General features: G+C 42.2%; 1 long non-coding RNA gene across 1 annotated transcript; it reads right to left on the minus strand.

Annotated features, from left to right (window-relative positions):
* Window positions 1-11,640: 11,640 nt before the first annotated feature.
* Window positions 11,641-107,627, minus strand: LOC122913951. The gene is made up of 3 exons (XR_006385755.1): window positions 107,602-107,627; window positions 68,782-69,037; window positions 11,641-11,704 (listed from the first exon to the last, which is right to left on the minus strand). It is a non-coding gene; the product is annotated as an uncharacterized LOC122913951 (long non-coding RNA).
* Window positions 107,628-144,179: the final 36,552 nt, after the last annotated feature.

A 144,179-nucleotide genomic window follows, 5' to 3' on the forward strand; every position in this document is an offset into this window, starting at 1 on the left:
TTTTTTTTCTCACCTCTGTTCAATAGGAGAATTTTCCAAGTCTTCCCTGTCTCCCTAATAATTACAAGCACTGTTCCCGTCCTCCTTCTCCACAATCTTGGAGTCTTTCCCTATGCTGATCTTCCCATCTGAACTGTCCTTGCTCTTCTTTATTTATCCAAAATCCTCAGCCTCCAATGCTTCTCATAAGATCTGCCCCCTCTGTGAAACCTCCCTCAGTCATTCCAGTTCACAGTGGCATCCCTGTTCTCTCATGTCAATGGATTTGTGGCACCCACACTAAACTGTCTTGTTCGTTGGCTTGGTTGTTCTTAAACTGACCGACTGGTTCTCCTTCAGAAAAGAAGCTATGTCCTAAGACACAGTCTCATGTCTTAATAGCGTAAATTCCTAAGTGGACAGTGTGTATATAGTCCTGTCTCCCTTACTCTGAGCATTTTCCCCCCTCTGCCTTTCTAGAGACTTCTGGGCTGGCCCGAAAATAGAGTTCAGGCTTTGGCATGGCTGGTCTGGCATCAGCTGGATGAACAGGACAGCTACTGAACGGTAAAAGCTCTCCTATAGCCTCATAGAGTTAAAACACCTCCTACATGGTTCAATCTCCAGAGAGGTAGCTCTTTCAAAGTCAAAGTTAGCAGAGAAAATTCATTCCTAAGTCAGAAAATTCAGTTAAGATCAGTCAAGTATAGGGCAAAGAAGGGATGCTGGCAAACAATGTTTTCTCTTTTAAATGGGTTAAGCTGGTGACTTAGGGACCCAAACAGTACTCCTGATAACTTTGGAATCTGACAGAGTCTGGCTATTGGGGACAAACGTGCCTGTGGGCTGGGGAATAGCAGGCTGGGCAAGCTCCAGGTAAGGCTGCTCCATCTGGTCATGGAGGAGATGGGTGGGTGGTACATGTGGCCTCTTGGCTGTAGCTCTCTCTTGGGCCATGTACACACACTCACACTGTATGCTAAACCGACAACAGGCAAGTCCCTGACACCAAGACCTAGGCACAAGCCTCACAGTTGACTTAAACTCTAATAAGTTCGTAGAATTCTGGGTGTTCCCAGAATTAGATAGAAGCCCCATGTTTTCGTTTCTTATGAAAATCCCTCTTGGAATGACCTATTTAAGGCTGACCCAGTCAGGGCCAGTCTTGCTTTGCCTCGAGTCTGCATTGCCAAGTAGAGCACGCGTCCAAGGAAGGGGGACAATCACATTGGCCACCAATGGAGGATGATGTCAAAATGCCAGGCAAGGCATGAGGGCATTTGTGAACACTATCAGTGCCAGGAAAACTGGGTGTCATTACCTCCATTTTGCAGAGAAGCAAAAAGGTTCAGGCAACCCAGACTTGTTTTCAAATATCAATTCTGCCATTTTCATTTAAATCTGTCCTGAGGGCCTACTGTGAGCAGAGCATTGCTTTAGGGACACCACACCAGTGAATACAACAGAGCAGATCCTGCCATCACTAAGTATATGTTTTGTAGGGGAGTGGGAAGGGAAAGGAGGGAGGGACCGATCAAGAAAATGACCAGGTAGGGGCGCCTGGGTGGCTCAGAAGGTTAGGCCGCTGCCTTCGGCTCAGGTCATGATCTCAGGGTCCTGGGATCGAGTCCCACATCGGGCTCTCTGCTCGGCGGGGAGCCTGCTTCCTCTTCTCTCTCTTTCTGCCTGCCTCTCTGCCTGCTTGTGATCTCTGTCGTTAAATAAATAGATAATATCTTAAAAACAAAAAAAGAAAATGACCAGGTAGTTCTAAGTAGAGCAATTATAAATAATAACAGAGGGTTGTGAGTAGAAGATGGACCAGTAGCCTCATACATTAGATACTAATGTGTCTTGGGTCACAGACCATTCATTTGCTGGAAAAAGTTATTTGACGTCTCTGGACCTCAGTGTTCCTATCTGAGCAGTGGGTAAACTAATTGCGCCTGCTTCGTGGTCACTGAAGGATTAGGTGAGCTGTGAGATGCCAAGCACACTGTCGGTACTTGGCAAGAGCCAGTTCATTGTTACCATTAGAGTGAAAGACTCACCCCAGATCACTCCCATTTATGCGTCACCTCCTGCCTTCAAGGACAGGGGCTGGCAGCCAGAGCTGCCCTCTTTTTCTTTAGACTTGGAGGAAGCACACAGGCTTAGAACCAGAAAGATCTGAGTTCAAATCCAGCTCCATCCCTTACTACCTTTTCCTGTGGGTGTCTGTCATCTGTAAAATGGTATTATTACCACCTATCTCTCCAAACTGGTGTCTAGATAATTCGCTCATTAGACGAACATTTACTGAGTTCTCACCAGGAATTGTGCACAGCTGGTGCACTCAGTAGGTAAGTTTCCTCCTTCCTGTTGATAATGAAGGCCATAATACTAGCACAGCCTAGGTTTTTATGATCTGGTCTCCTGTGAATTCCAAATATAGTTACAGCACCTTTTGCCTATGAGGCATTGAAGGAGAATGATGGTAAGTCTGGAAAATGCCACCATATCTGGTGGGCACAATATTCATTCATTAGACACACACTTCTCAAGTGCCTTTTGTCTGCTAAGTCTCAGGGTGTCAAAATGACCAGAGCTCAGTCCCTGTCCTCCAAGTCCATGGTCCAGTGGATAAAGCACACTTACAAACAAAGGATGGCAACAACTTAGGGCTGTGTTAGAGGTGTCAGCAAGATACTCTGGATGCACAGAGAGGAAACACACTTAGTTCTGCCTAAAGAGGGCAGGGAAGGTTTGTAGAGGAAGTGACCTTCGAGCTAAAGGATGAATCATTTTCCAGACTCAGTGAAACACTGTAGAAAGGAGATGATGCCAGCAGAAGTAACAGCCTACACCAAGGCCAGGGAGGGAGACAGCACAAGACTTCAGTGCGGCCAGAGCCCTGAGCAAGCTACAGAAGTGAACGTGAAGGGAAACAGGGCTGAAAATGGGAGTGTCCTCCAAGAAGTTGGGGCCTCAGGCAAGTCATGGGGAAGCTGATTGTGACCTGCAGGGCTCCCGACCAGGAGAACCATGAGTTGTGAGGGACAAATGAATGAATGATGGGTGAATGAATGATCCGCCTGACACTTGACATTTCATGAAGTGCCCTTGTCTATAGATTGTCTCACTTAAAAGGTGGGAAATTATTGTGCTTCACCAAGGAGTTTAAAACAAACAAACAAACCCCTTATCCACGGCATCATCCATGAAACCTGACATCATTTACCCAGAATCACTTTATAACTAGTGGTAGGGCAGGCAGAAGGCTGAGGAGCTGCTCCCATGTTGGCAGCCTCCCACACCAGCTAACAATCCCAGGTACAAGGTGGGGTTGGTGCCAGCATACTTCATGGATGTTTCACGCAACCGAGTTCCTGTGCAATCCTGCTTCTCCCGCGATGGCCAGGAGCTCACAGGTTGGAGGTCTCCAAACCCACAGTGCAAGAGAGAGGCCATTAGGCCCAGCAGGGCAGCTTAGGGCCCTGGGATCTGTCTGAGCCTAAATCCACACGCCACCACTTAGCCGTCATGTGATGGGATGAGTTCCTTACACTCTGGATTTCAATTTTCCCATGTGCAGAGTGTTCAAGTGTCCCAGCTCGCCCAGGGACAGCCCAGAATTATGCCTGCTGCCTTGGTGTAATCAGGGACAGGGCCTCCTGTTCCTCTCAGAAGTGTCCTGCTCTTGATGATAAATTATATGACCGTTCACTCCTCTGCCCCACCTCTCTTCCAAGATTGCTTAGTAGGTGAGATGCACTGACACTGTCTTAGGACAGTCTGTAGGGCACGTGTTATAAAACAGAAACAACTAGTGTAAACAGCAGAGGATGTTTTGCCTTAGATTAACTAAAAATAACTATTTTCAAATTCAGTGCTATGGAAGGTATAACTTTGTAGGTGGGCATGGCTTTCTCAATACTGTTACTCCTCCTTATCCTCTTTAAAGCCACCTGCAAACTGGGCTGCCATGAGCAGAGTGGGGTTGGAGCCAGACACCTTCCTCACTGACACCAGACTTCCTCGGATAGGAGTCCCCTCGTCACGCCTACATCTCTGGGCTTTTTTAAGGAGCTGATGGGTCTGCTGGTGAAAGTGCTCTGTAAACACACAGAGGGCGAGCAAGTGTGAAGGACCGCACCGCAGCTCCTTACAAAGGCCACCTTGCTTCCAAACTTGCTCAAGACTGACCTCTGGTCGTAATCTTCTATGGGGACCAAAAGAATAAGTAAGTACAGCTGGGTTCAGAAATGCTAGCAGTTGTCTCGAATGATAGGATGTGCCCAGAAGGTGAACGTGAAAGGGGAAGAGAGATCAACGCGGGCTTTAGGATTATGAAAGCGATATACTCGATAATTGTGATGATGAAGAATTCCCAGTCACAGAGTGACTGAAGTGACAGTGGGGGAGAGGGTTGGGGACCACAGACCTAAGATGGAGACCGCCTGGATTTGAGGAGTCAATGGGACAGTGAAATGAGATGCATAGTACAATACCCAACACACAGATTGTGCTCGATTACCAGAAGCTATTACGGTGATCACTGTGTGCCAGGCACCAGGCTGGGGGATGCGGCCTCCCACGTGCTCAGTGCCCTGGAGACTGATTCCTCCTGGCCAGTGTCCTTCAGTTGTTGGTCTGAACAAGCGAGGAGGGCAACTACCTGAGCAACACTTGTGGCCAAGTTTGATTCAGTAGGACTCAGGGTGGATTATTTCCTGTACGTGGTGGATCTCCGTGCAGACTGCTCATAGAGAAAAGCTTTTACCAACATGGGATGTTGTTCTTTGTGGTCCCAGGGTGTAAGGGGACAGGAGGGTCCCTAGGAGAAAGGGTCAGAGGGCAGAAGCCTGGCTACTTCCTGAATTGATGGAAGTGCCCCCCTGGGCTTTTGACATGTGTTGCTTTTACTCACACTGTCGTGTCAGGGAACCTCTGCAGATGCTCGGTAGAGACACTTGGGGAGGTTGTGCTAACTCTCGGTGCTATGTCCTAAACCCTGGGGACAGTCACACAGCACCACAGGCCAGGTACAGGCGATGTGATGGCCATCAGTGGTTAACCTAAGGATTTGCTGCAGCTGCCAACTGCCCTTCCGAAAATGGGCCAGTCTCATAAAGGTGCAGCATGAGGGAGTACCTCCGTGGTGACGAATAGTTCCGAGCATGCGCAGGACTAGATCCGCTGATCTCTACACATGGAGAAATTATATGGAGCTAGTGCACACACACACACACAGACGTAGACGTAAAAACTGGGAGAAATCTGAATGAGGTCTGTAGATGTACCAATGTCAGCTTCCCGGCTTCGATATTGTACCAAAGTTACATAAAATGCTATCTTTGGGGGAAATCAGGTGAAGGGTACATTGGACCTCTCTGTACTGTTCTTGCAATTTTCTCTGAGTCTATAATTATTTCAAAATTAAAACTTATTTTTAAAAAATAGGTTAGGCCAAAAACGGGGTGGCAACCCTGTGTATTTCACTCTTTATATTTGGGGAGATAATAGGAAAACTAAATTAGTTAAAACATACAAGAGCACCCAGAACAATGACTCTTTATATTTACTACCTTCAAATTCACTTAACCTACTTTCTTAGATGTTTATTTACTTATTTATCTTAAAACCTCCAGGGTCCTTCCGTTCAAGTCGTTGGAGATGGGCCCTAACTGGCAATGACTTACGCAGTCCTGTGGTGCCTGAGAGCAATATTTCTCCATCTTTAATTGCAGGCAAATCGCTAAGGATCTTATTTAAAAATACTGGTTCTGATGTGGTCAGTTTGTCAGTAGATCAAGTTTCTGGGAGTTTTTGTTGACAAGAGATGACAAGGAGCCTTCTTATGTAAGCTTCTGCCATAAACGTTTCTACAGCCCAGAGACAGAGGACATCCTGGGGGAGCCCTGTGGAAAGAGGGTGAATCCCCGGGTGACTGAGGTAATCCCTTCCTGCCCAAGGCAGAAAAGGCACTGGAAAGGTGGACTCCCTTGCTTCACACACATGATCTCATTAATTCTCATTCATGCATTCCATTACCGTGACCTTCACCCCAATGCTATGCTGGATTCTGAGAAAAGAAAGAGAAGCTGTGCCCCTTGCCCTTGAGAAGGCCTCGTGGAAGGCATCCTCAGAGCAGTGTCCTGGGTGCTAGCAGAGGGACGCGTGTGCTCGGAGAGCCCAGAGAAGAGGGCTGCGGTCAGATCAGGGATCAGGGAGGACTTCCTAGAAAGGGTGACCCTCACACTGAATCTGAGAGAAGTTGTAAAAATCAGCAAGGCAGGTGACAGGAAAGGGAAGGGAGGGAAGCATCTTCCAGGCAGAGGAGACAGCACGAGCAATGGCTCAGGTCTGAGAGATAGGAATTTCTGCTTGGAAGTAACCAGAGGTTGGTGTGCCTGGGACAGGCCTGCTTGCGACACAGTGGCAGGAGACTTGTCGAGAAGCATGACCAAATTGCTTTCAGAAGTTCTGGGTGAAATAAAACCAGACCAACGTTTCCGTGCAGGACGTCTCAGAGCCACTGGTGTGTTCTTCGTATGACAAGTGACCCAGAGGGATTATCAGATACAGCATGTCCCACCCCTGTGGTACAGAAACCCTTTGCTTCAGGACATCATGTGGGGCACGGATTCTCTCCAACGCACTTGAGAAACACTGCTCCACGTAGACAGGCTCTGACTGCGACAACATAAAGGTATTTTTCAGGGGCTCTGGAGTGCTAGGAAACCCTTACTTTTTCTAGGGTTTCAGGACCAGCTACTGAGTCATGCTGCATTAGACGAAAGCAGGCTCCCCTGTCAGTGTCTGCAGCAGGATGTCGAGGGCTTAGCAGCCTCTCCTCTCAGCACAGGGGCATCTGCCTGAGCCCCGGGGCTGGCTAAGCGGCCACCGCCTCCTGCACCACCAGCTCACCTTCCCAGCTTTCTGCCGAAACTAGAGACAGACAGGGCATCTTGCCCTGGGAAATGTTTTGAGTAATGCGGTGATTACTCAAAAGGAGAACAATGAAAAATCAAAAATTAATCAAATCTTGAAATACAACCAGGGCTGGGGAATTGGTGAAATGGTATTTTGTTTTCATATTAAGAGCAGGACTGATGGTTTTATTATATATATATTACATATTTTAGAATGCTGGAGTGGGCAGAAAACGGTCTGGAGTCAATTTGAGCCCTGAAAAGAAGATCATAACAACTCACAAGCTCAATCCCCCTAACGTCCTGCATGCCCTACACCCACATCCTCATAAATTCTCCCAACCAGGAAGATTTCTCATATGCCTTAGAGTAGAATTTACTGCCTTGGTTTGACACCAGTTCTTCCTCGATTATTGACTCACTAGATACTTATGAGGGCTTTTCCAAGGTATAAGTGTTCTGAATTCAGTCCCCACGGCCATTGCACCAGTGAGATGTGTGACGGACGGGCTCACTCTTTCCTCATTAGCCCTGTCTAACCATCTTTTCCTACATGGTCATTGGGTTTCATAGTTTAGGGTTTTTATTCTTTCAAACAAATGATAAATACCGGTGGATCCCAGCTGAAGAGAAGACAGTGTCCACCTGCAATACAGAAAAAGACCAGAGATTCATCAAAGAATATGGCACCTCGCACATGTTGAGGTATAATCTTAAGTGGCAGATTCAGAGGATTGTTAGGTTAGCAATACGAAAGCATGGCGGACCATGAGAAGAGTAAAGGAAGAACGGCTCCATAACTGGCCTGGCTGCAGGGGATTGTACCTCACATTTACTTAACTTGACAATCAAAATAACTTTTGCCTTCTGCTCTCTCATAAATTCAGCACTCTGCTGAAAAGCTGTGACCCCAACAACCATCTTTGAGGAACTTGGGTTATGGGAAGTAATGGGACACCAGAATGTGATCCTAAAGTTCAGGTCTGAAAACCTTTTCCAAGATGGGGGCAGAAGAAGGACCCAGAGCCCTAATACCAAGCATCTTCTCCTTGCCTCTGCCTTCCAGAGGCGTTTCCATCACTAATCCCACAGACTTTATCCTCTTCACTCGGTACCACTAAATACACACGATCTGAATTATCTTCAGGGTCACTAGACAGAACCAGGCAAGGTCGTCTTTCTGTACTTTGAAAGCCGAGCCCTTCCTTTCATAATTCCAGGAAGTTTTATGGCTGTGACAAGAGAACGAGGACACACACACATATATACACATACATGGTCTCTACGCTTGTCCTTTTTATAGGCTGTAGCACATCTGTTTGTTGTAAGGCTGCAGAAACCTAAAACCTGAAATGTTGATCAAGACAGATATGTTTTATTTCATGTGCTAAAAGAAAAATTAATGAGGCAAATACTGTTTCTATGGCCAATGTGGGATGGAGAAAGTGACAACCTCCATCTATATCTTTGCATACTTAAGGCAAGAAATGAGACTAGAGCACAAAGTCGTCTAATTTAGGAAGTTCTATTTAGGAAGCAGCTCTTCTGAGGGCTGTGGAAAAGCATTCCAGAAATAAATAAGATTGCTTCGCGAATGAATGAGTGTAGGCGCTGCCTTCCCAGGGCCTGTCCCTAAGTCCTGGACGAGTCAGAGGTGGCACAAGGCACCAGGGAGAGGGTTGGGCCAGGAGCCCTGTGGCAGAGTTCTCAGGTTGGCTGGGTTTGAGCCAGGATGGAAAGAAGTTGGGCGGATGTCCAGGAGAAGCTTTGTAGTATTAAAGCTCCTCTCCTTGCCTGGAATGGCCGTGAACTCCAGCCTGGGAGTCTGAAAGCTACCCAACAGCCTGAGGGTTTGGAGTCTCCTCACACCACAGACCTTTAGCCTTTGACTTCCAACAAATGGACTGAGCCGCAGATTTGTGGAAGGAGAAAGGAACAAACTGAGTAGCTTGAAAACCATGAGGCACAGGCAGAAAAGGGTCAGCCCAGGTCTTGACAGATGAAGCACTGAGGGACCTGACTCCAGGTCACCGGAGAAGACTGTCATGCAACTGAGCTCCAGGGACGGGGCTTCTGGTCCTGCCTTTCCAAGTCCACTGCGGTGCCTGCATGACGTTAGGAAGAAGGACTGGAACTGGAAGGGAGTGGATGGGTGGGGGCAACGGGGACATGGGATGTGAGTAAGTTACAGCAGGCAGGGGCGGGGGGCTGGGCTTGGGTCATCCTGTGATTGGAGTGGGCCACTGAGGGGAGACGGAAGGGGGGTGATGGGTGCCAGAGACAAACTGAACGGGCGTCAACATTTGGCATTCGATTGCCATGGGCTAGGAAGCGGCATCAACCGAGTGGAGCTGTCCATTCACTGATCACGCCTGTGCTGGGTCAGAAACACTGCACACACAGACCCCAGACCACAATGAGTGGGCCTGCCTCCCCCAGCAAGGACTGGCCCCTGGGAGCCCCTCCCCCGACTCTTTCAGACAACAGAGGAGGCTGTGGGTCTTTGTCTGAGCGCTGGAATCCTCCCCTTCCTGAATCCCTCCCACCCACCAAGCCAGAGGCTCTTCCCCTGCAGAGAGGGAACATCTGTGCCCCGAGATGAAGGCCAGAACTGAACTGATTAATTTACTAATCCTTTCAAATCAGCTCCAGCTCCCAGGGTGAGAAACCAAAAAACAACAAATTGCCTCCTTTTTTTTTTTTTTTAAGTGGAAACCTGAAGAAGAAAAACAAATTCCCCGAGAACCACTAAATTTGTCCTCATCTTACCCTCTTGAGCCAATCTTCCCTAAAAGCCCATGTAACCTTTCTAATTCTACCTGCTGTGTACCTAGAATGGTCTAACAGCTCCGCCTTCCTCTGAATATCCACTGGGAGACAATGCAGGGACTTTAAAAATTCTCCTGGGAAACAATCTGAGGGGTTTGAAGTGGCGGGGCAGGTGGGAAGTTGGGGTACCAGGTGGTGGGTATTATAGAGGGCACGGCTTGCATGGAGCACTGGCTGTGGTGAAAAAATAATGAATACTGTTTTTCTGAAAATAAATAAATTGCAAAAAAAAAAAAAAACTTTAAAAAGGAAAAAAAAAATTCTCCTGGGGCCCGGGGCAAAGCATGCCTTTGCTTAGAGTCTAGATGATGACAGTGTGAGCCCCCGGGACATTTAGGACATCCGTCGTGCTAATGGCCACCATGCCAGGCTCTACTCGGGCTTTCTCTCCAAGAAATAGCTCAATTAAATAAGAAAAAACCAAACTCATAAAATACAAAAATAGTTCAATGCAAAACTGCTCCTGCCACTGGGAACCGGAGAGAGCTGCAGCTCCAGAGACAATTTTATAGGGTCTCTTGGCATTGTGGAGCTTATTAAATTCATACATCACTTTGCCAAGGGCTGGAGGGAACTTTGGCCCTACTTCCATTATTCTCCCTACTCCCCTATGTAAGAGAGTCACTTTAATCTCTCAGTAAAAGACAAGATGGTAGAAGAAACAGCACCACCGTTGCCATGACCCTGAACTGACCCCCATCGTGTCCGCACACTTCCCCACTATTCCGATCCCTTGGTCCCCAGGTCTCCATGGGAGTCCGTTATTTGTTGTCTCTGTCCTCAGTGAGAGTTCCTGTGCTTTATCAAAACCTGCCCTGTGTCAGAAAACTGCCTATCCTCATGTCTCCTCTTTCCCTTTTCTACCAGCTCTCACTTCTTGGAGAGGAGAAACCATCCATTCTCTCTGTGATCTCCCACTCCTCCCATTCTGCAAGCCTTCTGCTACTTCCATACCCAGCTCTGAGTCAGACCGCTGAGACTGACACCTGGCCCAGCTTTCATACTAGTTATTTCACCTCGCGCAAATTCTCCTTGACCCACCATCAACGCATCTCCAGGTCTGGGGAAATGTCCCACAGTCATTACGGAGGGAGAGCTGTCCCGGCAATCCAGGAATCGTGAAGTCTGTGTTTCAGTCTCAGTTCTAGAATAACAGGATGTATATAGGCTTGGGATGATCTCAAAGCTCCTCTGATTCTCACCATATTTCCTTTAAAGTGGAAATAAATCATACTCATTTCATGAGGTGGTTGGAAGGATTAACTAACGATGATGATGAAAAGGCTTTGCTTCTGTAAAGCATGGAAGCCATGCAAGGTATTAGCTTCATTATCATTCTACCGTGTTGCTGAGGTCGCTAATATAGAACCGGGGTAAGTTGTCCCTGTGTTAGGCAGCGCCCAGCATATGACCCCCTTCCCTAAGGATTGATCTCCTTTAGAGATGGGCCTGGGGAATGACATTGCTCTTCCACAATCATTCCCTCCGAGTCAAAAGTCAGTGACCGCAGGTGTGGTCACCTGACCTAAAGAGGTGAATCACATTCTCTCACCAGGGGGTTTCAGAGTAAGGGTTCGGAGCAGCTAGTCAATATCAGATGCTCACTTCAACTAAGGACACACAGATGTGGGAGATGAGGAATGGTGTTATTTGGCCCATACACAAAGAAGCAGAAAAAGAGAGAAGTATGAAGCAACCACCTGCATTCAACTACTTTTGCATCTGAGGTCCGGGCTCTAGAACTATGAACACTGTGGCAGAAGATGAACCTATGCGTCCTGTGTGGACCATGAGGAGTCCAGGGTGAGCTGGCGCTCGGGCAAGAGACAGCATGCGACCTGAGCTGTCCAGACTCACCTGACACAGCGAGGCCTTGGTGTTCTCCTGTTGAACATGAATCATTTCACAAGTGTCAGCATCAGAAGAAGCCACTGTGGGACCAGGCAGGACCAAGACAAGAACAGGCCGCTTCATAACTATGTCTGAACACAAACAAAACATGAACATCTATGAAATGATCAAACATCGCCCCCTTCCTGGCTAACCGGAGTGATTGTTGACTCTTTCCTGATCACAGTCTTAGCCTGGATCTAGATTTCTCTCTTTCTAATTAAGCCCATGTATTTCAAGCCACCTTTAAAATAGTGACCAGCTCTCCCCATAGATGACTCTGGGCATTTTTTAGAACATCACTGCAAAGGATTTCGATGGTGCAAAGGAAACCCTTTCTATACTGTTGGTACTCCTTGCCTTTTTCTTTCTCCATTACAGCCTCACAGCTTAATTCTTGCTAATAAAAAGTCCATTCATATGTCTTAATGCTTCTAAGTAAAGCAATAATGGGAGTCCTGGTGCCCTGCTTCTCATCACAAGAGAACAGGGTATAATTTCTTATATTTAAGGAGACCTAATTATCAGGAAAAGAATAACATCCTTCTCACTGTTACAATATATTCTCTTTTGTATCCTGATGAAAAAAATAATTCATGCATAATAATCAATATGGAGCTCTTTTTCTGCATACAAACACCAATACCTCCCTTAACCAAGGAAAGAAAAAAAAAAACAATATTAAAACAAAGGAAAAATTGGATGGTTGATGTCTATGACTTTTTCAAATTCAGAAGAATTTTCCACATACAGAAACCTCTTAATTGAAATCTCTCTACTGTTCAAGTTGGCATTCATCAATTTTGATGACAATAAATGCTTTCTATTCTGGATGAAAGCAAAAGTTCTCTGATCCCTGGAGCGCAATAATGGATCATTCATTTTTAAGCTGTGGGACACTGATCTCTCCTGAAGAAAAGTTTATGGTTTAAGAAGCAGAAATTGTTCCTTTCTGGTTATGCCTTCTCTGCTGGACTTCCAGGGTTAGACCTCCTGATTCCAAATCAAAGTCTCACTTCTTTCTGTCTTACTTTTTGGGTTTTTGGAAAAGATTTCAGTTTCTAAAAGGTGCTTTCTTATCAGTAGCAATGGGCATGGCCAGTCCTTGAGTCCTGGGTTCTAAATATCATTTCCCACTAAAAAGATCAGACCTCACTTAAAAAAGCAAACAATCACCACAACAAAACACAATACAAAAACAAAAATACCAATTCCAGGACTAGGGAAGTAAAAGCACAGGGGGACTTACAAGACTATGAAACCTCGTCGTGGTACCACAGATCCAGGAAGTGCTCGGAGACTGAGGTGCTCATGCCAAAAATATTCAAAAACCAGCTCACGGGGCCCACACTGGCCAAATCAATTAAAAAAAAAATCCATGTCTATAGTATTAGTCAACACAAAGAAAGAAAGAAGGAGCATCATGGGACAGGAAGGAAAGCCCTCCTTTATAAGAGAATACCAGATAAATAAATGTGGGATGAATCCCAGAAATGGAAAATTGCTGTTTTACATCCTTAATAGGATAACAGTTTCAGGTAAAGACCATGGACCCCAAGGGGTCAAAGATGTAGGGGAACAGACTGTTAGGCTAGTGCCAAGTATCAGTCTACATTTTAATTACTAATTCCGAGAAGGACAGTAGATCTTTAGGATGGAACGACCAGGTAGCTGCTACCTTACCCATGGATCCCGGGTGGGCATCATTTATGGTAGGTGAGCCTGCAGACATGCAACACGAAACACAAAACAGCACCTGGGAAGGTGCTTCAATGATAGGAAACATGGAGGATATAAGAAGAGATGAAATGACACATAGGACACAATCAGGAAAATCCAGAGTGTGGGACATTTTATAGAAAACTGACTCCAGAAATTCAACATCATGTCAAAAAGAAGAAAATTCTAGATTAAAAGAGAATAAAACCTCGTAACAACCAACATAGCTTATGAGCCTTGATTGAATCTTGGTTGCAAATAAATAGTTGGTTGGAAAATGAATAGCTCTCATACACATTCTTGGACTGCTGGGAAAATATGAACATGACTGGATATCAGAGCATTACTGGGAATTTCCTTAGGGATGATAATGGCCCGTGATTTTGAGGAAAATGTCCTTATTCTTTGGAAATACATACCCAAATATTTAGGAGTTAAGTGTCATGTTCTTTGCAACTTAACTTTGAAAATGGTTCAAGGGAAAAGGAGGTTCCCCAAGGAAAGGGATGGGGAGAGAGGAAGCAACAACTCTGGCAAAATGTTAAGAATTCGTGATTAAATCTAAGGGAAGGTCCTATGAGGTTTTATTGTTCTTTCAACTTTACTACTACTACCAGTTGAGTTCTCCAGGAGGCCAACTCTGAGATGGAGGTTAGTGTGGGGGGTTTATTAGGGAAAGCTCTTGGGATCATCACTGTTGGAGGAAGGAAGGAAGCAGGTTTGGGCAGAGGAAGGAATTGAACTGGGTTGCAAACACAAGGACTCAGCTGAGCTGATCCTTCTGGGAGTTTGGAGCTGGGATGGCCCCTCCTGGTTGGTCCCTGTAAGGGTGAGGGGGCAGGGCTGTTCCTCCCTCTGGCCCCAACCCAGGATTTCAAATGACTGACTGACTGACTTCAGTTCTGAATGGGGGATCTGGGTGACAAAACACAACACTCATAAATTTGAAATATTTTGTATCAGCTTGGGGATGGGATATAAAAAGAAATTGCATTCCCCTGGAAACATCTGATAACCATGTGCCAACAATCATTTCATCCTTATAAAACACTTCAGGTACAACAATTGGCATCCCCATTTTAGAGATGAGGGAACTGAGGCAGTGCTAAGTGAAGTCATCAACCCAAAGTAAGTGTCAGGGCTGGAATTCAGGTCCAGGTGGTCTGACATCAGAAGTGTGGGGTTAACCCACTGCACTATGACTCTCTGTTACCTCATTTAGTCCCCTGGAAAACATCCCTTCCTCAGCGTTCCCACATTCCTGCCTGTCTTACTGTTCCAGTTGCATGAGGGAGAGAGGCTCCTACCCGGCAGCCCTGTCCATTTACAACGATTCCAGATCTTCCTCCACAGAAATCATTTCTTCCCCATTCCCAGCCTGTTCCCATCTCATTGAATGAGGAAGGACTCCACCTGTGCTATTTTAGCCTCTGTGTGTCCTTCATTTCAGAAGGGCCCTTTGCTTCCACCGAAGAAAGTGGCTAACAGATGTTTTCAAACACTGAGTGTCACTGGCATGTCACTTATCAGAGGCTGAATGAAGGGAGCTTTCCTGGGTGCAGAAGGGAATCTTGCATTTTAAAGGAGCCATTCAGGGAAACTTTTTGCTGATCTTCCATGAACATCAATGTTCCTATTTCATGGTTCCATGACAGCCTGTGTGTGTGTGTGTGTGTGTGTGTGTGTGTGTGTAGTGTGAAGTAAGAAGTGGAAAGCTCTACCCCTCTGTCACATAGACTTAAGTGGTTCCCAAAGCATGGTCACTTGAGTTTCAATGTGTTAAGAATTCAGTAAGGCAGCTTGTTCTGTCCACACACATCTTTCTTCTCCCCAGTGTGCCCCCATGTCTCCAGAATACCCAGACTAGGACACATTTCCAAGAAGCCTCCGGGAACCATGGCTTGCTCCCCTCCAACCCTCAGGGTTGTCATGGAGCCTGGCTGCTCATGTCTTGCTCTTTTCCTTCTGGTGACTCCTCTTCTCCAGAATCCTATCATTGCTCTTAGATTTAACCTCTAGGAGAATCCACCCACACATGTATGTGGTCTCCCAAAAATCTGTGTCTGAACCTCCATTATAGATGTATTTTTATTTCTACCTCTTCCCCTCAAAGGACTCCATTTTTCACTCTATTGGTATATGCACTAAGGGGCTGGAAAGCAGCCATCATCATGTGTATTGTGTGTGCATAGGGGTACATGCACATGTATACATAACCATTTGCACATACACACTTGTCTATGCAATTCCAGACATGTAAAATGATACTGTTAGCTCTCAAGTCTTCCAATCCCCCCACACAGATGGAACAGCTTTGCCTTAGAGGTTCACTCTGAGCACAGTTACATTTCTATAATAACTCAAAATTTTAGCATAATTTATCTGTCCATATGTTTGTCTTCCCCATAAGTCTGAGAGCTCCTATGGGTAAGAAAACTTATAATTTCCTATTCTTTGTATTCCCAGTGCCTGGTAAATAGGTACAATGCTGTTGCTGCATGAAAAAAAGGCAGCAATATCAGTCGGTCAACCATATTATTGAGGGTGACTCTGTCCAGCAGGACACGTAAGTGTGGCAAAGGGTTCTTTTTTTTTTTTTTAAGATTTTATTTATTTATTTGACAGAAAGAGAGGCAGAGGTGACAAGTAGGCAGAGAGGCAGGCAGAGAGAGAGGAGGGGAAGCAGGCTCCCCGCTGAGCAGAGAGCCCAGTTTGGGGCTCAATCCCAGGAACCTGAGATCATGACCTGAGCTGAAGGCAGAGGCTTAACCCACTGAGCCACCCAGACACCCCTAGCAAAGGGTTCTTATGTCTTTCTACTTCCTACCTACACAAACCCAGACAGTATTAGTCCTTCTAGAAAGATTTTTGTTCTTTTTAGAATGGAAATTCTTGAAATAAAAAAAAAATGTCCTTCATTTGTTCTACACAGAGACCAGTGATGCTAAGCACCTCATAACGATTTGCTCTGAATCAGAAATTTTATTCATGGCCTAATTTTCAAAAATGTCTTTCCTTTACTATTCCCCAAGTATATGTGTAAATGTATTTATACATACATTCTAGTTTGTGAGCTCTTCAAAGAGAGGACTGGTCAATCTTTATAATATATTCACATGATTCCAGCACATGGCCATATTAATTAACATTAAATTAGAAGTAACAAATGCTGTCACTTTAGAACAGTTTGGGAACAGCCATTAGCTAATGAACAAACTGCTCAGATATCAGCTATATGACGTTATCTATTGCTGTCTCCAAACACCTGGCACTGTGATTATTTGCTGGAGCAGGTCTTTGTGGCAGTAAAAAAGTATGCAATGGTTGGTTCTAATTTGTTTTGTTTGATAGCTTCTAATTCAGCCATATGTACACGGATTTCTGGTACACATGCTGCTCTTCCCTTCTCCCCACACTCCTCCAGGACCCTGTCGTTTCCCACTAGTATCTTTCAATCTGGCTAGAGCTCCATACCTCTCATGCGCTTCTCTCCATACCTCACTCTGTGGCACCAGGAGGAGGACAGAGCAGCTTCAACCTTAGAGAAGATAGGGATCAAAGGAACTTGGACTCCTAAACAGTGGCGAGAGGAAGAGCCAGGGGTAAGAGGGGAAAGAGAGATGGATGGAACTAAGGCTGTTGAGAGCCTATCATGTGCCAGGTATGATGTCAGGCATTACATCCATGATTTTATTCCATCCCCTGAAAAATATTACATATTGTCTTCAGTTTACAGAAGAGAAAATGAGGTTCCAGTTTCCAGTGTCATACAACACAGATGTGGTGGAACCCAAGCCAGCCATTCCCAATCCTCTTCAGGATATCTGGGTGAATGCCCTCAGTCTTATGACTCACTTCCCACTGGAGGTACAACCTTGAGTAACTTCACTGAATGAAGCATTTTGAGTGTTTTTCCCCTAAGTATTTTATCTATTGTCACATAAAATCCTGTATTAATAAATCACACAATCTATATCTCTTTCTACACTGGTAGAGAGTAGGCTCTCATACCTCCCAGGGAGATCATTATGCTCTCTCTCTCTCTCTCTCTAGCTTCAAATTGGTGGAAAAGAATATCTTCCTCTTAACCCCACTATTGGTCAAAGTCTTAGTTCAAAATCACTTCATTACAAATTAAAAATCATCCTCTCTCCGTCTTGTCCAGACAAAAGGAATTTAGAAGGAGACACAGGTATCTAATGGAACCTAAGGTCAGAAAGTACAATCAGTCCTCAAAAGGGGCTAGAACCAGAAACTAGTCAGTAGCAAGTCAATCAGGTTCTCATTCTCTCTCTCTCCCTTCCCCATACTCACTCTACACATCTGTTTCATCCTTTGCCCTTTTCATGCACTTGACCTTCTCCATTTGAGCAAGTACTTGACTCAGGTACAATCTCCCACCTCTGTTGCCCATCACTTAGTTCAAGCATCTCACCCAGCCCTTACCATGTCTCTAAGCCCCACCTGTAAATTCTCAGAAGACAGAATCTGATAAGCCCAGTGTGAATCAGATGGTCACCACAATTCCATCAGTGGTGACCACAGAGGCAGGTGACTTGCCTCACGGATCTCTGCTCTCTGAGAAGGAGGTGTGGATAGGTTCTGAACAGAGTGTGGGAACATGGAAGCCATGATTAGAGGAAGAAATGACTGAAAGTCCAGCAAAACATGAACTCTAGTAAGGTGTGAGTATTGTCAGTGATAACTGAAGAGCTCAGAGCCAGAGGCGACTAAGCAGAGGTCCCTACTGGCCCAGCTGCTAACAATGCAATTAACCGTGGTGAGAAATTATTGGGCTACGAATGCTTTAACCCAAAGTTATATTTCTGGCCTTTTTGATTCTTTGATTCCATTTCTTCCTGTCAATATTTGATTCACTGTGAAATAACAAAATCCTGGAAACCACCTGATGGTCTATCACTATGGAAACAGTGAATCAAATTCTGGAACAGTCATTGTATAGAACACTGTGCATCTATTAAAAGGAATGAGTTGGACTGGAATGCATTAAACTGAGAAAATATTCAGGATTTTATTAAATTAAAAAGCATTGCAGAATAATGTATATAATATCCTAATTTGCAAAACAACAACAACAACTACAAAGCTAAGTTTTAGCCAGCTATATTTATGTAGCAAGGTGTAGGTGAGTAAGGATATACCAAAGTGTGAACACTGGTTACTTTGGGGCTGGGGAAGGGGGGCCCTACGTAGTGAAAATGGTAGACAATGGTTTCTTTATATACCTCTAAATGACTTATTAGAAAACCCCCATGCCATCCTTGTAAATTTTTAAGTTTATAAATGAAGAAGAAAGGTTTTTTGAATTCTATATTCAAGAGTCCATCTCAAATACTACCATTTCTGGCCTTTTTGGGTCCCCTACCTACACATGGGTGCTCTGTGAAAACTCCCACAGAACATGGACTTCTCTTATGATTCTGATATTTTGGGGCGATAAATGGTGCCTATTTCTCTTCACCTTACTTACATTGTAACTCTATCAAGGAGCCATTTTTGGACACCCTCCACCCACCCCCCCACACCCCTCCATCAACAAAAACCCAACATCTAAAATGGTATATTATACAGAAGAAATACCTGGCAAATCTTTACTGACTAGGATTAACTCCATACTTAGCAATTCTTCAAGCATGTCCTGTGTGTTGTCTTCAAAAACGTAGATTCTTTCTAAGAATTTGCTTTGAACTGTAAATGCAGCAATCTCTAATTCTATAGGACAATGCCACATTATTTTCTAGCCATTTCAAGGTAATTTATATTTTGGTTCATAATTTGAGGGGAAATCAAATGAGTCTTTTTTTTTTTTTTAAATACTGTGAGCTGATAACTCGTGAGCTCCAAGCCACCATACGTCCTTAAAATTAATTTGGGGCACCTCAGCTGACCCTGGCAGGCCCAGTCCAGCAGGCCCCGGGCTTGAGAAGCCAAAGCGGTGATTCACACTGACAGAGATGAAATGGCTCATGTCAAACTCTTCCAAATTACACTCATGCTTGACCTGCTCTTCTCCTCCTGAACACACCTCATTACTGAGAAACTACCATTCAAGGGACATAGAGTTAAACATTTAATAAATCCGTGATCAGAATCCAGGAGCATAATTAAATCTTTGATGAAAGTGAGAGAGGGTGGGAGCAGAACCCAGGTAGAACACAGAGAACAAAGGTAAGGGTAGGAAAGATGTTTGTGTCGAGACAGTGATCAGAAATTCCTAGACTTTCAGTTGTCCTTTGGACCATGCTTTCACTTGGCTTGGTGGCAGCAAGTTTATAGGGAACTGGGGACTAATCTCAGTGGATATTATGAAGCCTCTGAGGAGTTAGACCAAAACACTGTCAATAATGCAGGCACTTGAAGCTGACCTTGAACTCACCCACTGCCATACAGCAAGAATAACATGTCTGAGTGCAATATATATCTAATAATAAAACACCATACCTATAAAGGTTACTAGAATAAGAAAAGACCTGGGGAGGAGTGATTGGATAATGTATACCAAATAGGATGCACTGAGGAAGAACACAGTGAGGGCAGCAAATATGATGAGGAAACAATGGAACAGGGGTCCAGAGACCTGCCTCTGCCACAAAAATCCCCATTTGTGACCTTGAATCTATCATTCTACCTCTTAAAAGTCTCATGGAGATGCCGTTTGTTCCTCACACTACAATGTGCAAAAGAATCCCCTGGGAATCTTGTTAAAATGCAGAACCTGATTTAGCAGATCTGAGGAAGTTATGCATCCCACAAGTTCTGGAGAGATCCGTAGACCACATGGAGAAACAAGGAATTCGACAATCGCCAGATTCCCTTCCGGCTCAAAAATTTTAATTCCTAAAACAGCATCTCCACTTTTTCATGTAGACCCCTCTGAGTCCCAGCAGAGGGAGGTCTCTGGTCTTCAGAGAATTAGTCTGCTTTCTTTCCCAATTTAACACTGCCACAATTCTCACAATCACTTGGGATTCTCCTCTTCTACTAAATAAACGAAAATGACATTGAACAACCCATCCTTTCTCATCTACCAAGCTTAGAGGCAAACACACAGCCCCTTTTTATGTTAGGAGATTTTTCTGCTTGTTATTTGGAAAACTGACCAGAGCAAGTGACAAACACTTTGACCAACTTGTTAATATTCTAGACATTTCCTTCTAGTGATTTTTCATATATAAATATATATATGTGTGTGTATATAAATATACATATTTATATATGTGTATGTGTATATATATGCATACACATGTATACATATGTGTATACATGTATATATATAAATACATACATATATATATACACACACATACAGATACATGTTTTTTCAAAATGGGAATTATAGTGAATATATAGGTTCATGCTCACCACCAAATTATATTTTCTCACTTCATGAAACATTTTCAAAATTGTGATTTTAATGACTTCACAATATTCCATCATAAGAATGTCCATTACTCATATGGCAATTGTTGGACAGTTAAGTTTTTTGTTGCAATTTTAAATAATATGAAGGTAAAAATCCTTACTGTTTTCCTAGCTACCACTTTTTAAATATCTACTATGTGCCAAACACTGTGTTAAATGCTTGACATACATCATTTAATCCTTGTAATGATCTTTCAAGATGAATATTATTGTAATATCCATTCTGTTGAGAAAGACACTGAGACACAGACAAGTCACATAACTTACTCAGGATCACAGCATTGGTCAGTGGCAGAGGTGGAAATACCCACAGGTCTGTCTGACTCCAAAACCAAGCTCATAACCACTGTGTGGTACCTCCTTGTACATAAACCCACAGGTGTCTTTCTGATTATTTCACTAAGATAATTTGTTTTTTTGTTTTTGTGTGCATAAATTCTTTTAGTTTAATTGCAAAGGTGATACAGGCTCAAAAAATAACTGAGACAATGCATGGATGTAAATAAAAAATCTACATCCTCCTTTCTCTCCCTTCACTGATTTCTTGAGGTTCGTTTCCTTTCCATGTGTTTTCTATGCTAAAATAGCACACGGAAAGGCAGAAATCATGTGATTTTCACCATTTCGTCCCTGGCACAGAGCTAGCTAAACATTTGTTAAAAGAATAAATGAATCATTGAATACTTTTTAAAAATGAAAATGAGAGGCGCCTGGGTGGCTCAGTGGGTTAAAGCCTCTGCCTTTGGCTCCAGTCATGATCCCAGCATCCTGGAATCGAGCCCTGAGTTGGGCTCTCTGCTCAGCAGAGAGCTTGCTTCCTCTTCTCTCTCTGCCTGCCTCTCTGCCTACTTCTGATTTCCGTCTGTCAAATAAATAAATAAAATCTTAAAAAAAAATGAAAATGAAGCCTTACCATACATTGTTTCACTTAAATTATTATTTTCACTTTTCATCTCAAGAAACTTACAACATACAGATGTAATTATTTAAAAAATAACTGTATAAATAATCCATGATATGGATACACTGTAATTTATTAAGCCATTTCCCATAAATCGACATGTATGTTTACTGATTTAGGGAGTTACTATTGATGTTGCATTAAATATCCACACATATTTTTTCTTTTTTTTTTTTAAAGACTTACTTATTTTAAGAGGGGGGGATGGGAAGGGAGGCAGAGGGAGAGGAAGAGACACTGTCAAGCAGACTCCGTGCTGAGTGCAGAGTCCAATGTGGCGCTCGATCCCAGGACCCTGAGATCATGACCTGAGATGAAATCAAGAGTCTGATGCCCAACCGACTGAGCCAGCAAGGTGCCCCTCCCCATGTGCTTTCATATACTGATGCTTTTATCTCTTTAGAATAGTTTCTATAATTAGGATTACTGGTTCATAAGGGATGTATATAAAGCTATCCATTTTGGTGTTTCGATTTGCATTTTCTTTATTACTGGTGAGGCTGAATGCCTTTTTAAATTTCTTGCTTGCTTGCTTTTTTTCTGTGAATTGCAAGAAACTTGCTCTAAGTAAAATTGCTGGATTAAAAGATGTGAACATTTTAAATGTGCTTGACATCTAGCCAAATTGTCTTCCAGAAGTGATGGAATAACTTACCCTCCTACAAGCAGAGCATGTAACGTCCAAACTAGGTATTTTAATTAAAAAAGTAAAAGCATTTGCCAATTTGAGAGTCTCTGATGATTTCCTTGGGCATTTCTCACCTTTCCTTCAGAAAGTGAGGCTTGCTTTCCCCCGCCCCCTTCAGAAAGCTCCTGGAGAGAAATTTCATCCTTAAAGGGAAAAAGCTGGGTGGAGGGAAGAACCTTCAGCACAGGGACTTGGAAGGGCAGCCAGGAGCTATACTGGGAGGTTAAAGGCATTTCCAAGAGGATAATGGAACAGGAGAATGAGGGCTAGTCTTGTGTCCAGAAGAAGTGAGACAGCCCATCCAGAATTTGAGGGCAAGTTTATACTGGCACTTGCTGTGGGGCATGGCCAAGGTGCTGTGGGGGAAGCTTAATTTTTCCTGTCACATTCTAGGAAGCATTGGCCATCAATGGGCCTAATCTAATTAAGCAAAATTTAATTCAAACAAGCAAATACTGTTCAACATTTGCCAGAAGCAAAGCCCTGACAAGGGGAACAGATTCCCACTGTATAAACTACATTATTAAAAAAAGACTATAAAAACCCTAAACCAGAGTGAGGTGTGAACTATTTGGAAGGTTCATCGAACTATGGTGAGTTGAAACTGAGAGGTTATGTTCACTTAGTAGGATCAGGAAAGGCTTTCTAGAGAGAGGTCAGGAGGTTCAAATGGTGCCTCGGTTCTGAAAAATGTTATGTTACATTACATTCCCTCACCCAGCCACTGTCAGAACTCTGGGCAGCCACCAACCAATGTGCTACCCTCGCACATCCATCCAAGAGTTGCCCTTCCATCAGTCCTAGACCTGCAGGCTGATTAGCATCAAGTAGGGAATTTACCCGGCTTCTACTAAAGACTGGAGTTCAGAGGCTCAGTTTAAATTAAGAGCATCTGGTGTGTCCCCAGCAAGGTCAAGCTAAGACTCAATGTGGCTGTTTAAGAAAACAGTTGTTGGTGACCTCTCTGGCTATAGATTCTGCTGGGGGCTTGTATTTCGCTGAAGAAAAGGGGAGGGAGATTTTATGCAGGAGAGGGTGAATGAAAGAGCAAAAGAGTAAGGAGTGGGTTGTTTAGTTTGACATGGTTTCTGTTCCCTTTGGATCCCCCAGGGTCCTGAGGGACTGGCCATGAGCCCCATAAGCAAGAAGCATTCCAGAATATGAGTTCTCAGAGGCTGTGGGTCTCAGCACCCAGGCAGGATTTTTCAGGAAAAGTCAGGGCTTCAAGGCAGAGAAGTCCAGCTCTCCTCCTGGCCCCCATGCTGAGTCTTTAACCTGAGGGCAGCTTTGCCCAAAACAGCGAGCACCAGAGGAGGCTATCTGCGGGAGAGCAAGTCCTTGCGAAGGGCATCAGCTACAGGGCTGGACAACTCCCTGGAAAGCTCAAGAGTAACAACAGGAAGACTGGGGAAGGGAGGGTGCGGCAGTCCTGGGTGCTGCCACCAGGGCTGAAAGCCATCAGCATCTGGGCATTAGTGTCAGCAAAAACTCATGTGTGCCTACACTTTCCTGAGACCTGGACACAATTAGTGACACAGGGAATGGTATAAGATATCCTATCTAGAGTGGAGAAAGTGGGCCTAAAACTTCCTCAGTTAAGACAGTCTTCATTAGATGGAACCTTCCAGCTCTAGCTCAGAGAACATCCCTTATCCTATCCCAATGTGCTGCCACTAGGATTTGTTCAAATCCTAAAATTAGACTCTGGATTCTTCGGTAAGAACTCAAGGGAGGCCAGAGTCACTTTAACTCAATTAAATTCCCATCAAACAGTGCTTATTAGCAGTTATATATTGAACCCTGAACATGGAAGATGTTTAACACCTATTAATTCGCTTTGATTTAATGTGTAAATCTAGTGCACATAATTTTGTAATTATATTAAGCCCTATACCCATGAGGACAAGTGACATCCTTTCTTCCTAATCACTTTCCTTTCTACCTCTCTAGTTATTGAGTCATTAAGGGGACCCCTTGCCTGTTAACCCATAGGGAGGCCCCATGCCTCTCCTACGAAGGCCCATACCAGTGTCACAGGAAGGAGATGTGAAAGGCATGAAGCTTTCCTTGGGGTACACCAAGCCTCATTGTTACAAGTGCCCTTACCCTTTCTTCCTATCCCTTTTCCCCTAAGTGCCTTCTTACCAGAGAACAACAAACCATAGAAACTCTTTACCTCCCTAGGGTCTCTATTCCAAATTTTCTTGTTTGGTAAATGCCATATTTCTTTGGTATGACTTTCCATCTGCAAAGACAGGCAAAATCCAAGATGAAATTGACATAGGCTCTTTATTCACCAACCTGCATCAAGGGAACCCCATGTGTCATCATGTTCACTCCAGCAGGGCCTCCAAGGTGTTAGAAAAGATAGCAGGTTGTACAGAGTAAAACGAAATACTGAGATTAGATTCTGAGTGCCAGGCTTTCTACTAAGGTGGGGTGTGGAAGCCGGGGACATTTTCTAAGTGGTATTCCATACATTTGGCAGTCCATGGTCAGCTGCAAAGGGACAAGTGAGCAGCTGGGGGACATATCAAGAGATGAAGGTTTTCTGTGGCCGGCCATTTCCCAGAACACCTGGGGGGCTGGAAAAAGCTGACCACCGTGGCACTAAGTTTCTCACATCAGAATCCAGTCATGTGGAATATATAGATCTTTTAATCTTTTGCTGGAAGATAACTAAGATCTTAATTCTAAACTGGAGCTAGCAGTAATTCAGAAATGTATTCATTAGAAAGAATTATACTTCCTTTTGAATGCCCCACCTCACTCGGCTGTGTAAAGTCCTGCCATTCTCAGAGCGTCCTCCCCACGCGCTGGGGTGTTCCAAGAGCAGGCAAGCATGTCTTCTACAGGCCCCTCTTCCTGTCATTTGCAGCTCAGTCTCTGGGATACGGCACCTCCCCTCCTGTGAGCGTCTATCTGTTCTTCACTTGCATCTGGAGATGGGCAGCTCTGAGGCCTTAGTCACTCTCACCAGTACCCCTTCATCCTCCACTTAAGCCCATTTCTCGACGGGCTGGCAGAAGGAAATGATAAAACAGACAGTTGTGTCGAAGTTTGGGGCTGCTAGGCATACGGAGACTCTGAGGCAGTTCTTGATGTGTTCCCAAGGACCACAGTCTTGAAGGGATCATCTTTCTTCTCTCCAGGGAGAATACTAGAGTGGGTCTCCTGAAGAAAAGCCCAGGGCCAACCACCTCCAGAGAGGAAAAATTGCCCCTTTGCATCCCTACCCACCTCCACTGTCTGATTTGCTCTTCCAGGATTGACCCTGACTTCATCTAAGAAAAGATGTCAGTGGTGATGTTCATTCTCCTCAGGGAAAGCTCCACCCCCACTCCAAGGGGTGTGGTATTATCCACGTGCTTTCATCAAGATAATTAAATTACATAAGAACACAGCAGCTCAGCCTCAGAACATTCCAGGCTAATCCGTGTGAAGAAAGACCAAGCATTTGTTTTCGACCAGGATACCATAGTACACGAGCTATAGTGTGCAAGAATCTTTATACACATTACTTTGAATCCCTCTGACAGCATTATAAGTAGGTGGGGTTAATCTCATTTTACAGAATAGGAAACGGAGTTCCACAGAGGTTAAGTAACAAACCCGGCACACTCAGCTAGGAGGCAGTCCTGTCAGAATTTGCACTGAAGTGTTTCTGCTTCTAAAGACTTTGTTGCATTCACAAGGCTGAGGCCAGTGTCAGACATGCTTTGAAAAAGCAGTGGTCTCTCCTTTCTGGTTATCTGCCTGATGCTCCACTCTTTGAGCCCCTCGGCTGTGGATTCTGCATGAACATTCCTCTCCTTTCAGCAATATTTATCTTTCTCCCTCAGTGAATTTTCAGTCAGAAAACCTCCTTCTATCCCTCCTCTCCCTCCCCTCATTACTCCCCTTTTCCTCCCCTCCCTCCTGTCCTCCTTCATCTCCTAAATGTGTTTTCCTACTCATTTGCAAATCTTACTTAGGAGGAGAGACTGGTGGCTATGATTAAGGGGTGAATCCCTTGTATTTTCCTGAGAGCACTTTTGCTTTCCAAGGAGACCAACGTGGCTGTCACGGATCCCAGATTTCTGATGCAGATTAATTTCTTTTAAAAATGTCAGAGTTCAGGGGCTGTGTCCGTATAAATACTGAAACTGTGAGCACAAGTTATAGGTCCTTGGAGAAGAAAAGTTGCCTAATTGGGTGGCCAGCTTCCAAAAGTTCTCTTGGTAATCCTTCCTCGAGACTGTTTCTCTTTTACAAAATTATTTCCAGAAGAGTTTGGAATTTGCCTTCTGGGGTGTCAGAGCACCTATCTCAAAACACGCCCCACTGGCAAAATTATCTGAAACAAATTATTACTGGAAGCACTGAGTGCAGGGCTGGTATCCAGACGCTGGAAGTGTGCTTACCAGTGGTGGCCACTGAAGGCACTGTAGGAGAAAAGCGGCTTCATAGAGCTATTGGACCTTTTGTTTTCATTTTTACATCACCTTGAAGACTACTTGTACAAACAAAATACAGCAAAGACCTGAAAAAAAAATTGTCTGGATGACTCAGGTTAAAAAAATCTACTATGGAAATAGAGAAGGAGTACCACAGCCTTGCTGGACTCTCTTCACATGGGTCAGATTCCAAGGTGAGAGCTCAGATGTCCCCCATCCTGTGAGTCTGGGCAAATCATTTAACTCTCCTGTGTCCTCCATAACTCTCCCCTTCATTCTGCCCTTATAGACACCATTCATAACTCAGTGGTACAAAGAAAGCTTGGTGATTTTCCCAAAGGAAAACCCCCTCCTGCTGCCAGTTTCACAGCCCCTGCACTAGTGCTTGTTTCTTTGACATCCTGGGAAGAGACAGAAGATAGAGTGTTCCCAGCCTGATTTCTAGAGTATTTGCCGCTGATCTGGACTCGTGGCTGACTTGGCTCTTTTCACTTCAGATTGTGGCCCCAACTCTTTTAGAAATGAGGAAGTGAGGAAGTGCACACTTGAAGAAACTTAAGGAATTAGGTGATTTGTAGGAATGATTGTCATTCACTCTCTGAGTATTAGCTCTGGACCAGTGGGTGACTTTTGGTTTGTTGAAATACGAAAATAAACTGAGTAAGTTTGAAGATCTAATTGGCATTATCATGCAATTCAATAATTGATCAGCATCTCATCTAGCAAACAGAAAGGAACCCCAAAGAGCTATACAAAATGGAAGGGTTTTATAGGCCGAAATGGGGCAGGACTTTTAGCAAAAGAAAAGAAAGGATTGTTTCAGGCAAGGTCACCTTCCCTCAGGGAAAAGGACAGAGGTTCTTATTAGGAAGATTACCTCATCTTCCTTTGAGGGAATAGGGAGGGCTTTTGTGACAGATTACCTCATTGGTGCTGACCAGAATACGTCTGACCTACCAGTTAGGACTACATTGCAGGTTGAAATTGCAATTAGTTAAGTTTATTACACCCTTGTTTGGTGACTTGAACTAAGCGACTCCATTTTGGGTCCATGGTTTTCTTTTTAATAGTTTTTATGCTCGAGTATTTGCATATTCCTTGGCCATAAAGAAATTGTTACCCATCTGCCCAGCTACCCTTCAGTCTTCCTTCTGGATTTTTACATTTGCATAGAGAAGGCCTAATTGCAACAATATATACTTTAGGAAAAAATAACGCCTGGACTATAAGACATTCCCACCACAAAGACAAGTAGAACCAAACCTAGCTAGAGCAGGCAGAAATGAAATTCTACCACTAATACGTGATACTTAACTAATTAGAGATCAATAGGGTTGCCAAATACAAGATCAACTCACAAAAACCAATAGGATATCTCAATAGCAGCAATATACAACTACAAAATATAATGAAATCAGCACTTATCATACTAGCAAAAGTTATAAAGTACACAGTAATTAATGAAGAATGTAGAAAATCTCCATACTATGTTAAGGAATAGAAGAGAATCCTGATTAAATAAAGAGATAGTTCATTCTCTTGGATGGGATAATTTAGTTCAGTAAAAATGGTCCATCCTTGCTGAAATTAATCTATAAATTTATATGTATTTAATACAATACCAATCAAAATTCCAGCTAGATTATTTTGAGGAATGTGATCAAGTTATTTTAAAATGTATGTGAAGTGACCTCAGAAGATGACAGATTAGGGGGTCTCAGCCTTTGTCCCCCCCTTACAAAAACATAATTTAACAACCAGACACCAACGAAAATCTCTGTAAGAGAAGTCCAGAGTATGATCAAGAAGCTTCAGCGATCCAAAGGAGTACAGACACTGAAGACAGATACCTAGAAAAGCACACAAATCATTTTACCTATTTAATTCACCTCTCAACTTGCTTGGCTTGGTGTCTAGAGAAATACCTTTGGCCATGACCTACCACCACCAGGGACAAGGATAACAGAAGACCTCAGCAGCCCTTGCTGCCACCAGGGACAACTAGAGTTTTGACAGTAAGGACCTCTGTTGTCTTTGCTGATGCTGACTCCAGCTGATGGAGCTGCTCAGAACACCTGCTGCAGCACTCCCTACAGCAAGAGCATGTCCTTCCCCAACCCTCCATACACACACACACACACACACACACACACATTCTCTCTCTCTCTCTCTCTCTCAACAAGGATGCCTGCTCTCATCACTTCAATCCAATATAGTACTGCAAATCCTAGCCAGTGAAATTAGATAAGAAAAATAAATTAGGAAAAATTGGAAGGAAGAGGCAGAATTATCTCTATTTGCACCAAAAACCAAAAAAATGGTTAAAACTAATAAACAAATTCAGTAAAGTTGTCGGATACAAAATCAACATACAAATAATAGTAGCATTTCTGCGTACAAACTGTGAGCTAACCAAGAAGGAAATTAAGAAAAACAATTCACAATAGCAACAAAAAGAATAAAATATCGAGTAATAAATTTATCCAAGAGGTTAAAGACTTGTAAAACTGATAGTGACATGCAGAAAAGTGGATGTCTACATGCAGGAGAGGAAATTAGACCCTTATCTCACACTATAAGCAAAAGTCAACTCAAATGGATCAAAGATGTGAATGTAAAACATGAAACCATAAAACTCCTAGAAGAAGTACACTGGAAATTGTAAAACATTAATGAAGGAAGTTAAAGAAGACACATAACTGGAAAAACATTTTGTGTCCATGGACTACAAGAATTAATATTATAAAAATTTCCATACTACCCAAAGTGATCTACAGATACAACACAAGCCCTATCCACATTCCAATGTCATTTTTCTTAATTAAAGTCTATCCTAAAATTCATATGAAACCACAAAAGACCCCCAAATAACCAAAGCAATCTTGATTAAGAAGAACAAAGCTGGAGGCATCACCCTTTAGATATATACAGTTTTTATTTATCAATTATACCTCAATAAAGATGGGGAAAATATGTGAGGAAGACTATATTCTTCCGTAAATAGCTAAGTCAACTTGGATAAAAAGAGGATCAGAGAGAAGAAAGAAAACTTGCATCTTCTATGATCATGCTACAAGCTGTAATAATAAAACCAGGATGGCACAATTGCAAACACAAACAAGGAAACTCTAAAATAAATTAATGTGCTCACTCAGAGAGGACTCATACTTTTATGGGAACCTAATAAAATGATAAAGGTGGCAACCCCAGAACAACAGAACTAACAAAAAGGCAGCAGTAGGTGGTGTAGTGAGAGAAGTGCTGGGGGAAGGGAAGAGAGGGGAGGTGAGGGGAGATGGTCAGCTGCTAAAGACCAAGCGACAAAGGATATCCTACGAATATCACCACCACATTAGTGGATTTTACCTCGTCTGTGTCAAATGAGACAATTTTATTATTTTTTATGTATGTGCCAATTCTTTGAGGAGGAAAAGATGTTGAACTGTCCTCGTTATGTCTATAACATAAAGGAACCACAGTAGTGGTACCGGCACTCGGGTTGGGAGCATGGCCAGGGAAGAAAAGCACACATATGAACCTCACGCACAGCGGTCCTGGGCATCTGGCTGGGATACAAGTTAATGGAGTCTGTGTGGTTTCCCCTCTCAGAACTGGGCACTGCCCAGAACAGAAAGAGTGAATTCAAAGGTGGGGGTGAAGGCCGAAAGTGGGGAGAAAGCAGGACCTCAAGTTTATTGGCATGTGCTTGCTGAGTGGATGCAGCTGGCCTGAAGGCACTGGGTCTTAGGGATCCCCAGGCTCCAGTGCTATGTTCCTCATTGTTTTTATTTTATTTATTTTTTTAGTCATTGTTTTTAAACAGGACTTCCTGGATCTGCCATTTTAGTAGAACTGAGTGGTCAGTGTGTTCTAATACACAAGTGTGGGTGATCTTTGTCCTCAAAGTCACTAAAGCCCTAGATGTTTTGGCCTGGTCTCTGATGCCTTGAATCACATTGCACAGGCTCAGTTCATTCTGCCAGAAAGGAAGGGGCGCTGGGCCCGTGTGCCAAAAAACGCCCTTCTTCCTAGCCCCTGGAGCCCTGCCATGCAGTCCAGGAGTGGAGCTCAGACTCGGCACTGTGGCTTCAGACTCTGGGGGTGTCACCTTCCACAGCACTGACATGTGCTCAGAGTAACGATTCTTTGAAATCAGTGGCAACTATTTCCAGGAGGAGATGCCTGTTACTCATTTATTTTTTAAAGGTATGTTTTAGAACCAGATTTTCCCTCCTTAAGAGGCAAGGGGAAGTTTTTTTTTGTTTGTTTGTTTTTCCCCCTCTTAAACTTAAATTGTCTAATTTCCTCTATTTTCTTTATCAGTTTGCCAACAGAAGCCAAGGTTAAGTCTTCCCAAAGCGACTGCTCCTGAAGTATGGTGGGCCTCCCTCCTGGAGGCAATGTGACATTGTGAAAACCAGAGAGGGTTTTGCAAGCAGATGGGCTCTGTGTCCAGCCTGCCTCTGACTCCCTCCAGCTGTGATGGAGGGTAAATCATTTGACCTCTCTGTTCCTCAGCTTCCTCTTCTGTAGAAGGGGGAAAGAATATCTACCCCATGGTGTTACTCTGGAGATTAAATGACAGTGAAGATAAAAGGGCTTAGTGCCTGGCGTATATTAAGTGCTCAAAAATAGTTCTTCGGTTTTGTTTGTTCATTTTATTCTGTGTCATAGAGCACTGAGCAAGATATCAATTTGAAATCGAGTTCCCTAAGAGTCAATGAGGGGAAATGGGGCCAACTGGCCAATCAGGAAAATTTCCCCTTATGTAAAAGAGCAGATATTTGCAATACAAGCATGTTTGGATTTGTGCTGTGGGTTTGTTTGGTTTGGTTCATGTTTGTAAGTAAAAGATGCAATGTGAGTGTGACCATCAAGAGGCCAGTCTGCTCCTTGTACGTGCTGGCAGGACCTGATTCTGTAAGACAGTCCATCAGACGGTGCCAGGAGAATGCATGCGCTTCCCCTGTTAGCAGTTCCTGCAAAGCTGCCATTAGAAGGACTCAACACTTTATTCCAGAGCCCTCATTCCAGAAAAAGTGATCTCATGCCCAGAATAAAAGTCTGAAAACTATTTTTCCTCCCTGGAATCCCAAATATATTACTTCCAGATAATCAAGAGAGCTAAGTGTTTCTTGACTATTTCTTCAGATATGAAAGGTTCAGACTACTTCTGCTGGGTCAATGGAAAAGCACTTTTAAGTGCCCCTCTCTGCTGTGGTCTACTAAAATGGTTCTCAGGCAATTAGCAAGCCTGAGAAGACTCTAATTAGTTGTAGACTAATTAGACTGGTCAGGATGGCCCGGGTTTCACTGCACTGTAGGGATCGACACAGGCAAAGAGAGCCTTTGGGCCTCAGCACCAGACTTGTGGCTGATTCTGCCAGGCTCCTGAAGTGGGTTTTGGCCAGCCAGACCCAGCTCACAAAAGGATTTTTTTTTTAAATATTTTTATTTACTTGACAGAGAGACACACAGTGAGACAGGGAACACAAGCAGGGGGAATAGGGGAGGGAGAAGCAGACTTCCCGATGAGCAGGGAGCCTGATGCGGGCTTGATCCCTGGACCCCAAGATCATTACCTGAGCTGAAGGCAGACGCCTAATGACTGAACCACCCAGGCGACCATCTGTGGACATTTTTAATGCTGTGTTCTTGGTTCTGTGGCCTAGAGAGTCATTCAGAGAGGACTCATACTTTTATGGGAACCTAATAAAATGATACGTTATTTTGCCCTCTACGTTAAACATCCTTGCTTTGTTTCCACAACTCTCTTTGCTTTCTCTCATCTCTGGGTCTTACACATGTTCTATCCTCTTCCTAAAATAACTTTTCCCCAAAATCTCTCCTTCACAAAATTCTCTTCTTCACTGAACAGAATGCATTTATTCTTTAAGTCTAAGACGGATACCGCTAAGATATGGATTACGTGTCACATGCTCTGTCTTCCCCCAAAGAAGATCAGGGATACAGGATCTTCCTCTGGGGCCTGGATCACCCTGAACTTCCTGTATCAGGGTGCCCGGTGTGGGGCAGTAACTGCATGTGCCTGCACCCCCTTAGCCCATGGGCCCTGCGTCTGTGCAGTCGGCACCGGTCGGCCTCATTCCCATGAGATTCCCAACACTCTCTCCGGGCCCAGCTTACCCAAGTGCTCACTGACACGGGCCAGCTTTTATGCAGTCCAAAAACAGGTGTTCCCAGCTTATTTTTAGTCTCCTCCAACTCAAAAGCTAGGCCCTTGAAAAGGGACTGACAACATATGGAAATGACCAAAGACAAAGATTTTACATGAAGAGTTCAGTCTACTCCACCACTTGTTGGCTTTATGCATATCATCCCCAGGCTCAAGGGACCGTTTGGTCAAAGAGGAATAATAATGCCTTTTAACATGTGAAGATATGAAGCTCTTTTCAGTTCCTTTCAAGATAAAGGATTTTATTCCACCAACATACATTATCATCAGTAGGAAGGAGGAGGCATAGCAGGGAAGAAGCATAACAACCCCTAACTGGTTCTTTTGTGTCCTAGCGTTTCTGATCTGTGCAAGCATGTAAAGATTATAAGTGACATACAAACTGTACAATCTGGTTTTCTCTAAGCGGGTCACAAACTGAAATAAAGTTCACATCTTTTAGATTCGGACATCACTCTTTATTGGCAAGTGGTTTGGGACTAGGGGAAAACTTTGGGGTGGAATTAGAAAGGCAAAAGCCAAAAACAAACAAACAAACAAACTAAAAAAGCCAGAAAGAAAGAAAGAGGGAGTGAGCAAAAGCCATCTCAGACCCCAAGCATCTTCTGGCATGTGAGGTTTTGGTGAGCAATCTGTGTATTGTATTCCTTATGAGTTATGTAGATGTTGAAATAAAAACTTTGAGAAATATGAAAATAAAATTTCTCTTGGCAAATTGTTTTCTATATGGTTGGACCACAACTGTAAAGAGACCTAGAACATGATTACTCCTAAGTAGCTGCCTTTTCTTTCTGTCTGTACTTAAACTTGTTTTTTTTTTTTAATTTTGTGAAAAGAGGATGGAATTTTAAATGACAAAATCCTAGTTTCAAATTACCTGTGAAAAATAAGCTATTGATCAAGTTACTTAATGACTGTAAACCTGGGTGTGTTCATTTTCAAAAGACAAGGATGGGCCAAAGACCTGAACAGATAACTCACCAAAAAGATATGCAGAAGGAAGATAAGCACATGAAAAGATGCTCAATATGACTTGTCATCAGGGAAATGCAAATTAAAACAACAATGAGATACAACATTACACCTATAATAATGGCCAAATCCATTATTGCCAGAACTTGGAAGCAATGAAAAGTCTCTCAGTAAGGGGACCCATAAATGAACTGTGGTACCTCCAGACAATGCAATATTATTTAGCACTAAAAAGAAGTGAGGTATCAAGCCATAGAAAGACATGAAGGAACCTTAAGCGCATATTATTAAGTGAAAGAAGCCAGTCTGAAAAGAAGACATACAGTATGATTCTAACTATGTAACATTTTTGGGACAAACTATGGACACAACAAAGTGAGCACTGCTTTCCAGGGGTCTGGAGGAACGAGGGATGGGATGAATAGGTGGAGCCCAGAGGAATTTTAGGACAAGGAAAATACTCTGTATGATGCCATAATGATGGATACATGTAATTCTGCTTTTGAACAAACCCACAAAATAAATAAATAACACTGAAGAGTGAGCCGTAATGTAAATTATGGACTTTGGGGGATTACAATGTGTCCTAGGTTCGTCAGTTATAACAAATGTACCAGTCTAGTGGAAGGCTTTGGATAATGGGAGAGGCTGTGTATGGGGAGTGTACGTGAAACCCCTGTTTCTTCCCCTCAATATTGCTATAATATTGCTATATTGCTATAAACTTTAAATTGCTCTAAAAAAAAAACCTGAAGTCTTAAAAATGAACCCTGCTTTACTTGGCAGGGTTACTATAAAATTAAATTAGCTAATATTTAGCCAAACCCTTGGAGTAAAGAGTAGCTGCTTGGTATTATAGCACTTTAGCTAAGAAGCATTTCTTCAGCAGCGCAACAAACCAAAAACGTGTACTAGATTTCAAATCAGACAATGTTCTCAGAGCACAGGTGGCTTCTCAGTAAGCTTCTTACCACTTACCTCAGTATTTTTTTTTCCAATTTATTTATTTTCAGAAAAACAGTATTCATTATTTTTTCACCACACCCAGTGCTCCATGCAAGTTGTGCCCTCTATAATACCCACCACCTGGTACCCCAACCTCCCACCCCCCCCCCGCCACTTCAAACCCCTCAGACTGTTTTTCAGAGTCCATAGTCTCTCATGGTTCATCTCCACTTCCAATTTACCCAAAAGCACATACCCTCCCCAATGTCCATAACCCTACCCCCCTTCTCCCAACCCCCCTCCCCCCAGCAACCCACAGTTTGTTTCGTGAGATTAAGAGTCACTTATGGTTTGTCTCCCTCCCTATCCCATCTTGTTTCATGGATGCTTCTCCTACCCACTGAAGCCCCCATGTTGCATCACCACTCCCTCATATCAGGGAGATCATATGATAGTTGTCTTTCTCCGCTTGACTTATTTCGCTAAGCATGATACGCTCTAGTTCCATCCATGTTGTCGCAAATGGCAAGATTTCGTTTCTTTTGATGGCTGCATAGTATTCCATTGTGTATATATACCACATCTTCTGGATCCATTCATCTGTTGATGGACATCTAGGTTCTTTCCATAGTTTGGCTATTGTGGACATTGCTGCTATAAACATTCGGGTGCACGTGCCCCTTTGGATCACTATGTTTGTATCTTTAGGGTAAATTCCCAGTAGTGCAATTGCTGGGTCATAGGGCAGTTCTATTCTCAACATTTTGAGGAACCTCCATGCTGTTTTCCAGAGGGGTTGCACCAGCTTGCATTCCCACCAACAGTGTAGGAGGGTTCCCCTTTCTCCGCATCCTCGCCAGCATCTGTCATTTCCTGACTTGTTGATTTTAGCCATTCTGACTGGTGTGAGGTGATATCTCATTGTGGTTTTGATTTGTATTTCCCTGATGCCGAGTGATATGGAGCACTTTTTCATGTGTCTGTTGGCCATCTGGATGTCTTCTTGGCAGAAACGTCTGTTCATGTCCTCTGCCCATTTCTTGATTGGATTATTTGTTCTTTGGGTGTTGAGTTTGTTAAGTTCTTTATAGATTTTGGACACTAGTCCTTTATCTGATATGTCGTTTGCAAATATCTTCTCCCATTCTGTCAGTTGTCTTTTGGTTTTGTTAACTGTTTCCTTTGCTGTGCAAAAGCTTTTGATTTTGATGAAATCCCAAAAGTTCATTTTTGCCCTTGCTTCCCTTGCCTTTGGCGATGTTCCTAGGAAGATGTTGCTGCGGCTGAGGTTGAAGAGGTTGCTGCCTGTGTTCTCCTCAAGGATTTTGATGGATTCCTTTCTCACATTGAGGTCCTTAATCCATTTTGAGTCTATTTTTGTGTGTGGTGTAAGGAAATGGTCCAATTTCATTTTTCTGCACGTGGCTGTCCAATTTTCCCAACACCATTTATTGAAGAGGCTGTCTTTTTTCCATTGGACATTCTTTCCTGCTTTGTCGAAGATTAGTTGACCATAGAGTTGAGGGTCTATTTCTGGGCTCTCTATTCTGTTCCATTGGTCTATGTGTCAGTTTTTGTGCCAGTACCATGCTGTCTTGATGATGACAGCTTTGTAATAAAGCTTGAAGTCCGGAATTGTGATGCCACCAACTTTGGCTTTGTTTTTCAATATCCCTTTGGCTATTCGAGGTCTTTTCTGGTTCCATATAAATTTTAAAATTATTTGTTCCATTTCTTTGAAAAAGATGGATGGTACTTTGATAGGAATTGCATTAAATGTGTAGATTGCTTTAGGTAGCATAGACATTTTCACAATATTTATTCTTCCAATCCAGGAGCATGGAACATTTTTCCATTTCTTTGTGTCTTCCTCAATTTCTTTCATGAGTACTTTATAGTTTTCTGAGTATAGATTCTTAGCCTCTTTGGTTAGGTTTATTCCTAGGTATCTTATGGTTTGGGGTGCAATTGTAAATGGGATGGACTCCTTAATTTCTCTTTCTTCTGTCTTGTTGTTGGTGTAGAGAAATGCAACTGATTTCTGTGCATTGATCTTATATCCTGACACTTTACTGAATTCCTGTATAAGTTCTAGCAGTTTTGGAGTGGAGTCTTTTGGGTTTTCCACATAGAGTATCATATCATCTGCGAAGAGTGATAATTTGACTTCTTCTTGGCCGATTTGGATGCCTTTAATTTCCTTTTGTTGTCTGATTGCTGAGGCTAGGACTTCTAGTACTATGTTGAATAGCAGTGGTGATAATAAACATCCCTGCCGTGTTCCTGACCTTAGCGGAAAAGCTTTCAGTTTTTCTCCATTGAGAATGATATTTGCAGTGGGTTTTTCATAGATGGCTTTGATGATATTGAGGTATGTGCCCTCTATCCCTACACTTTGAAGGGTTTTGATCAGGAAGGGATGCTGTACTTTGTCAAATGCTTTTTCAGCATCTATGGAGAGTATCATATGGTTCTTGTTCTTTCTTTTATTGATGTGTTGTATCACATTGACTGATTTGCGGATGTTGAACCAACCTTGCAGCCCTGGGATAAATCCCACTTGGTCGTGGTGAATAATCCTTTTAATGTACTGTTGAATCCTATTGGCTAGTACTTTGGTGAGAATTTTTGCATCTGTGTTCATCAAGGATATTGGTCTATAGCTCTCTTTTTTGATGGGATCCTTGTCTGGTTTTGGGATCAAGGTGATGCTGGCCTCATAAAATGAGTTTGGGAGTTTTCCTTCCATTTCTATTTTTTGGAACAGTTTCAGGAGAATAGGAATTAGTTCTTCTTTAAATGTTTGGTAGAATTCCCCCGCGAAGCCATCTGGCCCTGGGCTTTTGTTTGTTTGGAGATTTTTAATGACTGTTTCAATCTCCTTACTGGTTATGGGTCTGTTCAGGCTTTCTATTTCTTCCTGGTTCAATTTTGGTAGTTTATATGTTTCTAGGAATGCATCCATTTCTTCCAGATTGTCAAATTTGTTGGCGTAGAGTTGCTCATAGTATGTTCTTATAATAGTTTGTATTTCTTTGGTGTTAGTTGTGATCTCTCCTCTTTCATTCATGATTTTATTTATTTGGGTCCTTTCTCTTTTCTTTTGGATAAGTCTGGCCAAGGGTTTATCAATTTTATTAATTCTTTCAAAGAACCAGCTCCTAGTTTGGTTGATTTGTTCTATTGTTTTTTTGGTTTCTATTTCATTGATTTCTGCTCTGATCTTTATGATTTCTCTTCTCCTGCTGGGCTTAGGGTTTCTTTCTTGTTCTTTCTCCAGCTCCTTTAGGTGTAGGGTTAGGTTGTGTACCTGAGACCTTTCTTGTTTCTTGAGAAAAGCTTGTACCGCTATATATTTTCCTCTCAGGACTGCCTTTGTTGTGTCCCACAGATTTTGAACCGTTGTATTTTCATTATCATTTGTTTCCATGCTTTTTACAATTCTTCTTTAATTTCCCGGTTGACCCATTCATTCTTTAGAAGGATGCTGTTTAGTCTCCATGTATTTGTGTTCTTTCCAAACTTCCTCTTGTGGTTGAGTTCTAGCTTCAGAGCATTGTGGTCTGAAAATATGCAGGGAATGATCCTAATCTTTTGATACCGGTTGAGTCCTGATTTAGGACCGAGGATGTGATCTATTCTGGAGAATGTTCCATGTGCACTAGAGAAGAATGTGTATTCTGTTGCTTTGGGATGAAATGTTCTGAATATATCTGTGATGTCCATCTCATCCAGTGTATCATTTAAGGCCTTTATTTCCCTGTTGATCTTTTGCTTGGATGATCTGTCCATTTCAGTGAGGGGAGTGTTAAAGTCCCCTACTATTATTGTATTATTGTTGATGTGTTTCTTTGATTTTGTTATTAATTGGTTTATATAGTTGGCTGCTCCCACGTTGGGGGCATAGATATTTAAAATTGTTAGATCTTCTTGTTGGACAGACCCTTTGAGTATGATATAGTGTCCTTCCTCATCTCTTATTATAGTCTTTGGCTTAAAATCTAATTGATCTGATATAAGGATTGCCACTCCTGCTTTTTTCTGATGTCCATTAGCATGGTAAATTCTTTTCCACCCCCTCACTTTAAGTCTGGAGGTGTCTTCGGGTTTAAAATGAGTTTCTTGGAGGCAACATATAGATGGGTTTTGTTTTTTTATCCATTCTGATACCCTGTGTCTTTTGATTGGGGCATTTAGCCCATTAACATTCAGGGTAACTATTGAGAGATATGATTTTAGTGCCATTGTATTGCCTGTAAGGTGACTGTTACTGTATATTGTCTCTGTTCCTTTCTGATCTACCACTTGTAGGCTCTCTCTTTGCTTAGAGGACCCCTTTCAGTATTTCCTGTAGAGCTGGTTTGGTGTTTGCAAATTCTTTCAGTTTTTGTTTGTCCTGGAAGCTTTTAATCTCTCCTTCTATTTTCAATGATAGCCCAGCTGGATATAGTATTCTTGGCTGCATGTTTTTCTCGTTTAGTGCTCTGAAAATGTCATGCCAGCTCTTTCTGGCCTGCCAGGTCTCTGTGGATAAGTCAGCTGCCAATCTAATACTTTTACCATTGTATGTTACAGACTTCTTTTCCCGGGCTGCTTTCAGGATTTTCTCTTTGTCACTAAGGCTTGTAAATTTTACTATTAGGTGACGGGGTGTGGGCCTATTCTTATTGATTTTGAGGGGCGTTCTCTGAACCTCCTGAATTTTGATGCTCGTTCCCTGTGCCATATTGGGGAAATTCTCCCCAATAATTCTCTCCAGTATACCTTCTGCTCCCCTCTCTCTTTCTTCTTCTTCTGGAATCCCAATTATTCTAATGTTGTTTCGTCTTATGGTGTCACTTATCTCTCGAATTCTCCCCTCATGGTCCAGTAGCTGTTTGTCCCTCTTTTGCTCAGCTTCTTTATTCTCTGTCACTTGGTCTTCTATATCGCTAATTCTTTCTTCTGCCTCATTTATCCTAGCAGTGAGAGCCTCCATTTTTGATTGAACTTCATTAATAGCTTTTTTGATTTCAACTTGGTTAGATTTTAGTTCTTTTATTTCTCCAGAAAGGGCTTTCATATCTCTGGAGAGGGTTTCTCTAATATCTTCCATGCCTTTTTCAAGCCCGGCTATAACCTTGAGAATTGTCATTTTGAACTCTAGATCTGACATATTACCAATGTCTGTATTGATTAGGTCCCTAGCCTTCGGTACTGCCTCTTGTTCTTTTTTTTGTTGTGAATTTTTCCGCCTTGTCATTTTGTCCAGCTAAGAGTATATGAAGGAGCAAGTAAAATACTAAAAGGGTGGCAACAATCCCAGGAAAATATGCTTTAACCAAATCAGAAGAGATCCCAAATCATGAGGGGGATTTCTCCTCCCTCACGTTTGGATGAGGGATCTCCTCTGATTGGGATCTCCTTTGATTGGGATCTCCCAATCTCTTCTGATTGGGATCTCTTCTGATTTGGGGATAAAAAGAGGTTCAAAAAGAAAGAAAGAATAAAAAGAAAAAAGGAATTAAAAAAAGAGATTGAATTAAAAATTCAATCAAGAATTTAAAAAAGAATTAAGAAAAAAAGATTGAAGAGATTAGGATCTCTTCTGATTTGGGGATAAAAAGAGGTTCAAAAAGAAAGCAAGGAAAAAAAAGAATTAAAAAAAAAAGAAAATGAATAAACAAAAGTATAAAAAAGAAATATATATATATATTAGATAATCTAGTTAAAAAACGTTAAAAAAGAAAAGGGTAAAAGTTATAAAAAATTTTAGCAGAAGAAGAGAAAAAAAATGAAAAAGAAAAAAATTAACTGCAAGACTAAAAAATCATAGGCAGAAAGCCATGAGTTCCGTGGTTTGTTTTCTCCTCCTCTGGAATTCTGCTGCTCTCTCCTTGGTATTGAAACTGCAGTCCTTGGTAGGTGAACTTGGTCTTGCCTGGATTTCTTGTTGATCTTCTGGGGGAGGGGCCTGTTGTAGTGATTCTCAAGTGTCTTTGCCCCAGGCGGAATTACACCGCCCTTACCAGGGGCCGGGCTGAGTGATCTGCTTGGCTTTGCTTTCAGGAGCTTTTGTTCCCTGAGCGCTTTCCGTAGAGTTCCGGAGGACGGGAATACAAATGGCGGCCTCCTGGTCTCCGGCCCGGAGGAGCCGAGAGCCCGGGGCCCCGCTCCCCTGTGTGCTCTCAGCGAACAGCTCCTAATAACTCGCGTCTGCCTAACCTCCGGCCGCGCTCCGAGCTCACCGAGCCTGCGACGGGTTCAAGGCAACTCCGAGCTGCGAGCTTACTGTCGCCTCTGTCTCTGCAGCCGGCTTCCCCGTTCCAATATCCGCAAGCTCTGCGACACTCAGACACCCCCGATCCTTCTGTGACATCGCGGGACCTGAGGTCACGCCGACCCCGTGTGGGCTTCGCCCCGGTTTAGCCTCCGGAGCGATGTCCCTCAGCGGAACAGACTTTTAAAAGTCCTGATTTTGTGCTCCGTTGCTCCCCCGCTTGCCGGGAGCTGGCCCCTCCCCCCGGGGTCTATCTTCCCATCGCTTTGGATTCACTTCTCCGCCAGTCCTACCTTTCAGAAAGTGGTTGTTTTTCTGTTTCTAGAATTGCTGTTCTTCTCGTCGATCTGCGGATGGATTTGCAGGTGTTTGCAATCTTTAGATAAGCTCTCTAGCTGATCTCCTGCTAGCTGAGTTAGTCTCAGCCTGCTACTTCTCCGCCATCTTGACTCCTCCCCCCCCATTTACCTCAGTATTGTACTGGAGTTTGCTTTGGGAAATATCGGTGACCAGTAAACATGGACTTGCTTGTTTAAAAAGGAGCAAACAATAGAAACCAAATGGCTCAAATAAAATGTCCGGGAGAACACAGTGGTGGTTGTAAGGACAACTCACAACATCAAAGGTAAAGCTGGAGAACCAGATCTCCACAAGGACTGAAAACATTTCAGCTCTGACGTCATAGGAGCAGAAACTGCCTGCCATGGACAGATGCGTGTGGATCAAAGTCTGAAAAACTTTAAACAACATTGTTGTCGATCAGTGTTTTCACCATTTAGTATCACCTATTAGTATTCTGACTGAGTTATTTTAAGGAAGTGACTATCCTTCCACTGGCTGGTACGGCTTTGAGTAATGGTCCTCACTTTTTGGTTCCAAGTATGATTATCCTAAAATCTGGGAAGGGAAACAGAGCAAAGTCCTGTGCATACAATTTTTAATATTCTGCACCTGGGACTCACTTGACTACTATTGAGTGGTTAAGAATAATGAAGTCTAGATGTTAGTTGACAATGGTCATTTTTCCTAGTTACTGGCCTGGAAGGTGGATTTGTTTTACTTTAAGTAGTATTGATTAAAATATAAATTTGTCATGAGGTTGCCTGTTATCAAAAGACTAGACAGGTTTCTTAAAATTAATTTTGAGTGGATGGACATAATTGAGTTGGCAATTGATAAATTATGGGGAAAAATCAATAAATACTAAAACTTTTAGTGGGCCGAGTATTGAAGTACCACTTGAAGGAGAGCCTCTGATTTCCGTCCTACCTTATCCTTAACACCTGTCTTTGAGATACGTGGGCTGCCTGGGTGTTCTGATGCTCACACACTGGGATGGTTTCCAAGGAGATGTGATAACAAATTCTGTCAAAGTCACATGGGAGTCAGGCTGCTTAGTAAGCAATGCTGCATCACTCCTTTGTAAGCTGGGGTGTTGCCTTAGTTGGGGGGGGGGCTTGTTTTAGCAAACTGAATGCATGTAAAATTGAACAGGCTCCGTGTCTGGACCATATCTGGTTGAAGCCTTGCACAGCACAGGACAGTCAGCATGACAGAGGTCAGGCCCCTCTGGACCATCAGGGTCCTTCCTACACACTGGAGGTGTTAGTGCCAAAGAGAACATTCCTGTGTAGAGCTGTCTTTGTGCATGGCTCCAGATTTTCTTAGCCCTCTTCTTCCGCTAGCCCTTATATGGGAACCCCTTCCAACGAGGCTTCAACCAACTTCATGCAGGCTTCACCTGCCAGCACCCACCCAACCTTGCTGCCTACAGCATCTCTGGAAATGTGGAGACACAGAGGACAGGAACTAATGAACAACTGCCGCCCCATTCCTGGGTGATTAAAATTTCCTCAGAATGTCCCATAGGGTTAAGGTTCACAGTGGCCAATTCAATATCCATTCTTTTGATTTTCCTCCTTCTCTGTTTTGCTCCCTTGTCCCTCCTTTCTGTTCCCTGGGATCACTTTCTAAGTCAACTACCTGCACACAAGCCTCTCTCAGGTTCTGCTTTGGGGGAGAACCCAGGCTAAGACAAATCTCCCAAACTGTCATCTAAAATAAGACTGCTCATCTTCATCAGGTCCCCTAAGATCAGGTCCATAAGATTTTCTCCTGTAAGATTTACATTTAAAGGAAAGATTAGAATAATTCTGTTTCATCACAGATATTCAAACTTTTACATCCACACACAAAAAAATAACTTTCCTATAAATGGTACTTCATGTGTTCAGAACTTGACTATAAAGCACTTAAAGCTGAGTTCTCGTTGTTTTATAACTTCAGTGCAAACTTCCACTGGAATCTGGAGCCCCCCAGGGAGTCATACTGGACAGAAGAATTGGCTCACAACCCTGTGAACAAGGTTATAGAGCCCAGGATCGACAAAACCACGTTCTCATTACTAAAACATCAGGGCCTACTGATTTAAAAGATTAAGCAAAAAGCGAGTAGTGATTTGTTGGCTAGGATGAGGGAGAGAATCTAGTTAAAGGGATTATGGACCCATTTATTACCAAATTCACCAGATTTGTCAGAAGAGTTATTGTCATTAACATTCCAAGTTATTCATTGTTTATGATATCCCTATATCATGTTAGGCCCTATAAGGGTAGAAAAATAATAAATATCTTCGGTCTTCAGAGAATTTGCAGTTGAGTTGGGAGAAAGCAATTGGAAGACAATGTTTGACAGTGAAGAGAATCAAGGCCTAAAGTGCTTCACAAGACTGAGTTTTCCATGAAGTAATAATGAGGATACAATAAGGGGGAACAGAATTTTACCTAGAAAGAATCTGCAGAAGAATCTGCATTAAATTAGGAAATGACTGAATTTGGTTGGTAGAAAGGTCAAGGGGGTTATATGAACAAGCATGAAAAATCATTCATTCAGCCACAGCACCCACTTTGGGCTAAGCACTCAACTTGGTGCTGGGGATCTAACGATGAATAGGACACATTCAGTCCCCAGCCCCGGGAACTGGGAGCCTTGGGGGAACTCATGAAAGAGCTAGGTCTGCATTAAACCAATGGCCATAGGATGAGTCTTGCTCTGAGGAGTCCCTTGAGAGTGAAAATAAAAGAGATGTTGATAATCTGATGATAATTTTTTTATTTTTGAGGGATAAAATGTGTCAGTTGAGGATAGAAGTCACCTTTTGTCATTATCTTACATTTCAATTCCATGACATACATTTCTTTCTCTGGAGAACTAAGAAGTTCAACCAGCAGACAGCTATTTCATTGATCAATAAGTCCTTACATAATTTTTTTCTTTCCAGAAAAAATAAATGAGGACAACATTCTATATTGATATTCAGGACTTCTCACTTATTGCTCTTCTGATCAGAGTCTCAACAGATGCATAATTCTATCTGCTAACTAAAACCCTTTTCAATAATAGCCTGGTTTTAGGCTTTAGGTAAATAGCAGTTTCAGAGATTCCCAAGCAAGATTTATGCCCAAATTCTCTCGAATTACTGCAATTTTTCAACCTGCCCTTTCAAATCAGAGATAAAATGAATCGGAAATAAAATGACGAAGACTACTTAGAGTTATAATAGAGCATAAGCATTTTTCTTATCATATATTGAATCAGAGTCTTAATGAGTACTTGAGACCTAATAGGGTGTCACTGGCAATAGGATCTAAATGCTCTCTTATCTCCTCCAGAGCTGCACTGCTAGTGCTCTATTGTATATATTCCAAAGATCAGGGGAAAGCACAGAACTGAGCTGGTAGTCATCGTTTTATTGCGATGAATGTTGTTTCTTTTTGAAGAGCAGAGAGAAGTAATTTGTGTGGATGATGGTTTCCTGACTTCTGATTATATAACACAGAGTTTGTCTGAGTGAAAATGGAAATTGATTTAAAAGCAGTTGGTGGCTCTGTCTGACATAAATTTGATGAGTGAAGGGAAAAGAGACTCTGACGATGTCAAAGTAGATTTTTAAGAATTGACAGTGCGAAAGCTTGGAGAAATTTCATTTTGATCGGCTCAGTCCAGTGACTGGCACCCCAGCCCTTGTCCTTTTCCTAATTAGCCTTATTCTCTGGTTCACAAACTGGAGACAGGTAATGCAAAGGAGTGAGAAATGTCTACGGTTCAGTTTAACCTTTACCAAGAGTCTACTGAATATCGGGCACTGTGCCAGAAGACAGAAATCATCAGTTTGTTCATTTAAAAAAAGGAATCCTGACGATAGCTCTGTGCCTGGCTCTGGGGATGCAGTCATGACTAACACAAGGCCCCTTTGGAGAGGAGATTCTAGTGAGAGGCTCAACTTCAAAAGTTGATGGATATGGTCATCATATACTTTCAGGGATAGCCCTTATCCTTGAGAATCTGATGGCCAAATGCAAGAAGTCAATGCATATGGGAAGACAGAGACCAGCTGGAAAAAGAAGGAGCCAGAAGGCCAAGAGTATGTAGTCAGGTGCTATTTCAAATTCACCTTGGCTTACAATTCTTGCTCCTTTGGTTTCTGGACTATCAACTTTGCCATCTGGTGATCGTCTACAGATCCTTTCATCACAGAGGTGCTTACAGTCTCCTTTCTTGATTTGCGCATAACTGTATAGTCCAGGTCAAGAATCTTACAACTTGAGGTGCCTGGGTGGCTCAGTGGGTTAAAGCCTCTGCTTTTGGCTCAGATCATGGTCTCAGGGTCCTGGGATTGAGCCCCGCATCGGACTCTCTGCTCAGCAGGGAAGCCTGCTTCCTCCTCTCTCTCTCTCTCTCTCTCTCTCTCTCTCTGCCTGCCTCTCTGCCTACTTGTGATCTGTCTGTCAAATAAATAAATAAAATCTTTAAAAAAATTTTTTTTAAAAAGCACTGGGTGTGGTGAAAAAATAATGAATAATGTTTTTCTGAAAATAAATTGGAAAAAAAAAGAATCTTACAACTTTTATCCTTTGCTGTTGAACATGGAGTAAATATAGGGAACCAAGCAAAGTCTTGGTATGAGGATGTGCAGAGAGCTCAAATCCCTCTAGAGACTTTTCCAGGGCTAACAGGTTGATGCTACTTATTCCGAGATGCTTAGAAACCCACAAGCAAATGTAGGTTCACCTGTTCAGATCTTTGAGTCTTAATAGGGCCACGCTTGCAGATTTGTTCTTTTTATCTCCCCAGTTAAAGCTACTGTTACCCACAGCTAACCTACTCATACCCCCTCCCCTTCTGTTCTGAGAGGGACTGGGGACAGATGTGCTGTGAAACAGATAAGAGAGGTCACTTTCTGAGCTTTTGTCAGAGCTGAGCCCTTTGAGCTAAGCCAGAGAGCTCCAGCTGCCTCCTCCCATGAGTCCATGTGCAGCATACACTCAGTAAGGCTTCCTCACGGTCTGCAGGTCAGCCTAGTCTCCAGCCTCTGACTTTCCCTGGAGGACCAGTGGGGCAGGGGATCCCAGCAACCCAGTTCCCAAATTTGCCCCTTTACTAAACAAAAAAAAAAAAAAAAGTTGGGGAGAGAGACAAAGCTAAGTTTAAGACAAAGTCTACAACAACAACAACAACAACAAAACCCCCTACTGAACGCACAATCCTAAAAGCATGTTTTCTCCACTAAGTCCATAAAAGAGATAGCTTGGTTTCTCTGTCTGTTGTTCTTTCTCTTGTAGTCTCTCCCCATGATTTTCTGAGTAAATGCTCAAATTATTAATTGTGGCACCAGCCATGTTTTTATTATTTTTAAGCCAAATCTCATGAAAGAACTGCACACTCAGATTTCACTTCATGTCACTGAGTAAAGGGAGGAGTGGAAGTGCACGAAGGAGCCTAAGCTCGGGGAGCAGACGGCGAGCCCAGGCCGGAGGCTCGGCGTGAACACACCTCGCCTCCTACCACTGGACCGAGAGCTGGTCCGCTGGAATGTGGCAGTGCGGATCCAAAGAGAGATTTGGTTTCTCTTTTGTTATTGCGAAAATAGTGAAAATCAATATTTCACAAGGTGCTATTCTGAAAAAGAAAGCAGGTATTTTGAAGTGAGCAATTATGGCCTGGTAACAAAATTAAACATAGGGTTTTTAACTCTAGAGTGTAAGGACCTATGACAGAGCTGTACCTGGGGTAGGTCTTAGCTCCTCTAAGGGTTGAAGGAAAAAGCCCAAGTGTGTGTTGAGGATATTGACGATGTATATGCAAGAAGAAAGAAGCAGCCTATTTAAGGAAAGAAGCATGAAGCTGGTCTGTTGTAGTGATTAATGGCAATTTGATATGCTGTAAAGAAGCTTTTGACCTTCTTTTTTTTATTCATTAGGCAGGTATGTTTTTGACACCTCTTCTGTGCTAGGGACGGCGATGCTGCCAAATAGAGTGATGGCCAAAATGCATTCTGTCCCTCTTAACTTTCAATATACAAACTAATTTTGCTTAGGCCTAGTTACAGAATGAGAAAACACATCAAACGGCCCTTTGCAAAGAGTAGTACTGAGGACGGCAGGCAGCACAGAGCCACAGAGACTTTCTCCCCCCAAAACTACAACTACTTGCATCTTGTGCATTCTGGGTCCCCCTCTGTACTCCTCTTAAGGCATGTAGGTCCAGACAGGTGCAGCTGGGCTGATCCCTGCGATAAGTAATCATGACTGAGCTGTAGGGTGGAAAAGTCTCTGGAATAGATGGGTTCACCAGGAAATTCACTATAGATCCTAACTAGCAACAGTGTTGAAGCATCATGCACTATTAATGACTATCACTATGGCCCATACAATAAAAATTAACAGAGCTTTACAATCTGTAACTTCCTTTCTTAGATACTAAAAAGTATCACATAACTATGACACAAATACCTGTGGAGTTGATAGTACAATCTGTTTTATGAATGACAAGAAGGGAGCTTGTTTCCCATTGCCACATGTTAATGGACGAGCCAAGCCAAGATGTTTATTACACCCTTGGGTTCTGTCCACCATAACATGACACCCTCCGCTGAGTAGTAGTAAATTACTTAGAAATCCAACTGTTTAACTTCCTTAGGTATTTCTTCTGTGCCTGAACATTGAGGTATTTTTACTGGTAGCCTGAGTAACTCTTGAGAAATTTTTTGAATGAAGGTGTAAGAACAATTCTGCCAAGGTGAAAATTAGACTTCAGTGGTGGTGTAGGAGATTATCATCTCATTCACTCCTGTGAAGTGATAAAGCATGAAATGAAGTGACAGGGAAAATATTTCCAAACCTTGCCATTTGAAAGGCTACAGTAATACTTGCTGATTATAAATTTAGCGTAGTGAGATTCATTTCTCTTTTGAAATGAAACCTTTTGGAGGACTGAACGTTGAGACTTTTGAATGGGAGAAATTGATTTCTCCACAGTTTCACTATTTGGTTGTATCAGTTACGAGCTAGTCAGCTCCCAAGGTGAAAAAAAGACAATTTTTGGAAGCACCAACCATGGAATTTCCCATCATTCCCAACGTGGTTCTGCCATCCCCTTGCTTAGGTAGCACTCCTGTATGTAGAGCCTCCTGCTGGTGCTTTAAATACATTCCTTCTCTCATGGAAGCCACATAATCATCCTGCCAGAGAGCTTAGGGGACATGTCCTTGGCCACAGGGCTAGTAAGTAGGAGAGCTAAGACTGACACCAGGGGCCCCAGGGCTACACACCCTAATACTAATGGTTTCACACTTTGTCCTTCAGAGGTACCTTGGGACACTGGAGGGTCTGAGAGAAACAGGGCTCAGGCTAGCCATCACTCTGTCCCCATTCAAAGCCTCATCTGATGGTGAACAGAGAAGAGAAAATTAGATAAGTGTCCAGAGGGGTTTAATCTTAATTTAATCTAAACATTTACAAGGGTTTTTGTTTTTGTTTTTTAAGGTCCACTGTTTCAGAGAACTACCTTACCCCCCTTTCCATCTTTGGAAGCCTTCTGGGTGTGCTGGGGGAGGGGTGGGTGCCTTTCCTGTCCACAGCCGGGGCCATGCTCTTTGATGGCCTGGGTACCAAGCACCCAGATACTCCCCAGTGCTGAAACAACTGGGCTTTATCCTTTCAGCTCCAGCAGCTCCTGGCAAAGATCCCTGGCGGAAATGGCCTCCTTCTCACGTAACTCTTCGGAGGTCTGGCTATGATTCTCCTTTGTGACTGGTCCAAGCAGCCAGCTCTGCAGTCTTTATTAATGGAGAGACACCTCAGCCCCAGGAAGAGGACCCCCTCCGGCTAAACTGGCTGCTTAAACCAAGTTAGACAATAAGAATTTCCTTGCTGGTCTTCATAAATCTGTTCTCAGAAAAGCTGTGAGCAGAATATCCAGTTACACATAAACTAAGAATGATTGTTTTTCCTCACTTGGTGAACCAGCAATTTGACTATGTTTGTAATTGAGGTGAACCAAAATATGCAGAGTGCTAGTACCAGAAAGTGCCTTGAAGGCCCGTCCATGTTCTTCCTCCCCACCACGCAGGATGAAGGACGTGAGGCCTGGAGATGAAGCCGTTGGCCATGTCACATCCCATTACAGGAAAGGTAGAGCCTGACTGAGGTCTCCAGAAATCAGGTCCAGTCCTGCACAGCCCTGCCCCCCATCAGTGATAAACCTGCCTCAGTGAGAATGGTTAAGTCCCATCCCTAGCACCGGGGCATGAAAGTTAGACACGCATACACTTTTATGAAGTTAACCCATCTGAGGAAATGCCTGTGATCTTTTTGACACATCCCATTTCTCTAAGAAATCTCTTGATATGAAAGGGATTATGTACATTTCTCTTTGGCTGATCTGTCCCTAAGTCTCTGACATTTCTGGAAGGCATCTAAGTGACCAAGGTTGAGAGGAAAACGGCGGTGTGCAAACCTGCTCATAAATATTTTTTTTTCAGTTCTTTATCTCTATTCACTGCAGCTTTAAGATAATGCCACCTTTGGGGAGCATGACAAAAGATTTTCAGCAGAAAACATATCCAGTAATGAGAAACATAAAAAAGCACTTCCATGAATACAAACTTGTTGCCTAAATATTATATCTTCAATTTCCTCCCAGTGAATTATCCAAAATAAAATGTAAAAGTGATTATTTTGGGAATGAGAGATCATGCTTTGGGGGTGGAAAGGTGGGGGTGGGCTTTCACAAAGATATTAAATGGCTATTAGAAAACAGGAGAATGTTCTAGATTAGAAGTGCCTCTTCTCCTACAGTGCAGACTACTGACCCTGGGTTCCTATAGGAAACAGAGCCTGAGGGAAATTTTATGAGCTGTGGCCTCATACAGGAAGGTAACCCTGGGGGAGCAAAGCAGGGAGAGAAAGAGACTGAGGTGGAGCTCAGTGGGGTAGGATGGGAGGACTCTGTGGAAGCTTGTTGTGCGCATTTGTTTTCTTCTCCAGATGCACACACTTGCCTGACTTTCAGGATCACGGGATTCTTTGATGACTTGTTCTGCTCCCAAGACCATGGAGTCAGAGGCCTCCAATTCTACACCTCCTCCTGGTCAGAATCCACCTCACCAGGCACCAGCAACCCCTCATTTCTCCTGAGTTGGTTACCTGCCTTCCCAGGAAGCCTGTGGGGAAGCCCTAGCAGCAGTGACCTATTCCAGTAATAAAAAGGTATGAGGGTCTCTCACTGGGGATTGTTCTGAGTTGAACTGCTCTCCCTTCAGATGTTGACTTCCTAACAACCTCCCCTCCCTCCCACCTCAGAACCTGACCTTATTTAGAAATGCAGTTGTGGATGTGATTAGTTCAGTAAGATCATACTAGAGTAGTCTGGGTCCCTAATCCAATATGACTGGAGTTGTAATAAAATGGGAAAATCTGGACACATTTACACATATCAAGGGAAGACAGTATGAAGAGACACAGAGAGAACACCATCTATGAGCCAAAGAATGACTGCCTGAGGCTACCAGGAGTTAGGGACAAGGCATGGGACAGATTCCTTGTCACAGCCTACAGAAGGAACCAATCCTATAGACATCTTGACCTTGGACTTCTGGTCAACAGAACTGTAAAACAAAAAACATCTATTGTTTAAGCCCCCCAGTTTGTAGTACTTTGTTCTCTGTTAGGAAATTAATACAGGGGACTTCCCATTTCCTACCCCCATTCCATGGCATGCCTCCTCTAGCCTTCCTCTAATTTTGTTTAAATCTTCCCCTTTTAAAACCGGATTATCCTCAAAGGAGCTTCACTTGTACTATATCAAGGCATCGTCCCCCTCCCAGAGGTATCTGCATTGAAATTTTATGTCATTGTGGCACAAAAAGTATTATCCTCTGTCAGGGAAGCAATGAAGCAAGGTCAAAAGCACAGATTTGGCAATCAGAAAGAACATTGTTTACCATTCACTCACGGCACAACTCGGGGAAAGTTCAAGGGCCATGAATTCCTTGTCTGTTAAGTGGGACATTGATGTTCCTCACTTTGTAGGATTAAGTGAGATTGTAAAAGTAAAACACTTAGCACAATTCCTGACACATAAGCACCTCAGTTAATGAGAGCTATTAATAGTAGGAGCTATTAGGGGAGTTTCCGGCATTGAGGAGCAGGGGTTGGCGAGTATTTCTAGAGTCTTTTCAGCTCTCTGAAATTAGACCAGACGGCTGTCTACTCAGTTACATAACTCTGGAGCCACTGGTCTCGTCACCATGAAGCCAGATAACTGCATGACCTTTATGTGACATGAAGTTTAAGATTTTAACATTGAAATGATAGGGTTTGAAAAACCACAAGATGTAAGTGATACTCAAGAAGTCAGTAATGTCTCCTGTATCTTCTAGAAGGCAGGGGTCAAGTACTGCAAAGACAGGTCAAGTACTAAGGGCCAGTGATACCCAACACGGAACTCAGAAGACATGTCTCTCCTTCTCATCACCCAGGTGACCCAGTGCCAGGGTCCTAGTCTCTCTGAGCTTTAGGTTTCTTGCCTGTAAGGTCTCACGGAGGATGGTGTGGTTGTTGACAAATATTTTGTGAAGTATTTATAATTCCCCACCTTAATCATATCAGATTTGTCCCTATGACTCGCTTTGACCAATTGAAGGTGAGCGGACACCATGGCCCTGCCCTCAGGTCTTTCCCTGCCTCTGCTGTCATGAAAGTACATGATAAGCTGGAGTTTCTGTCGGCCTGCCCTGGGTATCTATGATAAGAAGTTCACCTTACTAGTCTAAGGTGGGTATGGACCATAAGCAATAATCCGTGCTATTTTAAGATAGTGAGAATCGGGGTTATTAATTTCCAGAGCACGACCCAGCTCTTCAGGGCTGATGCAGGTGGAAATCATTCATCCGCATCTCAGGGCTCTGATGAACAGCTTTGCAAATACAAAGTGTGCTGCAATCCCAAGACAATAGATGAGGCAAGAAAGGAACTTTAATTTCCATGACATATTCCCTATTCCCATCAAAGAAATTATGTGACAAAAAACTGAGTGTTAGTAGAAGGGAAAAAAAAAAACCCACAGATTGGCCAACCTTCTTTCTCTCAAGGCAGACAGAAGAAAGAAGGAAATACGAGCAGAATTTCTCACAAGTGATAGAAAACAGAGCACTTCGGGAGCTTGCTTAAATCAGGCTGTCCTCCCACCTGCTAACTCAAGTCTCCACATTTGATTTTTGCCTTTTCTTCATGTCTCAAATGCCTGCAAAGTCTACCTGAAAATCAGACTTCTCTCTCTCTTTTCTTTCACTAAGCTGCCTTTATCTTTATTTATTTTTTTTTTATTATTTTTTTCCCAATTTATTTATTTTCAGAAAAACAGTATTCATTATTTTTTCACCACACCCAGTGCTCCATGCAAGCTGTGCCCTCTATAATACCCACCACCTGGTACCCCAACCTCCCACCCCCCCGCCACTTCAAACCCCTCAGACTGTTTTTCAGAGTCCATAGTCTCTCATGGTTCACCTCCCCTTCCAATTTACCCAAATTCCCTACTACTCTCTAACGCCCCTTGTCCTCCATGCTATTGGTTATGCTCCACAAATGAGTGAAACCATATGATAATTGACTCTCTCTGCTTGACTGATTTCACTCAGCATAATCTTTTCCAGTCCCGTCCATGTTGCTACAAAAGTTGGATATTCATCCTTTCTGATGGAGGCATAATACTCCATAGTGTATATGGACCACATCTTCCTTATCCATTCATCCGTTGAAGGGCATCTTGGTTCTTTCCATAGTTTGGCGACTGTGGCCATTGCTGCTATAAACATTGGGGTACAGATGGCCCTTCTTTTCACGACATCTGTATCATTGGGGTAAATACCCAGGAGTGCAATTGCAGGGTCATAGGGAAATTCTATTTTTAATTTCTTGAGGAATCTCCACACTGTTCTCCAAAGAGGCTGCACCAACTTGCATTCCCACCAACAGTGTAAGAGGGTTCCCCTGTCTCCACATCCTCTCCAACACATGTTGTTTCCTGTTTTGTTAATTTTGGCCATTCTAACTGGTGTAAGGTGATATCTCAATGTGGTTTTAATTTGAATCTCCCTGAGGGCTAATGATGATGAGCATTTTTTCATGTGTCTGATAGCCATTTGTATTTCTTGATTGGAGAAGTGTCTGTTCATATCTTCTGCCCATTTTTTGATGTGTTTGTCTGTTTCATGTGGGTTGAGTTTGAGGAGTTCATTATAGATCCTGGATATCAACCTTTTGTCTGTACTGTCATTTGCAAATATCTTCTCCCATTCCGTGGGTTGCCTCTTTGTTTTTTTGACTGTTTCCTTTGCTGTGCAGAAGCTTTTGATTTTGATGAAGTCCCAGAAGTCTATTTTCGCTTTTGTTTCCTTTGCCTTTGGAGACGTATCTTGAAAGAAGTTGCTGTGGCTGATATCGAAGAGATTACTGCCTATGTTCTCCTCTAAGATTCTGATAGATTCCTGTCTCACGTTGAGGTCTTTTATCCATTTTGAGTTGATCTTTGTGTACGGTGTAAGAGAATGGTCGAGTTTCATTCTTCTACATATAGCTGTCCAGTTTTCCCAGCACCATTTATTGAAGAGACTGTCTTTTTTCCACTGTATATTTTTTCCTGTTTTGTCGAAGATTAATTGACCATAGAGTTGAGGGTCCATATCAGGGCTCTCTACTCTGTTCCACTGGTCTATGTGTCTGTTTTTATGCCAGTACCATGCTGTCTTGGTGATCACAGCTTTGTAATAAAGCTTGAAATCAGGTAAGGTGATGCCGCCAGCTTTATTTTTGTTTTTCAACGTTTCCTTAGCGATTCGGGGTCTCTTCTGATTCCATACAAATTTTTGGATTATTTGCTCCAGCTCTTTGAAGAATGCCGGTGGAATTTTGATCGGAATGGCATTAAAAGTATAGATTGCTCTAGGCAGTATAGACATTTTAACGATGTTTATTCTTCCGATCCAAGAGCATGGAATGGTCTTCCATCTTTTTGTGTCTTCTTCAATTTCTTTCATGAGTGTTCTATAGTTCCTCAAGTATAGATCCTTTACCTCTTTAGTTAGGTTTATTCCCAGGTATCTTATGGTTCTTGGTGCTATAGTAAATGGAATTGATTCTCTAATTTCCCTTTCTGTATTTTCCTTGTTAGTGTATAAGAAAGCCACTGATTTCTGCACATTGACTTTGTATCCTGCCACGCTGCTGAATTGCTGTATGAGTTCTAGTAGTTTGGGGGTGGAGTCTTTTGGGTTTTCCATATAAAGAATCATGTCATCTGCGAAGAGAGAGAGTTTGACTTCTTCATTACCAATTTGGATACCTTTTATTTCTCTCTGTTGTCTGATTGCTGTTGCTAGGACTTCTAATACTATGTTGAACAAGAGTGGTGAAAGTGGGCATCCTTGTCTTGTTCCTGATCTCAACGGGAAGGCTGCAAGCTTTTTCCCATTGAGGATGATATTTGCTGTGGGTCTTTCATAGATAGATTTGATGAGGTTCAGGAATGTTCCCTCTATCCCTATACTTTGAAGCGTTTTAATCAGGAACGGATGTTGGATTTTGTCAAATGCTTTTTCTGCATCAACTGAGAGGACCATGTGGTTCTTCTCTCTTCTCCTATTAATTTGTTGTATCACATTGATTGATTTACGAATGTTGAACCATCCTTGTAGCCCAGGGATGAATCCCACCTGATCATGGTGGATAATCTTTTTAATGTGTTGTTGGATCCTGTTGGCTAGGATCTTGTTGAGAATCTTAGCATCCATATTCATCAGTGATATTGGTCTGAAATTCTCCTTTTTGGTATGGTCCTTGCCTGGTTTGGGGATCAGGGTAATGCTGGCTTCATAGAAAGAGTCTGGAAGTTTTCCTTCTGCTTCAATTTTTTGAAACAGCTTCAGGAGAATAGGTGTTATTTCTTCTTGGAAGGTTTGGTAGAATTCCCCAGGGAATCCGTCAGGTCCTGGGCTCTTGTTTTTTGGGAGATTTTTGATCACTGCTTCAATCTCGTTATTAGATATCGGTCTATTCAGGTTGTCGTTTTCTTCCTGGTTCAATTTTGGTAGTTTATATTTTTCCAGGAATGCATCCATTTCATCAAGGTTGCTAAGCTTATTGGCATATAACTGTTCGTAGTAACTTCTGATGATTGTTTCTACTTCCTTGGTGTTAGTTGTGATCTCTCCCCTTTCATTCATAATTTTATGAATTTGGGATTTCTCTCTTTTCTTTTGGATTAGTGTAGCCAGCGGCTTATCGATCTTATTGATTCTTTCAAAAAACCAGCTTCTAGTTTCATTGATACGTTCTACTGTATCTCTGGTTTCTCCCTCATTGATCTCAGCTCTAATCTTGATGATTTCCCTTCTTATGTGTGGAGTTGGTTTGATTTGTTGTTGATCCTCCAGTTCTTTAAGGTGTAGAGACAGCTGGTGTGTTCTGGATTTTTCAATTTTTTTGAGCAAGGCTTGGATGGCTATATATTTTCCCCTTAGGACCGCCTTTGCTGTATCCCATAGGTTTTGGACCGAAGTGTCTTCATTCTCATTGGTTTCCATGAATTGTTTCAGTTCTTCTTTGATCTCCTGGTTGATCCAAGCATTCTTAAGCAAGGTGGTCTTTAGCTTCCAGGTGTTTGAGTTCCTTCGGAACTTTTCCTTGTGATTGAGCTCCAGTTTCAAAGCATTGTGATCTGAGAATATGCAGGGAATAATCTCAGTCTTTTGGTATCGGCTGAGTCCTGATTTGTGACCCAGTATGTGGTCTATTCTGGAGAAGGTTCCGTGTGCACTTGAGAAGAATGAGTATTCTGCTGTTTTAGGGTGGAATGTTCTGTATATATCTATGAGGTCCATCTGGTCCAATGTGTCGTTCAATGCTCTTGTTTCTTTATTGATTTTCTGCTTCGATGATCTGTCTAATTCTGAAAGAGGCGTGTTAAGATCACCTACGATTAGTGTATTCATATCAATATGACTCTTTATCTTGATTAACAGTTTTCTTAAGTAATTGGCTGCTCCCATATTGGGAGCATAGATATTTACAATTGTTAGATCATCTTGGTGGATAGTCCCTTTAAGGATTATGTAGTGTCCTTCTGTATCTCTGACTACAGTCTTTAGTTTGAAGTCTAATTTATCTGATATGAGAATCGCTACCCCAGCCTTCTTTTGAGTCCCATTGGCATGAAAGATGCTTCTCCACCCCTTCACTTTCAGTCTGCTTGTATCTTTAGGTTCAAAATGGGTCTCTTGTAGACAGCATATGGATGGGTCCTGTCGTTTTATCCAATCTGCAACCCTGTGCCGTTTTATGGGTGCACTGAGGCCATTCACATTGAGAGTGATTATTGATAGATACGTTTTTATTGACATCGAGTTACCTTTGAAGTCTTTCTTTCTGTAGACTGTCTCTATATTTCTGTTCAATGCTATTCTTGGGATTTTTCCTCTTTTATAGAACCCCCCTTAATATTTCCTGCAGTATCGGCTTGGTGGTTGCATAGTCTTTTAAGTCTTGCCGGTCTTGGAAACTCTTTATCTCTCCATCCATTTTGAATGTCAGTCTTGCTGGATAAAGTATTCTTGGCTGCATGTTCTTCTCATTTAGTGCCCTGAATATATCTTGCCAGCCTCTTCTGGCTTGCCAGGTCTCTGTGGACAGGTCTGACGTTATTCTGATGGGCTTCCCTCTGTAAGTAAGGAGCCTCTTTGCCCTGGCAGCTTTCAAGAGATTATACCTACAATTATAATTTCTCAACTTGACTATCAGGTGTCGTGATGTTTTTTTGGAGTGTATAATCTTGGGTGGAGACCGTTCAGCCTCTAGTACATGAACGCTGGTTTCATTCGCGAGATTCGGAAAGTTTTCATGAAGGACTTGTTCCACGACATCTTCTAGACTTCTTTCTTTCTCCTCCCCTTCAGGAATTCCAATAATTCTGACGTTGGAACGCTTCATGGCATCACTTATTTCCCTAATTCTGCTTTCGTGGGATCTAAGCTGTTTGTTCCAGGCTTCCTCCTGATCCTTTCTCTCTATCTGTTTGTCTTCCAGATCACTAATTCTATCTTCTGTCTCAGTTACCCTAGCTTTGAGAGAGTTTAGATTGGATTGGAACTCATTGAGAGCATTGTGGACCTCCTCCCTGGTAGCTTTAAGCTCCGCCCTAACATTGTGAACATCCTGTCTGGTCGCTTTCAGTTCGGCTCTAATCAATTCTGTTTGGTCATCCATGGCTTTCTCCAACCCAGCCATTGCCTGGATAATTGTTAGCCTGAATTCTCTTTCCGACATATTGTCTATGTTGATAGCCGTTAGCTCTGTTGCGGAAGGTCCATCCTCTGTATTTTTCTTCTGTTGGGCATTCCTCCTCCTAGTCATTTTGGTGGGAGAAGACTGAACAGATGTAGCTGGATGTATCAACTCTGGTGCAGTCAAGGTGCACCCTGGAACACTTCCTGATCTCCGTCTCAGCAGCCTCAGTCTGGGTGCAGAAGCTGAATAAATTCCCCCTTGGATGCTGGCAGTGCAGGTTCCAAGTTAAAGACCCTGGGGGCGCAGGATCTCCTGCTCGTCCCCAAAGCCAAGGCAGTGGCGGCTGTCCGGGAGCTCCCGACCGCCAGAGAGGTTCCAAGCAGCGATCGCACACCGAGATTTTGCCGCTGGCGGGGGCTGGGAGTGCCCGGCCCGCGCGCACCCCCTTTCAGAGGCGGCTGTGGGTCGGGCGCGCATCTGGGGCACCGAGAACGGGGCGCTGGTCCGCAAGCCGCAGGCTGGGCCCCTGCGCGCCTCCGTCCGGGGAAGAGTCTCTCGGGCGCGAGGCTTAGACTTTGAAACAATGGCCCGGGTCAAGAAGCGCCCCAGGGCCTTAGAAACCCAGGAGAGCTGGAGCGACGTGCACGCGCATCTCAAGCTTTGTGGCAGGGCTAGCGCGCGTTCTGCAGACCGGCTCCCATCCCCTCACAGGAGCCGGAACCCGGCGCTCTGGGGCACGCTGGCGGCTTAGGGACCAGGAGCCGGTTTCTCCGCCGCACTCTCTCTGCCTCCGCGCTGGGGAGGCCGTCTGGGACCGGGGACTCAAGCCCCTGTCCCTAGCCGCCCCGATTCCCACAGTTTGCCCCTGCGATCCTTTGCTCTTTTGGAGTGCTTTCAACCAGTCTCCGAGTTAATGCTGGTCCCCAGACGCAGGGCACTCTCGCTCGTATCGGGGTATTACTTTTGCACCGGTCGCCTCTGGTGGCTCCCTCCCCCTTTTGTTTATCTTCCGATATCAGTCCGCTGTTCCCATTCCGCTTTACCTGCTCACTGGCGTCTTCTGCCCCTGTAGAGATCCAGACGTGTATAATTCTGATCTCAGGCTGATTTCATGGGTGATCAGAGTTCTTTGGTAGGTAATCAGCTCACTTTGGGGTACCAGCTGAAAAGACGCCTCTTCCTAGTACCCCGCCATCTTGTCCCCCCTGCCTTTATCTTTAAATCTTTCTTTTTTAAAAATTATGTTCAGTTATCATATTCATGTTTCTCTTATATTTGAAAGGAAACCCATCAAATATGCACAGGAAGTCCTAATTTTCTAGAGAAAAAAAGAAAAAGAAGGAAATAAAGTGAGAAGGGAGAGAGGGAGGAGGGGAAGGGGGAAAGAAGGAAGGAGAGATAGACCAAAGAAATCAATTATTTAGAAGGCATTCATTCATTCCCTTGTAAAGTACATAATGTGCATTATTTATTGTATAAAGAGGTAACATGGGCCTTTTTATCCATGTGATTCATTCACCAAGTGGTCCACTTACCAGCACTCCTAGAAGAAACTCCCATTTGTTATCCTCAGTGAAGAAGGTGTTAGCAAGGGACATTAAAGGACAAATTAAAAAAAAAAAAAGATAAACCCAAAACACAATTTACCTAGTATTTTGCTTTCATATTTATATTTGAATAGGTGGATGCCCCAAATCCTGGTAATTCATTTCAACATGACTAATGAAATCACACAGAAGACTTCACCCAGAAGTACCTAATTTCCTCATTGTCTATCCTGTTTCATTCACTCCAGAGGAAAGATATTAACTCACAGATCTTTTTTCCCTGAAGGTCCCCGAGGGGATGGAATTGCTTTTTTTTCTTTTGAAAAATGTCTCCCATTTGACTTGCACCTTGCTGGGAACAAGGTATCATTTGTTTTGAAAGAGAGGGAGGCTCAAGTCTCCTCTCTTTCCAATTTTTGCTGAGTTATAGGTTGAAATTAAAAGAAAATAAATGATAATCATGTTAACCAAGAAGGCTGCTATTACAGAGAAACTGAGCAGGGGAACCCCGGAGGAATCGTAGCTCAGTGATGGGCTGTTTTAGGACATCAATCAGTCCTGGCCTGTGCACTTGGAAATGTGCAGCTTCTAGAATGAATAGGCAAGGCCTTTCAGGAAGGTGTGGGACTCAACTGAGTTCCTGGGCCACTCTCATTTGTATTAAATTACTTCTTTTGAGGGGTTGCCCTTCTTGACCCAGACATAAAAGATGTCTCCTTCTTATTTAAATCAGAATACAAAATTGACAGTTGACCTGCATCTTGCAAGTGGAAAAAGAACACGTGGACACAAGTAGACATCTCACAGGGGCGCTCCTTCTTTTGGAGATACTGAACAAAAAGCAAGGTTGATGCTTCTCTCATTTGGCCTCCAGAAATTGCCTCTGAGGAACTTGCACAAGGAGGCCAAAAGTGTGGAGAAGACAAGCCATAGACTAGGAAAAAATATTCACAAAATTCATACCTGATAAAGAAGTGTTATCCAAAATATACAAAGAACTCAAGCAAAAACCAAAACCAAAAACATGAACAACCCAGTTAAAAACTGAGCAAAAGATCTGAACAAACACCTCACCAAAGAAGATATACAAATGACAAATAAGCATATTTGCATGAAAAGATATTCCTCATCATACGTTCTTACTGAACTGCAAATTAAAACAACAGGAGCCACCACTATATACCTATTAGAATGGCCAAATCCAAAACACGAACACCACAAAATTCTGCTGAAGATGTGAAGCAAGAGGACCTCTCATTCTTTGCTAGTAGGAATGGTGCTGCCGCTTTGAAAGACAGTCTGACAGTTTCTTACAAAACTAAACATACTCTTACTATGTGATCCTGCAACCATGCTGCTTGGTATTTTTTTAACCCAAAGGAGTTGTGCAAAAGCCTGCGTGCAAATGTTAATAGTAGCTTCTTCATAATTGCCAAACCAATATATCCTTCAGGAGGTGAAAGGGTTAACTATAGTACTATAGTTAGACTTTCAATATAGGTGAAAGGATTAACTATGTTAATCCTCCACAAGATGGAACAGAACTGAGAGCTAAAAAAAAGGGGGGGGGGGAAGCTATCAGGCCATGAAAATACATGAAAGAATCTTAAATGCCTATGACTAAGTGAAAGAGGCTAATGTGACAAGGCTAATATGGTATGGTTCCAACTATATAACATTCTGGAAAAGGCAAAATCATGGAGACAGTAATTAGGCCAATGGTTTTCAGGGATTCAGGAGGAAGAAGAAATAAAACACAGAGAAATTTTGAGGCAGTGAAACTATTCTGCATGATACTATAATGGTAGACACGTATCATTGTACATTTGACAAAACCTAAAAATACCTAACATCAGGAGTGAACCAGAGTGTAAACTGTGGACCATGGGTGATGATGCTGGGTTGGTGTGGGCTCACAGGTTGTAACAAATGTTCCACTCCAGTGGAGGATGCTGGTAATGGGGAGGTTATGCATGTGGTGGGGGGGGGGCAGAGGGACATGGGAACTTTTTTCACTTTCTGCTCAATTTTGTAATGAATATAGAACTGCTCTCCAAAATAAAGTCCGTTAAACAAGTGCCATCTTAGATTATGAGCTATCTTTACCTTTGAGTCTTCTTTGCTTCCAAAAACCAGGTTTCCCAACTTTGAAGTATTTTTTCCCCTAATTCCATAAAACTTTCAAACATACTAGAAGCTCCACCCCCACAAGTTCTCCATTTAATTTTTAAAGAAATATTGTAAGAACCTATTAGGACTAATCATTGTGTGATGCTCCAGTAATATGGTATTTCACTGATAACATTTCTTTTTTATTTTGTAAAATCTAAAATCTGTATTTCTCTTAAAATAGATGGCTATCTTACACTTGTCAGTGCTTTTTCGTTATTATACAAAATATTAAGTATAACATATAACATATTATTTAAAGATATTATATAAAATATACTTATATAAAATAATAATGCATCTTATAGTTAGCATTTTAGATTTCACAAAACATGGTAAAATGGTAAACAAAAAATGTGCATCTTTAGCCCAGTAATGGAGACAGACTGAATAAAGAGTCATGCAAACAAAGTGACAATAATAGCTGTGATTGGTGCTTTGAAAGGATGGTACATGGTGCTGTGAGAGATCGCTGGGGAACTAGGAAAAGTTTCTCGGAGGAAGTGGCAATGGTCTGAGGACTAAGAACTGCAGAAACAGTGAGAGTGAGCTAGATGAAGAAGAGGATGAGGAGGCAGCGCAGAGAATCTGGGGCATGGAAAGGTCAGGGCATGGAAGGAGGGCAAGTGACAAGGGACAGTGTGATGTGCAGTGAACCTGGGGAGGTGGAAAGGCTCCTTTGAAGCACCAAAGTGAAAATGTCAAATAAACAGTGGATTGTACAGTTCAGGAACTCAAGAGGATTTCTGGGATAGTAATAAAAATTGTTGAGTCATCTGAATCAAGGTTGTCATAAAAGCCCTGGGTAGGGATGACATAACCAAGACGTGGGATTCTTGGGCTGCACTTTAGAATCTTCTGGGAGGCTTTTAAAAATCTCAATGGCCAGGCTGTCCACAAAACTAATGAAATAATGATCTCTGGTAGATTCCAGAATCACTTATTTTTTTTAAGGCTACCCATGCGATTCCCTGGGTGCGGCCACGTTTGAGCACCACCAGCCTAGAGAGAAAACAGAGCCAGCAAATGAGAAGTCACTAGAAAGAAGAGTTGAGAATTCTGATATTTAATAGCCTGGTGGAGGAGAAAGAAGCTGAGAAGGAAACAAAGAAGGAATGGCCAGGAGATCCATGGGAAAATTAGGAGACTGTTGAGTCACAAAAGTTAAGAGGAAAAGGAAGCAGTTGTCAGTCAGCAGTGCTGAATGAATCTGAGTGAAATGGGTAAGGATTGAAAGCATCCTTTGGGACCAGTCACAGGGAGGTCAATGTCAACCTTTGCAGGAGCTGTCTGTTGGTATGATAAGAGTCAGAAGCCAGATGATGCTGAGGACAGAGGTAGAGGTGAGAATACCAAGGGACAGCTTTTAGAAATCTGGCAGCAAAGTGGAAGGAGGTTGAGGAGATCATGGGGTAGAGAAAGCTTTGTCTTGTTTTTGCAAGTGAGAACTGAACATGTTTGAAAAATAAAAGAACAGCTCCAATACACAAAAGACAATAGCATGCATTTCCTGAGAAGCTGGGGAAATGAAAACCCAGACATGGATGAAGGGGCCAGATTTGGACAAGGAGAAGGGACGGCTCCTCTGCGGTAATGGGAGGGAATGGAAGTCAGGTGGGAGACACAGAAGCCAATCTTCATGTGTAGGAGTAGGAAGAGAAAGGGGTTCTTGTGCAAATTTCATCTTGCCTATGAAAGCAGCTCAAAAATTCCTTATTAACCCACATCCTTAGTTTGGCTTCAGAAGTTAACATTTCTCATCAGGCCAGTCTTCTGCTTGGGCTGCTTTCCATGTGTGCTAATTATATTATTGACTGGCATTTCCTACAACAATCCCTGCTCATATAACCACCACTGATTCATTAAGTCATGTGAACAGGAGCTAGTCCTTAGCTGACTAATTAGGGGTCATATCCCTAAAGTTAAAACACATACACTTAGCCAACAAAGAGCTGTGTGATGCCCACCCAGCACCAAATATTGCACTGACTGCTGAGGAGAGAAAACAGAAAAAAACAAGATGGAGAATTTGAAATTCCCACTCACTGTGCCCTTATCCCAAGAGACTCTTCATCTAGATGGAAAGCTAATGGCTAGAAAGTAACTCACAGTGATTAAAGAGTCAAATCACTGTACAGGTATTCTAGACCTTTTAGCACAGTTGTTTCAAAGGCACTATCCCAAGAGGAGCTTGCCTTCATGTGTGGCTGCTCTTTGGGGCATAAGAGCTTTTGAGAACGAGACACTTTTCTTTCTTTTTTAAGATGGGGGGGGCGCCCGGGTGGCTCAGTGGGTTAAGTCTCTGCCTTCAGCTCGGCTCATGATCTCAGGGTCCTGGGATCGAGCCCCGCATCGGACTATTTGCTCAGTGGGGAGTCTGCTTTCCCCTTTCTCTCTGCCTACTTGGGATCTCTCTGTGTCAAATAAATAAATAAAATCTTAAAAAAAGAAAAAAGATAGCAGTGGGGAAGCGACAGAAGGAGAGGAAGAGAGAGAATCTCAAGCAAGGCTCCAGGCCCAGTGCAGTGTCTGATATGGGCCTGGATCTCACAACCCTGAAATCGTGACCAGAGCTGAAATCAAAGAGTTGGATACTTAACTATCTGAGCTACCTAGGCACCCTGATAACACAGTACCTCTAAGGGAATTGTTACCCAAGCACTGAAAGCCTTTATTACCAATGTCTGTTGGAAAGGAGGGCAGTAGTTTTAGGCTGCTCTAGAAAATCCGACAAAAATTACTTCCTCACAGAATTAGAAAATCTCCTGGTTGGGGGAATCCTTAAAGGTGATCTTCTCTAGTCTACCATCTAAAAGTTGAGAGTCTCCTCTGGCTTGAGGAAAAGATGGCTGGAGGCTGATGGTAGAAGACTAGGGGTTGGGGGACTAGGGACAGGAGCTGGAGGAGGGGAGGGACCTCAAGGAGGAATGCTAGACAGGGAGAGCACACTCCTAGCCACAGGCCACCCTTCCTCCTACACACACATATACTGGACTTTCTTTCATTCTTTTTTCTTCTTTGGCCCGGTTGGGATTACAGTCAATAGAAAATGATTATTTATTTTTATGAAACAAAAAGAAAGTATTTTCCTGTATTATACTTACTGCTTTGCACATAATAAGCACATAATATTAATAGCTGAATGAAATAACAACCCAAATGACCTTCTCTGCCAACTGATAAGTGAACTAAATATAATATATAATTATATATATACTTACATATATAAGTATAAATAATACAAATATAAGTAATATAAATAATAATATAAATATTATATTTATATTTTACCAAAGTGGCCAGGACTGTTCACAAAATTAACTTTGTCCTCTGTGCCATGAATTGTGGTAGAAGAATCAGAGATAAATATAATAATGCCTGCCCTTGGAAGCTCATGGTCTATTAAAGCTACAACGCAATGTAAATATTAAAACACAGTGATAAATGCTATTGTAGACGTATGGTTCATTGGTCACTCTCCCCCAATGGGTGGGAGAGCATGGACTGGCTGATGTGGGTGGGCCCAGATCGGCTACAGAAGCATAGAGCAAGGGTCAAGACCAGGAAAAAGTGCAAAGATTCGCTGAATGGCAGGCCATGGGTTGGTAAGCCAGGGAAGTGAGTCTAGACCAGAAATGTTAAGAAGGGGGGCATTAGATAGATGCCAGGAACTAGAGCAAAGCCCCAAAACTCAAACCCTCAGGGAAATGGGGCCTGGGACTACAGTTGAGTAGGGATGCAGGGAAATATGTGGGTGAATATGGAAGCAGGGGGTTTTTCCCAGTCTTGCCTTCCTGACCTTCCCAACCAACGTTTGGAACAGGCAGAATCGGCTCCATTTGAAACAGTGGAGTAGACAGATGAGAAAAGAGCATTCAGAAGTAGAAAAACTGAAGATTCAGAGAAAAGTTCCTGGTGGTTTTAGGTGAAGCACATGTTTTAGAACTGCAGAATGCCTGGGGCCATGCTCTTTGGGGAGATGACTTCACATAGGGCCATCACTGCCAAAGCCTGAGATACCATGCTGTGAGTGCTCCGTATGGAGAGATGCTCCAATAGCCTTCGACTCTGTAGGGAAGACTCAGTTATGGACTAAGCGGCATGTACTCGTCACATGCTACTGGCTGTTAATACTCCCAGTTATGGATATGCATAATAAAGTTACACCAGTCTACAACTTTGAGACTTACAGATGGAAGTGGAATTGATTTGATTGATCAGATAATTCTTATTGATATAAAAAAAAGATAAGCTCTGGTTCCCCCTTCTTTTTAATGTGCCCATTAAGAACTTGATCTTTTTTGGAATGAGCTAGATGCACATATATCTTCACCAAGAAACAGAAAGTTAGGAGTTCTCTTAGATGCCACAGACAGGACTTTATCATTATGAACTATTATGAACAGTGGTTTTAATAGACACCTGACCCCAAATTTTAATTATCATCATTAAGAGAGGCTTTGAATCCACTGTCCTAAAACTAAAGTTATTTTAGGAAGATGCCTAACAGAGCCAGTAACCCCAGAGCAATTAGCTGCATTGCTGTATCTCAAAGGACATTTCATACCTATTTTGTCTTGAAAAGTATCCCAAGAAGCTAAATTTATCAAATCTGGGCCTTGTTTGGGTGCTTGTGTAGACTCAAATAATCACAGCCATGCTTTATGGCAAAGAACTGGAGTCTCAACTTTTCATTTTTCTATAAATTGAAGCAGACTCAAAATTACTTTCCAGATGAAATCCTGGGCCTGGTGGCAGGGACTTTCTAGCTCTCTTAAATCAAAACCGGAAACAGCCTTCCATTCAGGCAGATTTTTTTTTTTTAAATGATGTTTCAATTCTCAGAAGAGGGGGCTGATTCTCTCTCATGCTTAGCATTGAGAGCAGGCCCATCCCAGCGACCTGTCAGGAGAGCCCATCTTGAAAACACGGTCAGAAAACCTTTGAAAGGCTCAGGTTATTCCTAAAGAGAATTATTCTGGCAATCGCTTCCTCTAGGTTCTGTGGAATTTAATCTTAGTTTAAACCAGACAAGCCACCAGAGTATGCTTTGGTGTGATTCCTGCAGAACCAGTGTAAAAAGTAGTCCTGAAAAAAAAAAAAAAACATGCTATGTTGAATATGAAGGTGATATTGATGAGTATTTGATATTCATCACAGTGCACAGTGTCTTTTGTAGGGAAACCCACCAAAGATTTCTCTCCTTAAGAATATGTGTATGTCTGTGTGCAAGTGTGTGTATGAGGTTCAAAAACTTTTAATTGAAGAGCATAATTTCTGAAAAATGCATAAAATAGCAGAGTTTGGCAGATGAACAATCTTGTGAAGCCCCATCCAGGTCAAGCACCCCTCTCTTCCTTCCTCCCTTCTTAATACTCTCCCTGCCCCTGGAAGGCAACTATCATCTTAACTCTTACTATAATCACTTTCTTGCTTTCCTTTATAATCTTAAACCTGTGTGTATTTCCTCAGAAATACAGCTTCTAAACACACATACTCTCTAATATAGTGTATATATATCAATATCATGTAAGATTCATTCATGTTCCTGTAGTTTCTTCACTTTCAGAGTTCTGTATTATTCCCATGTCTCAAAGTACCGCAGTGTACTTATCCATTCTACATTTGCTAGTTATGTACGTAATCTTCTTTTAGGAGTTATGGAGAACGATGCTCTTGACAGTCTTATAATGTATATGGAATAGTTTCTTTGGGATATGTACTTTAGACTATAGTTTCTGGGCTAAAAACAAATAAATATTCTATACATACATTATATACATGTATTTACTTATTTATTCAAAGTTTTCAGGATATATATATGTGTATATATATGTATATGTATGTGTGTGTGTGTGTATATATATATATATATTTATTTATTTATTTATTTCTGAAGGACTATAATCAGAATATTTGGAATAATCTTCTATTGTGTTTCTCTTAATCAATGGATTGGTTTTACCATGTCAGTTCTGCTACTCTTGTAAATAGTCATGCTTCCTCTTCACACTGGTCACTAGAGAACTCATTTTAGTATATGTGCTGCCGAAGTGAGCACTCACTAGAGAACTCAAAGCTATACTCACTGTCAACTGTGCTCTGCTGAGAGAGGTTTTGAAGCAGGGAGGTGTCTCTAGGGCTAGTGTAGGAAGAGGGTAAATAGAGTGGGACATCCTGCCTACCCTTGTTCATCCAAGCAGAGCAGTTTTTCTATTAGGAAATACTACTGGCATGCAAACAAGTATAGAGGATAATACATAATTGTTTCTATCCATTGTATATGCTGGTTTTCCAAACATTTTTATTTTAAGAAAAAGCCTTCGTAATAGCTTTAAAAAAATGTTATCCTCTGATCTAACTCCCATATATAGAAAGTACAGGGCTGGGATCAGAAGGCCTGACTAGGTCAACCTAGGCTTGGTATAAGTCACGTAATCTCTCTGACCCTGTAGAGGCTCAGAGGACGAGATGATGTGGTCATCCAAAGAAATTCAATGAAGAGTCTTTAGTAAAGTACCAAAAAGACTTGATAATAGCATAAAGGCAACTCTCAGAGAGTACTATGGCTCTGGGGGTCTAAGCTATGTACCTTGTTTAGGAATCTTGACATTAATATTTGAGATTTTTGCTCTAAAATTTTGAAATCCTTTGGTCTATGACATTGAAGGATTTTTTTTCTGTTTAAATCCATATTGTTCAGGGAATCTTTAATATAGTACTTAAGTATGCAGATTTGAAGACTGAATTCCAGTTCAATCCCTCTAAGGCTTAGGTGCCCTGTTTATGAAAGAGGCTAATGGTAATGCCTACCACATCTGGTGGTTGTAAGGATTAAAGGCAAAATGTGCAGCACCCAATCAGTACTACTGATATCAGATTATTCTAATTCATAGTCTACTCTTCTCCATTGATCCCATCATCCTCTTGGACAACATTTATATCTAAGCTGACATCCAATACTCTAATTTTCTACACTTGTAACTTCTTCCTTCCATTGGCATCCACCTGCTCTCCACATCAGACACACCACTACTCCTCAGCTGGTTATCAACAGGAACTGTATCATTTCTAAAATATCCTAATGGAGAATCAAAATTTCCCTCCTGTTTTTTTTTTTTAAACAGCTGTATTAGTTAGAGAACACTGGCTGCTGCAGTAGATTATACATACAATCTCGGCCTCTTACCACAATATAAATTTATTTCTTACCCAATTAAAGTCCCAGGCTGATGTCCCTGATTTGTAGGCAGTTCTCATCCAAGCAGCAACTCAAGGACGCAGGCTCCTTCCAGCTGGTGCCTCCAACATCTCCAGCTCATGGCTTTCGAGGCTGATGAAGAAAGGGGAGTGCAGGGTGGGTCGCACATGGAAGGTTCTGTGGACCAGACCTAGAACAGGTGCAGGAGAGTCCACCGGCCAGAACTCAGACATGTGTTCACAAGAAAGACAGGGAGAAATAATCTATCTGTGGGAAGGAAGCAAAAACAAACAGGTTCGATAAATGGCTAGTCAATCTCTGCCATCCTCTTATCACACCTAATCTTTCATTTTCAGCCTCATGGAGATCTATAATCCTTGAATCCTTCTTCCTCCTGACAGCTCTCTCCCCCATCCTTCTTTCCTAGAGCCTAGTCCCCAAGGCCTAATGCTTGACCCTTTCTATGCCATTAACTCCTTCACCCTCTTGTCATTTTCTGGTACATATCTGTAAAAGTACCAGTAACAGACAAATCTAAGCACTCTCATTCTCTGCTCCTATAACTGGCTTGCTGGCTGCTCCTAGGAGTGCATTACCTGCAGGCATGCACACAAGACCAAGTGGACTAAGGCCACAAACATTCATATTTTCCAACACCAACCAGGCCCCTGGTATTGCTACATTATTTCATATAATTCTAATAATCTACGTACCTCTTTTCCCCCAGTGACTATATTCATCTGTAAGTTCTCTAAACTGATTGCTATATATTCCAAGTTAAGTTTCAGTATATGATTTCACAACCAACATCATGGGGAAAATAGAAGGTAGCATCCTGGCCCCACAGAGGTCACATAGCTTTTAAAAGATGCAAGTATTCCCCTAACCAAAGTATTCCCAAAGCTTTGGTGAAGAGAGTGTCTTTTGGGCCTTATCAGGGGACGTGCAGTTAAGGTGTGGTTTTGTGAAACTTACTGGACAAATCCATCCTAACACTATCATCTCCCTAGAACTCTGAATTTCTTCCTCTTCATTATAACAAGAAAGTTCTGGCAACTTATTTTCATTTAGCAATACCCACTATTATTTCTAGGTCTTAGGCAACTAAGCAAATTGGTAAAATATACTGAACTGACACACTTTATTCAGAATCTCTGGTTGGTTCTCACATATTAACAAATTCAGTTGCATTTAGAATTATGTTCCTCTTTCCTTGGCCTTGTATGTTCAGAATTCTTTCCTGTTAACCTTTACTAGAATTTTGCTGAGATAATTAGAAAATTCTTATAATACTATTTGGTGTGAAAATAATCTTCTCTTGGGTTTAATTGTATAATTGGCTCCCTGATACACTCTGGGATATGGCTCTAGATAAAGATGCTGGCAGGGGTTGGGGACACAGATGCAGTTGAGAAAAAGGAGAGCTGTCTCCTTAGTCAGTTATTGCAAAGCTTTTGGTAAGGAAAACAGCTTCATCAGGTGGGGGAAAGAGCTGCTTTGCATACCAAGTAAGGTTCAGGAAAGGGAGAGCTTAGAGGACCCTAAGCCATCTATGATGGCTAACGTTGTAGGTCACCTTGACTGCGCCATAGGATACCCAGGTATCTAGCCAGATGTGAGTCCACAGTGTGTCTGTGAGAGTGTTTCTGGACAGCATTAGCATTTGAGTCAGTACACTGAGTCAAGCAGATTGCTCTCCCTAATGTGGGTGAGCCTCTTCAGACCCACTGAAGTTCCCATTAGAACAAAAAGCCTTTTTTTGTAAGAAAGTAAGAGAGAGTTCACTCTCTCAACCTGTCTTTGAAGTAGGAAATTGATCTTCTCCTTTCTCAGCCAGACTAGAGCATAAACCATTGGCTCTCCTGGGCCTCCAACTTGCTGACTACAGAGCTTAGGACTTCTTAGCCTCCAAATCACGTGAGCCAGTTCCTGACAATAGATCAATCTCTTTCTTTCTCTGCCTCTGTCTCTCTCTCTTTACTGAGAGAGAGAGAGAGAGACTACCCAGACTAATACATCATCCAGCTCTTCCCACTGGTATCTGTTTCTCCTGGGGGCTCACCTCTTTTCCGAGGCATATCCTCACTTTCACATAGGACACTTAGTAAAGTAGCAATATTAACAACTTTGTAATTCAGCAGTTTGCAGGAGCAAACTGTGGTGCTTTGTTTTTAGTCTTTCAAACTTACATAATTAGACTTCATATTTTTATTTAATTTATTTAATTTATTTTAATTCCTGATTTTCAGCTTATATCTGAATTAGAAATTTGAACTTGACATTCTCCCTGTTAAGTTGTCCAGCTCAAATAAAAGAATCATCCTGTTACAGAATATGATTTTTTCAAGCTTTATATAAAACTATATGGAAGCTGCCACTTTGTCCCCACCCCCCCCAAACCTTATCTTCACAGGGCACTCCATTTCAGGTGACCGCAGCTAATAACTAACTCATAATTAACTCCAGGCCATGATTTACTCAAGTCCTACCATCTCATATACCTGGTACAGTGCCTTTGGCCAGATAACTAACTAATCCCATAGTCCCCCACTTTCTTGTTGTGTGCAACCTCTCTTGGGGCCAATTACCCTATAAGTCCAATTCTTTGGGCTACAAATAAGAGTACCCTCACGTGCCTAACTTTAGAAATCAGATATTCCAAGGTAGTGTGGCTTCATGGTTGGATATTTCAGGGGCTTGAATACAACCCTAATTCCCAAGTTCTCTCTAGCCTTCCACTCTGTCATCCTTAACACATCAGCTTTGCCCTTGGGGCAGTTCTCTTGCTCGTCACAAGATGGCTGCTGCAGTGCCAGAGAGCACGTGCAGATGTGGCAAAGTCTGACAGAAGAACACAGAAAATCTTTCCCAGGAGTATTGCTGGGAAAGTACCTCATATTTATTGGCCAGGATTGGGTCACAACTTGTGAATAAACCAATCACTGACAAGAAGAATGGAATTCCGTAACTACTCAGGAATCATCTTTGAGAGGGAGATAGGACCACCTGCTCCGGGTGTGTGGCTATACAGAGGAGAGACAGCAGAACAAAATCCAGGCTCTGCCATCCCAGAAGAGTAGGGAGTTCAGGCTGAGCAGGTAACCAACAGTGTCTGTGTCAATGATGATGATTATGGACAAAGGAAAGAAAATGGTCAACACCTGACTTTTTATTCTTGCCACCCGGTGTCCTCCTGGATGACAGATGAGACCTTGACTCAGGGAAGTGTCATTAGTGGGGTAGAAAGACGGATCAAAAAGATTCACTCCCACAACAAATATCTCTATATCCAGAGGGAGCAGAGAAAGGTAATTCCCCTGTGAGGAAGGACAGTTGGTCTTAGCACTGCCCTGTGTGAAGCTCTCAAACTACTCTAGAATCCCAGTGACCTGGACCCAAGAAAATAAGGCTGAGCACCCCCACGTCAGAGCCTCCTACTCCTGCTTACAGGAATATGTCTAGTCTTATAGTTCATCCAAAGGAAACACAGCATCCCCACATTACAACACGAAAAATCAATATACAGAGCAGAGAGCTCTCAGGCCTTGGGACAGGGTCCAGTTGTAGGCCCACTGGGTCCTGTGACTTCTCTCATACCCTCAGCTGATTCCCAGAAGGCAGCAGTCACCATCCAGAAATGGACAATCATCATATTTGAAAGCAAATGAAAAGAAAAGGTGAGGAATGATTGAAAAAGTGAGATCCTTTCCTCTTTAAACACCCTTTACATTCTTCTTTGATCTATTGAGAAGTCTCCCCCCAGGATGCCTTCCATTGTCATTAAACTCCTCTCACCTATATACACCCGGGGGCAGAGGGGAAGGTTATGGAGTGGAGGGAGAAGTCTAACAAAGTCTGACTGGCCCTTGAGGACAGACTGCAGGTGTCGACCACATGCACAACTTCCATCTCCATGTGGAAGCTCCTCGGAATCTTCTGTTCTATAAGGCTGTCAGGGAAGCTAGGACAATTTGTCCACGCTGCCTCCCCTAGGCCCACACATGCGCCACCTTCCTGTGTGCAGAGATGTGAGGCTGAGTCTGCTCTGCTCTGGGCTCACACTAGACAACACGGGGAACAACAGTCTGTCTCTGAAGGCTGGCTCCCCCCTGAGCCCTTGCCACCTGCAGGGGAGGGAGGGCAGCATTTTCCAGTCTGTCTCACATCCTCACCAACTTACCAGTTACCCTCACCACCTTCACTCCTAGCCTTAACTTCACACTCCTATCCAGACATCTCACCATCCCAAACTCTTTGGAGCACTTCCAGCTTAGCTGTTTTTGCATTCATCAGCTGACTGTGATTTTCGGGCCTTATAACAGTTCTGAGAGGCGTACAGAGGTGGGGTTAGGGGTGTACAATGATTCCTGCCATTCAGGGAGGAGGTGCCCTCTGTTATCATGGTCAGTAAGTGGTGAACACACCAAGGCAACTGCTCCTTCTGGCACTCCAGAGCTCTGCAGGATTTATGGTCCTGGGCAAGAGCAACAATCTCCATATTATCACTGCCACAGTGGTAGAACATATCCTTTCAGGCCTGGAGAAGGATTTAGAGACTGTTGGCCCTGTTTTTGGTAATGATGACTTGGAAGCACCCAGGAGAAGCCGAGCGGGCTGGGAGAACCTGGGACTCCCGAGGCCCTTTGCTCTCTCTCTGTCCTCACACAGCCACCACATTGGGGCCCTTTAATTTCCAAGCTCTTTCTCTTTTACCAGGGGAAAGTCATTAACTTTATGAGCAGTAACTCCTGACTTTGAAGCCCTTCAATTTTAAAGCCATGGGGAGGAAATAATTAAACTGAATCCAAGTCGCAGTGTTTAAAATGCTAATAGACACCAGGGCCTTTTTCTTCTTCTTCTTCTTCTTTCCAGTGTGTTTATGAACAGAATTAATCACAAACGCTTTCACCTTAGCAACCCACTGAGCTGGAGTTGGAACCAAACATTTTGTGCAGCAAGAATCCACTCAAATATTCAAATAGAGACTACCAAACTACAAAATATTCCATCTAAATGCATAGACCATTTTCCTGCATGGAGATCACAGGTCCGACCCGTTCATAAGCTCTTGGGGGCACGAGGCCTAGCTACTCAGGCAGGGAAACAAACCAGATCTGTAGACTCTGAAACAGGGTTGATGGAAATGAGCCAGCACTATACTTGGGGTTCTAAAAATGTTTGCAAGAGGTCAGTATTTACCAGCCAAATGGAGCTTTTTGACCTTGCTTTCTATTTTAAAATGCCTGACCCTCTCCCTTCTGTTGCTAGAAGCATCTGCTGTTGTCTTGGAGAACAAGCACGTTGCTTTTGGATATCTGACCTGGCAGGAAGGAAACTGGGCTGAGGGCTTATTGGGCTGGCCAGGTTTAACCCAGAGGAAGCCTGCTCTTCAGATACCTTCTCTGGCATTGCTTCTCTGAGTGACAAGCACAGGATATCCAAGAAGCTTCAGAATCTACTTGCAGAGGGTTGTTGGCCACAGGGGGCTGGAGGCAGAGCGAGTGGAAATACGGCTTCTTATACATCATGTCACTGAATGCTTCCAGCCGTACTGGGGAGGAAGCAATGCCTCCATTTTACAAATGAGGCAACTGTGACTTAGAGAAATTAAGTGGTTTGCGAAAGGTGAAAAAAATAAATAAAGGGGCAGAACTAGTTTCATATTCCAGAGCCCTTTCCACCATCTGACCCTAGTTAATATCCTCATTTGCCTTGAAAGTATGATGATTTGTCCTTTTCTGGATGGTGACTGGTGCCTGGGAATCAGCTGAGGGTGTGAGAGAAGTCACAAGGCCCGGTGGGCACGTAAACAGGCTCTGTCCCATAGTCTAATATCTCGGTCGAACCTGTGGGTCACTGGTGCGATGGAAGACAGGGCAAGGGTGTGGCTCTCACACTCAGCCCCTCAAACATGCCCTGTGGATCTGAGAACCAAATCCAAGCACTTGCCCTCAGTGCTGAAATAATCAGCCCAGATTATTTCTCTTCCTGTCCTGCAAAAGCTTTCTGTGCATTCCCCTCTGTGTGTCCAAGTGCTCCCCACCCCTGGCTAAGAACTTCCTGCCTCCAGCTTTCTGTGTTGGTCATCTTCCCTGGTTCAAGGCAAGGCTTCAGTGCCCCCTTCTCGGGAAGCAGTTCCCCTATTGTTTCAGCCCTCCAGGTGGTTCTCTTAGAGCAATGCTCCATGTCTTCTCTGAGCCACCTTAAGCCTCACACCTACCTTGACAGTTCTAAGTAAGATGAAGAAACAGATTCGGATCACGACATGACTTTACTTTGCAGCTTGCAGCTGCAACTCCTGCCCACCTCTCCAGCCTCATCCCGCAGTGCACTCTGGCCTTCTTCCTACACCCTTGAACACACCAAGCTTTCTCCTGTGTTAGGGACTTTGTACTTCCGTTTCCTCAGCCTAGATCCTTCTACCACCTGATCCCACAATCTTCCCATGCCAGAATTTTCTATTCATTCACAGCTCTGTCAATTTCCCCCTACAGGCAGACCTTCCTGACCACACTAAGTAGGCCCCGTACCCAAAGGCCCACTCTTACTCCCTAACCTAGTTGCCTGCTCTGCTTTCTTGAAGGCCCTTGACCCCACCTAACATTGCCTTGCTTACTGATTTCGTTCTTCACTTATCACCCACATGCCCCCTTGGATGTGTGTTTGGGGATTGCAAGGACCTTACTGACTTGTTCCCCACTGGCTCCTCAGTGCCCAGGACAGTGTCTGGCTTCATAATCATTTGCTCAATGGATAGGAAAAAAAGAAGGCAGGAGAGAGGATAGGAAAAGTGGAGGACTTTGGCCTTGGTGTTGTTATATGATGTATACCTTGGAGATCTTTCAGTCACATCATCTTGTTTAAGTCTCCCAACAGCGCTAAGAAATAGGTAAGATAGTTCCCATCTGCAGACAGAAACTACTAACACTGAGTACTTTTCAAGCACTTTGTTCTTAAATGGAATTGAATGACACATGAAGAAAAAGAGAGAGAGAGAGAGAGAATTACAGGATAAGTTGCAGAGGTAAGATCTGCTCTCAGATAGCCCACCCTCTTAACCAGCCCACAAAGGACACAGATTCAGAGAAGTTCGGTATCTTATATATCATAAGGGGCTCAGAGATTTTGAATCCTTGAATACTGGGCTCCAGACCTCTGCTGCCCTTGCTTTTCCTTTTATAATATACCAAGTACCTAGATTAGGAATTGGGGGGCAGGGAAAAAAGAGGAGTTTGTGTAGGGAGAGGCCCCACTTCCCCAATGCACTGCATGTCTTCCCTTTGTCCCCCTCTAAATCCACTTTCCACCCTCTCCACCCTGCTCTGTATTCTGGAAAACTGACCTGCAAGGATCACCCCAAAGAGCACCCTTGCTTTCCTGCTTCCAGCTGAGTTCAGTCAACAGAGAACAGTGGGAAGGGCAAGGAAGCTATCTAATGCCTTCCTCCTGGGGAGAGCAAAGGGCACATCTCCTGTAAGGGTCCCCTACCCTCAAGGCTATTTTTCATCCTGGGAGTAATAATGGCACCCATCTGTAACTAGCCCCAGGTCCCTTCACTATCTGCTATCTCTGGTGGTTTCCCCTCCCTGCCTTAAAAAACACTGGGTCAAGAGTCCTCAAATGACCCATGCGTATGTCATCTGTTTGTGTCCCGTTAGAACTTGACTTACACACTGCACTCAGAGTTCTCCCAGAGCAGGGAGAGACTATAGCTGGCAAGTGACAGAATAGCCCATACGTGTTCCCCAGTAGATAGCTGTATACAGTGCACAGACAGCTTCTGCACTTGCATTTCTTTGCCTGCAAGAGGGACTAGAGCCCTTGAGAGCCGTCTTCTTGACCTAGGAGATTTCTCCATTAGGAGGCCAGTCTTTCATATTTCTATTTTTGAGTATCAAGCAATTGGCCCTTTGCCTCCTACAAACTTCCTTTTCAACAGATGTTTTTGTCACTCCTGTAACTGTTATGGTGACTATATATATTCTTATCTCTATCCAAAATTGTGTAGATTGAATCAATGTTTCCCAAGTCTCCTCCAACAACAGCTATCTGATTCACCCCTGAATCTCTAGAGCCCTGAATGTCCAGAATGTGGTACATGGTAGCTTCAAGGAATATTTTTTAATGAATTGAGAGACTTCAGTGTGTTTTGATGAATAAGCAAAGGGGGAAGGTCCCTGTGGTTCTAAGAGTCCATTTCTTTAGGCTATTGAAATAGGTAATTTCTAAACCCTGGGAAAATACAGTGAATAAACATTTAGTGGACCCATGAAAAGGCACACAAGCATTTCCCAAAGTTTTCCTCCATACTACGCAAACCAATGCTGTTCTAAGAACCAGCTAAACTTCTGAACAAGGAAACACAATCCAGGAAAGGGGATAACAATTGAAAAAGGGTCTGACTTCTTGATCTTAGTCTGTCACCCCAACATGAACAGATGCTTGGCTGAGTTCTCACTCGAGTCCACTTAAGAACAAGGGTTGAAATGTTCTAAACTCAGACTGGGATGATGTACAATTCTGTAAATAAGCCAAGAACAATAGGATGGTACCCTTTCCGTGGATGAATTTTATGGTATATAAATTATATTTCAATAAAGATATTTTTTTAAAAAAAGAAAAAAAAGGAACCAAATAAACCTGAATATTGAACTCTTCTTCAGTGTGGCACAGCCATTATTAACAAGGGGAGACAAATCACTCTAAGACTATATACTGAAATCAGAAGAATATAGGTAATTTCTTATCAAAAGGGTAAATATGGGAGTGCTCGGGTGGCTCAGTCATTTAAGCATCTACCTTTGGCTCAGGTCATGATCCCACAGTCCTGGGATTAAGCCCCGCATCAGGCTCCCTGCTTGCCAGGGAGTCTGCTTCTCCCTCTGCCCCTCGCTACCCCTATCGTGCTCTCTTTCTCTCTCAAATAAATAAATAAAATCTTTTTTAAAAAGAGGTAAATATGTTAAAGACACCAAGCAAGAGGCAGGGTGAGTGGCTACAGTCCACACCTTTAATTTTCAGAAGTGAGTCGAGCAATATGCTCAAGGTCACACAGCTAGCTAGGAGCAGAGCTGGTCTAAACCCAGAGCCCCTTGGCTGCCATGACACGGCCCTTCCTTCTGCACCCGCCATCATACTGCACTCGTGAAACTTGGAAAAAATTTATTTTTGAACTCAAAAAGGGAGGATAAATAAATTCCAGAAAATATAGATCATTAAATATGACATCAATCTGAATCTAATTGTAGAATGGATTTTAAAATATGTGGTATGTGAGCCTTTAGAAAAGTAAGGATTGTTATATGAAGTCAGCATAGATTATTAAGAGTGAGACACCCAAAACTGTTCTATCTGCTTTATGAAAATGATTCCAGTAGATTGGGGGAACGACGTAAATGTACTGTTTCTTGACTTAAGTGAAACATTTGATAAATTCTTTCATACTTTTGGCAAACGAGATGCAAATGTGACCTGGATAATAGTGAACTTTGGAATATGCACTCAGGCATTGTAGCTGTCCATGTGAAAACTGCACACTGGTGTTAATCGAAATATTAATATAGCCTTGGGCTGCATTGATAGCAATAGGATCATGATATTTTGTGCTGTCTGATCACATCTGGGATTTTTTTAAAGACTTTATTTATTTATGAATTTCATTTATTCATTTGACAGAGAGCACATTGTGGGACTCGATCCCAGGACCCCAGGATCATGACCTGAGCCAAAGGCAGACGCTTAACCAGCTGAGCCACCCAGGTGCCCCACACATCTGGGATTTAAAACAGACCATGACACACAAAATATCTTTGCAAGAAGGTAGCACGGGGGTGATTTGGTTGTCTCTGAAAAACACGCCATGGCTCATAATGAAGATTAGTTCGAACTAATTCCTTTTACGCACAGGAGAAGAGACTTGGGAAATTATGGTAACTGTCTTCAGATACTTAAAAGTTGCTGTATGAAGATGGATCATACTTAGCCCATGAGACTTCTGAGAGAGACATAGGTAGGGAGTAGAGTGACGGAGGAGGACTGGGTGGAATGGGGGAAATTAAAGCCACATTAACTGGCATAACTGAACTCAGTTTATGATCCTGGCCTCAAGCCTAAGTACTCAAAAACATAACCCTAGATCAAGAGAGGTAGCTGAAAGCTAATTATTTGCATGACGTGGTCTTGGATCCATACAGAATTACTTTCACAGATATTAGTTTCTATTATGTTCTCAAGTTACACAAGGGATAATCCATAAAAATAAACCATATGCATGGATTGGAAAAATATGATTGAAAATGCCCCATATATAGCTTCTTGTTCCCTATGTTAAGAACACCAAGAATAATTTCCTTTTGACCTAAGTTCCAGGAGAAACTCTGTTTCCTCTAGACAAGCAAAGACCTCATTATCTTTCCTCTAGAACGTGTCTTCCCCCATCGCCTGTCTCACTGTAATGTAGCAACACACACTGCTCACCAGCCATGCCCTCCAGACTGTCCCTGTGCCTCTGTCACTGGGTCCTGCTGGTATGCTGCTCTAACACACTCTCACAGCTTCCCCCAGGGCTACCGCCTTGGCTTCAGTAGAGCAAATTATTCTAAGATAGGCAGGAGTCATCTCTCCACCAAAATCTTCTCACAATTACCCCAAATTTCCTCCTCAGTGAACACTACACTGGCCACCCTAGTCCAGAAGCTCAGCCTCTTCCCCACCAGCAGCCCTCCTGGTACCCCTCACCTCCTCTACTTGTCCTCTTCTTTTTCCATATAAATTACCATCTTCCCACTATTTATTTATTTATTTACTTATTTATTTATAATTTTGATTATCAACTTTTTAGGTCTCATTTTAAAAGTCACTTAGTATTCTCATTTTATTTATTTTTCTTTCAAGATTTTATTTAAATTCCAGTTAGTTAAATAAGTAACTAATGAATTGTCAAACACTACATCAAAAACTAATGATGTACTATATGCTGACTAACTGAACATAATAGTAAAAAACAAAAACAAAAAAATACAGTGTATTATTAGTTTCAGGAATAGAATTTAGTGATTCATCACTTACATATAACACCCAGTGCTCAGCACATCGTGTCGGAAGTGCCCTCTTTCATTCCTATCACCCATTTAACCCATTCCCCATCTTCCCTCCAGCAACCCTCAATTTGTTCTCTGCAGTTAAGAGTATCTTGACTGGTTTGCCTCCCTCTCTGTTTTTATCTTATTTTATTTTTCCTTCCTTTCCCCTATGTTCATCTGTTTTGTTTCTTAAATGCCACATATGAGTGAAATCATATGGTATTTGTCTTTCTCTGACTGACTTATTTCACTTAGCATAATACCCTCTAGTTCTATCCATGTCAATGTAAATAGTAAATTTCATTCTATTTGGTGGCTGAGTAATATTCCATAGTATATATGAACCACATCTTTATCCATTCATCTGTCAATGGTCATCTTGGCTCCTTCCACAGTTTGGCTATTGTGGACACTGCTGCTATAAACATTGGGGTGCAAGTGTTCCTTCTTTTCACTACATACCCAGTAGTGTGATTGCTGGGTCATAGGGTAGCTCTATTTTTAACTTTTCAAGGAACCTCCATGCTATTTTCCAGAGTGGCTACACCAGCTTGCATTCCCACCAGCAGTGTAGGAGGGCTCTCCTTTCTTCCCATGCTCACCAACATTTGTCATTTCCTGACTTGTTAATTTTAGCCATTCTGACTGGTGTGAGGTGGTATCTCACTATGGTTTTGATTTGGATTTCCCTGATGATGAGTGATGCTGAGCATTTTTCCATGTGTCTGTTGGCCATTTTTATGTTTTCTTTGGAGAAATGTCTGTTCATGCCTTCTACCCATTTCTTAACTGGATTATTTATTTTGGGGGGTGTTGAGTTTGATAAGTTCTTTATAGATTTTGAATAGGAACCCTTTATCTGCTATGTCAATTATAAATGTCTTCTCCCACCAAGAATAATTTCTTTTATTTATTTAGTTTTGTTGATCTGGAGAATTAAAGAGCTCCAATGTTGCTATAGTCCTCAAGGTATCAGACAGGTATAGTGGCTCTAGTCCCTGAGATTCAAGGCTTTAATGCCTAAGAGGGAACAGGAAACATGGTCTGGGCCCACCCACCTATGGGGGTAGGGGAAGGATTGAACAGAAATTTCTGCATAAAACTAGAGCCTCGAAGGACTGCCTAACTGTGCAGGACAAACTAATACCATCCCTACTCCACAAGCTTAGGGAAGTGAAAAGGAAATATTCTGCCCATCCAAGACAGTACCTTGGCAGAAAAGAATCATTCTCAAGAGAAGAAACCCCAACTTTGTGCTTCATGAATAGATGTGGTCCAAACTTCTAATTGTCCCCATTGTGCAAGACCCTAAGCAAAGAGGTTAACCAAAAATCTGGTCCTAGGCTGATAGATTCCTCAAGATGCTGGAAGAGGCTTACACACAACCATCCTGAAGGAAGTGTCTACAGCCTAGCAGATATGGGACTCCCAGAGGAAACCTTTCCTGCCACCATCAAGTCACTCTGCAAAATTACAAACTGGAGGCTGAAACAAAGTGCTAAGACACAAGACCATAACAGCATGATAAAACAGATGAGTCTGGAGAAGAACCAACTAGAATGCTTCCAAATGAAAGTGTCCAGTCATTGAAATGGTAATCTGAGAGAGGTGGAAAGAAGTGGTAAGAGACTAGTCATCTGAAACCAGATAACAGATTTTGCATAATACCCAAGGACGTCTGGACACTCTCCAGCGGTTGCCGAGTAGCCCTCAGAGGGGTATAAGCAAGGTGCTGATATGGTTACATGTATAGTTTAGAAAGAAAACACTTGGAACCTTGCAGTAGGCCAGAGAATTAAAACCAGAAAGACCAAGTAAAAAGATGTATCAGATAGGTATCATTCAATTGCAAATGACAGGAATGTCAATTCAAGCTGCACTTAGAAATAATAATATATCATTGGCTCCCTTAAATGAGAAATTTCAGGTCTGTTCTGCTTTGTGAACTGAAGGCTTGATCAACATGTTCTGTGATGCTGTCAGAGAGATGTCTGCGATACATGATCCTGCTGGGTGACCATCTTCCTTGTCCTGCCTGGGAGCTGTGGCTCCTCTGAACAAGGCCTTCCTAACTGCCATGTTCCCCACACATGGTCTGTCACCATATCGTGTCCCGTTAATAATGTGTGTGTGACCTAGTGTCACTGCGTGGTTAGCCATCAAGCTCACTTGATCTGTGACCTGCACTGGGTTCACGTAGGGCCATCTAAGGTCACAAGAGTTCCAGAGCTTCTCTCTTGCTATCATTCTTTCATGTGGATATTTAAAATATCTTCTTTGTTCTTCTGCTAAGGCATGACAAAATGTCCATGTTTACAGTCGATCTGGATGTTCTGAAGTTCTCTTCTCCTGTCTTCAGTGACCTGGTGCTACCCTGGCTCATTTCCAGCCTCTCCAGTCTTCTCTTATTCCCCCCTGGGTGCTACTCCAAGCTGTACTTAACTCTCTTCTCTCAGCGATTCCTTTCTATGATGCCCAAATCCAATAGCATCCACCAGCATGTCTGGGTGATGAACCCCAAATCTGTATTTCTGATCTCCCCTGAACCTCAGGTCTGCAGTCCTATTGGCCCACATTTCAAATTCATCAAGTCCCAAACGTGACACCTAACAGGTATTCATTTCATAAACCAGCTCTTCGTCCTCTTACATGTGGCTGCGATCTGCCCTTTGTGTTTATGCATGGAAACATCATTCCCAGGCCATCTGGGATCCAAGTCTAGGAGCCACCTCTGACTCCTCCTTCCCCTTAAGTTCCACATTCAAACCGTCACCAAGGCCTGACCAGCCCTAGGATGTGACCTGCCTTTGCCCAGCTTTATTGCAGCTGTGAACAGGCTTTTGCCCAGCTCAGAACGGGGAGGGGGAGATGGTTCAGACAGAGATCTGACCTGAAGAATGATTCAGAAGGAAAGACTAACTGGTCTTTGGGAACCTAAATAGGGACCGAGGAACCAGTAGCCTAACGAGACTAGACAAAGGCACTCAACCGGACTGAAGATACCCACATATCTGTAAAACAGATTCTTTGCTGGAGGGACACCTGAGGGCTCAGAGTCAAGGAAAGTACTTGTGGTTATAAAACAAAACTGTGGAATTTGTGAGCAGAGGCTGGGACCTCTAACCAGTGGCTAGGACAGACAGCAACTCCAAGTGGCTTGTGGTTTTCCAGGGAGAGGGGTCAGGACCTCAGAAAGTCAAGATGTACCTCAGTGACAGAGAACAGAAGGGCTTTCCAGATCTGCCAGCCTCCTGAGCAAGGCACTACATCCTCACAGAGCTGGGCAGTCATAGGGAACAGCTGGCAGACCACTGTTGTAGGGTTCTCAAACAGGTTAGTGCAAGTCCATGAAGAGAATCCCCATCCTATTCCAGATCTTCCCAGAAGCACTAGGAGAAGGAGTGTGGTGTATGTAAGGGTGCCGGTCCTGAGTTCTGACAGGACAGGATGTGCTCACGGCTTTTCTCCGCCACAGGATTGTCAGTCCTGAGCTGTCTCCTTATCTGTGAGGCCTACGGCTTCTCAGACTAGCAGCCTCCTTACTTCTTCATCTCCTAGGTCCTTGTTTTCATGGGGCACCCACCAGGCCGGCTGAAAGACTCTCCATTTCCTCGTGCACTTGAGCATGGGAAATATGATAAGAGGGAAAACACGGCTGACACCGGGTTGGGGCCGGGCCCTCCGTGGTTGTGTGCTCAGCACTGACAGGACCAGCTGAAGAAACATGCGCTAAGTAGGGAATCTTGGGCCAGCGATGCCAGGCCCTGCGCTCTAGGGTAAGACCTCTCTGAGAATAGAAAAGGAAAGCAACCTAAATTCTGCTGACTTGTGCACATTCTCAGTCAAGAGAGAGAAAAAAGAAAGAGAAAAGTAACATGTGTCAATTTAAAAATAACTGCTATTGAAGAAAACAGAACCATCTTTTCTGAACGTCCAAGAAAAATTTTCAAACTTACTGAATGTATACAGATTAAATCACTGACTAGTGCGTAACTTTTTGTCTTCTGTTTACTCAACCCTTGATAACCAAAAACAAAGTTTCTAAAGAGACTTTTAATCTACATTAGGAATGCAGAATTTCGCACAGTCTGTGATAATGGGAAGTTATTCATTACATGCTTGTTGGAAGGGAGGAGGGGTGAGGGAAGGCAGGAAGAGTAACGTTATCGCCATGATGCGTAGATTCACGGCTGTCAGTCAGGAGTCTGATAAAGATGCATGGGCTTGGGGCGCCTGGTTGGTTGGCTCAGTGGGTTAAAGCCTCTGCCTTCAGCTCAGGTCATGATCCCAGGCTCCTGGGATTGAGCCCCGCATTGGGCTCTCTACTTAGCAGGGAGCCTGCTTCCTCCTCCCTCTCTCTCTCTCTCTCTCTCTCTCTCTGCCTGCCTCTCTGCCTACTTGTAATCTCTGTCTGTCAAAAAAAAAAAAAAAAAAAAATCTTTACAAAAAAAAAAAAAAAAAAAAAGATGCATGGGCTTGAAAGTCAGACAGACCGGAGTTAAAGGCCCACTCTGGCAAATCACTGGCCATGTGAGCCCCCCCTCTTCATCTGGAGCATATTCCTATGCTAAAGGCAGAAAAGGACAAGGTCATGAGCATGAGCTTTGATGCCAGACACCTTGGGTTAGGTTAGAAGAGTAGTTCTATCACAGACTAGCTATGGACTGGGGCAAGTTAATCCTCCTGTCTGTGATTAGTCTCCTCAGTGACGAACTGGGGACAGATTAGACTCCCATGCTTGTGAGGTTTTGAAATAATTAAATAAAATAGTGAGCATAAAGCACATAAAATATATCTGACTCTAGGTTATTCAATAAATATTAGCATTATTATCATATCCTTAAGAAGGTAAGCTTTTGGAGAGCAGGGTCTTTGTGGATTTTACTTACAACTGTGTTCTCAGTGGAACCAAACACATAGTTTGTGCCCATTACCCTTTTGTTGAATAAAGAACATCACATCTTCACAGGGTTGTTATGGGAGGTTATGATGTCTGACCCTGTAAAAAGCCTGACACTGAGTAGCCACTCAATAAAAATGACGTTCTCCTTTCCCTGATCTCGTACAGTAATCCGTACATCTCTACTTTCTAAAAGTTCTTTGGGGAAAACCATAGATTTTTTTTTTCCTTAGGTACACGAGTAGGTGGTATTTTCGCTGGCGTACACTGGGCAGGGTTCTCTTTAGACTGAGGGAAACTAGTTATGTGGTTTTTCACTGGCTAGAGGGATTATCCATTCCAGGACTCATAGGTGAAGCACTTCTCTGCTGGAGTTTCCACCAGAGCTTTCCCGGGAAAGAGCGCTGGCCATGTGGGGCTCTGGACAGAGTGGGAAAGGAAGGGACACCATGCTGATTTCGTCACCAGTTTGTCGATGCATGAATATGAGACAGGCGTTTCAGATAGCTGCTTCATCAGAAATCCAAGCACAATGTCTCCTCGGCTTTGTGAAGATCACAGACATTACATTCTCCTCCACAGAGGCCAAACCAAACAAAACTAAACAAAAGTCCTTTCACTCAACAATTCCCTTCCACAAATGCAAATAAAACAAAACAGAAACCACTTCCTGTCTGTCTTCTTCAGTCTGGGCTGCTCTAACAAAATGTCATAGATTGGGTGGCTTCAACAACAAATATTTATCACTCACAATTCTAGAGGCTGGTAAGTCCAAGACCAAGGTGCTGGCAGATTCGGAGTCTCGTGAAAGCCTACTTCCTGGCATGTAGGCAGTGCCTTCTTTCTCTGTTCCTTACAAAGCAGAGAGAGCTAGAGCAAGAAAGGTCTCATCTCTTCTTCTTCTAAGGACACTAATCCTACCATGGGGACTCCAACCTCACAACCTCATCTAAACCTAATTACCCTCTGAAGGCCCCATCTCCAAATACCACCACATTAGGGGCAGGGCTTCAACATATGAATTTGGGGGAAACACATTCAGTCTCTAACACTGTCACCCCCATTCTGAATCTTCAACAGAAGTCATCTTTTACTCCAAGAGTATTAGAGTATCAACATCTTAGAATAGAAGAAACTCAACTCCCAGAGGATGCAGGATATGTTGAAGGTGTTGGAATAAGGTCAGGAGGACTCTGACTGGGGGGTCATGAGTATCTGAATCCTGCCATTGACAAGCTATCTCTCCTGTGAGATCCCGAAAGGAAATCGACCCAGCGCTGGCCCTGTCAGGCAGGACTGGTGGATCAATCCTAGCGACTGGTCTTTTAGAAACAAGAATGAGAGGGGCGCCTGGGTGGCTCAGTGGGTTAAGCCGCTGCCTTCGGCTCAGGTCATGATCTCAGGGTCCTGGGATCGAGGCCCACATCGGGCTCTCTGCTCAGCAGGGAGCCTGCTTCCTCCTCTCTCTCTGCCTGCCTCTCTGCCTGCTTGTGATCTCGCTCTGTCAAATAAATAAATAAAATCTTTAAAAAAAAAAAAAAAAAAAAAAAAAACAAGAATGAGAAAGAATTTGAGGAAGACATAGAGAAATAGAAGAAATAGAGAAATCAGAGAAATTAGAGAGCTTCTCTCGGAAGCTATCTCAGAATTCTGTCCCTCCAGCTTCATAGAAGTAACAGAAGGGCTCTTCCCACCACATTTAGCCTTGAACACCCACCAGTAATAGCCAAGAAATGTCCCTGCCTTTGAGCGCCACTTATCCTTGGTGATGGAGAGGAATGAAATGCTGTGGTGTAACTCTGAAGAGGACTGAGAAAGAGGCCATGGTTTAGAAATCCTCTGGGTATGCCTGAGCTCAGTATGATAAAGAATAAAGAATTTAGAGTCAGAGAGACCTGGATGCATTCCTGCCTCTTCCACTTACTAATTGTATGCCCTTGTAAAAAATCACTTCACTTCACTTCTTTAAGCCTAAGGTTCTTCATCTAAAAAAAAAAAGAAAAAGAAAAAAAAAAAAAGATAATTCCTACCACATAGAGTTGTTATGAAAATTAAATGAGATAACATTTGTAAAACTCTTGGCAGAGTGTCTGGAGTAGGGTAAAGTGCTAAATAAAGGGCAGCTATTATTGTCATTACACAAAATTCAGGGGCCACTTCTGCAGCATCCCTGACAAATTAATATCTAATTTCTGTTGGACTATCTCTGGAGACAATGTGCTCATTACCTCACAAGAGAACCTATCCTATTACTGGGTAGCTGTAGAAAATTGTTTCCTTTATTTGAGATGGGTATCTTGTGCTCCTGCCTTTTTCCCTCGAGCAATATAAAATAAGTACACTGTCTCTTCCACATAGCCGTTCCTTACATATTTGAAGGCAGCTGCCACATTTCCCTAAATTTTTTCCAGCATCAACACCCCTAGTATTTTTAGTTATTTTATATGAATTCGTTTCTGGGCTTTTCACCAGCCTGAAGGTTGTCCATTGTCCCAAAGTGAAAACACAAAACTCTAACCACTGGTTTCCATCTTCTGTCACAGAAAGGCCTCTCAATAAGACACTCACAATGGACAGTCCATCACGAACATTGACCATTCATGGGAAGAAAAGCATGCTATTCAGGGTAAGGTGAATTATTGATAAAACTGTTTAGCCTTATTAATTCACCCATCCAATAAACTTTCACTGAGCATCTACTATAGTGTCAGGCACCTGTTTAGATACTTGAGACATAGAGATCAACAAGAAAAGACATTGGCTTGGCCCCAGGGATCCCACAGTTGAAGGTGAGAGACCAAGGACAAATACACAAGCCACTAGACTGACCCTAAGAACAAATGTGCTGAGCAGAGACTGAGCCCTTTGAAGGCTGGGTCCTACCTACTCACTCTCCATTCTCCATACCCCATACAATCTTATCATCATACAGCAATGACCTGAATGATTATGTCCCCCAAATTCACACACTGAAACCTAATTCCTGATGTGATGGCATTTGGAGATGGGGGTCTTTGGGAGACAATTAAGTCATGAGACAGGAACCTCATGTGTAGGATTAGTATCCTCATAAAGGGGACCTCAGAGACTCCCTTGTCTGGTCCCCCATATGAGGACACAGCGAGAAGAGCCATCCATAAACCAGGAAGCAGGTTCTCACCAGACACCAAATTTGAAGGCACTTTGATTACAGACTTCCCAGTCTCCAGAAATGTGAGAAAGAAATGTTTGTTTGTTTGTTTGTTTGTTTTAAACATCCAGTTTATTGTGTTTTGTTACAACAGCTGAAACAAAGACACATATCATTCATTTTCCCCCAGCTGCCAGAATCATATTTTTAAAAATCTAAATCATATAATGTCATTTCCCTGCTTCAAAATACCCAGTGTCTTAGATTTTCAAGGCATGTTATTAAGTGAAAAAGGTGCAGAATGATACCTACAGCAACATATCATGTATGCAGTAACAAGCACCATATTTTCTACGGAGATAGACAGATAAATATAGATCAGATAATTTTGAAAAAAAATTCCAGTGGCTTTCCAATGCATTTAGAAAAATGAAGCATCTTACTCTCACTTAGGAGGCCTCAAATATCTTTCTCCACCTCTCCAGGCTTTCTTATAGTGCACTCTCTCTCTCTCTCTCATTAAGCTTCAATGACAGGAACTTGTATTTTCTTCCAACATGCAAAACTCACTCCTGATATAGAGCCTTTCTATCAGCTGTTCTCCTGCATGGAATTCTCTTCTCCCTGGTTTTCAGAGGAGTACTCTTCTTACCATTCAGATCTCAACACGTATGTCACCTCCTCCAGGAAGAATTCCCCACAAATCAAACTAAAGTAGCCACCATGTTATTATTTACCTGATTTTAAATTCTCTGTTTAGCACTTTTCTACATTTCTACATCTCAAATATCCATTGAATGCAAAAACTCTATGAATGCAGAATCCTTATCTGTCTTGTTTACCAGTGATCAGACCATTGCCTGGCACATAACTGATAGTCAGTAAATAAGTGTTGAGTTGAATGATTTAAGAAACTACTTTTGGTCCAATACCTACTAGAGAGCCTGGCACCCAGCAGGGGCTCACTGGACATTTTCTGAGAGGAGGAGTGAATTGGGATGGAAAAGAGAGCACCAAAAGTTGACACAATCCCTGGAAGGCAGAGGCAGACTTCCCGGGCAGCCGGTTCGTTGTGTGTTGGATCTACCACCACTCAACTGTCACTCATTTCATTCTTACACGTGTGAAAGTGAAGTTATTGTGCACTTTGAAGTCATCTAACCTGCTCTAGTGTCACATCCATACTGATGGGAGCCAGGTAATCACAGAAGTAACCTCAAAGCTACACCAGTAATAGGTCAAGCCCTTCTCCATGCCCCACCATGGACCAATGATACTACAGGCTCTGCAGATGCCAGCGGCAGTCTGCTACTGTCTTGTGTGAAGGCATCCCACTCTCCTAATATTCTTCACCCTCTGTGTGCAGTCTCCTTCCAGCTGTCCCACCGCCTCCAGCTGGGACCACCTCCATCATATCCCCAGTTACCAGCACTTTCCCCACTGCCAGAATATCCTAAAGCTCAAAACTTTAGGAAAAGGGAAACATTGTAATAAATTATTATGAAATAATCCACCTTTCATGAACAATATAGGAAATCTTGGGGCAAACATGAAAGACAAAATTTAACTATTTACAATTGAAATATCTATTCTCTATAATTGAACAATTCCTGATTTTTGACATACTGAAATAGTATTCTTTTAAACACTTTATTTATTTGACACAGAGATAGAGAGTATAAGTAGGCAGAGCAGCAGGTAGAGGGAGAGGGAGAAGCAGGCTCCCCGCTGAGCAGGGAGCCTGATGTGGGGCTTGATCCCGGGATCCTGAGATCATGACCTGAGCCAAAGGTAGACACTTAAATGAGTGAGCTGCCCAGGTGCCCCCTGAAAAAGCATTTTTAAAAAATGATAATTTTCTGTCACTGCTCTAAATAGCCCTTAAACATCAGAAACAGACTTACAAAGAGTACATATTTGTCACCTCTTACCTCTGCATTACAGAGGGACAAATATAAATTTAAAAAAATGATCTCTTAATTGCATGTATGGTCCAGTAGCATCTTCTTTTTACTGACAGGAACCTTTTAACTTACAGATCATTACTATTTCAGCATGTGTTTCCTTCTGGATTAGGAGCAACTTCAAATGACCACACTGAATAGAACAGTGGGTTTCATTCTACTAACTCAACCTACCAACCTACAAGTTTGCAAATGACCTCCTGCACCCATACTTACAGCTCACTTTGGTCCACAGTCCTCCCGATCCCACATTCCAATCATTCTGCTCCTCATTCACTAGCACAAATGCACCTGTTCCCTCTCCTTTCCAGGACTTTGGCTATGAAGCCCCTTTCTGAGGAGAACACCCATCACTTCTTCCTTTGCCTTGCTAACCTCTACACATCCTTCATGTTTCAGCTTAGTTGAAATTCCTCCCGGGAGGCGTGTGCTCACCCTCCAGCTGTTACTCCCATAGTACCATTCCCCTCTTGTGCCAAATGTCTTTACACAGTGATTTAATGTCTGTCCTCATGTTTAGACTATTAGTACCATGAGGGCAGGAACAACACATGTCTACATACCACTGTCTTCCTGGCACATAATGGACATTCAGCAAATAAATGGCCAACAAATGAGGATGTCAAGACATAATGGTTGGCTGAATGGCCTGGAGCATTTTGATAAATGGTAGAACTTTCTGAGTCCCATTTACAGCAGGAACCAGTACTTTTGTTTTATTCCATCTCAAGTCAAACTTCATTTATACTAATGTGAGTAAATACTTTCCCACAAAAAACTGAAGCAGTGTGACTGCCGCCTTTAGAGACAGTTCGGAATAACAAGTTGAAGTATGGACCTGTATGCACAGCAGACTAGAAGCTGGGACATTCGTTTTCATAAGTTGTGAGATCCTAGAAGATTCCTCCCACATTGGAGCAGTTTGAGGGGAGAAGGGGAAAATGACGTAGCCAAAGAAAGAGGTTTGTTGATAAAGAAAGCCCTGATCATGCTGATAAACTGGCCTTTCCACTCCTTGACCACAGACGCCTCTTCGGGCAGGCAGAAGAGTGGTGGGCTTGAGCACGTGAGTTTACATCTGGGCTCAGGCTGGCTCTTCTGTTTCCAGTCACATGACTGGTTCTTCTGGTTGGAGCCAGTTCCATTTCCTCATCAGTGAATGGGTCAGAGCCGTCCTGGTGCTGCCTCTCTGTATTATTGAGGCCAGAAAGCCAAAAACTGCTTGTCCCTGGCTCCCTTTCAGCAAGGATTTCTATTGTAATTTATATTCTGCCAACCGGAGGCATCTGGTTGGATGGTCAGGTCTGTGTGGTTTTCTGGGACTCATTGCTAAAGGACTGGCTTAGAGCCTGCTTCTCTAACACTCTCCATGGTTTCCTAAGCACTGAATTCCCTCTTTTAAATCTCTTCTTACTTAGAATAGTGAGGGTGGCTTATGTTACCTGCAACGAAACCTTAACTGATACTCCAACTATGCAACTTTCGGTGGAAACTGTATGTAAGATAATGTGACTGGCACGCATGGCATGGGACCTCACAAGTGATAAGCATTTAGCAAATGGTACCAATGTTTTTCCAGTGAACATCTCCTGGACATTTTTCTCCAGAACACTTCAGCTTTGGTGAGAAAGAAACCTGGTTTTTTCTCTGATCCAACAGGGATGAAAGGTTATGAAGAGATGGAGTCCTTCTGAGGAAAGGAGAGGGTCATCAAGGGTACTTGTTTTCAATGGTTTTGGTCTGCCCTCAGATACTGAGCATGAGAATTTTCAAATTATAATAGTGTTGTGTGTGAGAAAATTACTGCAGTAAGAATGGCAGCTCCACTGACAGGGAGAAAACCTCTGACCATTTTCTAAGGCTCCAGATGGAGAAGATGCTTCACAATGTTCCCCAGCATCGTCCAGGAACGTAGTCAGTGAGCGAACATTTTCAGTGCAGCCAGTCTGGCCCCAGACACAGGAGTGAATAGGAGACGGGTGGCCTCAGCCTGGGTAGCTGCCTGTCAGGGCACCTGCTTCTTCAGCCCTTCCAAAGCAGTCATGGGCTCTGCCTGTGGACTCCTTGGCCCGTACCTTGGCTCACAGATGGTATCCCTCTCTGCGTTCATCCAATTCCAACTTCTCTGACTTAGCCTGACATGGCCTGACTCTGACTGCATGATGCACATCCCCTAAGGTCTGTCCGCTAATGACCCACACCAGCCAGGCTCAGAAGACTCCAGCCCCTGTGCCCACTAGCCCAGACACAATGGTGAGTGAGGTCGGAGGAAGCAGCCAGAAAGAAACCGCGTCCTCCTTGCCATTTTGCCCGAAGCCCTGATGGCAGCTGCAGACAGTTGGGGCTGGTATGGGGAAGCTCATTCCTGATTCAGGTTGAAGTTTTCCCCACGTGGCATGGGGTTGAATTCTATGAGGTCCTGTCTTATTTTCTATGCTTCCAGACTTAACTGTGTCAGGTCAGTTTTTTTAAAAAAAAGTGACCTCAAATTTCCAGGCAGAACAAAGTGGTTATGACAGTGTACTGTTTAAATATCCCTAAACCTTCTCATAAAACAAAACAAAACAGATAGGTAAACCAGAATAGTAAAATTTAAAAATAAAAGGGACAGCATCTTCAGCAAAATGAGATGCCAAGGAGTTCCCCAGAGCTCCAGATCGTAAGTGGTTACTGCCAAACCACCGTCAACAGCAGAGCCTGCTCCAGCCACGTGTGGGGCTGGCACTCGTGGATAGAAGAGAGTTCCAATGGTCTCAAAAGACATGGAACCCAGAAAGTGCCTCACATGCTCATTCCCAAAGTGACAGGAGCTCCCTCTCAGTGGAATCCTCAGCAAGCAAGCCAGGCAACAACCGATTGGTAATACTGGGGAAGAAGTCCATGGGCTGTCATGAGCAGATGGGTGACCCATGAAGAAATCGCAAGGACCTGCGCAGCCTCATCTCTCGAGGGCCTCAGACATATCTTTCTGGGGGAAGAGAGAACAACTCAGAGACAAACTGCTATGCATACAGTGGAAAAAAATCAAAATAAAAGCAGTAGTGTAGAAGCAATGGTGAAAAACAGAGAAGATTCAACTCCTATGAGGAAAAAGGGGTCCAGAGGAAGCAGAACTATTGAACTGAAACGCTGTATTTTTTAATACTTCAAAGCGACAACAGTGCAGAAACTTAGAACCACTTTCCTAGGAAACCACCCTGATCTGACAGGAATCTCCTTCTCATGAAAAAAAGAAAGGGCATCTCAAGTAAACAAGAGAAAATGAAAAGGATCATGATTCAACCCCATATAAAGGGGAAAATTAACCACCGTTAAAAAGGCATACAGAAAAATATGACCACAAGGCTGATGAAAACCATAGCTTAATATTAAAAAAGGGCTAAGATACAGATAAGAACAGTATGGGAACTATGAAAACTTAGCATAATTTACAAGTAGAAAATATCAGAAATCATGGTGTGAAAGCCAACAGGATATGAAAAAGTTCTGTCAGTGTTCAGGAAAAAAAACTGTGAAAATAAAGAAAAAAGGAATCCACTTCAGAATGAAGTCTAAAACTAAAGGAAACATGAAACACTCAGTAACAGAGAGAGTGGATAGTAAGAAAAATGGAAGGCAGAAAGAAGAACATGAAGAAATCAATGAAAACGAAGACTATATGAAAGAAAACAATAGAGAGAAAATGGATAAGGAAAATTCAGTATGTATGATTAGAATCTTCCAAGAAAAATCCAAAACCATGGCACAGAATTATCCCTCTAAACCATAAGACAAGATAGCTTTCTTGAAATAGAAGAAGACTCAAGCCTACATTTTGAAAAGTGTACACCATATATTTCTTTGAGAAAACTGACCCGGAGAGATGCACCAAGACATATTCCTGTGAAACTACAGGATTTAAAAATAAAGGAAACATATTTTGGGCAGTTTTTATTAAACAGATGATATTTGTCTGTTTGTTTCCTAAAGATTTTCTTTTGAGTCATCTCTACACCCAATATGGGTCTCCAACCCACACCCCTAAGATTAAGAGTCACACGTTCTACCAACTTAACCAGCCAGGCATGGAGATTAAGTCATTTCTCAGTAGGATGGTCATATAACTTATCCTAACTGGGATACTTTTAAGTAGTACCCTTGACAGTGTTGGGTGAATAGATGTAAACCCAGACTGACTCTAGCCAAATGAGATGTAAATTCACCCAATTATACAGAAAATAAAGAAGAGACACCTAATTTTTAAGGGAAATAAACCTGGAAAACAATGATAACCCAACAAGGGAATGCTTTCCAGCACCAAGATCATTTCATAGTAAAGAAACAGGATTTGCTGGGAGGAAGAGATGATGATTCCAGATGGAGGGCAGAAAATGTATAGGATGAGCCTGAGATATTCTGCCAGGCAAGGAAGGAAGAAAGCTCCCAAAAGGACACAGGAGCTCACGCTGCAGTCAGCAAGGTGACACTGAGAGATAATCTGTAGATTTCTGGCAACATAAGGTGCCTCTGTATGAATGCATGCAAGAATTCTCTCTTAGAAACAGCAATTCTTTGAAACAAAGGCACATAAATTTCAAACCAAAAAAAAAAAAAAATTCAACTTTTTTTCTACCTCTTTCTTTTCCAAAAATGCATCTTATGCTTCTGTATCTTCCAACTCTTCTGTGATACTGCAGAATGGTAAGTCACTCTACTCCTATACAAAAGTGTTAGGAATGGCACTGGGATAGGAAACTTACAATGGAGATTCAAAGAAATCCTCAGAGACCTGACAAGCCTATTATTGAGTGTCTGTGATCAAATGGGAGCAGAACACCAAAATGCATTCTTTTATTTTTTAACCTCTGACCCTACTTTCTTCTTCCATAGCACAAAAATACAGATAGAGAACCAAAGAAAACCAAATAATTATACTGGCAAAAATAATGTATTTTTTCCTACTTTTGCTGTTTTATTACCACTGATTTGATAATTTTATATTTCATAAGTCACAAGTAAACTTTTACTATGTGTCATGTTGATGTAAAACACAATGTCAATCAGTGATTCTGTATTTGCAATATTATAGACTATAATACATCACTGGCCCCAAAAAACACAGATCATTCGTCACAAAATCACAAAGATACTGGCAGTGGACTGGACAGTAGCTCTCAAAAACGTATGTCCACATTTTAATCCTCTGAACTTTTGAATGTGATATTACTTGGAAAAAAGAGAGTTTGCGGTTATAATTAAGCTAAAAAATTCTGAGGATGTTCCAGGTGGGCCCTAAATCCAATGACACACATCCATATGATAACAGAGACAAAGAGACACATAAAGAAGGCCTTATCAAGACAGAGGTAAAGATTAGAGTGATGTATCCGTAAGCCCAAGAACACCAACAGCTACAAGAAACTGGACAAGACAAGGAATGCAATCTCCCCCAGAGCCTCTAGGGATAATACAGCAGAGCCCATAACTTAACTTCTGGACTTAAGAACTATGATAAAATTAATTTTTGTTTTTTTAAGCCACACCCTCACCCCCCCACGGCCCCCACAGTGCCCATTTGCCTAAAATGTGATAATGTCAGGAACACAAAGAATAATTTTTGCAATAGATTGATACACTCTATGTGTGTCTTCTTATTTTAAGTTTATGGATATTTCTATATATTATATACATATATAATATATTTTAAAATTTCAGAATAGTACTTTTTCACATCACTACTGGAGATGACTAGGGCACCCAGTTAAAATTGGTAAAGAGAAGAATGACGTGTTTATCTTGCATTCCCAGTATGAACTATATTTCAGAGTAATCAAATAGTTAATAAGGTAAAGAAAACCATTACAGAAGAATTCTAGCTAATAAATGTAAAAAGAATTATGGAATTAAAACTAAATACTGTTTTCTGAAGTCATCATGACATACTGGATACAGGAAACAATCATCAATGGGTGTTGTAAAGCAGTAGGTATCAATTTAATGACATCACTCAAGGGGGGACAGTCAGAAATATCATAATCCTCCCGAAATGATGTAACTGGAAGTAGATAGTACCAACTTTGAATCCCACTGTTTCTTAAACATTTGAACCTGAATCTAATCAAGCCTCACAATCTAACAGTTTACAGGAAATACAGAGAAACATGTTGAAGGATACTCAAGGAAAGCAATTAGTCAAATCTTTTGTCTACAGGACAAAAGAACTTGTTTTCCCCTAAAATCAGTAGCATTTATCCAAAAGGGGAGGGAAGAGTTTATAGAATAAAGAGACATAGCTACTAAATACCACTAAATATGTAGATATCATTAGGATCTTCATTTGAACAAACCCTCTTTGAATGACTGTGTCTAGATATTTTGCATTTGCTTTTCCAGAAAGCAAACACCTTACTTGACTCTATCTGTGCCCCAGGTTATTAGTCTTTATGAACTAAGAGGGATCAGCAAACCATGACCTGTGGGCCAAATCTCACCACTGGCCTGTTTATGTATAACTGGTGAGCTAAAAATAAAAATGTATTTATATAATGTGTATATAAACACATATTATATATGTATGTAATGTATATAATGCATATATGTATATAATATATAATAATGGAAAATTATTCACCCTTAAAGAAGGAAATCCTGTCCTTTATAACGACATGGATGAATCTGGAGGGCATCACACTATGTGAAATAAACCAGACAAATACTACATGGCATCACATATATGTGGAATCTGAAAATAAAATGAACTCATAGAAACAGAGTAGAACATTGGCTGCCAGGAGCTGAGGGTTGGGGGAAATGGGGAGTGGCCAGTAAAAGGGTATAAACTTGAAGTTATAAAATGAGTAAGATCTGAGGATCTATTGTTTAATACGGTGACTATAGTTCACACTGTATTATATAATTGAAACTTGCTAAGAAATGAGAATTTAAATGTTCTCCACAAAACAAGAGAACAAACAAAAACAGGTAAATGTGTGCAGTGATGGATATGTTAACTCAGTGGGTTCAGTCCCTTTCCCCATATTTTTACATATCAGATCCTTATGTTGTATATGTTAAAAATCTTGTAACTTCATTTGTAAACTATACTTCAATAAAGCTGGGGGGGGCGGTATTCAGAAGAAAACAAAGAATATGGGAGAGAGACCACATGTGGCCCACCCAGCCAAAAATAGTAACTGCCTGGCCCTTTACAGAAAAAATATTTACCGACTCCTGTATTAATTAGTTGGGATCCCTTGTCCTCTGAATTTCGACTGGGTGGGGCCAATGGGAGAGACCCCAAGAAGAGCTCTGAGGGTGAAAGGAAGGGGAGGCAAGTATTTATTCCTCCATCTCCCTCCTTTCTGGCAGGCTATTCTCTGCAACTTCCAGGAACCTTCCTCCCCTTGCTTCTTTGGGCTGACAGGTGATAACAGCTTCTCGTGACTGCCAACCTTCAGGCCCTGCACCATCCCTTGATTTTCTTGAACCCTGGCCGCAGCTTGGTAAATAGTCCCTTTATTAACATCTCTTCAATTACCTCTTTTGAATAAGCCATCTGTTTTCCTATCAGGACCCTGACTCATGCAGACTACATATTTAGATAATAACTTTGTTTGGCATGAGAATGGCATGGTGGCTGTGTCGGAAAATGTCTCCAGACAGAGATGCATCCTGTAGTATTCATGGAAGGCAGGATGACTGGACTGGGCCCTTAAATACTCCTGAAAAAGAAGTGGATACATATGTATACATATATATTTATTATATGATTCTGTCTAGTTTTATGCATGTATTTTTTAAAACGTGACATAAAGAACAGTTGTACTTTAATCCTACATTAGCTATTCAATTAACTAAAGAAAAGAATAATGATATTGAGTGAATCTTTTTAAAGAGCAAACAAAGATTAGGATAGGCCCTCTGATTAAGAATAAGAACTCTGGTAATAAAGATCTGGGTTTAAAAATCACTTTGGACACTCATTACATAAGAAGAAAATCTTTCTGATTATTTCTCCATCTCATTTTCTCATCTGTAGAATACATAAACTATTTGTATTGTAGGACTATTGTTAAAAATAACTAAATACATTAATGTGTGCAATGTGCTTGGTACCTAGTAGATGCTTAATAAATTATAGTTGACACTGCTATTAATATTGATCATAATAGCTCATATTCAGAAAATAGAATGGAATTGAGATGGGGATCATAAAAAAAAAGGTGGCACTTACCAAGAATATTTTAATAGATATGTGTCCTCTGCTATAGACTGGATTTTTTGGTGGTATTTCTTTTCACTGGAGACCTACATTTTTTTGCAGGCTAATTGAACTGTATCATTTGAGATAAGTGCAGTCAAAGCTATTTAAAATAGCATGTAGCAATTAGGAAACTAGTTTAATGGAGAAAATCTCAAAGGGAACCAATTTTTTTCCCTATTTGACAGAATGAATGTTTTAACACCTTAATAGGAACACCACATTGGTTCAAACCTTCTCATTGGGATGGTTTTCGTACTAATTGCATGGAAAGTTAAATCATGTTATTACAAGAATATGAAGAAGCACAGATGTTTTGTGATTTAATTTTATAGCTGTCCCTCTGAACGGTTCAAAAGAAAGATCTAGTGATGTGTTATGGTGCACATTTGTTTTAATATTTGGCTAGAGGTTCTTGATAAATTATTAACTGATCAACATGATGTCGTGTGAAAGGGCTATAAAACAAAATTATGTCTCCACTGAGATAAGTGAGAGGCAAAGATGTGCTTATTAACGGTGTCTACACGTGAGTGGAGAATGACAAATTGAAACAATTCTGCTAGTAACCTCAAGTCCAAAAATCACTTTAACCTGATATATTCACTTGATTGAGGAAGCATTGCTTGAGGCTTTCAAATTTCTAAGTAATTGCTCTTATTTTCTCCCTCATGTTGGTTTAGCTGCGTCTGCAAGCACAGATGGTCTGCCCTTTGTTTTACCTCCAGTGATCTGGCTGTTTCAGCTTTGCCATTTAACTGGGGCAACACGGGCTCCCTCCAGAGTCCCTTGGGTCTCTATCAAGAGACGGCCCCCCTAGGTGGCTCCAGTGGGCTGTCCCCAGTACCCTAATGCTTTCCACTTTCCACACACAACTCCAGTCTCCCAATCCCATTTTCCACGTCATACTAAGGTTGTGAAAGACTAATGCATTTAAACTTTTACCTTTTCCGGGGAACTCAGAATTTCAACAGGAGTCCAAATCTTAAGTGTAAAGTGTGTGAAGCTCTTATTAGGTACAATTTGGAGCTCAGCTCATGTAGGGGGCAGAGGTGAGAGAAGGTAGATCATCACAGTGGGTTCAGGCTTGGGGACACTTGGAAGGCAGAAGGCAGTATCCAGCCCGCATACATCTAGCCAGGACACACAAGGCTCTAACAGAGCTAGGCCTCTCCTCCGTGTCACTTAAGTGAGTCTTACATGCCCCACAAAGCAAAAATAACGTGTATTCAGTTAAAGACAAAAATTTAGCATAAGATTTTTTTTTTTCTTAAGATTTAATTATTTACTTAGAGACAGAGAAGGAGAGCAGGGGGAAGGACAGAAGGAGAGGGAGAGAGAATTTCTGGCAGGCTCTATGCTCAACAGGGAGGCCAACTCAGGGCTCGATCTCAGAACCCTGAGATCATGACCTGAGCTGAAACCAAGAGTTGGACGCCTAACCGACTGTGCCAGCCAGGTACCCCTGTGACTTTCTGTTTTAACGCCCAGAGAACATTCATCTCTGTGGTACCAAAATGTTTTCGTGTATTGTACTATGTGATTTTCTGACAGACTCTCAGCTATTTGCTCCCATGGCCTCTACAATTTTTATAAGAGAGGGAGGAAACTAATGAGATATTAAGTATAGCTATAAATGTCACTTGAAACAAGAAGCTATCTGTTCACATGTTTCAGGCTCCTTAGAGGAGAGATGTCTGAGAAGCTATTCCTTCAAGACATTTCCCTTGGCAATTCAACAACCTTTCTTAGGAACTAATCTTGGTAATACCCTAGTGGAGTCAAAGGCTTACTGGTTTCCCTCTTTTAATTTATATGTTTATATTCAACAGAGATCTTCGAGAAATAATGTTTTAACCCAAAGTGGTGTTTTTCAGAACACTTTTGCCAAGCATGTCAATAGGTACGCCTGGAAAAAGGATCCATGGGTCAAGAAGTTCAGTGAATTCTAAAATCTCTGCTTCCTTTGTAGTAATTCAAAGTGCATGTCAACAATCAAGTCTCTGAGAAGTCCTGCAGTCAAGAAAACTTCTTAACTTCGTATAACCCAGGTTTTACCAAATTTTTTGTTTGCATATTTATTTTGGACACTATGAAACAATGTTCCGGAGAACACACACTTATAATATGCTGGTTAACTCACTGGCCCCATTCAAAGGCCTGTAAATCTTGGTGATAAAGCATGGGGTGTGTGCCGTGGGAAAGGAGGGAGTAAAAATACAGACCAGCGTAGCCATGAATACATAGGTTTGCAAAGCATTATCCCTAAACTTAATAAACAGGGCTTTCAGATACATGGGTGACTATTTGTCAAATATATTAAGGTGTTATTGCAATCTATTAAGTATGAATCTGTGTAAAAGCACCATGAGATTTTAGTGGCTTGTTTTGCACCTTTTTTGCACTCATCAGAAACTGAAAACATAGCTATTAACAATGTTGGATATCTGTAATGTTTCTTTATGGTAAAAAGGGTTCTTTGTATAAAGAAAAAAAAAGAGGTAGGGAATGACTGCCTTCACCCAAAGGAGGGACTGTATTGATTAGGAATTTGGGCAAAATGCCAGCAGATGGGGAGACTCTGAGGGCACAAGGGCTGATTCCTCCCAGATCATAACACACAGCATCATCTGGTCCACCCATGAGCAGTCCGTGTGTGTAGAATCCACCGCTGTGGACAGATCTCCTGGAGGCCGGGGTTCTATGGAGTGCTTGGCACAGCATGCACAGTGGAACTGATGTTTCTGGATCCCAGCTGTATAAATTGCTGCAACGGCCAGATGTGACCGTACTGACCCTGTTGTGTGCAGCGTGCACATCAACCTCAGGGACCCTCAGGGACTTGCTGGCTCGGGGAGCCTAGGACAGCAGACTGCTGCAAGTTGTGCATCAAAAAAGTAAGACAGACCCCCACGGAAAAGGAAAAGCATATTCACAGATGCCACTCTCTCCAAAGAGAGGGCAAACGCAGGTCTACCCAATGAAAGCAAGTTCTATAATGCCCTTCATCACAAGGGCGATCACTCTGATCAGCCCAAAGAGTATGGCCAGCCTCGTACCACCTCATCATTGCTCCACAGTCATTACAGCCCGGGTGCTGAGATGATCATGGTGATTATCATAGCATGCACTTATGCTAATAGCATATTATGTGGCTTGGATCACTTTTTCCCCCCTAGTCCAGCTGACAGACAACATTTAATTTTGTTCTTGGTATAAGAAAATCCTCAGCGTGCTGCTGCATTTGGGCCTCTACACACGCTCTGGATGAACTGAACTGAAAGGAAATGTCCACACTTGAATCAGAGCCCCTCACTCTGAGGCTGATCATGCAAGCTGACCAGGAGCACAACTGGATACAGCCAGATTCTGCTTCTGCTCCTCGGAGCTGGCGTGCATGCCCTGCGGAGGTGGGTGAGTCAGTGCTGTTGGCAAGGGCAGCAGGCTAACCCCATCTGGGGAGCAGAGGCCTGTTGCTGGCAAATGGGGACTCTTGGACTCGAGTCTTTCTCAACAACCCAGTGTTGTTGACCTGGAGAGAATCCAATCCAGAGGAGCAACTTTTTATATAATTCCTTACTTCACCCTTAGCTGCAAGCTTTGACATTTGCATAGGGATCCAAATTCTTTGATATCTTACTTTGCCAGGTTATTTCTCCCCTTGATGGTTTCAAACTGTCCTTGTCACATGGGGTCTACAGTTTCTGCATATTTTTCTATGTCGCCTATTCCAAACTGTGGTTCCAAAGTTTTCATTTTGGAATCTTGAAACATACATTATAGCTTTAGATGGCTAATAGTGAAAAGACCAAGGAGACAGAAATTTCCATCCTTCCGTGAATTTTAGCTTCAGATTTCTTTCAGGAGGAACATGATTTCTTCCTGGAGTTGTCATTTTATTCATTTGCAAATAAAGAGATAATTAACATTTATAGCTAAAGGTCCCAGCTTAGAGCCAACTAACCATAATAAGTCTGTCAACATAATAGAAAGCACCAGATTAGTACTATATGAAGTGAAGGAGTTATAGAACAGAAAGGGATAAATGAGCCAATGGTTCAAAATTCCTGGCTCTATCTATGCAATGCTGGGCATTTGGAAGAAAACTGAACGTTCCAATTAGAACTTAAGGGGTTTTCAAATACTTAAGATTAATTGTAAGCAAGGTTTTGGGGGTGTTGTTGTTGTTTAGTTTTAAGTGCTGGGTATTTAGTGGACAATAGTGTCTCATGAAAAAAGTTTTTATTCACAATGCTGGGAATTACTGACCATTTACACAGCAGTGACATCATTCTGGCTTTTGACTATGTGTACATGATATCAAATGCTTTTTGAAGGAACATTTTGGGTCTGTCATTATGTGGGGTCTCATGAACATGTTTGCTCAAGCACAGAGTTCTGCAGGGCTGAGTAAAGGTTTTCAGATGAAAATGCGATGTTTCACTCTCTGGGGATCTGAATAAACCAGCAGAGCTTTGTTTAACCCAGGCCTTATTTTGTTATTTGTTTCAAAAGATGTGGAAAAATTATCCCTTTTAGGAAGTTGAATTAAAGTATCACCCAGAGGGAGAGGCCCTGAATGAAAGAGTAAAGCATGGCTGAGGAGCGATATGTAGTACAGTTTTATACATGTCCTTTTGAAGAGGCACTTCAGAGGCATTTGGAAACTAAATGAAGAGGATAGGGGAGCTGGTCCCTAGGGCATTCAATTGACTAGGAAGCAGGCTGGCAGAGAGCAGTGTTTCTAACACTGTGTTCCTTCCACAGACCATGTTTCTCTGAATGTGAAGAGATGTGCCCGGGAAAAGTGCGTCATGCTCAGGTAAGTCTGGAAACTGCTAGCTTGCACAGAACTAAGCAGGTTTCTTTATTGCAGAACCTATCAGAGCCTTAAGTGTACTTGTACATTGTGCATTTCCAAAAAGAATATCATAGCATCAAGTTTTCAAAGGTACCTTAACCACAGGACAGTCTTTTAGAGACATGTCTCTTAATATCTCTTAATGAGATGTTTCTAGAAACCCATTTTAGAAAGTTTTCACATAGTGCAAAGTCTAGGTTTTAGAGTAAACAGATCAGAGGGTAAATCCCAGCTCCATCTCCTCCTTGCCATATGATCGTAGGCAAACCGCTTCCTAGTATGAGTCTCAGGTCTGTCAGTGTAAAATGTAGATTTTGATCAATATTCATAAGAGTTTTCATAAGAGTAGTAATAAATAGAAATTAAAAGTATAACAGCAAAATACAAAATAAATGTTAATCTGCATTATCATTAATTCGAGTGATGCATTATAAAAATCATCACTAGATATTTATATTAACAAATTTTTTATTTAGAAGGTTAAGTTCTTATTTTAAGGACCTTGCCAATAAGGTGGATATTTAACTGAAAAGATGCACTCTTACATTTGACAGTATTCTGCAGAACAGTTCATTTCTGAGTACCCCCATAACAGCAAAGTAGCCCCAAAGGAGGACCTTACTTTTTATTAAAAAATAGTTGGGAAAAATCTGCCCAATTCTACCCACAAAAATGTTGCAACCAACTCCCTGAGTATTGGAAGGGACACGGCTAGTTGAGGATTTATGTCTGCTCTTTAAAGTCTGAAATAAGCTGAATTGTGTAAACATTTTGGCACAGTATGCAGGGAGTTAAATACATTACTCTTGGCATTATTAACAGGTGGTGTGGGAATAAGTTGCTATGGAGAGTTCATGCTGCAGTGTCAGCAGAAGAAAATGTATTTTATAGGCTCGTATGGAGAGGGGAAGGGGGCAACGAAGGTTCCATGAGGTCTGATGCATGAAGATGACTGAAAAATACTTTCCAGCTGTCACAACTGCACAAGGGGTTGGATGATTTCTTGTAGTGTTATGAATGTAAACGCTATTCAATTAGCTGTTTCAAAAGCATAAAGGTCGTTTCTAAAAGAGAGCCATTTCTAGGCACCTGAAATGCTTGAAAGCCCATTATTTTCCAAGTCGTTCAGTCTCTGGAGAGAGATCGCCTCCCTTCTAGCAAAGGGTTCCTAGTGCTCCAAGGATATAAAAATAGACACACAAGGAATATATTCTCTTTAATAAGCAGAGCGGCTGTCAACGTCTACAAAGCTGAGCTTGGGTCAGGATTCAGTATACTCACAAAGCAACTCCATCTCTTCCAGCCACCCGAGTTTCCAAATAATAAAGCAAGAGGGACAAGAAGGAAAGAGCTCAAACCACAGGAAGACAAACTGAGGCTGGGGTTCAGAGAGAATGTGGACCACAGCATGGAAGATGAGGAAAATGACAGAACCTCCTTTTCTGAAGGGTGTGTAAGGCAAAAGTACCCAATCTAGGATGGCTAAAGGAGCTCTGCAAGATTTCTTTATATGTATATATATGTTTTTTCTTTCTTTTCTTTCTTTCTTCTTCCTTCCTTCCTTCCTTCCTTCCTTTCCTTCTTTCCTTTCTTTTTGAGAATGAGCAAAAGGAAACCATTAGTTGTCAGAAGAGAAGAACCCAAGTATTTTCTACTGTAGTCTAGGTAGGAACAGAACCCAACACAGTGCCCAACCAGAGGAAAAACAAAGGTTGGGAAGGAAAATACACTGGGTCCTGAGCATGAGCAGGGCTGTGCCAAGAGCTAGCCCTACACTGGACAAAGGCTTAGGATTGTTTCCTGTGCCTCCTTCAAGTCCAAACCACCTAAGGTTTCCTAACTCTGTAGGGATTTTTTGACAAGCAGGTGAGGAGCTTTCAGAGCCCATATTATTTCATTATTCCTGTGTAAGGGATGAAAGACAACCTTTTTATGTAGCTAACCCTGGAACTATAGCTCTCTTACTTGGGAAGCCACGTGGCTCCATCCCAGCTGTCCATCTACAAGCCCTGAGGAATTCCCAAGAGCCTCAGAGTTCCTGGCCATCCTTGGTTTTACAACACTACACTCTCACAGGCAGTAGGCTTGGGACAATTTAGTCTAGGGTTAAGAATGTTGGCTTTGGAACCTAAAGAAACCCTCAGTGAGGGTTCAAGTCTCCGTTCTGCCATTTAACGGGCCATGTCCAGCTGGACCAGTGACTTCCCATCTCTTCAACTTTGCTTCCTCGTCTGTGACATTGATGACAGCCAGTTCTCCCTCCCAGTGTTTTTTCAGGATTAGATGTGATAGAGCACAGTGACTAGTACTTAGCAAATGCTTGATAAATGGTAGCTACAGTTCCAGTCAGAAGTGGGAGGTTTCTTGGTCTTTGCAAAGAGAGGATTGCTTTGGGGGCTTGCCATGGTTTTGTGAAGACACCAGGCCCCATCCCAGGGTGGAAATTATCCAACATCTCTTTTTATTACTGAAGAAGTGAGGAGAAAAGAGACAGGCAGAAGCACTGACACATATACCCAGCTTCCCAGACCTTTAACTCCTCTAACTCTCCTCTCACCTCCATCTCTAATTGTGATCCAAGACCCAAGCCAAGCGCTCTGGCCTTGTGAGCATTTACAACAGCTGAGCTGGGTGAGGACTCGTGCTTTCATCCGGTAATTTAAGTAACTATATTTGAGTTTCTCACAGTATGTTTGGGAAGCATAGGACCTGCCAGCATACATCTGTGTTTTTCCAATGAGAATTATTCAGTTGGCAGAAAAACCACCCAAGCCCTTGTAACCAGGAAGTATGATTACAGCATTCGAAATTGTCATTTAATTTGTTTTAGTATTCAGTCTGTCCTCCTGCATCCAGACATTCTCCACCCAAGCCGTGAGCAAATGCAGTCAGTTCATATGAACTGCAGTTACAGTGGATGTACAATATATGTACTGTGGCCCCTCTGGGCGTTGAGACGGGCCATGAAAAGTCTGAACACGAGGGCTTTAACCACAAACACAAATTCAAGGCCTCCCCAGATCTCTGCTTCCTGCCACACGGAGAGCCTCTCTCCTGGTCCCCAGGTGTCGACCTGTCATATGTCATGTAGGGCTGCGAACTGCATTTCTGCAGCACAAGGGGAGTGAGGTTGGTTCTGGGCGATGCCAAAGCCGACCACCCAGCTGAACAAGGATGTTAACTTTCTTTCTTTCTTTTTCTTCTTTTTTTTTTTAGAGATTTTATTTTATTTATTTGACAGATCACAAGAAGGCAGAGAGGCAGGCAGAGAGAGGAAGGGAAGCGGGCTCCCTGCTGAGCAGAGAGCCCATTCTGGGTTTAATCCCAGGACTCTGGGATCATGACCCAAGCCGAAGGCAGAGGCTTTAACCCACAGTGCCACCCAGGCACCTTAACTTTCTTTTCTTATGGGATGCTAAATAATTAAATGAGTTTGCTTTTCATTAAGTGGCAGATTTAGAGGTTGTTAGAACTCAAATCCCAAGTCTCTTAATCCCTTATTGTACCAACTAAAAATATGTCAAGGTTTAGCACTCCCTTGGCTCCCTCCTGTATGCTTAAAACTGAAATTAATATTAAAACCACTCAAATATGGGGCTGTCGTAACAGAAAACAAAAACAAAAACAAAAACAGGTGGTTGACTCTACTTTGGCCTTTTGAAACTGCCTGGTTATTACCCATCATTTGATATTTACCATCTTGTTAAACTAAAGATTTGCAAAACTGTGCTCAGCACTACTCCCCAGCCCAGCCCACCAATCCTCTCCCTGCTAAAACCATGAACTTCATCCTTCTCTGCTCCCTAACCTCTGGTTCATTTCAGTTCGGTCCTCACTGATCACTTATCAGTGAGACTTTGTGTAACTGGAGCTGGGGTCCATGACAACAGACTGGTAGGTTTGGTTGAGGAAGAAACTAATCTTCTAAAACCACATGGCAGATGTGGAATTGGGGAAATAGGAAACCAGAATTTACTGAGTGCCTACTGGTGACAGGCATTCATGTGCATTACATCACTAAGTCTTCACAATAAATAACCTTGTGAGGACATGCACAATTATTATACTTCCAAAGAGAAAACATGCTAACAGGAGTTAGGCAATTTCTCCAAAGTTGCAGATAAAAGCGGAAGAACAGCAGTTTGTGCCCAGATCTGACAGAATCTAGTCCAAGAACTATGACCGCAAGATGAAGGGATCACCATTCTCCTAGTCTCCAGGGGTGAAACCTTATCCTCACTTTAAACTTCTCATCTCTTTTACTGCATCAGGATGGCCTCAGCTGCCAGCCTCAGAAAGTCCTGACTCCAGGGAACTCAAACAATAGGGAAATGTATTATCACACATAACGAGAAATTCAAAGATTCATCTTCAAGGCTCCACCTTCAATTCCCCAACTTCCCGTGGCTCTGCTCTCCTCTGAGCTTTGCCTGATAACAAGATGGCAACTCACAGATTCAGACACCACATCCAAACACAACAGCGTCCAGGGAAAGAAAGTGGGACAGGTCTAATGGTGTTTTTTTCTTACAAGCAAATACATTTTCCACAGCCTGAGGACAGCTTACCTCACACCACTCTGGTTAGACCTGGACGTGTGCCCACCTCTAAATCAACCCCTGGGAAATAATTATAGGTAAATCAGGGTATACTCACTGGTGCATGGGATGGATGGAGTCAGCTTCCTTTCCCTGAAGTCCAGGACTATGTGGAAAAGAGGTACATTCCAAACCAGGAATTCACTAGAAAGAAATAAAATAGAAATTAAATACTGGGTCCACTACACTCCCCACCTCTCCAACTTCTGCCTCTTCTATTTCTTTTTTTTTTTTAATATATATATATATTATTTGACAGAGAGAGATCACAAATAGGCAGAGAGGCAGGCAGAGAGAGAAAGGAGGAAGCAGGCTCCCTGCTGAGCAGGGAGCCCGATGCGGGACTCAATCCCAGGACCCTGAGATCATGACCTGAGCCGAAGGCAGCGGCTTAACCCACTGAGCCACCCAGGCGCCCTGCCTCTTCTATTTCTTACTATTTCTCATGTTTACTCTCTTATTCCCATTGGTCCAACTGAAACCCTTTTAATCCTCTCCCTAAGTTATTCTAATAGCAACCTTGCTAGGCTCTCCACCTCCCATTTCCCCTCATATCTATGCCACATTAAGCTTCCTAAGGTACACTATGACCAACTGCCCCTTTTCTCCAGAACGTATAATGACTCTCAAGTAGATGCTGTAGACCTTTCAGGATTCAGACCCAATTTCTTCTTCCAGCTTCATCTCATATAAATTCTCACTCACTAATCAAAAGGATGTACAATTCAACTGCTTTGAACAGGTAAGAGGATAACTTTCAAAAGGACATGTTGAGGGTGAAGGCAGCTCAGATGTACATTATCTTTAATGCTGATTATAAGCTATGTGTTAGGACATTGGCCCAGCGTGGAGAAATGAGGATGAACCCCATAATCATTTCTATTGATATGCCTATTTGTCCTGCCTTTAGAATGGGACACCTTCAGGAATGATTCCCACTGTGAAATTACAAGAGGAAGATCCTGACACCCTTTCAGAGCTCTGTGGGTCTGGATACACCCAGGTCCATGCTGCCATCCAAGGAAGACACCTACTCTTTTACTAATGCAAGTTCACTGAAGACTCTTCTGAGAAGCAACATTTGGAGAGATACATCCCATTAGAGACATCTTGGTCTTTGTTCCTTTGTTATCTCTAACATTGGTATAAATAATGATCTATTACAAAAGTAGATTAAGATATTCCTGATTGGTTGAAATTCTCTTTAAATCCATTCATGTATTATCATAGGAATGTGTGTTCTCTGTCTCTCCTCCATACATACACACACACACACACACACACACACACACACACACACACGTGCCATGACAGCTTTGACTTGGAATTACGGAATAATCTATTGAATACAGACACCAACCTGGTAAAAAGAATCCTCAGAAATTTTACTCGTTTCATGATTCCCACCAATAACACAGACGATGTGCTATCTCAAGCCCACGTGTTTAAGACTGATGCTCTTATTTATTTTCAGCAGCCCCTCCTGGTTTAGCCCCACCACTGGCCTGTCTCACAGTCTCTACAATGACCCACTTCTCATGGAAAGCAGCTGAGGGATGAGAGAGGAGATAAAATGATTGAGTTTCTATATGTAACTCTCACCACAGATTCGAATAGCTCATCCTGGGGCAGGAGCAGGAGAGGGCTATCTTCACAGGCCTTTTATGAGGGTGGAGACAATAAACAATCTCCCACTAGAATCAAGGCACTCCAACTTCTTAATATGAGGAGACAACATTCAGAATCATAGTGTCCTCTCTGATGTCCGAAATCATTAGATAAAACCCACGTTGCAAATACAGGAAAAGCAGAGGACTCTTGTACTATTTAGAACTCCAGTACTTAGAACTACAAACGTTCTAAGGAAAAAGGGCACACAGGCTTATCAATCCCAACTACTTCTTTTCTGTTAAAAGATTCCTTCACACCCAGGCAAAGTTGATGGCTAATGACTGAACTAATTTTCAAGCTGACTGAAATCTAGGACACCTACCAACTGCCGTATGCTCCACCTACACACACCCTCATCATAGGCAAGTATCTACGATGGAATGTCTGTTAGAGGTAAGAGAAGAAAAGGCATTGAGCATGAAATTACCTGCTGCATAAAAGAAGCTTAGTAAGGGAATTAAATCCAAACATAAAACTGAGAGGTTCAGGGACGCCTGGGTGGCTCAGTTGGTTGGACGACTGCCTTCGGCTCAGGGCGTGATCCTGGAGTCCCGGGATCGAGTCCCACATCAGGCTCCCAGCTCCATGGGGAGTCTGCTTCGCTCTCTGACCTTCTCCTCGCTCATGCTCTCTCTCACTGTCTCTCTCTCTCAAATAAATAAATAAAAAATCTTTTAAAAAAAAAACTGAGAGGTTCAGACTGTCTGCTCGCTGCTGTCACTTCTTAGCATCTCCCAGATAGAAGTACATGGCTCTAGAGAGGTCTGGCTCTTGAACTAACCAGTTCTGTCTACTCCTAGCTATTCCATTTTTAAGTTCTGGTCAAAACTGAGTCTAGAGTTAAGGCTCAAAAGAAACAAAAACTGATAACCTGGGAGCTTCTGTCCAAATCAGAAGATTTAGAGTTGTAATTCAGCCATCCATTGAATGAAACCCTCTACTGTTCATAGTGTATGAGCTGAAATGTGACAGACAGTATAATGCAGATGTTAAGTTCAAGGTTTGGGGGAGCCAAACAGGCTTAGGTTGATTCCTGGCTTTGGCACTTAGCAGTTGTAAGGCCTTGGACAAGTCATTTATCATTAGTCCCTCCATCCATAAATTGGTCTATGCCAACGGATACAGAGAACAGATTGGTGGTTGCCAGAAGCAGAAGCTGGGGCGGGGGGGGGGTGCAGGAGAAATGGATGAAAGGGATCAAAAGGTTCAAATGTCCAATTATAAAATAAATAAGTCATGGGGATGTAAAAAACAACAACAGAAAAAAACTAGGTACAGTAGGAAATCCATTAAAATAGTTTCTGGGACGCCTGGGTGGCTCAGTTGGTTGGGCGACTGCCTGCGGCTCCGGTCATGATCCCGCAGTCCTGGTATCGAGTCCCACATCGGGCTCCCAGCTCCACGGGGAGTCTGCCTCTCTCTCTGACCTTCTCCTCCCTCATGTTCTCTCTCACTATCTCTCTCTCAAATAAATAAATAAAATCTTAAAAAAAAAACAAAAAAACTGTTAAAGAGTTTCTACCCAAAACAAACAAAACTTCAAGAAGCATCATACTAAATGATGAAAAATGAAAAGCTTTGTCTTTGAGATCTGGAAGAAGACAATAATGCCTGCTATCATTATTTTTATTCAACATAGTATTAGAGAGTCCAGCTAGAATGGTTAGACAAGAAAAGAAAATAACAGGTATAGAAATAAAGAAACAAAGCATTATTACTCACAAATTACTTGATCCAATACATGAAAAATCCTATATAAACTATAGATAAATTATTAAAATTAATAAGACAGTTTAGCAAAGTTGCTGAATAAAAATCAGTGTACTGAAATAAACTGCATTTCCTATTCCAGGAGCAAACAGAAAAGTAAATGTTGTAACCATTTACAATGTGATCAAACATATGAAACATCTAGGAATAAATATAACAAGATAGTTATAAAGAAAATTATAAAAGTTTCTTGACTGAAAGGTGTTTTGGTGTTCACAATTATGTTTGGTTTTCTTCCATCCTATATACTTTCCTGCTCATGGTGTGACCAACACGAGTTGGTTTGAATGAAGAAGGATGAGTGGAACCTTTAAGAACAAGCATGCTATTCAGCAATCCTTCTTCCCCACTGCCCCTACAACCAGGTGTTGATGCTTCATCAGCCCAGGTTCTTGGGTAAGGATGACACAGAGTGGATCCCCAGCTGACCTACAATGGACATGTAACATAGCCAAGAAATAGACTTTGGGTTAAGTCACTGAGCTTTCAAAGTTGGCAGTAACTCAACAACATAACCTGGCTATCCTGTCCATTACCGACACTAAAGAATCCTCAAATAAATAAAGAGATGACCAAATTCAAGGACTGGATTACAAAACTTAATAATCAAAAGAACATCAGTTCTTCTAAATAGTTTAAATAGAACTTGATAATCTGATTCTAACAATTCAAAGGGCCAAGAAAAGCAAATCACTCAAAGATGAACAAAGGTGAGGAAACTGTCATTTAAGATGTATTATAAAGATACAGTAATTAAGACACTGTTGACTTAGCACAGGAAAAAAAAATTGATGGGACACAGTCAAGACCCCACAGTCAGACCCACACATAGATGTATACTTAACCAATGACAGAAGGCAAAGCAATGAGGACAGGACAGACTTTTCAACTTTTCCAAGAGAGTTACTGGGCAACTGTTTATGCACAGAAGAAAAAAATGAAACTTGACCTCTACTTTCTATCATCCACAAAAGCCAATTCTATGTGGATTGAAAATATACCCATGGAAAAAAAAACTATAGACTTTTCAGAAGGTAATACAGGAAAATCTTTTCACAACCTCAAGTTATGAGGATTTCTTGAGATATAAAAGCACAAATAGGGTAAGAAAAGAAAATTTAACATTAAAATTAATAGCATCTATTCTTAAAAAGATACCATAAAGAGGATGAAAGTTATACCATAAACAGAGAAAATTTTTGCAACATGTATAATCAATAATTTACTAATATCAAGCCACACAAAAAGAAACCTTTCAAATTAGTAAGGGGCAAAACCCCAGGAGAAAAAATGGGCAAAAGACTTGAATGAGCCCTCAATAACAGAGAAACTCAAATAGCCAATAAATTCTTGAAAAGATGTTCAACTTTGTCAGTAACCAGATGAATATATATTAGAACAAAAATAAGACATTATTACACATGCCTCAGACAGAGTAAAAATTATTGTGACAATATCAAGTGCTGGTGAGGTTGTAGGACAAGGGAAACTCTCATCCGGTACTGGGGGGAGAAGATGAGTATGACTCTTCTTTGAATTTCCATTTGGTATCACCTGGCAAAGTAGAATATGTGCTTATGTTATGATCCACTAATTCTACTCTAGTTAAATGCACTAGAGAAAATTCTGTTTATGTGCATTCAAAAGTATTTAAAGAATATTTTAAAAATATTTACAAGAATATTTAAAGTGCATTGTAAACAATGGGAACAACCTAGACATCAATCATAAATAGATCGGCTGGACCATGGAACAATCCTACAATTGGAATAGTATACAGCACTGAAAAGAAAGAAATGACTGTTAGTTCACAAACTGGCCCCTGCTCATGGAGGGCAAGGAGTGGCCAAAGAAAGAAGCCAAACACTTCATGTCAGTGGGCAGAAAGCTTAATAAGCAAGGGAACTTATATAGTTTATATAGAGGTCTTAATGGGATTTGGTCTCATGTACTATACAGATGGGTACAATAACACCTTATTCTCTCAAGAACAGATCCTTGAAAACAGCTCTTGCTGCAGGAATGGTGAAACATGTCCCCTTGATAACCTCCCCAATCACATCAATAAAATGGATAAATCTCAGGAACAAAAAAACCTTAGAGAAGTTCCTACAATGCAGAACAATTCCATTGATAGAAGCTAATAAACATGCACAATTATCTAGAGATATGAACATTTTTAGTAGGTCAGTAAAGAAGAAAAAGTATGATAAACATAAAAGTCAGGAAGGTAGTACCTTCTGGGGACGAAACAAGGGAATACAACTGGAAAAGAGAACCTGGTACCGTGGAAGGGGAGCTTCTAGTGCAATGGGGATATTGTATTTTTTAGTTGGGGTGGCAGGCACATCGGTGTTTACTTTAAGCCATACATATTCCCTTATTATGTGTGCATTTCACGAGTTTTTTTAAAAATCATTTTGAAATGATTATAGATTCAGAGGAAGTTACAAAAATAGTACAGAGAGATCCCTGTATTACACAACTATAAAAAATGCCTCTCCCTCTCCCCCCAGAATAAAAACCAAACATTAAAAAAAAAAAACTAGTGAGGAAATGAGATTTGTAGAATGTGAATTTTGCTGAGCAACAAGCCTGGAAAAAAGCTGGTAAACTACAGAGTGATTTTTTTTTTTACTTGTCTTATTTTTCACCTTGGAGATGAAAGTATCAGGGAGCTACAGCCAACTTTATCTAGATAAAAAGAAATGAAACAGTACTGAAGATTGGTATTGGAAAGTCACATTTAAGTACTTGAGGAATGATGTGATTCTAAGGTGAACTAACTCCAATTGAAATGTTCTCACTAGAAAGGCAAGAGAACTTTTATTTTGAAGCTATTGCGGAATTATTTCTTCTGAAACTGACATTAAATTAGATAGAAACACTCAAGAGTACATCCAAGATATCCTTATGTGGTCTTGGATACACCAAGCCCTTTAGATATTAGATGTAGAAAACTAAGTTAACCTTGCAATAAAGCACCCCCATTTTCCTCTGTCAGTTCTCCAGAAATTAAAGATGTTACTAAAATTAGACTTGCTCTTAACCAGAAACATTTACTTGAATCAAGAGCAGCAAGCCCTTGAGCACTTCTGGTCCAGCCTGGGCAGAAGTATTTTTGGTGTCCTCCACAAGAGACAGCCAAATGACCTGGAATGAAGCCCTGGCATGACCACATATTAACTGTGTAAGTTTGATTAACATCTCTGAGCCTCTGTTTTTGTTATAGGAAAATGTGAATAAGAAGACCTGCCTCAAAAGTTGTTGTGACTATCTGACTACTAGCATGCCTAGTACTTGGTGTTCAAAGTATTAGCTGCCATTGTAACTCTTATTGAGAGCATACTTTGTTAATAGAGAAATACAAATAAGCCTGACTATTAAGATCTATCTTCTCATGGCATATCATGATCAATGGAATCCCTGACCTTGGTGTCTCACCTGTGAGCCTTCCAAAGGCTTGAGCCTTTTGAATGTCTTTGAAATGTACGAGGGAGAGGAGTAATAGTCTGAATTATTTTATGTTTGGTAGATTTTTTGATAAGTCAGTAGCATGCATTTACCATCTAGCAACAATGAGGTCTCTGAGGCAGTTATGTTTCAATGGAGAGAAGAGAGATTCGAGAATAGTTCTAAGTGCAGAATATCATAAAGGTTACTGACATCTCTTCACAAAATGGGGACCAAGATGAAAGATGGCAGAGCTGGGATTACAGCAGAAATCACTTGCCCGACAGTCCTCTCCCATTTGGCAAGGCTGACATGCCTCCACGCTTCCCTTTCTGCACCTGGCCTATTCTCCTCTGGATTCCACTTAAGGAAAAAGGAAGCCATAGGTGAATTTTTCTCTAAGCATCTCCCCTCTCTTGTCCCAGATACTGCCCAGATGCTCCATCCCCAGTGTTGCCACTGAACTCATGTGTGTTTATTTGATTTTATCTTTTTCCATTATCATCCATAGGTGACTTTATGTGCCAATTCCTAGTGCCCTCCTAAATCATGATCTTAATGGATGTAGGAAGGTCTAAGCCCAGGTCATCCTTGGAAGATATCTTTTTGTAGTACTGACCTCATCCATTATTGAAAGGAGAATATGGTAACTCATGTTCCATCACAGAATGTCCTTTCTTTCATTCTCTGCTTAAAATTCATTTGATTAAATAAGGTGGGAATAGTTAGGATAATCCAAGGTGAGGTAGGAAGGAGGAGAGAAGCCTATGCCATCTGAGCTCCTGATCAGAAATAATAATGTTGGGGGGGAGGGGACAAGATGGCGGGGTAGTAGGAAGAGGCGTCTTTTCAGCCAGTACCCCAAAGTGAGCTGATTACCTACCAAAGAACTCCGATCACCCATGAAATCAGCCTGAGATCAGAATTATACACGTCTGGATCTCTACAGGGGCAGAAGACGCCAGTGAGCAGGTAAAGCGGAATAGGAACTGCGGACTGATATCTGAAGATAAACAAAAGGGGGAGGGAGCCACCAGTGGCGACCGGTGGGAAAGTAATACCCCAATCCGAGCGAGAGCGCCCTGTGTCTGGGGACCAGCAGTAACTCAGAGACTGGTTGAAAGCACTCCAAAATAGCAAAGGATCGCGGGGGGAAATTGTGGTAAACGGGGCGGCTAGGGACAGGGGCTTAAGTCCCCGGTCCCAGACGGCCTCCCCGGCGCGGAGGCAGAGAGAGTGCGGCGGAGAAACCGCTCCTGGTCCCTAAGCCGCCAGCGCGCCCCCGAGCGCGTGGGTTCCGGCTCCTGTGAGGGGATGGGAGCCGCGCCGGTCTGCGGAACACGCGCTAACCCTACCACAAAGCTTGAGATACGCACGCACGTCCCTCACTCTCCCCTGAATTACTGAGGCCCGGAGGGCGCTCCTTGACCCGCGCCATTGTTTCAAAGCCTAAGCCGCGCGCGCACACGCAAAACTCTTCCCCGGACAGAGGCGCGCAAAAGCCCAGCCTGGGGCTCACGGACCCGCGCCCCGTTCTCAGTGCCCCAGACGCGCACCCGACCCATAGCCGCCTCTGAAAAGAGGTGCGTGCAAGCCGGGCACTCCCAGCCCGGGCCAGCGGCAAAATCTCAGTGTGGGATCGCTGCTTGGAACCTCTCTGGCGGTCGGGAGCTCCCAGACAGCCGCCACTGCCTTGGCTTTGGGGACGAGCAAAAGATCCTGCGCCCCCAGGGTCTGCACCTTGGACCCTGCGCTGCCAGCGGCCAAGGGGGAATTTATTCAGCTTCTGCACCCAGACTGAGGCTTCTCTCTGAGACAGAGATCAGGGTGCGGTTTGATTTCTTCTAATACTACAAAAACCATCAAAGGCGGTCAAGGTGAGAGGGAAAAAAGTGAACAAGCAAAAAAACCGCCAGAGAACAAAAGCCTGAAAAAACCAGTTTCCCCAGAGCCCACCCCCTTGAGGGGGACGGGGGGACTCAACTCAGGAAACATCATTGACTGACAACCCACGTGGCAGACCCCTCCCCCAGAAAACAAACCAAGAAAGAAAAAAAAAAAAGGACTTCAAGAGAACCACCACTACTTCATAGGAAAACTTGTATTGTTCACTCGTTTCCACTATTCCGGTTCATATTTTTTTATTTTTTTATTTTTTTTTTTACACATAGGTAATTTTTTTAACCTATTTACCATCACAGCGAGCTGTACAGTACATCAAATTCCATAATACCTTTCTAACCTGAACTTTTTGATACATACACCTATGTTTTTCTTTTGCATTTTTATTTTTTGAATTCCCTTTTTAAAAAAAAAATTTTTAGTTTAGTTTAGTCTAGTATATTCCTTTTTATTTTTATCCTCTAATATTCATATAGAGTTAACTTCAAAATAATCCCCTTTTCCCAATCAATACTACCCCTATAGGTAAACCAATTTTTAATCCCCTTTATCTTAGGAAAGTTGAGTCCTTTAACAAAGACATCAAGATACATCCAGGAAGAATCAAAACAACCTTCCTCGCACACACTGAGAATTTATAAGAACTCTCCCATCTTCTTCCACCAGTGTTTCTGTGTTTTTTGTGTTTGTCCTGATAGCATATAAATTTTACACTTGTGGTTCTTTTTGGACGAGGTTCTTTCTTTATTTGCATATATATGTATTTTTTTCTTTTTTTCTCTTGCCATATAATTGTATCAGTCTTTTTATCTCTTTTTGTTTGTCTACTTCATAAATCTTACCTTGGGGCCCATCTGGGCTGAACCTTCTCTTTCATCTTCCCTTTCTTTCCTGTCTCTCTCTCTCTCTCTCTTTTTTCTTTTTTGTTTTTCTTTTTCTTCTTTTCCTCTTTTTCATTTCTTTTGTCTCTCGTTTGGGTGGGGAATCCTGATTGCTCAGAAGTGTTCCAGGGTGCACCTTGATTGCACCAGAGTTGATACATCCAGCTACATCTGTTCAGTCTTCTCCCACCAAAATGACTAGGAGGAAGAATGCCCAACAGAAGAAAAATACAGAGGATGGACCTTCTGCAACAGAGCTAACAGCTATCAACATAGACAATATGTCGGAAAGAGAATTCAGGCTAATAATTATCCAGGCAATAGCTAGGTTGGAGAAAGCCATGGATGACCAAACAGAATTGATTAGGGCCGAACTGAAAGCGACCAGACAGGATGTTCACAATGTTAGGACGGAGCTTAAAGCTACTAGGGAGGAGGTCCACAATGCTCTCAATGAGTTCCAATCTAATCTAAACTCTCTCAAAGCTATGGTAACTGAGACAGAAGATAGAATTAGTGATCTGGAAGACAAACAGATAGAGAGAAAGGATCAGGAGGAAGCCTGGAACAAAAAGCTTAGATCCCACGAAAGCAGAATCAGGGAAATAAATGATGCCATGAAGCGTTCCAACATCAGAATTATTGGAATCCCTGAAGGGGAGGAGAAAGAAAGAAGTCTAGAAGATGTCGTGGAACAAGTCCTTCATGAAAACTTTTCGAATCTCGCGAATGAAACCAGCGTTCATGTACTAGAGGCTGAACGGTCTCCACCCAAGATTATACATTCCAAAAAAACACCACAACACCTGATAGTCAAATTGAGGAATTATAATTGTAGGTATAATCTCTTGAAAGCCGCCAGGGCAAAGAGGCTCCTTACTTACAGAGGGAAGCCCATCAGAATAACGTCAGACCTGTCCACAGAGACCTGGCAAGCCAGAAGAGGCTGGCAAGATATATTCAGGGCACTAAATGAGAAGAACATGCAGCCAAGAATACTTTATCCAGCGAGACTGACATTCAAAATGGATGGAGAGATAAAGAGTTTCCAAGACCGGCAAGGCTTAAAAGACTATGCAACCACCAAGCCGACACTGCAGGAAATATTAAGGGGGGTTCTATAAAAGAGGAAAAATCCCAAGAATAGCATTGAACAGAAATATAGAGACAGTCTACAGAAAGAAAGACTTCAAAGGTAACTCGATGGCAATAAAAACGTATCTATCAATAATCACTCTCAATGTGAATGGCCTAAATGCACCCATAAAATGGCACAGGGTTGCAGATTGGATAAAACGACAGGACCCATCTATATGCTGTCGACAAGAGACCCATTTTGAACCTAAAGATACACGCAGACTGAAAGTGAAGGGGTGGAGAAGCATCTTTCATGCCAATGGGACTCAAAAGAAGGCTGGGGTAGCGATTCTCATATCTCATTCTCATAAATTAGACTTCAAACTAAAGACTATAGTCAGAGATACAGAAGGACACTACATAATCCTTAAAGGGACTATCCACCAAGATGATCTAACAATTGTAAATATCAATGCTCCCAATATGGGAGCAGCCAATTACTTAAGAAAACTGTTAATCAAGATAAAGAGTCATATTGATATGAATACACTAATCGTAGGAGATCTTAACACGCCTCTCTCAGAATTAGACAGATCATCGAAGCAGAAAATCAATAAAGAAACAAGAGCATTGAATGACACATTGGACCAGATGGACCTCATATATATATACAGAACATTCCACCCTAAAACAATAGAATACTCATTCTTCTCAAGTGCACATGGAACCTTCTCCAGAATAGACCACATACTGGGTCACAAATCAGGACTCAACCGATACCAAAAGACTGAGATTATTCCCTGCATATTCTCAGATCACAATGCTTTGAAACTGGAGCTCAATCACAAGGAAAAGTTCAGAAGGAACTCAAACACCTGGAAGCTAAAGACCACCTTGCTTAAGAATGCTTGGATCAACCAGGAGATCAAAGAAGAACTGAAACAATTCATGGAAACCAATGAGAATGAAGACACTTCAGTCCAAAACCTATGGGATACAGCAAAGGCGGTCCTAAGGGGAAAATATATAGCCATCCAAGCCTCCCTCAAAAGAATTGAAAAATCCAGAACACACCAGCTGTCTCTACACCTTAAAGAACTGGAGGATCAACAACAAATCAAACCAACTCCACACATAAGAAGGGAAATCATCAAGATTAGAGCTGAGATCAATGAGGGAGAAACCAGAGATACAGTAGAACGTATCAATGAAACTAGAAGCTGGTTTTTTGAAAGAATCAATAAGATCGATAAGCCACTGGCTACACTAATCCAAAAGAAAAGAGAGAAAGCCCAAATTCATAAAATTATGAATGAAAAGAGAGAGATCACAACTAACACCAAGGAAGTAGAAACAATCATCAGAAGTTATTACGAACAGTTATATGCCAATAAGCTTCGCAACCTAGATGAAATGGATGCATTCCTGGAAAAATATAAACTACCAAAATTGAACCAGGAAGATATCGACAACCTGAATAGACCGATATCTAATAACGAGATTGAATCAGTGATCAAAAACCTCCCAAAAAACAAGAGCCCAGGACCTGACGGATTCCCTGGGGAATTCTACCAAACCTTCCAAGAAGAAATAACACCTATTCTCCTGAAGCTGTTTCAAAAAATTGACGCAGAAGGAAAACTTCCAGACTCTTTCTATGAAGCCAGCATTACCCTGATCCCCAAACCAGGCAAGGACCCTACCAAAAAGGAGAATTTCAGACCAATATCACTGATGAATATGGATGCTAAGATTCTCAACAAGATCCAAGCCAACAGGATCCAACAGCACATTAAAAAGATTATTCACCATGATCAGGTGGGATACATCCCTGGGCTACAAGGATGGTTCAACATTCGCAAATCAATCAATGTGATACAACAAATTAATAGGAGAAGAGAGAAGAACCACATGGTCCTCTCAATTGATGCAGAAAAAGCTTTTGACAAAATCCAGCATCCGTTCCTGATTAAAACGCTTCAAAGTATAGGGATAGAGGGAACATTCCTGAACCTCATCAAATCTATCTATGAAAGACCCACAGCAAATATCATCCTCAATGGGAAAAAGCTTGCAGCCTTCCCGTTGAGATCAGGAGCAAGACAAGGATGCCCACTTTCACCACTCTTGTTCAACATAGTATTAGAAGTCCTAGCAACAACAATCAGACAACAGAGAGAAATAAAAGGTATCCAAACTGGTAATGAAGAAGTCAAACTCTCTCTCTTCGCAGATGACATGATTCTTTATATGGAAAACCCAAAAGACTCCACCCCCAAACTACTAGAACTCATACAGCAATTCAGCAACGTGGCAGGATACAAAGTCAATGTGCAGAAATCAGTGGCTTTCTTATACACTAACAATGAAAATACAGAAAGGGAAATTAGAGAATCGATTCCATTTACTATAGCACCAAGAACCATACGATACCTGGAATAAACCTAACTAAAGAGGTAAAGGATCTGTACTTGAGGAACTACAGAACACTCATGAAAGAAATTGAAGAAGACACAAATAGATGGAAGACCATTCAATGCTCTTGGATCGGAAGAATAAACATTGTTAAAATGTCTATACTGCCTAGAGCAATCTATACTTTTAATGCCATTCCGATCAAAATTCCACCAGCATTCTTCAAAGAGCTGGAGCAAATAATCCTAACATTTGTATGGAATCAGAAGAGACTCCGAATCGCTAAGGAAATGTTGAAAAACAAAAATAAAGCTGGCGGCATCACCTTACCTGATTTCAAGCTTTATTACAAAGCTGTGATCACCAAGACAGCATGGTACTGGCATAAAAACAGACACATAGACCAGTGGAACAGAGTAGAGAGCCCAGATATGGACCCTCAACTCTATGGTCAATTAATCTTTGACAAAACAGGAAAAAATATACAGTGGAAAAAAGACAGTCTCTTCAATAAATGGTGCTGGGAAAACTGGACAGCTATATGTAGAAGAATGAAACTCGACCATTCTCTTACACCGTACACAAAGATCAACTCAAAATGGATAAAAGACCTCAACGTGAGACAGGAATCCATCAGAATCTTAGAGGAGAACATAGGCAGTAATCTCTTTGATATCAGCCACAGCAGCTTCTTTCAAGATACGTCTCCAAAGGCAAAGGAAACAAAAGCGAAAATAAACTTCTGGGACTTCATCAAAATCAAAAGCTTCTGCACAGCAAAGGAAACAGTCAAAAAAACAAAGAGGCAACCCACGAATGGGAGAAGATATTTGCAAATGACAGTACAGACAAAAGGTTGATATCCAGGATCTATAATGAACTCCTCAAACTCAACCCACATGAAACAGACAAACACATCAAAAAATGGGCAGAAGATATGAACAGACACTTCTCCAATCAAGACATACAAATGGCTATCAGACACATGAAAAAATGCTCATCATCATTAGCCCTCTGGGAGATTCAAATTAAAACCACGTTGAGATATCACCTTACACCAGTTAGAATGGCCAAAATTAACAAAACAGGAAACAACATGTGTTGGAGAGGATGTGGAGAAAGGGGAACCCTCTTCCACTGTTGGTGGGAATGCAAGTTGGTACAGCCTCTTTGGAGAACAGTGTGGAGATTCCTCAAGAAATTAAAAATAGAGCTTCCCTATGACCCTGCAATTGCACTCCTGGGTATTTACCCCAAAGAAACAGATGTCGTGAAAAGAAGGGCCATCTGTACCCCAATGTTTATAGCAGCAATGGCCACAGACGCCAAACTATGGAAAGAACCAAGATGCCCTTCAACGGATGAATGGATAAGGAAGATGTGGTCCATATACACTATGGAGTATTATGCCTCCATCAGAAAGGATGAATACCCAACTTTTGTAGCAATATGGACGGGACTGGAAGAGATTATGCTGAGTGAAATAAGTCAAGCAGAGAGAGTCAATTATCATATGGTTTCACTTATTTGTGGAGCATAACAAATAGCATGGAGGACAAGGGGTGTTAGAGAGGAGTAGGGAATTTGGGTAAATTGGAAGGGGAGGTGAACCTTGAGAGACTATGGACTCTGAAAAACAATCTGAGGGGTTTGAAGTGGCGGGGGGGTGGGAGGTTGGGGTACCAGGTGGTGGGTATTATAGAGGGCACGGCTGGCATGGAGCACTGGGTGTGGTGAAAAAATAATGAATACTGTTTTTCTGAAAATAAATAAATAAGTAATAATTTAAAAAGAAAAAAAAAGAAATAATAATGTCTGAGGTTAAGTCTAGATCTTCTTTAGTGATAGTGATCAGAAAGAGCCCAATAAATGAGTTTACAAGACCAGTGCTCTAACCCCTGAGCTTTGGAGACAAGAAATGAGTTTAATTACTAAGAATGGTGAGATGAATTTGTCATCAAAAATTAAGAGCCAACACATGTTGGTGAGGATGTGCACTATTGGTGAGAATGTACTATGGAAACTGTGGATGTAATGGTGAGAATGTAACTATGGGAAACAGTACAGAGGTGGCTAAAAAAATGAAGAATAAAAATACCATAGGATCCGGGGAGGAGTCAAGATGGCGGAGAAGTAGCAGGCTGAGTACCTCAGCTAGCAGGAGATCAGCTAGAGAGCTTATCTAAAGATTGCAAACACCTGCAAATCCATCGGCAGATCGAAGAGAAGAAGAACAGCAATTCTAGAAACAGAAAAACAACCACTTTCTGAAAGGTAGGACTGGCGGAGAAGTGAATCCAAGCGACGGGAAGATAGACCGCAGGGGGAGGGGCCGGCTCCCGGCAAGCGGTGGAGCAGCGGAGCACAAAATCAGGACTTTTAAAAGTCTGCTCCGCTGAGGGACATCGCTCCGGAGGCTAAACCGGGGCGAAGCCCACATGGGGTCGGCGTGACCTCACGTCCCGCGGGGTCACAGAAGGATCGGGGGTGTCTGAGTGTCGCAGAGCTTGCGGATATTGGAACGGGAAAGCCGGCTGCAGAGACAGAGGCGACAGTAAGCTCGCAGCTCGGAGTTGCCTTGAACCGGCCGCAGGCTCAGTGAGCTCGGAGCGCGGCGGGAGGTTAGGCAGACGCGAGTTACTAGGAGCTGTTCGCTGAGGGCGCACAGGGGAGCGGGGCCCCGGGGTCTCAGCTCCTCCGGGCCGGAGAACAGGAGGCCGCCATTTGTGTTCCCGTCCTCCGGAACTCTACGGAAAGCGCGCAGGGAACAAAAGCTCCTGAAAGCAAAGCCGAGCAGATCACTCAGCCCGGCCCCTGGTAAGGACAGTGTAATTCCGCCTGGGGCAAAGACACTTGAGAATCACTACAACAGGCCCCTCCCCCAGAAGATCAACAAGAAATCCAGGCAAGACCAAGTTCACCTACCAAGAAGTGCACTTTCAATACCAAGGAGAGAGCAGCAGAATTCCAGAGGAGGAGAAAACAAACCACAGAACTCATGGCTTTCTGTCTGTGATTCTTTAGTCTTGCAGTTAATTTAATTTTTTTCTTTTTCATTTTTTTTTCACTTTTCTGCTAAAAATTTTTATAACTTTTACCCTTTTCTTTTTTAACGTTTTTAAACTAGATTATCTAATATATATATATATTTTTCTTTTTTATACTTTTCTTTATTCATTTTCTTTTTTTTTAATTCTTTTTTTTTCTTTTTTTTCTTTCTTTTTGAACCTCTTTTTATCCCCAAATCAGAAGAGATCCTAATCTCTTCAATCTTTTTTTTTCTTAATTCTTTTTTAAATTCTTGATCGAATTTTTAATTCAATCTCTTTTTTTTAATTCTTTTTAAATTTTTTTTTCTTTCTTTCTTTTTGAACCTCTTTTTATCCCCAAATCAGAAGAGATCCCAATCAGAAGAGATTGGGAGATCCCAATCAAAGGAGATCCCAATCAGAGGAGATCCCTCACCCAATCGTGAGGGAGGAGAAATCCCCCCTCACGATTTGGGATCTCCTCTGATTTGGTTAAAGCATATTTTCCTGGGATTGTTGCCACCCTTTTAGTATTTTACTTGCTCCTTCATATACTCTTAGCTGGACAAAATGACAAGGCGGAAAAATTCACAACAAAAAAAAGAACAAGAAGCAGTACCAAAGGCTAGGTACCTAATCAATACAGACATTGGTAATATGTCAGATCTAGAGTTCAAAATGACAGTTCTCAAGGTTATAGCCGGGCTTGAAAAAGGCATGGAAGATATTAGAGAAACCCTCTCCAGAGATATAAAAGGCCTTTCTGGAGAAATAAAAGAACTAAAATCCAACCAAGTTGAAATCAAAAAAGCTATTAATGAAGTTCAATCAAAAATGGAGGCTCTCACTGCTAGGATAAATGAGGCAGAAGAAAGAATTAGCGATATAGAAGACCAAGTGACAGAGAATAAAGAAACTGAGCAAAAGAGGGACAAACAGCTACTGGACCATGAGGAGAGAATTCGAGAGATAAGTGACACCATAAGACGAAACAACATTAGAATAATTGGGATTCCAGAAGAAGAAGAAAGAGAGAGGGGAGCAGAAGGTATACTGGAGAGAATTATTGGGGAGAATTTCCCCAATATGGCAAAGGGAACGAGCATCAAAATTCAGGAGGTTCAGAGAACGCCCCTCAAAATCAATAAGAATAGGCCCACACCCCGTCACCTAATAGTAAAATTTACAAGCCTTAGTGACAAAGAGAAAATCCTGAAAGCAGCCCGGGAAAAGAAGTCTGTAACATACAATGGTAAAAGTATTAGATTGGCAGCTGACTTATCCACAGAGACCTGGCAGGCCAGAAAGAGCTGGCATGACATTTTCAGAGCACTAAACGAGAAAAACATGCAGCCAAGAATACTATATCCAGCTAGGCTATCATTGAAAATAGAAGGAGAGATTAAAAGCTTCCAGGACAAAAAAAAACTGAAAGAATTTGCAAATACCAAACCAGCTCTACAGGAAATACTGAAAGGGGTCCTCTAAGCAAAGAGAGAGCCTACAAGTGGTAGATCAGAAAGGAACAGAGACAATATACAGTAACAGTCACCTTACAGGCAATATAATGGCACTAAAATCATATCTCTCAATAGTTACCCTGAATGTTAATGGGCTAAATGCCCCAATCAAAAGACACAGGGTATCAGAATGGATAAAAAAACAAAACCCATCTATATGTTGCCTCCAAGAAACCCATTTTAAACCCGAAGACACCTCCAGACTTAAAGTGAGGGGGTGGAAAAGAATTTACCATGCTAATGGACATCAGAAAAAAGCAGGAGTGGCAATCCTTATATCAGATCAATTAGATTTTAAGCCAAAGACTATAATAAGAGATGAGGAAGGACACTATATCATACTCAAAGGGTCTGTCCAACAAGAAGATCTAACAATTTTAAATATCTATACCCCCAATGTGGGAGCAGCCAACTATATAAACCAATTAATAACAAAATCAAAGAAACACATCAACAATAATACAATAATAGTAGGGGACTTTAACACTCCCCTCACTGAAATGGACAGATCATCCAAGCAAAAGATCAACAGGGAAATAAAGGCCTTAAATGATACACTGGATGAGATGGACATCACAGATATATTCAGAACATTTCATCCCAAAGCAACAGAATACACATTCTTCTCTAGTGCACATGGAACATTCTCCAGAATAGATCACATCCTCAGTCCTAAATCAGGACTCAACCAGTATCAAAAGATTGGGATCATTCCCTGCATATTTTCAGACCACAATGCTCTGAAGCTAGAACTCAACCACAAAAGGAAGTCTGGAAAGAACACAAATACATGGAGACTAAACAGCATCCTTCTAAAGAATGAATGGGTCAACCGGGAAATTAAAGAAGAATTGAAAAAAATCATGGAAACAAATGATAATGAAAATACAACGGTTCAAAATCTGTGGGACACAACAAAGGCAGTCCTGAGAGGAAAATATATAGCGGTACAAGCTTTTCTCAAGAAACAAGAAAGGTCTCAGGTACACAACCTAACCCTACACCTAAAGGAGCTGGAGAAAGAACAAGAAAGAAACCCTAAGCCCAGCAGGAGAAGAGAAATCATAAAGATCAGAGCAGAAATCAATGAAATAGAAACCAAAAAAACAATAGAACAAATCAACCAAACTAGGAGCTGGTTCTTTGAAAGAATTAATAAAATTGATAAACCCTTGGCCAGACTTATCCAAAAGAAAAGAGAAAGGACCCAAATAAATAAAATCATGAATGAAAGAGGAGAGATCACAACTAACACCAAAGAAATACAAACTATTATAAGAACATACTATTAGCAACTCTACGCCAACAAATTTGACAATCTGGAAGAAATGGATGCATTCCTAGAAACATATAAACTACCAAAATTGAACCAGGAAGAAATAGAAAGCCTGAACAGACCCATAACCAGTAAGGAGATTGAAACAGTCATTAAAAATCTCCAAACAAACAAAAGCCCAGGGCCAGATGGCTTCGCGGGGGAATTCTACCAAACATTTAAAGAAGAACTAATTCCTATTCTCCTGAAACTGTTCCAAAAAATAGAAATGGAAGGAAAACTCCCAAACTCATTTTATGAGGCCAGCATCACCTTGATCCCAAAACCAGACAAGGATCCCATCAAAAAAGAGAGCTATAGACCAATATCCTTGATGAACACAGATGCAAAAATTCTCACCAAAGTACTAGCCAATAGGATTCAACAGTACATTAAAAGGATTATTCACCACGACCACGTGGGATTTATCCCAGGGCTGCAAGGTTGGTTCAACATCCGCAAATCAGTCAATGTGATACAACACATCAATAAAAGAAAGAACAAGAACCATATGATACTCTCCATAGATGCTGAAAAAGCATTTGACAAAGTACAGCATCCCTTCCTGATCAAAACCCTTCAAAGTGTAGGGAGAGAGGGCACATACCTCAATATCATCAAAGCCATCTATGAAAAACCCACTGCAAATATCATTCTCAATGGAGAAAAACTGAAAGCTTTTCCGCTAAGGTCAGGAACACGGCAGGGATGTCCATTATCACCACTGCTATTCAACATAGTACTAGAAGTCCTAGCCTCAGCAATCAGACAACAAAAGGAAATTAAAGGCATCCAAATCGGCCAAGAAGAAGTCAAATTATCACTCTTCGCAGATGATATGATACTCTATGTAGAAAACCCAAAAGACTCCACTCCAAAACTGCTAGAACTTATACAGGAATTCAGTAAAGTGTCAGGATATAAGATCAATGCACAGAAATCAGTTGCATTTCTCTACACCAACAACAAGACAGAAGAAAGAGAAATTAAGGAGTCAATCCCATTTACAATTGCACCCCAAACCATAAGATACCTAGGAATAAACCTAACCAAAGAGGCTAAGAATCTATACTCAGAAAACTATAAAGTACTCATGAAAGAAATTGAGGAAGACACAAAGAAATGGAAAAATGTTCCATGCTCCTGGATTGGAAGAATAAATATTGTGAAAATGTCTATGCTACCTAAAGCAATCTACACATTTAATGCAATTCCTATCAAAGTACCATCCATCTTTTTCAAAGAAATGGAACAAATAATTTTAAAATTTATATGGAACCAGAAAAGACCTCGAATAGCCAAAGGGATATTGACAAAGAAAGCCAAAGTTGGTGGCATCACAATTCCGGACTTCAAGCTTTATTACAAAGCTGTCATCATCAAGACAGCATGGTACTGGCACAAAAACAGACACATAGACCAATGGAACAGAATAGAGAGCCCAGAAATAGACCCTCAACTCTATGGTCAACTAATCTTCGACAAAGCAGGAAAGAATGTCCAATGGAAAAAAGACAGCCTCTTCAATAAATGGTGTTGGGAAAATTGGACAGCCACGTGCAGAAAAATGAAATTGGACCATTTCCTTACACCACACACAAAAATAGATTCAAAATGGATTAAGGACCTCAATGTGAGAAAGGAATCCATCAAAATCCTTGAGGAGAACACAGGCAGCAACCTCTTCGACCTCAGCCGCAGCAACATCTTCCTAGGAACATCGCCAAAGGCAAGGGAAGCAAGGGAAGCAAGGGCAAAAATGAACTTTTGGGATTTCATCAAAATCAAAAGCTTTTGCACAGCAAAGGAAACAGTTAACAAAACCAAAAGACAACTTACAGAATGGGAGAAGATATTTGCAAATGACATATCAGATAAAGGACTAGTGTCCAAAATCTATAAAGAACTTAACAAACTCAACACCCAAAGAACAAATAATCCAATCAAGAAATGGGCAGAGGACATGAACAGACGTTTCTGCAAAGAAGACATCCAGATGGCCAATAGACACATGAAAAAGTGCTCCATATCACTCGGCATCAGGGAAATACAAATCAAAACCTCAATGAGATATCACCTCACACCAGTCAGAATGGCTAAAATCAACAAGTCAGGAAATGACAGATGCTGGCGAGGATGCGGAGAAAGGGGAACCCTCCTACACTGTTGGTGGGAATGCAAGCTGGTGCAACCCCTCTGGAAAACAGCATGGAGGTTCCTCAAAATGTTGAAAATAGAACTGCCCTATGACCCAGCAATTGCACTACTGGGAATTTACCCTAAAGATACAAACGTAGTGATCCAAAGGGGCACGTGCACCCGAATGTTTATAGCAGCAATGTCCACAATAGCCAAACTATGGAAAGAACCTAGATGTCCATCAACAGATGAATGGATCAAGAAGAGGTGGTATATATACACAATGGAATACTATGCAGCCATCAAAAGAAACGAAATCTTGCCATTTGCGACAACATGGATGGAACTAGAGCGTATCATGCTTAGCGAAATAAGTCAAGCGGAGAAAGACAACTATCATATGATCTCCCTAATATGAGGGAGTGGTGATGCAACATGGGGGCTTAAGTGGGTAGGAGAAGAATCCATGAAACAAGATGGGATAGGGAGGGAGACAAACCATAAGTGACTCTTAATCTCACGAAACAAACTGTGGGTTGCTGGGGGGAGGGGGGTTGGGAGAAGGGGGGTAGGGTTATGGACATTGGGGAGGGTATGTGCTTTGGGGTAAATTGGAAGGGGAGATGAACCATGAGAGACTATGGACTCTGAAAAACAATCTGAGGGGTTTGAAGTGGTGGGGGGGTGGGAGGTTGGGGTACCAGGTGGTGGGTATTATAGAGGGCACAGCTTGCATGGAGCACTGGGTGTGGTGAAAAAATAATGAATACGTTTTTTCTGAAAAGTAAATAAATTGGAAAAAAAAAATACCATAGGATCCAGAAATCCCACTCATGGGTATATATTTGAATGAAACAATCACTATCCCAAAGAGATGTCTGCAACTCTGTGATAATGGCAGCATTATTTACAATAGTCAAAGTATGAAACCACCTAAGCATCCATCAACAGATGAATGGATAAAGAAGACATGATTGATTGATATAAACATAAATATTTATCCTGTATACACACACACACACACACACACACAGTCATAAAAAAAAGGAAGGAAATCCTGCCATTTGCAACAACCTGGATGGACCTTGAAAGCATTATGCTAATTGAAGTAAGTCAGACAGAGGAAGAAAAATACCCTGTAATCTCATTTATATGTGAAATCTAAACAAACAGAATGAAGTCATAAATGCAGAGAACAGATTAGTGATTGCTGGAGGTGGGCAAAATGGGTGAAGATAGTCAAAGGGTACAAACTTCCAGTTATAATATAAAGAAGTTCTGGGATGTAATATATGACATGATGACTAGAGTCACCACACTGTAGTGCATATTTGAAAGTTGCTTAGAGAGTAAATCTTCAGTGTTCTCATCATACATACCCACACAAAACTTGTAACTATGTGTGGTGATGGATGTCAACTAGGTGTGTTGTAGTGATCATCTTGCAATATATACATATACTAAATCATCATGCTCTACACCTTAAACTTACATGGTATTAAATGTCAATTGTAGCTCCATAGAACTGGGCTGGGGAGGTGGAATGTGTTCAACCTAAAGGTGTGGAAGAGGCCACCCTCTTGCCAACAAGGCACCTCCTTGCTGCCCACCTTGGGATCCTGGTGTTGCCAGCTTTTGCCCTGTGTTGAGAAGTTCTTCCCTGCCTTTACTAACTGCTTTCTCACACTTGCCCTTGAGCAGGAAGAGTTCAGGCTTGAGCAAGGACCAGCAAATGGGTCACCAAAGTGCAAGAGGGTAATTCAAAAGCTCTTGTATTCTGTGACTGTGTTATTTTGGGACAACTCCTTTTAATTCCTACTTTTTTGACAAATTTCATGGCTGATTTGGTGATGGAGCCTCAGGGTCTAACGGGGCCTGAAGCAGATGTTTGTACCTTCTTCCAGCCAAAGTCAAAATACCTGGTACCTGAGAGCCCCAGATGGTAATACCCAGCAATCCCCGTCCTAAGGTGTCCTCTATATATCTAACTCCTGGGGGGCAGAGTTGGGGATGAGGCAGTGTTTGAGCACAATACTGACTCCAGACCCTGGCAGTACTCACATTACTACTGTTGACCCTCTGGGCCCTGGCTCTGCCCATCATACTTCTTCAGGCTACTTTCATCTATCTTCTGGTCCAGAATTTCCACCTCTTTACCCTGCATTGGTTCACCCAACATTAGGGACATTAAAGGAAAAAAAAAAAAAGCCTAGAATCTGACTCTGCTAGCCCCAAGGAAATCTCATGGCAACAAGTTGCTACTGTCTGTGGTTTCGCATCCAATAGGTAGGTGTGCTAAGTATTATTACTAATAAAATTATCTATTGGGACACCTGGGTGGCTCAGGAATTAAGCAGCTGCCTTTGGCTTAGGTCATGATCCCAGGGTCCTGGGACCAAGCCCCATATCCGGCTCCCTGCTCCATGGGAAGTCTGCTTCTCCCTCTCCTACTCCCCCTGCTTGTGTTCCCTCTCTTGCTGTGTCTCCCTCTGTCAAATAAATAAATAAAATCTTTTTTAAAAAAATCTATCATTTGAGAAGTGTTCCTGTGTGTTGGAAGCTGCTCTGGTAAAATAAGGGCTTTGTTCACAAAAATCTTGTGTTTTGGGAAGATATACAGACAATTTAAGCTTAATCCATTTTCCTTTAAAAGCAAGAAATTACACAAAAAGGCAATTTGACAGTATCTCTTCAAATTTAAAATTCCTGTTCTTCTCTACCCAAAAGTCCTGTTATTCTCTCTCCTCTAGACTGTTCTGTGGCCCAGACACCGATATATGTGTACATGGATGTTCCCTGTGGCATTGTTGGTAAAGGCACAAAAGGAACAAACAGCCCAGTATCCATCAGTAAGGGAATGGTTTAAATAAATCACGATCTAGGGAAACAATATGATTAAGATGTTAAAAAATTACATAGATCTACATGTACAGATAAGCTAAGCAGTTAAAAAAAAGAAAAGAAAAAAAGAAAGAACAAAGTGGAGACAGTATATACAGTAAAATTGCCTTTTGGCTAAATAAAAACCTGTGTGTGTACGTGTGTGTGAATGTGTTTATGTGTGTAGTTAGTCTTGACAAATAGACACAAAGATGTTAACCTTGGCTACTGCTGGACAGTAAAGAGGACTCACATGTTTCATTTCTTGTACTTCTGTACTATCTTCATATTTACAAACGTATCAACACTTGCAGTTTTTAACAAAACACTGAAAATAAATGCAACTTTGACCAAGTACAATAAGCAATAAAATTAAATAAAATCACAAATATAAATAAATAAATGCCAGGTAATTACAGATAATGAGAAATGCTATGGGGGGGATGTGAAAGTGGTTATATGATATTGAAAGGCCAACATGTGGGCCTTTTTGTATAGAGTGAGCACAGTCGGGGGGCTAATGGAGCTATTGGGGTAAGAACCACCATGCCAGCAGTGCCCCAGATGTGGAAACAGCTAAGGCAGAGGCTCTCAAGCCAGAAAGAGCTTTGCATGTTCCAGGAAGAGAAGAGAAGTCCGTGTGGCTGAAGGGCAGCCACGAAGAGAAGCAAGCCCAGTAAGGCAGGGGGCAGCTCATGCTAGGCTTTGTGGGGTTTTATCCTAGAACTAGTGAAAAGAAAGGCTGATCTGATTTACGTTTTAGGAAAGTCTGCTTTGGTTGCTGAGTGGAGACCAGATTACAAGGAGTAAAAACCAGGAGGCCCTTCGGAAACCATGCAAGGGATTATGGGGATTTAGATTAGATAGAATGATAGAAGCCTGCAGCAGTGGCCTGAATGTAGCAATCCTCACCGTTTCACAGAAAACTACGGCACGGAACGCTTCAGGGAAATTGACAAGCCTGCACAGCCAGCCGCTTGCACGCAGAGCCTGGATTCAAATTTTTGTCTGTCTGATGCCAAAGTATGTGTTCCCGGCATTTCTTTGAGTGTGTGTTTTCTTGTGTGTAAAATAATGGTTTTTGGATTAGGTTATCTATGAGATGCCTCCTGAAGATCTCTAAAATATCAAAACTTTCCCACAGATTCATCAAAATGTCAATCAAAAGCAAACTCTGTCTGCTTAGATAGGTTTGGTCCTTGGATACAGTCTTACCGTATGTGCCACTCTGTTCGGCTTTTGTCTCTACGTGGTAAGGAAACATCCACAGTGTAGAGAACACCCATATGGTCTTCAGTTTTCAGGAACATTCCAAAATAAGGGTGAGAAAGAGAGCACATCCAGTCAGTGCAAGAGCAGGGAATCTCAGGTGGCTGCAGAGATCGTCCGGCCAGGGAGGGTCAGTGGTGGAGGATGGCGCAGTGGGGGTTAGGAAGGGCTGAAGGGCAGCAAGGCCATCTGAGAATCACTGAGAATAAATAACAAGAGGTAGATAAAAGGAGCAATTGAATCCATCACCTATAAAATCCTTTAAAAGTCGGACTGTGGCCCTTATCTTTTCTGTTTAACACACCTTCATTATTTGATGAACATACACATTTGTATAAAAGTGTATTACTTTTGTAGGATAAAAAAATGTTTCAACAAAAGAAAGAACAGCTAATTTATGGTAATAGTTACTTTAAAGTGGGGATTTCAGTAGTGTGGGCAGTACACTCCAGATACTCTAGGAGAGGCACGGTGTCAAACTAGTGGTAGAGCAGAGAGAGCATGATGTCGAGAAGCCTCTTACAATGGTGATGACTGGCTGGGTTCTAGAGCCAGACTGTCTCCCCCGAAATGCCTGCTCTACCACTTACTGGCTGTGGGACATTGGGGAAATTATGGAACCCACCTGACCTCTGTGTCTTCATCCATAAAATGGGTTCAAGAACCTCATGCCATAGAGTAGCTATGAAAACTAAATGAGTTAGTTTATATAATTTATTAAATACAAATATGTAGCCAGTTTTGCAGCTTCAAAAAGCACATCACTCTGGCATTAAGACTCATTTTTAACTTTCCCTTTCTATTGAGAATTTCCTATTACATGTGAGGCATTCTGGGGGAAATGAGTAAAATGTGCTGTATAAATAGAAAAAAATCATTTTAAGTGAATCAATGTTTGAAGGCAGAAAATAATTTCTAGGTAAATTAGTTTACTCATATAAGAAAGTATATTTATCTTGAATTAAAATAAAATTTTTCATTTGCTCTAGAATCAGACTATGGTTAAATTCAATATTATATATGTTGTTTGAAGGACTTTAAGTTTTCATTTCTGTTTTTTAATGCTCCTGTAGCTCTGGTAAGTTAAGTGAAGAGGACCTCTAATGAAAACATGCATGATTAGTGATTACAAATGTAAGAAGAGAAGAAGCACGTTCTATGGCATTTCCTCCTGATAAAATTCTTGCATACAGCTCTTTGAAGTTCACTTTCCCCTTTGTTGGGGCAAAAGCACTAAAGGAAAAAGGGCCACCAGCAGAATGCCTTTATCCTAAGTCAAGGGCAGAGTTTGGCCAGCCTTTTGGTTACCTGAAATGTTTTCCTTTCCTCAGAGGTTTAATATGAATGAATAATTATTGAGCTTTATCAAGGCATCTTCTTGTTGTTTTCTTGTTCCAGACCCCACCAGAGATCTCCAGATCCTTCTACCATGAGGTTAGGCCTTGGTACATAGTCCACAGGCTCTAGGAGACCAGAGTGTGGTCTTTTCTTGAGTAATTGAAACTCTCTTTAAGTAAAAAGAAACCTTGGGGTTGAGGAGAACTGCAGCTCCCAAGGTAAGGTCCCACATTATACAAAAAAAAAAAAAAAAGATGAATAAATGACACAGAGAAGAACCAGCTCTTTCAAAGATCAGATGGGAGTTCGTTCCCATCACACCATGACTTTTAGTGAAGTGACATGAATTTCACTTTGCAGGATCATATAGAGAGAGTTTTATATTTTCTCTGAGCATAGTTTCCTAGTTGAATGAAGTGTATCATCGTTGATGTCATTGTAGCCGTTCCTGAGGGAGTTCAGAGATGGTAAAATGATGTTGTGTGGCAAAGTCATAGTACACTCCAGATACTCTAGGAGAGGCACAGTGTCAAACTGGTGGTAGAGCAGAGAGAGCATGATGTTGAGAAGCCACTTACAATGGTGATGACTGGCTGGATTCTAGAGCCAGACTGTCTTCCCCGAAATGCCTGCTCTACTTCACTGAGTCAGTGCCATGAAGTCAAACAGTTATCTATCCTGACTCATTCTCATGCTACAAGATTAAGAGGATTAGCTTAAGGGAAAGTCCATTTAAGAGAAGTAAAGAATATCCCTAAACTCAGAATAAAAGGGCAAGTAGGACTCTTACTATTTCTATGATTCTCAACAGCTTCTTCATGGTCTTGCCATTTTTGCTCCCTATATGCTACTTTTTATTTTGTTGCTATAGGTCTTTGGAGACCCTTTCATTCTTTCCATTGAGAAGGAAAAGTCATGCTAAAAATCACTTTGCTTGTTCTTCCTCTTCTAGAAGGGTCAGAGGGAAAATGGAAACAACCAGATCTCTAGTGACATTCACTTGTTCATCAGGCTCCTCTGGATGGTAGGGAGCCAGCCCTTCTCAAAAGCAAAGTATGACCTAACACCTGTAAGCTTGGGTTCTGGAAGGGACACACGTGGACTTGACTCCACCACTTGCCAGCTATGCAACTTGGGGCCAACTACTTAGTTCTGTTAAGCTTCAGTTTCCTCATCTACAAAAGGAGGATATAATAGCACTTACTTTGTAGAGCTGTGGTGACAAATATGACAATGAACTCTAAAGAATCAGATGTAACAATGTCAGCTAGTTTTATTATGTGCTATGTTCTAACAAGAAAAATCAAATCAAACTGCTCTTCCTCCTCTTTGCTCTGCTCCAGCTACAAAAGCCCTCTTTTCTGCCTTCCAATGGGGTGGTCATTCCCATCTCAGACCTTCTACTCTGACACCTTTCTTGAAAGGAGGAAGAGGCATCAGAATGTGATGCACATGGTGCCACCTGACTTATGTCACACAGAGGTCCTAGGTCGTCCAGAAATGGACAAGTTATCCTTTTTTTTTTCCTTCCTTCCTTCCTCCCTTCCATCCTCCCTCCCTTCTCCTTCTCCTTCTTAGTGTGACTGGTGAGTCTTGCAGGAATAGGGAAAACATAGAACTAGCCCTTGATCTGTCACCTACTTCTGCCAGAAATGTTCTTCTCCTGCCCAGATCTTCATATGTTCTTCTCAACATTCTACCTCAACTAAAATGTCATCTCCACAGAGAGGCTCCCTTGACCTCCCAAGCCTAATCATTCTCTATAATATTTCCCTGTGGGCCTGAGAGCAGTTGACACTATCTGGGATTATCTTGCTTATCTCCATATTTGTTTGTTGTCTGTCTCTCCCTATGATAATGTAAACTGCATGAGGACAGAGCCCTTATCTACCCTGCACAGGCTGTACCCTCAATGTCTGGCACAGAGTGCACACTCAGTAAATCCTTGTTGAATGAATCAGTAATTCTTATGCATGCCATGGAGCTCGACGCATTCTTCAAGGCCATGGCCACAGCAGGTCTGAGGCATCCTCCACATGTGCAATGACAACATGACTTCCCTGTCTCCAAGCCTCCCCTTCAAAGACCTTAGAGGGTCTTTTCCTGTTCTGATTCAGTGCATGTGCAATAAGTCAATAAGCCAAATATGTGTCTTGCTCCCATTTCACAAGATCTGGTATTTATGATGTGGAAATAGCCTTTGAAAGTATGCATTAGGGATGACTCTGCACTTCAGATGATCTCTCTGGGAACCATGTAAAGATGCTGAGTGGTTCTGAGTGAGTAGAAAAATGTCCTTTGGCTAGCAGTGCTATGCATGTTGAAACTCCCAAACTTCAGCCTCAAGAAGAGAGAGGAAAGAGACGGACCAAGAAGACAAATGCCCACCAGTGAGTTGTCCATGGACTTCTTCCACAGGCCCTCAAAAACGCACAAATGCATTTTTATGCAAAATGCAGAAATGAAAATTAATTGAGATAATCTAAGAAATGCTGAGGGAATGATTCCTGATTTGATGTCAAAGTTAGCAACAGGCTTCAGCATGGGGTTTACTTTTGATTGTAGCTATATAGTGAGAATTTCCTCACGTATGGCTAGCTCCTCAGGACTTTGACATCTGTGGATATTAAGTATATTTTGTTCATTGTTTTACTTTCATAAGGCTTACCTCATTGCAGCAAAAAAATTAGCTGCTTAATTTTGAAGGGAGAAGTTGTTCCCACATCTGAAAACCATAGAACATTTGGAAGGAGAAAAACTGAGAGTGAGCTCTGAGGAAGGCCTACAAGATGAGAAAAAGGAGCACTTGGGAGGGAGCCTCTATTCTGTCCCAAGCTACATTGTTTGTTTAGCACGCTTTTCCTGAGCTCCTCTTACAAACCTGATCTTGCTTTAGGTGTTAGGAGCACCAGGATAGAGGAGAAAGAAGCAAATCCAGCCATTCTGGAGCTGACAGCCTGACTGAGGAGACAGACAAGTAACCAAGTATGGGGTCATGTGACTGGTGTCACTAAGGGATATGGAAACACAGCAAGGAGAGCAGCTAACCAAATCTATCAGAGACAATTCACAGAAGAGGTGTTGGAGAAATGATAATCTGTCATCTGGTGAAGGCAGCAAACTTGTGAATCTGTGTTTCTTGCCAAATGAATCAGGCATCATGAGAACATTAAATTATTTGGGGGGATGTGTGCCAACATCACTCCTGTCTCCATATTTACACGTGTCCCCTTCTTTCCCCAGGCTCCAAACAGCCCCCCTGTCCACTAGCCCCTCCTCCCTTTGCTCTCAACTGAGATGTCATTCTTTGGGAGGAAGCCCTCCCTGATACTCACGTGACAAAGTGCTGTGCTCCCCCATCTTTGCCCCAGATGCAAACCCATGAATATAGCTTAGCTGTCTGCTTTTTTATTATCCACGCTGTACCTCCTCTTCAGATAAGTCAGTCTCCCTGGAATAACCTGTTCTCTTTCTTCTGCTCCAGACCACAAGCTTCTCCAGTGCCTTACAGGTATATTCCCAAGGTCTAGCCCAGGGCCTGGTGCACAGCAGGCATTCAATGATGCATACTGAATATTTCTATAAGAATACCACACTGTCTACACTATTCACAAAAGAGCCCCTATCTCTGGCATTACTGTAATAGACGCTATACAAGCCTGTCCTCCCAAGTGATGGGTCCTCTATTTAATAGATTTTTTAAAATTAGTTTCAGAGGTAGAATCCAGTGATTCATCAGTTGCATACAACACCCAGTGCTCAGGACATCATATGCCCTCCATAATGTCCATCACCCAGTTACCCCATCCCCCACCCACCTCCCCTCCAGCAAGCCTGTTTTTCCCTAGAACTCAGTGTCTCTCATGGTTTGCCTCCCTCTCAATTTTCATCTTATTTCATTTTTCCTTCCCTTTCATGTTTTGTTTCTTAAATGCCTCCAATGAGTGAGATCATGTGCTAACTGTCTTTCTCTGACTGACTTATTTCACTTAGCATAATACTCCCTAGTTCTATCCACATTGTTGCAAATGGCAAGATTTCATTCTTTTTGATGGCTGAGTAATTTTCCTCTGTGTGTGTGTGTATGTCTTCTTTATCATTCATCTGTCAATAGACATCCGGGCTCTTTCCATATTTTGGCTATTGTAGACACTGCTGCTATAAACATTGGGGTGCATGTACCCCTTTGGATCACTGTTTGTATCCTTTGGATAAATACCTAGTACTGGATGCAAAGAAAGAAGAACTCTCTTACACTGTTGGTGGGAATGCAAACCAGAGCAGCCATTCTGGAACAGTATGGAGGCTCCTCAAAAAGTTAAAAATAGGGCTATGACCCAGCAATCACACTACTGGGTATTAAACAGATTTCTTAAGACTCGGGACCTAACTCAAATGAAAAGCATCTGGACCTCTAGAATACAAAATCTGGACAAATATCTGGGAGCTTTTTGCTGCAGGTGTCTCTGCACGAGATCCTCCCAAGTATAACTAAGCTCTTGAGGATTTCTTTTTCATTAAATTTCTCTTGCAAAGATAGTTCTGTAACTCAGAGTATGACCTACCCACCTCCACCCTGGAACAAGGTTTTGTTTTTGTCTTTCATTTGTGCTTGTGGTACAGTTGAGGGCACAGAAGTAAATGTGGTCCAACACTTGCTGCGTATTATTAACTGTCGTCTGCACGACAGCTTCTAACAGTAAGGGTGAGTGTCTGACTGCCCTCCAGCTGAGGCCTTCTCTCTACGATACGTCATGCATCATTTTGCTTAGCTGCCTTCTCTTTGCTGCTTGATCTATTAATTCCTGGCCTTACCGGCAATTCAGATAGCCCCATCTGGATCGAGGCATGCTCAGTGTCTCCGGGGAATCTTTGGGGAATCAGGCTGCATAGATGAGATGTCTTCCAATTTTTTATTTTTCTGATATGTCAGAGGTGATCACATTTCAAAGGTACTCAGAAAATTATGGCCACAACATCTGGCAAAGGTAACAATAGCAACAGTAAAGGAGCCCTTTAGTGTAACACAAAGCATTTTTGGCTGGGGGTTTGAGAGAGATTTTGCACTTTAAAAAAAATTTCAGCTAAGAGTCATTGACCATGACCTAGAATTCAAAAAGGATCGATGCAAAAAGTGAAATGAGAAGAACTTTTAAAGGGTACTATTGTAAAAATAACAATTAACGGGCACCTATGATCTAGTCTGAAAAGTAAATGGTGTCACTCAGGTAGTTCTGATTAATTCTGTGTCCTTAATTGAATGATACCATGCAGATTATTAATTCATAAAAATTAAAATGAATTCTATTATCTTAGTCCCCAAACCAGGCGTCATCTACTGTTTAATGTTTAAAGGTCAATTAATTAATATTATTTAATCAATCTTTGATACAGTAAGTGCTCTAGTGAATTTAAAAAAAAAAAGAGCATTGTTTCTCACTGGGTGAAACTTGAACACAGGCAGGCTAGAACACTGCCCAAATCTGTTCCTATTAGCTCTGAGTTTTCTCATAGTACCACATGGCTACCACCCAATAAAAATGAGTCCTAGATGCCATATTCTTGCTTCAAGCTCCTATCCTATCCAGGCCCTCTCACAAACCTGAACCCCTGCTCTGCTCTCATATTTCAGAATGAATGCCTGGAATGGCTTTTCTGACTTTAAATCTTCTATTCTTCTTTAAGCAGAATTTTACATCAGCTTCCACTCAGATCTACATCTGGGTGACCAGAGTCCTTAAAACCAGTTTTGGTCTTGGGGATCTTGCCTGATCCAGTCCCCTACAAGGGGGGAAATCAGGTTTACTGGCCCCAATCCTAATATACTTCAGAAGCTGTCATATTTCCAGTGTGTTTAATAGTAAAAACACAATAAAAATGATGTTTTGACTATGAATTCAGGAGACCAGGAATTTTATTTTATTCTTTTAAAAGATTTTATTTGTTTATTTACTTGACAGAGAGCACAAGAAGGCAGAGAGGCAGGCAGAGGCAGAGAGAGAAGCAGGCTCCCCACCGAGTAAGGAGCCCGATGCAGGGCTTGATCCCAGGACCCTGAGATCATGACCTAAGCCGAAGGCAGCAGCTTAGCCCACTGAGCCACCCAGGTGCCCCAGAAGACCAGGAATTTTAAAGAGAAGGTAAGAAAGAAAGAAGAAAGCCTTCCATTCATGGATCGGTCAATACTAAGAAGTCTTAATAGAAGAGATTTGGACAGATGCAGATTTGTCACAGAGCATGGCTCTTCAATCAAAGCAATATTTGAGGTCTCAAAAGATAAATGATTTTGGGGGGAATGGATGCAATCCCCTTAGGCATTATCCTTGGCTTATGAGCAGGAGACCGAAGAGGTATAAATGATGGACAGTCCCCTAGCTCTCCACTGGAAGTCAGAAATCGTGCACAGAAACTACAGTGCTTCCAAACCACAGAACACCTTCATAAAGACGTTCAATGCAATGTGCCCAGGATTTTTTTTTTTTTCACACAAATGATAAATTGCCAAGTCTCTGGCTGCAGGTTTTACTAGGCACTATTTTAATACTTCCTGTCCTTGAACAGAGCCATCCTGAGTTTCGTGTGGCATTCTCCTCCAGACTCCTTAAAGACTGCTTCATTCTGGCCCCTCACCTCGGGCATTCCTCACAGGCTTCACCTCTTCTCAGTGGGGCCAGTTAGTTCCCAAGCCTATTTATTTTACAATTAATCATGTTCAAATAAGTAGTTCATAAAGCCACCTTTACCAAATGACAGAACTGTCACTTCTCCAAAGCCGTCTGGCAGCAGGGTTTACTGGACTCTCAACTCCCTGGGTCCTTCACTGTTTTGGTAGTCTTCCATGCTGAGAGAACTGGATTGACTTCCTCCTGTTTGCCCAAGGGATTGAGGGAAGCAGTTACCCTCTGGAGTTTCTGGAGTCCTTAAGGAGGTCATAAAACAGCACTCTTCACAGTCTAAGTTGTTCCAATATACCTAGCCTCACTGAGGACAATGGCTACTGGTAGGTTTTCCTCCGGGATTTTTGCAAACATTATTTACTCCGTGTATTAGTTTCCTACAGTTACAAACAAATTACCATATGCTTGGTGGCTCAAAACAACAGATATTTATTGTCTCACAGTTGTGAAGCCCAGATGTACAGAAGGTGCCGGCAGGGCCGTACACCCCCTGAGGGCTCTGGGGAGAAACCCGCCTTACTTCTTCCAGCTTTCGGGGACTGTTGGCAGCCTTTAGCTTCCAGTCTTTGCCTACAGGCCTCCTCTTCTTTTTTTTTTTTTTCCCAATTTATTTATTTTCAGAAAAACAGTATTCATTATTTTTTCACCACACCCAGTGCTCCATGCAAGCTGTGCCCTCTATAATACCCACCACCTGGTACCCCAACCTCCCACCCCCCAGCCACTTCAAACCCCTCAGACTGTTTTCCAGAGTCCATAGTCTCTCATGGTTCACCTCCCCTTCTTCATGTGATTCTTCTCCTCTTCTCTCTCTTAAGGACACTTGTCACTGGACTTAGGTCCCATTCAGATAATGTATGATGATCTCACCTCAAGATCTTTAACATAATTTTACCTGCAAATATCCTTTTTCCAAATAAGGCAACATGCACAGTATCTGGCTACTAGAACATGGACATATCTCTTTGGGGGCCACCATTCAACTTGCTACACCCCACATTCTAACGAAAACTCTTAATGCACAACTGACTCTCACCCTCTCATGCTCACAACTGGTGTCAAATGTGCATTTTAAACGTGAGGCAGACTGGGTACCAGATTGCCACAGCTGGCTCTGCACGTTCATGGAGAGAGGTGTGTTCGAGCTTTGCAGATAAAAGCAGCTAGAGGTGCTGGTGGCTCGAAGACTGGGACAGAGTAGCTGAGAGCTCTCTCTAGGGAGCAACAGAGTTTCGCTACTGGATCTGGATTCTGTCAAAGTCTGGGTGAAGGTGAAGACTTCTCCACAGCCACGTTTAGTTTCATCCCAGTCCCAAGTCAACATTCAGAGGCCTCTTCCTTCCTATCACTTCACTATTAAAGTTCAAAACAGATCTCTGCAACACTTTTTTTTTTCTTGGTAATCATTAGAACAAATAGATTAAAAACCAGTACAGTTATAGAACATCTGGACAGAATGGATTTTGGACAGAAAACTCCCCACTAGGGTCTCTGCTGACTGTGTGAGATACATGCTGGTCTTCTGTTACTCTAAACCTTTACTAAGTGGATCCCCTGCTTCCTATCCTTTTGAGTAGCTGACTCAGAAATACGTGGGGAATGATCTTTTCCATCCCGTCATCCTGCCGCTCTATATGAAACAGCTCATTTACTAAGCACTTATTACATCATGGAAGATTAAAAGATGAATCATAATAGCACCAAATCCTGTACAAAGACATACAAAGTGCCTTCTGGCATATGATCTCATTTGAGCCCCAAAACAATTTCACTTGAGCCCCATAATTTCACAAATTATGAAAGTGGATCAAAGAAGGGGAGGGAGGGCCCAAAATTCTACAGGTGTCAAGAGGCAGAGTTGGACCACAGCTCAAAACACCTCATCCCCTTGTCCTTCCCTGTGCCATGTAAACAATGCCTTCAAGGTGGACAGCAGGGAAAAGAGCTTATCAGCCGGGTCTCAGGAGGAAACACAACTCGCTCTAGATGGTACATATGAAAAGACTTTAATGAAAGGACTACGTACAGAAGTGTGACTGTGTTACAGGAATTAACAAGGGCTGTGGAGGCATCCAGACAGCAGCAACAAATGGTGAGCCATTACTAGTTCTATGCCTGAAGTAACAAGGGGAGGAAAGGGTGTAACTGGAGCCTGATGAGAGCTGAAGAGTTAAAGAAGGGCTGTGTGGCAGAGGCTGCAATCTCAGAGGGAGGTAGCTACCAGCAGAGAAGCAGTGCTAAAGTAGGGACAGAGAGGGAAGGTCTCTCTTCCTCAGGCTTGATCTTCCTACTGGTACCTCCCACAAACTGAAGTCAAATGGAAGCCGGCAGACAAGGGAGCAGCTGACAATGTGTCGAAGGATGAGAATCCCAGAGCACGGAACAAGGTGCGTCTAGGTGAAGGCTGGGGTGATGCAAAGAGAGAACCAGCCCGGAAAGATAAAACATGGACATAAATAATAGAATCTAGATGGGGAAGAGAATTTCCAAATAATAGGTGGGTAGGTGGCTTAGTGTGAGCCTGGGAAGCAGGGAAGCCTTCATCCAGAAGCATGGTGGCTGGGGCTTAAAGGTAGAATCTAGAAATATAAAAATAGGGAGGATGGTATTTTCAGGAAAATGAACAATACAACAAAGGCACACAGACACATGGTATGTGTGGGGTTGGGAGCGCATGTGTGGGGAAAAACTCACTCTTCCGTTTGGAATATGACTATAGGAAGGGGAATAAGGTAGTAGGTAGGGTGAGTCCTGGAAATGCCTGAAATGCTCTGTAAGGGAATTTGTCTTTTGTTCTGGGGGCTGTGGAGTACCAGTGGCAGTTCTGTCAAAGGATATATTTAGAGAGATGAATCCTCCAAAGCAGAGAGCATAGACTATATGGAAGAAGAATGTTGTTTTATGGAAGATGTGGCTGCTGAAAGGCTTTGACGTTTGCTAGACCTTAAACAAGTCAAGTCACCCCCAGAAGATCCACCCCAGATCTATTCTCCCTTTGTCTTTGTGCCTCAGTCTTGAAAAATCAAGGTCAGTGTCAGTTAAAAATTCAGTCAGCTGGCCAGTTTAGTCCACTGGTGCCAAAACTTAAGGCACAATATTGAAAATGCCTTTATTTATTATTATTATTATATATAATATAATTTTATAATTTATTATTATTATAATATAATATAATTTTATTATATAATAATAATATTATTATTATTCAGAGATGAATAACATTTGTATAAGATGTCATAATAAGGAGTATAATAATCAGAATAATACTCATAGTTCACACATAAATCTGCATATAGACAC

Source organism: Neovison vison, chromosome 7 (assembly GCF_020171115.1).
Source record: "Neovison vison isolate M4711 chromosome 7, ASM_NN_V1, whole genome shotgun sequence".
NCBI classification, from domain to species: Eukaryota; Metazoa; Chordata; class Mammalia; order Carnivora; family Mustelidae; genus Neogale; species Neogale vison.